Source organism: Scyliorhinus torazame, chromosome 19, assembly GCF_047496885.1.
Source record: "Scyliorhinus torazame isolate Kashiwa2021f chromosome 19, sScyTor2.1, whole genome shotgun sequence".
Classification (NCBI taxonomy): Eukaryota; Metazoa; Chordata; class Chondrichthyes; order Carcharhiniformes; family Scyliorhinidae; genus Scyliorhinus; species Scyliorhinus torazame.
The window spans coordinates 54,389,954-54,534,132 of record NC_092725.1 but is presented as its reverse complement, the minus strand read 5'-3'; the positions used below and the strand labels follow the sequence as shown (position 1 = coordinate 54,534,132).

Genomic DNA, 144,179 nt, shown 5'->3' with positions numbered 1-144,179 from the left:
GCTGCTGAGTTCACTGCGTGGGGGCTGATCCTCAGGCATTCCGGGACGATCCTGAGCTCCATAGTCCTTTAAGCACGCTTAATAAATTGTAGCGCACAAAGACTCCCGAGAGACGAATAGAGGTGAAGTCGATGAGGCTTTATTAAGCGTGACTCGTTCCCCGCGGTTCAGCAACAGACTGGAGCTGCGGGGAGAATTCCTGGTTCTTATACTCCGCCTTCAGGGCGGAGCTAGAGATCAACAGCCAACCAGGACCCGGGATCTGTCAGCCAATGACATCACGGCTTCACAGTCCCACATGACCCCTAATGCATACTACCACAAGATGGAAGTGAAGATCTGCTGTCCATCGAGAGAGATGTGTAAGAGGGTTAAGCCAATAATATCCAGTGATTTCAATTATCCCAATATTGAGAGGCTAATTACCTAACGGTGGAGCAGGCTCGAGGCCTGCTCCTGCTTCTAATTCATATGTTTTTTAAAAATAAATTTAGATGACACAATTCTTATTTTTCCCAATTAAGGGTCAATTTAGCGTGCTCAATCCACCTACCTTGCACATCTTTGGGTTGTGGGGCTGATACCCACGCAGACACAGGGAGAATGTGCAAACACCACACGGACAGTGATCCGGGGCCGGGATCGAACCCAGGTCCTCGGCACCACAAGGTCTCGCTCCTAACTCATTTGTATGTAAATTCATTAAGTTCACATGGATTACGGACTTCCGGTGGCGTTTGCGAGCGGGTCGGCCGCATCGAGTGGAGCTCCCGCCGGTGGCCGCTATTTGTGGCGCTTTCCGGGGTTTCCCGATTCTTCGCTCTCCCCCCGATTATTGTCGGCCTTTGGGGCTGTCCCGGGCGTCCAGCGGGGCCAGTTTGAAAACCGGCGAGGAACCCCGCATGGGTGTCGGGCCCAGCACGCGTGGAGGTCGAAGCAGCGGGACGGAGCCAAATGGAGGTCAGGGCGGCAAGCCCGAAGCCAGAGCGCGATGTAGGTGAGATGTCCCATATCGGGTGGCTCCCGCCTAGAATATTGTAAGAAGATTGAAGTCCGGTCCCAGGGAAATTCTGGAGGAATATAAAAAAGAAGAGAAAGAAGTTTTAAAGAAACTTGGTGAAAGTTTTTTTTTGAAGGAAGAATTTTTTGTTTTTCTGTATAAAAAAAAGATTGAAGAAGGAAAGAAGGGTGAAAAAAAAAAGGAAAAATAATAAGTCGTTAAAGGATGTGAAAAGCAGCATCTAAGAAGGGAGGAAACGCGGGCTCGCCGTTTAATGAGAGGACCAGCAAAAGCGCTGACAAGATGGCGGATGCCGGACCGCGTGGTGGGGCCACACTACTTATGGTGGAGAAGATGATCGAGGTGATGGCTGTGGAGCTGGAAAAGCAGTTTGCCAGGCACATGGAGGCTTTGAGGAAGGAGATGGCGGTCACATTGAAGTCATTGGTGGAGGAGGCAATCACCCCGGTGAGGGTAGCTGTGGCAAAGACATCGGCCGAGGTGAGAGAGCAGGGCGAGAAGATGAAGGAAGTGGAGCAGGCCGTGTCGCAGCACAGCGGCCAGCTCGCCTCGATGGGGGACGAGCTGCCGAGGGTGGTGGAGGTCAACAGCGGACTCCGAGCAAAGCTCGAGGACTTGGAGAGCCGCTCGAGGCGGCACAATCTGAGAATTGTGGGCTTGCCCGAAGTGACAGAGTACTTCGCTAAGAAGTTGGCGGAGTTGATGGGGGAGGGTGAGATCCCCTTCCTGGTACGAGCTGGACCGAGCTCATCGGTCATTAAGGCCGAAGCCCAAAGCGAATGAGCCGCCAAGAGCAGTAATTATCTGCTTCCATAAGTACTGCGTGAAGGAGAAGGTGTTAAGCTGGGCGAAGCAGAAGCGCGAGGTGCAGTGGGATGGTGCTGGAGTTCGGATCTACCAGGACGTGACAGTGGAGTTGGCAAAAAGACGAGCGGCGTTCGGGCGAGTGAAGGCGGCACTGTACAAAAAGGGGGTGCGATTTGGTATGGTATACCCGGCGAAGCTGAGGGTGACGTATGATGCCAAAGACTTTTATTTCGAGCTAGCAGAGGCGGCTGAGACGTTCGTGAGGGCAGAAGGCTTGGGACAGACGTGAGGAGCGGAGCTGGAAGAGAGACTGTGGACTGTGATTGGGAGCTGAAAAATGTCTAAATGCTATAACTTTCTTTTTACTGGCGTGTATTGTAATTTACTTCACTTCACATTGAGTTCAAGTTATTGGTTGGGTTGATTGGCATTCTGTCTTGCGACGATGATATCTTATTTTAGTGAATTGTATGGGTTGGATTGTTGTTTTTGTTTTTTCTTTCTCTGGGACTGGGTGGGAGGGGACGGTATATCTTGGCGGGGGGAGCCACCCGCGCTAGCTAACTAAAGTCAGCTAGTGAACGGAGGTGAGGTGAGAGGAGGGCTGCGGACATTGGAGCCTGGGTAGCAGGTTTCGATGGGCCTTCGAGGCGAGCGGGGTGGGGGATTGATGCTGGGACTTGTTTTTTCGAGAGGAAATGTAGGGGGGGGGGGGTTTTGAGAGGGGGGGAAGGGGTTCGATGTTAATAAAGGATAGGGGTGGGTCAGGCTCATGGGACAGGGCCCGGTGATATGATGATGGTGAATAAGAAGGGTGGGGCGCGGGAGGGGATGGGGGGGGTGGGGGGGGGGTGAGAGACCCCCAGTTTGGGTAGTCACGTGGAATGTGAGGGGGTTTGGAGATCGGGTCAAGAGGTCAAGGGTGCTTGTGCGTCTTAAAAGTTTGAAAGTCAGGGCAGCACGGTGGCCTAGTGGTTAGCACAGCTGCCTCACGGCGCTGAGGTCCCAGGCTCTGGGTCACTGTCCGTGTGGAGTTTGCACATTCTCCCCGTGTCTGCGTGTTTTGCCGCCACAACCCAAAAATGTGCTGAGTAGGTGGATTGGCCACGCTAAATTGCCCCTTAATTGGAAAAAATAAGTGGTAATCTAAATTTTAAAAAAAAGTTTGAAAGCCGATGTAGCATTGTTGCAGGAGACTCACTTGAAGGTGAAGGACCAGGTGAGACTTAAAAAGGGCTGGGTTAGTCAGGTGTTTCACTCTGGATTTGACGGAAGGGCTCGAGGGGTAGCGGTATGGTCAGCAAAAGAGTACCCTTCCAGATGGAGAAGGTGGTGGCAGATCAGGGGGGTAGATATGTGATTCTGACAGGGGCGCTGGAGGAGAGATTAGTGGCGCTGTTAAGTGCTTACGGTCCCAATTGGGACGATGTGGGATTCGCAAAGAAGGTGTTTGGGACCATGCCTGGCTTGGACACACACAAACTGATAGTGGGGGGGACTGGAACTTGGTGCAGGAGCCAAGGTTGGACAGGTCATGGCCGCGCACGCTGGTCCCATCGGGGGGCAAAGGCATTGGCTGGGCTAATGGTGGAAGTAGGAGGAGTGGACCCTTGGAGGTTTCTGCACCCGAGGGAACGGGAGTACTCGTTTTTCTCAGCAGTCCATAAGGTATACTCGCAGAACGACTTTTTCGTGGTGGGGAAGGCTTTGCTGGCTGGGGTTAAGGGGTCGGAATACTCTGCAATTGCAGTGTCAGATCATGTCCGCATTGGGTGGATATGGCACTGGAGAAGGGGGTAGCGCAGAAGCCGGGGTGGAAATTAGATGTGGGACTTTTGGGGGACCAAGGGTTCTGTGACAAAATTGAAAAGGTAATTGAGGAATATGTAGGTTTCAACTGTACGGGTGAGGTGTTGAAGGCAGTTGTCTGGGAGGCTCTAAAGGCGGTGGTGAGGGGTGAGGTGATTTTGTTTAAGGCCAGGGAGGACAAAGAGGAGAGGTTGGAGCGGCAGAGGGTAATAGATGAGATGTTGGAGGTAGATAGGAGTTATGCAGAAGATGGGGACCAAGCGAAGTTGGAAAAGAGGAAGGAACTACAGGCGAGCTTTGACCGACTGTCCACGAGGAAGGCGGTGCGCCAACTGAGACGAGCAAGGGGTGCAGTTTTTGAACATGGAGATAAGGGTGTATGTTAGCAGGTCAGCTCCGGAGGAAGGCAGCGGTAAGGGAAATTGTTCAGGTGAAGGACCGGGCAGGGAAGTTAGTGGTGAGGTGTTGGGTGCTCTGAGGTACAGACGAACCAACACAGTTGCGATTGGTACAACGCAGTTTTAGTCCATTTAGCTATTTATACATCAGACTTGGTACTCAGCACGTTGTGACTGTGTGAGTGTCTTGCTATGAGGTCCTGGCCCTGTGCTGTCTCCAGATGGACTGCCCAGGAAGTGTCGTGTTTCTTGTCTTATACTGTGTCTGCTCTTGTCTGTGATTGGCTGTCGTGTTATGTGTGCTAATTGGTCCGTTGGTCTGTCTATCATTATGTATGTGTTATGATGTATGTTTGAATATCATGACATCCCCCCTTTTTTACAAGATTATGTGCCTACGTGGTTATAAATATAAATGTGTCCTGAGTGCAGCTAAAGGTGTGTGTGTGTGCGTAATATTTACATCATGTACATGGGGCTTAACTATATACAAGGGGCGATGTCAGGTGTGACATGCTAACGAGGTTGTACCATAACAAAAGAAGAACAACGTGGAAATTTGGAATGATCAAACAAGGCCTGTAACGATAAAACAGTGACATGTTATAAAACAGTGGTTGCAAAAGTTTGACGTGTGAACAGTCTCATAAGTCCAGTCTAGTAGGTGGGTGACGAATTTGGGTTGTCCGCCTCAAGGGTGGGTCGAGAACCACCGGCTGAGGTGCGAGCCTGGCCACGGGCGGCGACAGAAGGGGCATGGTATATGGCAGCTCCACAAAGTCGCTATCAGGAACCAGTGGAGGACATGGCGTCTGTGTAGGGTCCCGTTGCGAGCGTGGCGGTAAGCAAAGGGCTCGGCGATTGCGCCTACGCACGGTTCCATCCGGCATGCGTACCAGGAACGAGCGGGGAGCCACGCGTCGGAGAACTTCGGCAGGTGCTGACCATCCACCGTCTGGGAGGTGGATGCGGACGTTGTCTCCAGGGGCCAGGGAGGGAAGATCAGTTGCCCGTATATCGTACGATCTCTTCTGGCGACCGCGCTGCAGTTGCATCCTATGCAGTACCGGAGCATGGTCTATTGTTGGTGCCAGGATGGAAGGCACAGTGGTTCTGAGGGCGCGACCCATCAGCAGCTGTGCTGGTGAGAGACCAGTGGCTAGTGGGGCTGAGCGATAGGCCAGCAGGGCGAGGTAGAAGTCCGACCCGGCAGCAGCAGCCTTGCAGAGGAGCCGCTTGGCAATGTGAACGCTCTTCTCCGCCTTTCCATTGGACTGGGGATGCAAAGAGCTGGACGTCACGTGTGTGAAGCCATACGAAGCAGCAAAGGACGACCATTCATGGCTGGCAAAACAGGGCCCATTGTCCGACATGACAGTCATCGGAATGCCGTGGCGAGCAGACGACGTCAAATCTTGCAGGCGTATGACTTCTGGGTAGTTTGAGAAGTAGTCAACTATGATGACATAGTCCATGCCGAGCGCGTGAAATACGTCGACAACCACCTTCGCCCAGGGGGACGTCACCAGCTCATGGGGCAGAAGCGTCTCAGGAGGTTGCGCCGGCTGAAACCTTTGGCAGGTTGTACAGTTGAGCACCATGTTGGCAATATCGTCACTGATACCCGGCCAGTATACCGCCCCTCGAGCCCTCCGTCTGCACTTCTCGACCCCCAAGTGGCCTTCATGTAGTTGGTCGAGAACCAGCTGGCGCATGCTGTGCGGAATCACAATCCGGTCCAGCTTCAGAAGGACACCATCAATGATGGCTCGGTCGTCTCGTACATTGTAGAACTGTGGGCACTGCCCCTTGAGCCACCCTTCCGTCATGTGGCCCATCACTCGCTGTAGAAGGGGGTCGGCCGCAGTCTCTCGGCGGATACGGGCCAGACTGGAGTCGTCAGCCGGCAGATTTGCCGCTGTAAAAGCCACCTGTGCCTCGACCTGACATACGAACCCCTCCGCATCTGGCGGCGTGCTCACTGCTCTGGATAGGGCATCCGCCACGATGAGGTCCTTCCCTGGAATGTAGACCAGTTGGAAGTCGTACCTCCTGAGTTTAAGTAGGATGCGCTGGAGGCGAGGGGGTCATCTCGTTCAGGTCCTTGTTTATTATGCTGACCAGGGGGCGGTGGTCAGTTTCGACCGTGAACCGTGGAAGACCATAGACGTAATCGTGGAACTTGTCTAAACCGGTTAGCAAGCCCAGGCATTCTTTTTCAATTTGCGCGTAGCGCTGCTCTGTGTGGGTCATGGCCCACGATGCATAGGCCACTGGGGCCCATGATGCCGTGCTATCCCTCTGCAGGAGCACTACTCCAATGCCGGATTGGCTGGCATCAGTTGAGATTTTGGTGGCACGAGACGTGTCAAAAAACGCCAACACTGGTGCCGTAGTGAGTTTGCGTTTGAGCTCCTCCCATTCCAGCTGGTGTGTGTGTTGCCACTGGAACTCTGTGGATTTTCTGACGAGGTGGCGCAGAGTCGTCGTGTGGGAGGCAAGGTTGGGAATGAACTTCCCCAGGAAGTTGACCATGCCAAGGAAGCGTAGGACAGCCTTCTTGTCGGCCGGCTGCGGCATGGCTGTGATGGCGCTCACCTTGTCTGCATCCGGACGGACCCCTGACCGGGAGATATAGTCCCCCAGGAACTTCAACTCGGTCTGGCCAAAGGAGCACTTGGCTCGGTTGAGGCGCAGGCCGTTTTCCCGTATGCGGGCAAAAACGCGTTGGAGACGATATATGTGCTCCTGCGGTGTGGTGGACCAGATGATGACATCGTCCACATATATGGACACCCCTTCGATGCCTTCCATCATCTGCTCCATGATTCTATGGAAGACCTCGGATGCCGAGATGATGCCAAATGGCATCCGGTTGTAGCAGAACCTGCCGAAAGGGGTGTTGAAGGTACATAGCTTTCGGCTGGACGGGTCCAGTTGGATCTGCCAAAATCCTTTAGAAGCATCCAGTTTCGTGAATATCTTCGCCTGGGCCATTTCACTGGTGATCTCCTCCCGTTTGGGTATGGGATAATGTTCCCTCATAATATTATTATTGAGGTCTTTGGGGTCAATACAGATGCAGAGCTCGCCAGAGGGCTTCTTGACACTCACCATGGAACTGACCCACGGCGTCGGCTCCGTGACCCTGGATAGGACCCCTTGGTCCTGGAGATCCTGCAGCTGCTGCTTGAAGCGGTCTTTAAGTGGCACAGGAACCTGTGAGGTGCCTTAACGACCGAGATGGCGTCCGATTTGAGGCGTATTCGGTAGGTGTATGGCAGTGTTCCCATGCCTTCGAATGCCTCCTGGTTGTGGGTGAGGAGCGATTGGAGCTGTGCGTAGAACTCTGCATCCGGGAAGTCAGACGTGCCGTCTGGAGAGAGAGAGAGAATTTGTTGTACAAGGTGGAGAGCCTTACATGCCTGTGCGCTCAGCAGGGAGTCCTTCGATGAGCCAACTATCTTGAACGAGAGTGTGGCCGTGTGTGTGTTGTGTGTCACCTGGAGCTGGCAGGATCCCATGGCCGGGATAACGTTCCAGTTGTAGTCGACCATCTTGTACCGGGATGGCTGGATTGGTGGTCTGACCGCGTGGGACCTCCTCCGTGCCGATTCGGTCGCCTGAAATTGGGCATATCGACTAGTCGCATTCTCATGCAGGACACAGGCTTCAACTGCAGATGCTAAGGTCAGGCCTTTGATTTTTAGATGTTGCCGGCGTAGGCCACTGGAGGCAATGCCAAAAACGATCTGGTCCCGGATCATGGACTCTGAGGTGGTGTCGTAACCGCAGGACTGCGCAAGTATGCGGGGGTGCGTCAGGAAGGACTGAAAGAGCTCATCCTTACCTTGCAGGCGCTGCTGAAAGACATACCTCTCAAAGCTTTTGTTGACCTCAACGTTGAAGTGCTTGTCGAGCTTGAGGAGGACCGTGTCATACTTAGCTTTGTTCTCGCCTTCCGCGAACACCAAGGAGTTGTATACATCGATGGCGTGCTGACCTGCGGTAGTGAGGAGCATGGAATCTTTGTTTCGTCCGAGGCGCCCTGTTTTTCATTGACTTGCATAAAGAGTTCGAAGCGTTGCTTGAAGAGCTTCCAATTTGTGCCTAGGTTCCCAGCGACTTGCAACGGCTGCGGTTTGTTGCGGGTGTCCATGGCTCAGGATGGCAGATTTGCCGGTAGGTATCGATTCACTCCTGGTATCATGAGGTGTTGGGTGCTCTGAGGTACAGACAAACCAACACGGTTGCGATTGGTACAACGCAGTTTTATTCCATTTAACTATTTATACATCAGACTTGATACTCAGCACGTTGTGACTGTGTGAGTGTCTTGCTATGAGGTCCTGGCCCTGTGCTGTCTTCAGATGGACTGCCCAGGAAGTGTTGTGTTTCTTGTCTTATACTGTGTCTGCTCTTGTCTGTGATTGGCTGTCGTGTTATGTGTGCTAATTGGTCCGTTGGTCTGTCTATCATTATGTATGTGTTATGATGTATGTTTGAATATCATGACAAGTGGTGGCTCCGGATCTGATTAACAAGGTCTTTGAGGAATTTTATGAGAGGTTGTACAGGTCAGAGCCACCTGGGGGAGACCAGGAGATGCAGGAATTTCTAGATGGGTTGGAGTACCCGAGGTTAGGGGAGGGGGACAGGGTTACATTAGAAGGAGCGACAGTGGAACAGGAGATAAAGGATGCGATTGGAAGGATGCAGTCGGGGAAGGTGGCAGGGTTGGATGGGTTTCCAGTGGAATATTATAAAAAATTCAAGGATAAGCTGGCACCCCTGATGGTGGGGATGTTTGAGGAGGCGATAGGGAAGGGGGTGTTGCCACAAACATTGGGGCAGGCATCGATTTCCCTGCTGCGAAAGAAAGATAAGCATCTGACGGAGTGTGGGTCGTATAGGCCCGTATCACTTCTGACTGTGGACGCCAAAGTATTTGCGAAGGTGCTGGCGGGTATGCCGGAGGAGTGCCTCCCGAAGGTGATAGGTGAAGATCAGACGGGGTTCGTGAGAGGGAGGCAGCTCTTTTCAAACGTTAGAAAGGTTTTGAACGTCGTTATGGTACCGGCAGAGGGGAAGGAAACAGAGGTGGTTGTGGCATTGGACGCTGAGAAGGCGTTTGACCGGGTAGAATGGGGGTACTTGATGGCAGTTCTGGTTTGGGATTGGACCAAGATTTGTGAACTGGGTAAAGCTATTATATAAGGAGCCGAAGGCGAGTGACCGCACAAACAACATCAGCTCGAGATACTTTTCTCTCCACCGTGGGACTAGGCAGGGATGTCCTATGTCCCCCCTGCTGTTTGCACTCGCGATTGAGCCATTGGCCATCGCATTAACAAGTTCGGGGGTATGGAAAAGAATAGTGCGGGGGGCGGGGGGGGGGGGGGGGGGGGGGGGCGGTGCGTATGGAGCATAGGGTGTCCTTATATGCCGATGACTTGCTGTTATATATGTCGGAACCGAGTGTGTCGTAAGGGGGAATATTGGAGCTGCTTTGAGTGTTTTCTTGGGGTACAAACTAAATCAAGACAAGAGTGAGTATTTTGTGGTGTCTCGGCCGGGGGTGGGGGCCGGGGTGGGGGGGCTGCAATTCCGTAGGGCGGGGACTCACTTTAGGTACCTGGGAGTGCAGGTTGCCCAGGAGTGGAGGGGGGGTGGGGGGGGGGGGGGGGTTCCGCAGGTACCAGTTTGGTAGGGAGAGTGAAAGCTGATCTGGAAAGGTGGGATGGTCTCCCTCTGTCACTGGCGGGTCGGGTACAGGCGGTTAAAATGAACGTGTTGCCGCGATTTCTGTTTATTTTTCAATGCCTGCCGATTTTCCTGCCAAAGGCTTTTTTCAGAGAGATTGAGGGAAGGATTACCTCATTCATATGGGGAGGGAAGGTGGCCAGAGTGAGAAAGGTGCTGCTACAGAGGGGAAGGCAGGCAGGGGGTTTGGGTCTTCCGAACCTGAAGTATTACTACTGCGCGGCGAATGTGGAGAAGGTGCGGAGCTGGGTCAGAGGGGTTGATTCTCAGTGGGTCAGAATGGAGGAGAGTTTGTGCAGGGGGTCGGGATTGAAAGGACGAGCAACAGCGCCGCTCCCGATAGCCCCGGGGAAATACTCAGGGAGTCCGGTAATAATAGCTTCATTGAGAATTTGGAGGCAGTTTCGCCAACACTTCGGGTTAGGGGCAGGGTCAAGGGAAATACCGATTCGGGGGAACCACAGATTTGAGACAGGGAGGCGGGATGGAAATTTTCGGAAATGGGAGGAGAAGGGGAGTAAGACACTAAAAGATTTGTTTCTTTGGGGTCGGTTGGCAGGATTGAAGGAGCTGGAAGCTGGAGCAGGGGAAATGTTTAGGTACATGCACGTTCGAGATTTTGCCAGAAAGGAGACACAGAGCTTCCCGGGGGAGCCGGCCTCCCATTGCTGGAGGAGGTGCTGACGACAGGGGGACTGGAGAAGGGGGTAGTGTCGGCGGTTTACAGGGCTATTTTGGAAGAGGAGAAGGCGCCACTGGAAGGGATCAAAACAAAGTGGGAGGAAGAGTTGGGAGAGGATGTGAGGTGTGAGGTGCTCCGGAGAGTGAATGCCTCCACCTCATGTGCGAGGTTGGGGCTGATACAGCTGAAGGTGGTATACAGAGCACACCTCACGAGGGCGAGGGTGAGCCGATTCTTTGAGGGGGGGGGGGAGGGGGGGGGGGGCTAATCATGTTAATTTGTTTTGGTCCTGTCCAAAGCTGGAGGATTACTGGAAGGAGGTTTTTAGGGTAATTTCTAAAGTGGTGCACGTGAAACTGGACCTGGGCCCCTGGGAGGTCATATTCAGGGTGTCGGACCAGCCAGGGTTGGAAACGGGTGCGGAGGCAGATGTTGTAGCCTTCGCCTCGTTGATCGCCTAAAGGCGGATCCTGATAGGTTGGAGAGCAACCTCTCCACCCTGTGCCCTGGCGTGGCGGGGGGATCTGTTGGAATTCTTGACTCTTGAGACGGTTAAGTTTGAACTGAGGGGAAGGATGGAGGTGTTCTACAATTCATGGGCATTATACATTATTTCAAGAACTGGATAACATTTTGGGGGAGGGGGCTGTGTGTGTTAATGGCGACTATGGGTGATCCCTAATTCCTTTTTGTCATTTGTTTGTGTGAACATGCGGGCTAATGTTTGGGGTTTGGTGGGAGGATGGGATCATTGTTATTCATAGATTATCATAGAATTTACAGTGCAGAAGGAGGCCATTCGGCCCATCGAGTCTGCACCGGCTCTTGGAAAGAGCACCCTACCCAAGGACAACACCGCCACCCTATCCCCATAACCTAGTAACCCCATAACCCAGTAACCCCATAACCCAGTAACCCCACCCAACACTAAGGGCAATTTTTGGACACTAAGGGCAATTATCATGGCCAATCCACCTAACCTGCACATCTTTGGACTGTGGGAGGAAACCGGAGCACCCGGAGGAAACCCACGCACACACGGGGAGGATGTGCAAACTCCGCATAGACAGTGACCCAAGCTGGAATCGAACCTGGGACCCTGGAGCTGTGAAGCAATTGTGCTATCCACAAGGCTACCGTGCTGCCCCCGTTATTAATATGGGGATTGACATATTTGTTACTGATTATTGTTTATTGTTGGTGGGTGTAAATTTGGGAGAAAATGTGACAAAGGAGAATAAAAAATATTTTTTAAAAAAAAGTTCACATGGAATACAAATAATACATGTGGTCAAAGCACAAAGTGGGAACTCAGAAACAGATTTAAATGAAGGGGGCTCCCATGTCAGAGATGAGGAACAATCTCTTCCTTCAGAGGGTCATTAGTCTTTGCACGTCCCCTCCACAGAGAACATTGAATACATTAATAGCTGAGTTAGGTAGGCCCCTGATCTACAAGAGAGTGGTGAGAAGTCTTGCAACACCAGATTAAAGTCCAACCGGTTTGTTTCGAATCACTAGCTTTCGGAGCACTGCTCCTTCCTCAGGTGACAAAGCCTTCGGAGCACTGCTCCTTCACAGCAGTGTTGTAAGACTTCTTACTGTGCTCACCCCAGTCCAACGCCGGCATCTCCACATCATGGCTGCAAGAGAGTCATAGTGTTACGGTACCCAATTTATTTTAGGAAACAGGACGAGACGCCAACAATTTTTCCACTTGTCATCGGTGAGGAAGGAGAGTAAGAATCAAGTTGCTTTGAGGACTGAATCAGTGAGGAAAAGGTACTTTGCTCCAGGATTGATTCCACTGACAACTAGGGATCTTTTATATTCAAACAAACGTTATTATTAACACAGATTGATACCATTAACATCGAGGAAAAAAACAGCTTTTCAATTAACAGTGTAACGGTTCCAAATAAAAAGGAAAGGTCTTTGAGCTTACTTTCCCATCTATTTCTAAACTTTCAATTGAGCAAAGTCTACTCACACAGGTCAAATGCCACTTATGAATAAAATTAACACAGTGCCTTACGGATTGGGAGAGAAGCTTTCAGAAGCCAGTCTGAGAAACACATCTGCTTTTCTCAGAACCCAGAGCAGAATCTCAAAACTGAAACTAAAAACAGCCGACACGGGGCAGGGCTGAAAATAAAACTAAAAACAGCCGACACGGGGCAGGGCTGAAAATAAAACTAAAAACAGCCGACACGGGGCAGGGCTGAAAATAAAACTAAAAACAGACCCAGCCCCTCCCATGAGTGACATCACCACCTGCCTCGCTGCTAACCCCTTAATCATAGCTGTAGCAGGCATATAATCTGGAAACCCTAACCTAAATTATTTTAATAATATCACTGCAACAGACACATAATGCAGTACGGGAGGGATTCCCTGTCCGTTCACGCCGTCGAGATTCTCCATCCTGCTGCAGTGAATGGGAGCTTTAGCCAAGCGTCAAACTCTCCGTGCTCGTTAGCAGCGGTAGCGGGGCACACTGGGATCAGAGAATCTCAGCCTATATATAAAAATTGCCTAAATTCATCCCAATAGGTTATGGGGGGAACTGGCAGGAAAAGCTAAAGCCACAATCAGTTCAGCCATGATCTTATTGAATGGTAGAGCAGGCTTGAGGCCTACTCCTGCTCCTGTTTCTTACAATCAGCCAGGCAGTAGCAATTGAGTGGGCTACCTAAAAGTTTTAAAATGCAAACCACAAAGTCCTTAAAGCAACTTGATTCTTACTCTCCTTCCCATGATTTGGCTGTAAAAGATTCAGGTTCTTAAATCCTGATTCACTTCCATTTTCAGTGAAGTGACCTTCAGAACCTCAGTCATCACCACACCATTCTGTTGCCTTTTTGGACTTGACAGTAATAATCTGTGGAACCTCTTAGTCCCGAAAGACACGCTTGTTAGGTGAATTGGACATTCTAAATTCTCCCTCAGTGTACCCGAACAGGCGCCGGAGTGTGGCAGCTAGGGGATTTTCACAGTACCTTCATTGCAGTGTTAATGTAAGCCTACTTGTGATAAGATTATTATTATTATTCCTGACTTCACGCCTTTAAAACTGATGCTTGAGGTTAGCTAATCATCTCTCTCTGATTATTTGAAAAATATCTTTACTCTTTCAATCTCTGTAGTGTCCCACACTTTGACCTTGACCCTTCCCAGCAACATAGCTGCTGGGGTACTTAAAAAAATTAGAGTACCCATGTGATGAACGGTTACTGCCTTGTCATCATGTAAGGTGATGTCCCCTTGGAACCCTGGGGACTCCGCCTCTGGCTCCGCCCATCTGTGAGCCATATATAAGGGGCTGCCTTGTGGGCTGTGCAGCAGTTAGCACATGTCTCAGCTCTAGCATAGTTCTTAGTCTATTAAAGCCTTCTTTACCGTTTACACTCTAAGCGTCATTATTGAGGGTACCTCAATTTAATAGACTAAACTAGATCAGGCCTAAAACCAGAGAAGCTCAATCTGGAAGCACGGACACAGGAGCCAAAGGAAATTTTAAAATACTGGCTGCGGTGCTTCGAGGCTTACCTGGACTCCGCAGAGATTCCCATCCTGGGGCCACGCAAGCTGCGTCTACTCCATGCCCGGTGAGTCACAGAATCCCCGCCACGTCGAAAAGGCGACGACTTATGAAGAGGCGGTCGAGTTACTCCGCAAGCAGTTTGTCAAACCCATCAACGAGGTGCATGCCCGGCATCTGCTCTCTACCTGCTGGCAGCGCTCGGGGCAATCGCTAGACGAATTCGTCGAGAAACTCACTGCGCTTGCCAGGGACTGTGACCATCAGGATGTGACAGGGGATGTCCATATGAACCTGCACATCAGAGACCCTTTCGTGTCCGGCATCCACTCGACCTACATCCGGCAGCGGCTGCTCGAAAATGGGGCAAAAGATCTCCAGGACACACTAACGCTTGCCTCCTCGCTGGAAGTGGCCCGACATAACTTGGGTACGTACCCCGCGGACTCTGCGAGCTCCCCTCGGACCTCCTCAGACTCAGCCGTATTACAGGCCTACGCCACGCGGCGACCCGCTCACCATGGGGGGCACACCGTGCTACTTCTGCGGACAGGGCCAGCATCCACGCCCACGCTGCCCAGCCCGCTCCGCGATCTGCAGCGACTGCGGGAAGAAGGGGCATTTTGCGAGGGTCTGCCTGGCCAGACCCAGGGGCCAGAAAAACAAAGAACAGCCGGCTCGAAAATCAGGCTCTCAGGCCCGCAGGCCTCGCAATGCGGCTGCGCACCGACCCGACACGCCCCCTTCTGACGCATCATCAACCTCGTGCGAATCATGGGAGCGGCCATCTTGTCGGTGGCCATCTTCTCGACCCGACACGTGCGACCGACGGCGGCGGCCATTTTACAAGTCTGACTCAGCTGAGGACTCAGACTACCCGCGAATGGGTGTGATCACCCTTGACCAAGCTCGGCACAAATCAAGGGGTACTGTATTGCGGATCTCTCGATCCAGGGCGCCAAATACACCCCTTTCAGATTTTATATCCTCCCTCACCTCTGTGCCCCCCTGCTGCTCGGACTGGATTTCCAGTGCAGCCACCGAAGCCTGACACTGAAGTTCGGCGGACCCTTGCCCCCCCTGACGGTATGCTGCCTAGCAACACTGAAAGTTGCACCCCCCTCGCTATTCGCGAACCTCACTCCCGACTGTAACCCAGTCGCCACCAGGAGCCGGCGCTACAGTGCCCAAGATATGACTTTTATCAAGTCAGAGGTCCAGCGTTTACTGGGAGAGGGGGTCATCGAGGCTAGCAACAGCCCTTGGAGAGCGCAAGTGGTGAGAGTCCGGTCCGGGGAGAAGAAACGGATGGTCGTGGATTATAGCCAGACCATAAACCGATTCACACAGCTTGATGCGTACCCCCTTCCTCGCATCGCAGAAATGGTAAATCGGACCGCCCAATACCGAGTCTTTTCCACGGTTGACCTCAAATCCGCCTACCACCAGCTCCCCATCCGACCAAAAGACCGCCCCTATACTGCCTTCGAAGCAGCCGGCCGGCCCTTCCACTTCCTCAGGGTCCCCTTCAGTGTCACAAATTGGGTCTCTGTCTTTCAAAGGGCAATGGACCAAATGGTGGACCAGTACGGTTTGCGGGCTACATACCCGTACTTGGACAATGTCACCATCTGCGGCCATGACCAGCAGGACCATAACGCTAACCTCGAAATGTTCCTCCAGACCGCCCGAGCCCTCAACCTGACCTATAACGAGGAAAAACGCATTTTCCACACCACCCGGCTGGCCATCCTCGGCTATGTCTTGGAGGACAGGGTCCTAGGTCCCGACCCCGACCCCGACCGCATGCGCCCCCTTAAGGAACTCCCTCTCCTCCGCAGCCTCAAGGCCCTCAAACGGTGCTTGGCGCTTTTCTCTTATTACACCCTATGGGTCCCCAAGTATGCGGACAAAGTCCGCCCACTCATAAAGACCACCATTTTTCCCCTCTCGGCTGAGGCTCAATCGCTTCTCAACCGCATCAAGGCCGACATCATCAAGGCCGCTAGGCACGCGGTGGACGAAACCATTCCTTTCCAGGTAGAGAGCGATGCATCAGACATCGCCCTGGCTGCTACCCTCAATCAGGCAGGCAGACCAATAGCGTTCTTCTCCCGAACCCTCACTACCTCCGAGGTTCGACACTCTGCAGTCGACAAGGAGGCACAAGCCATTGTGGAGGCTGTGCGGCGCTGGAGACACTACCTCGCCGGTAGGAGGTTTACCCTTGTCACCGACCAACGGTCAGTCGCCTATATGTTCGATATCACGCAACGGGGAAAAATATCAAGTATCGTCCAGGGGAGCTCAACGAGCCTCCAGATGCCCTGTCCCGCGGCACATGCATCAACGCGTAGGACGACCGCCTGCATGCCATCCACAATGACCTCTGCCACCCGGGGGTTACCCGGCTCGTCCATTTTTTAAAAAAAATAAATATTTTATTGAAAATTTTTGGTCAACCAACACAGTACATTGTGCATCCTTTACACAATATTATAACAACACAAATAACAATGACCTATTTTATAAACAAACAAAAAAAATGAATAAATAATAAATAACAAAAATGAAAACTAACCCTAATTGGCAACTGCCTTATCACAAGTAACACTCTCCAAAAATATAATTTAACAGTCCAATATATAATTATCTGTAGCAACAACCTATACATATTATACAGTATATATTAACAACCCTGAGAGTCCTTCTGGTTCCTCCTCCCCCCGCCCTCCCCCCCTCTCCCCCCCCCCCCCCCCCCCACCCCACCCCACCCCCGATCCTGGGCTGCTGCTGCTGCCTTCTTTTTTCCATTCCATCTATCTTTCTGCGAGGTATTCGACGAACGGTTGCCACCGCCTGGTGAACCCTTGAGCCGACCCCCTTAGAACGAACTTAATCCGCTCTAGCTTTATAAACCCCGCCATGTCATTTATCCAGGTCTCCACCCCCGGGGGCTTGGCTTCTTTCCACATTAACAATATCCTGCGCCGGGCTACTCAGGACGCAAAGGCCAAAACATCGGCCTCTCTCGCCTCCTGCACTCCCGGCTCTTGTGCAACCCCAAATATAGCCAACCCCCAGCTTGGTTCGACCCGGACCCCCACTACTTTTGAAAGCACCTTTGTCACCCCCATCCAAAACCCCTGTAGTGCCGGGCATGACCAAAACATATGGGTATGATTCGCTGGGCTTCTCGAGCACCTCGCACACCTATCCTCCACCCCAAAACATTTACTGAGCCGTGCTCCAGTCATATGCGCCCTGTGTAATACCTTAAACTGAATCAGGCTTAGCCTGGCACACGAGGACGACGAGTTTACCCTGCTTAGGGCATCTGCCCACAGCCCCTCCTCGATCTCCTCCCCCAGCTCTTCTTCCCATTTCCCTTTTAGTTCATCTACCATAGTCTCCCCTTCGTCCCTCATTTCCCTATATATATCTGACACCTTAACATCCCCCACCCATGTCTTTGAGATCACTCTGTCCTGCACCTCTTGTGTCGGGAGCTGCGGGAATTCCCTCACCTGTTGCCTCGCAAAAGCCCTCAGTTGCATATACCTGAATGCATTCCCTTGGGGCAACCCATATTTCTCGGTCAGCGCTCCCAGACTCGCGAACTTCCCATCCACAAACAGATCTTTCAGTTGCGTTATTCCTGCTCTTTGCCACATTCCATATCCCCCATCCATTCCCCCCGGGGCAAACCTATGGTTGTTTCTTATCGGGGACCCCCCAAGGCTCCAGTCTTTCCCCTATGCCGTCTCCACTGTCCCCAAATCTTCAGTGTAGCCACCACCACCGGGCTTGTGGTGTAGTTCCTCGGTGAGAACGGCAATGGGGCTGTCACCATAGCCTGTAGGCTAGTCCCCCTACAGGACGCCCTCTCCAATCTCTTCCACGCCGCTCCCTCCTCCTCTCCCATCCACCTACTCATCATTGAAATATTAGCGGCCCAATAATACTCACTTAGGCTCGGTAGTGCCAGCCCCCCCCTATCCCTGCTACGCTGTAAGAATCCCTTCCTCACTCTCGGGGTCTTCCCGGCCCACACAAAACCCATGATGCTCTTTTCAATCCTTTTAAAAAAAGCCTTTGTGATCACCACCGGGAGGCACTGAAACACAAAGAGGAATCTCGGGAGGACCACCATCTTAACCGCCTGCACCCTCCCTGCCAGTGACAGGGATACCATATCCCATCTCTTGAAATCCTCCTCCATTTGTTCCACCAACCGCGTTAAATTTAACCTATGCAATGTGCCCAATTCTTGGCTATCTGGATCCCCAGGTAACGAAAGTCCCTTGTTACCTTCCTCAACGGTAGGTCCTCTATTTCTCTACTCTGCTCCCCTGGATGCACCACAAACAACTCACTTTTCCCCATGTTCAATTTATACCCTGAAAAATCCCCAAACTCCCCAAGTATCCGCATTATTTCTGGCATCCCCTCCGCCGGGTCTGCCACGTATAGTAGCAAATCGTCCGCATACAAAGATACCCGGTGTTCTTCTCCTCCTCTAAGTACTCCCCTCCACTTCTTGGAACCCCTCAACGCTATCGCCAGGAGCTCAATCGCCAGTGCAAACAATAATGGGGACAGAGGGCATCCCTGCCTTGTCCCTCTATGGAGCCGAAAATATGCAGATCCCCGTCCATTCGTGACCACGCTCGCCATCGGGGCCCTATACAACAGCTGCACCCATCTAACATACCCCTCTCCAAAACCAAATCTCCTCAACACCTCCCACAAATAATCCCACTCCACTCTATCAAATGCTTTCTCGGCATCCATCGCCACTACTATCTCCGTTTCCCCCTCTGGTGGGGCCATCATCATTACCCCTAACAGCCTCCGTATATTCGTGTTCAGCTGTCTCCCCTTCACAAACCCAGTTTGGTCCTCGTGGACCACCCCCGGGACACATTCCTCTATTCTCATTGCCATTACCTTGGCCAGGATCTTGGCATCTACATTTAGGAGGGAAATAGGTCTATAGGACCCGCATTGTAGCAGGTCCTTTTCCTTCTTTAAGAGAAGCGATATCGTTGCTTCAGACATAGTCGGGGGCAGTTGTCTCCTTTCCTTTGCCTCATTAAAGGTCCTCGTCAATACCGGGGCGAGCAAGTCCACATATTTTCTATAGAATTCGACTGGGAATCTATCCGGTCCCGGGGCCCTTCCCGCCTGCATGCTCCTAATTCCTTTCACCACTTCTTCTACCTCGATCTGTGCTCCCAGTCCCACCCTTTCCTGCTCTTCCACCTTGGGAAATTCCAGCCGATCCAAGAAGCCCATCATTCTCTCCCTCCCATCCGGGGGTTGAGCTTCATATAAATTTTTATAAAATGTCTTGAACACTCCATTCACTCTCTCCGCTCCCCGCTCCATCTCTCCTTCCTCATCCCTCACTCCCCCTATTTCCCTCGCTGCTCCCCTTTTCCTCAATTGGTGTGCCAGCAACCTCCTCGCCTTCTCCCCATATTCGTACTGTACACCCTGTGCCTTCCTCCATTGTGCCTCTGCAGTGCCCGTAGTCAGCAAGTCAAATTCTACATGTAGCCTTTGCCTTTCCCTGTACAGTCCCTCCTCCGGTGCTTCCGCATATTGTCTGTCCACCCTCAAAAGTTCTTGCAGCAACCGCTCCCGTTCCTTACTCTCCTGCTTCCCTTTATGTGCCCTTATTGATATCAGCTCCCCTCTAACCACCACCTTCAACGCCTCCCAGACCACTCCCACCTGGACCTCCCCATTATTATTGAATTCCAAGTACTTTTCAATGCACCGCCTCACCCTTAGACACACACCCTCATCTGCCATTAGTCCCATGTCCATTCTCCAGGGTGGGCGCCCTCCTGTTTCCTCCCCTATCTCCAAGTCTACCCAGTGTGGAGCGTGATCCGAAATGGCTATAGCCGTATACTCCGTTCCCCTCACCTTCGGGATCAACGTCCTTCCCAGCACAAAAAAGTCTATTCGCGAGTAGACTTTATGGACATAGGAGAAAAACGAGAACTCCTTACTCCTAGGTCTGCTAAATCTCCACGGGTCTACACCTCCCATCTGCTCCATAAAATCTTTAAGTACCTTGGCTGCTGCCGGCCTCCTTCCAGTCCTGGACTTCGACCTATCCAGCCCTGGTTCCAACACCGTATTAAAATCTCCCCCCATTATCAGCTTTCCCATCTCTAGGTCCGGAATGCGTCCTAGCATCCGCCTCATAAAGTTGGCATCATCCCAGTTCGGGGCATATACGTTTACCAAAACCACCGTCTCCCCCTGTAGTTTGCCACTCACCATCACGTATCTGCCCCCGTTATCCGCCACTATAGTCTTTGCCTCGAACATTACCCGCTTCTCCACTAATATAGCCACCCCCCTGTTTTTCGCATCTAGCCCCGAATGGAACACCTGCCCCACCCATCCTTTGCGTAGCCTAACCTGGTCTATCAGTTTCAGGTGCGTTTCCTGTAACATAACCACATCTGCCTTAAGTTTCTTAAGGTGTGCGAGTACCCGTGCCCTCTTTATCGGCCCGTTCAGCCCTCTCACGTTCCACGTGATCAGCCGGGTTGGGGGGCTTCCTTCCCCCCCTTGTCGATTAGCCATCCCCTTTTTCCAGCTCCTCACCCGGTTCCCACGCAGCTGTATCTCCCCCAGGCGGCGCCCCCCCGCCCATCCCCTCTCATACCAGCTCCCCCCTCTCCCCAGCAGCAGCAACCCAGTAATTCCCCCCTCCCACCCCCCCCCCCCCGCTAGATCCCCCGCTAGCGTAATTACTCCCCCCATGTTGCTCCTAGAAGTCAGCAAACTCTGGCCGACCTCGGCTTCCCCCCGTGACCTTGGCTCGCACCGTGCGACGCCCCCTCCTTCCTGCTTCTCTATTCCCGCCATGATTATCATAGCACGGGAACCAAGCCCGCGCTTCTCCCTTGGCCCCGCCCCCAATGGCCAAACCCCCATCTCCTCCACCTCCCCTCCTCCCCCCATCACCACCTGTGGAAGAGAGAAAAGTTACCACATCGCAGGATTAGTACATAAAACTCCTCTTTCCCCCCTTTTTAACCCCCCTCTTCGCCTCCCACATTCGCCCCACCACTTTGTTCAAACGTTCTTTTTAATAGCCCGCTCATTCCAGTTTTTCTTCCACAATAAAAGTCCACGCTCCATCCGCCGTCTCAAAGTAGTGGTGCCTCCCTCGATATGTGACCCACAGTCTTGCCGGTTGCAGCATTCTAAATTTTATCTTCTTTTTTTGAAGCACCGCCTTGGCCCGATTAAAGCTCGCCCTCCTTCTCGCCACCTCCGCACTCCAGTCTTGATAAACGCGGATCACCGCGTTCTCCCATTTACTGCTCCGAGTTTTCTTTGCCCATCTAAGGACCATTTCTCTATCCTTAAAACGGAGGAATCTCACCACTATGGCTCTGGGAATTTCTCCTGCTCTCGGTCCTCGCGCCATCACTTGGTATGTTCCCTCCACCTCCAACGGACCCGCCGGGGCCTCCACTCCCATTAACGAGTGCAGTATCGTGCTCACATATGCCCCGACGTCCGCTCCCTCCGCACCTTCAGGAAGACCAAGAATCCTCAGGTTGTTCCTCCTTGCGTTGTTCTCCAGTGACTCCAACCTTTCCACACATCGTTTCTGATGTGCCTCATGCGTCTCCGTCTTCACCACCAGGCCCTGTATGTCGTCCTCATTCTCGGCTGCCTTTGCCTTCACGACCCGAAGCTCCCGCTCCTGGGTCTTTTGTTCCTCCTTTAGCCCTTCGATCGCCTGTAGTATCGGGGCCAACAGCTCTTTCTTCATTTCCTTTTTGAGCTCTTCCACACAGCATTTCAAGAACTCTTGTTGTTCAGGGCCCCATGTTAAACTGCCACCTTCCGACGCCATCTTGGTTTTTGCTTGCCTTCCTTGCCGCTGTTCTAAAGGATCCACTGCAATCCGGCCACTTTCTCCTCCGTTTTTCATCCGCATCCAGGGGGGATTCCCTTCTGGTTTACCGCACAGTGTTTTTAGCCGTCAAAATTGCCGTTGGGGCTCCTATCAAGAGCCCAAAAGTCCGTTTCACCGGGAGCTGCCGAAACGTGCGACTCAGCTGGTCATCGCCGCACCCGGAAACGGCTCGTCCATTTTATCAAGTCCCGCAACCTACCTTACTCAACCAAGGAGGTCAAGGCCATGGTCAGGGCCTGCCAGATCTGTGCTGAGTGCAAACCGCACTTCTACCGGCCAGACAAGGTTCGGCTCGTGAAGGCCTCGGGTCCCTTTGAGCGACTGAGCGTGGACTTCAAGGGGCCCGTCCCGTCCACCAATCGTTATGCCTATTTCCTCACCGTGATCGATGAGTTCTCCCGTTTCCCATTCGCCATTCCCTGCACCGACATGACCTCAGACACCGTGATTAAGGCACTGCACAGAATCTTCACACTGTTCGGATTCCCCGCTTATATCCACAGCGACCGGGGTACATCGTTCATGAGCGATGAACTGAGTCAGTATCTGCTCAGCAAAGGCATCGCCTCGAGCAGAACGACCAGTTATAACCCGCGGGGAAACGGGCAAGTGAAGAGGGAGAACGCGACAGTGTGGAAGGCTGTCCTTCTGGCCCTGCGGTTGAGAAGTCCCCAACTACCCACTGGCAGGAGGTCCTACCCGATGCCCTACACTCCATTAGGTCACTCCTCTGCACGGCCATGAATGAGACCCCTCACGACCGATTGTTTGTCTTCCCCAGGAAGTCTACCTCCGGGGTCTCGCTTCCACCTTGGCTGATGGCTCCGGGACCTGTTCTTCTCCGGAGGCACACGAGGAGCCATAAAACGGTCCCCCTGATTGAAAAGGTCCGACTGCTCCACGCCAACCCCAGTAACGCCTACGTTGAGTACCCCGACGGCAAGCAAGATACGGTTTCCCTCCGGGATCTGGCACCCGCTGGATCCCCCACTACAGACGCCCCTTCCCGCGCCGCTCCCCGGCAGGACCCGGCGCCCCCTACAACACACCCCCTTCCGGCCCTACATCACCTTACATGATGACAAGGCAGTAACCGTTCATCACAACCCACTTTTTGTTTTCCAATGAAGGGGTGTTTTAGAGTGGCCAATCCACCTACCCTGCACATCTTTTGGGTTATGGGGGTGAGACCCATGCAGACTCGGGGAGAATGTGAGCTGTTGGGATACTGGGCGTAAAGGACCATTCACGTGAATGCAGTCATGTTTGTATTGTGACTTGAAGTTGCAGAGTGTTGGGATCCTGGGCGAGAGTAAAAGAAGATTAGACAACAGTTGATTTTGGCATAGTGGGAATGCAGAGGTGGTGGTGGTGGTGGTGGGGTGGGTGGGGGGAGGGGAGCATAGACAATGGCATAAATACAGCCTCAGAGGAACAAGAGGATAGCGCAAAGAAGTCGTGACCTTAGTCACACTGATAAAAAAAACAAGAAACAAAGTATTGAGTGAAGAGCTGCATGCATTGCTTTGCGATTGACTCTACATTACGTGCCGTCGAATCAAGTCATATGCGAATATGTTTAAGTTTGCTTCTTGCTCATCATAGTTACCCTTCCTCTCCTAAACGTGTTGACTGCTTGTCAGGTTTACTTAATAGGAAAAGGGGAAAGTAGTGGTTGTCGTGGTAATGTCACTGGCCCAGTAATCTAGCGACTCAGCTGAATGTCCCGGTGACACGGGTTGAAATCCCACAGCAGATGCTGGAGTTTAAATGTAATTAATAAAATCTGGAATTAAAGTTTAGTTTCGGTAACGGTGACTATGGCCCGTAACTTCCTGGCTCCCCAGCGTCGCATTTAGGAGGCACCCCAATGATGCGCTGGAGAATCCCTCTTGGAGGTTCTCAGGAAGGGCTCATGTGGCAATTGTCCAGAAGGGACAATTGCGCTGCGCTGACAAAGTGATTTAAATCGCTAACTTTGGATGGTTCTGTCAGTTTTATGCCAATAGCTACTCTGAAAGAATTAGAAGAAATAAAACCACTTCTAACTTCAGTGTAACTATTCTAAACTTCCAGACCGAGCTCCGCATGGGATATCCCTCACACCCTAGACCCTCCACCCCCCCACTAATCAACTCCCAGGGTATTCCCAAACCCTCCACCCCATGGGATTTCCCACCACCACCGACCCCCAGCCACAAGGTGCCACTCTCCCCCCACTTGCAGCCCCAACTTCAAGTCCTGCCTCTCACCACCCCGACTCACCCCCTGACCTGGCCCCGGCACCCAGGTCGCCTCCTGGTGCGGACCCTTCTCTCTGGCCGTTCAACTTCACTGGGCTCTTTAAACCAACCTGCTTTCTGGCAGCCAATGCAGCAAAAGGGGGATGGTCTGGCCTCCCTGAATTCGCTGGAATTGCACTGCTCCAAGCAGTTCCAGCCAGCAGAGGTTTGAACGAAGGTTTCCAGGGCAGGTAAGTGCGCTTAAAACTCTTGGAATTGTAGCGGGCCATCACTTTACACCGTCAGGCAGAAACTACCACCCAAGGGAACATCGATTGCCATGAGGGAAGGAACTCTGCTAGCACGGTGGCACAGTGGTAACACTGCAGCTTCACGGTGCTGAGGTCCCAGGTTCAATCCGGGCTCTGGTTCACTGTCCATGTGGAGTTTGCACATTTTCCCCGTGTTTGCGTGGGTTTCGTCCCCACAACCCAAAGATGTGCAGGGTAGGTGGATTGGCCACGCTAAATTACCCTTAATTGTAAAAATGAATTGGGTACTCTAAATTTTTTTTTAAAAAAGGGCAGCACGGTAGCATGGTGGTTAGCACAATTGCTTCACAGCTCCAGGGTCCCAGGTTCGATTCCGGCTTGGGTCACTGTCTGTGCGGAGTCTGCATGTTCTACCCGTGTGTGCGTGAGTTTCCTCCGGGTGCTCCGGTTTCCTCCCACAATCCAAAGATGCACAGGTTAGGTGGATTGGCCATGATAAATTGCCCTTAGTGTCCAAAATTGCCCTTAGTGTTGGGTGGGGTTACTGGGTTATGGGGATAGGGTGGAGGTGTGGTCTTGGGTAGGGTGCTCTTTCAAAGAGCCGGTGCAGACTCGGGCCGAATGGCCTCCTTCTGCACTGTAAATTCTATGATTCCCCTGGTCTGGCCGACATGTGACTCCAGACACCCAGCAATGTGGTTTACTCTTAACTGTCCTCTGAATTAGCCTAGCAAGACACTATAAGACCATAAGACATAGGAGCACAATTAGGCCACTCGGTCCATCGAGTCTGCTCCATCATTCAATCATGGCTGATAGGTTTCTCACCCCCATTCTCCTGCCTTCTCCCCATAACCCCTGATCCCCCTTATTAATCAAGACCCTATCTATCTCTGTCTTAAAGACACTCAGTGATTTGGCCTCCACAGCCTTCTGCGGCAATGAGTTCCATAGATTCACCACCCTCTGGCTGAAGAAATTCCTCCTCATCTCAGTTTTAAAGGATCGTCCCTTTAGTCTGAGGCTGAGGCCTCGGGTTCTAGTTTTTCCGAATAGTGAAAACATCCTCTTCATGTCCACTCTATCTTCTGGGCCTTTCAGTATCCTGCAAGGTTTCAATAAGATCACCCCTCACTCTTCTAAACTCAGAGTACAGATGCAGAGTCCTCAGCCGCTCCTCATTCCAGAGATCATTCTTGTGAACCTCCTCTAGACCCTTTCCAAGACCAGAACATCCTTCCTTAGATACGGGGTCCAAAACCCCAAATGGGGTCTGACCAGAGCCTTATACAGCCTCAGACGTACATCCCTGCTCTTGTATTCTAGCCCTCTCGACATGAATGCTAACATTGCATTTGCCTTCCTAACTGCTGACTGAACCTCCACTTAACCTTAAGAGAATCCTGAACTCAGACTCCTAAGTCTCTTTGTGCTTCTGATTTCCAAAGCCTTTTCCCATTTATAAAATAGTCTATGCCTCCATTCTTCCGACCAAAGTGCATAACCTCACACTTTTCCACAACTCAGTACAATGGGCCATTAGAAATTGACAACAAATGTTGGCCTTGCCAATGACACCCACAGCCCATGGAAAAATAAAACAGGATTAATTTAGCCCCTTAAATCTGCTCCTCCATTCAATCTGATTACAGTTGATCTGTCCGGCTTTGCTTGATACCTTAACCTAAGAAAGTCCATTGGCTAAGATCAGGTTAGAACGTGCCGGCGGGACTCGGTTTTCTGTTATGGCCGCTCAGCCCATCCCAGACGGATAATTGCCGGGGGGGGGCTCCGTAGAGCGGCCCCCGGCCGGAGAATCGCCGCGACCGGTGCGAATCGTGCCATGCAGCCCCGTCGCCGGGATGAGATTCTCCGCAGAGCGGAGAATCGGCGCCATTGGCGCTGGCGCGGCGCCGGTCGGGGGCAGCTCTATGGGCCCCCCCCCACGGCAATTCTCCGCCCAGGATGGGCCGAACGGCCGTAACAAAAAACCCAGAGTCCCGCCAGCACCATCCATGTGTGGTCTTACCCGGAGGGACCTCAGCGTGGAAGGATCTGGAGCCGGCCTGAGGGGGGAAGGGGGGCTGACCCCGGGGGGTCCTCCGCTGTAGCCTAGCCTGCGATTGGGGCCCACCGATCGGCGGGCCGGCCTCTCGGGCTGGGGGCCTCCTTTATTCCGCGCCGGCCCCTGTAGCTCCACGCCATGTTGCGTCGGGGCCGGCGCGAAGGAAGCCACTGCGCATGCACACGTTGGCGCCGCTGGTGCTGCGCATGTGCGGACCCCACGGCACCCAGTTGACGCCAGAATTGCTGATCCTGAGGCCATGTTGATGCCATTGGGTAATGTGACGGCATTTCCGACGGCGCCAACACTTATCCTCAGGATCAGAGAATCCCGCCCAGGATGTCTGTGGAAGGGCAGGAAAAGTATTGATCCAGATAATTTTATGGATATGGGTCTTCACACTGTCGTATGTGGGGTTATTAGGAGGATGTACACCATTACTGAGAAGTATATTTGGAGTTACGGGGATAGGCTGGGGGCTTGGTCCTCGGTGGGGTGTTCTTTCAGAGGGCCTGTTGCAGACTCAAAGGGCTGAACGGCCTCCTTCTGCACTGTAGGGATTCTATGAAATGTTTGTTAGCCTTATCCTTGAATATTTAAGGGCAGCATGGTAACACAGTGAATAGCATTGTAGCTTCACAGCGCCAGGGTCCCAGGTTCGATTCCCTGCTGGGTCACTGTCTGGGCGGAGTCTGCACGTTCTTCCCGTGTCTGCGTGGGTTTCCTCCGGGTGCTCCGGTTTCTTCCCACAGTCCAAAGACGTGCAGGTTCGGTGGTTTGGCCATGATAAATTGCCCTTAAGTGTCCAAAACGGTTAGGAGGGGTTATTGGGTTACGGGGGTAGGGTGGAAATGAGGGCTTAAGTGGGTCGGTGCAGACTCGATGGGCCGAATGGCCACCTTCTGCACTGTATGTTCTATGAAACATTTCATGCACGATGTTATCAACCATTATGTTGCCTGTTTATCATTCTCTGTAGAAAGTAGCGGAACAATTTCATACTGAACAGTGTTCACTGAAGGAACTTGAAAAACAGAATTCCTGTGTCTTAGTGTAAATATAGGATCCAAGAGTTCCACCTCTACAATGTTTCAGCAAAATAGCTTAACATCCACATCAAAAATTAAAAATAAAGTGTTACCTTAAATTCCCGAATGCCATGCTACCTTGTCAGCAAAGTCCCTCCTCAATCCAGAGTAGGTGTGTCTGACGATAACTTGCCACGGTTAGCCTGAGAAGAATTGGTGAGGATTCCAGTAATTCTGAACTTTCAATGATGTTTCTAATTTTATATTGTTTCTAACCTTATTAGCCTCCGGTAAATGTGGGTATTTCCATTATCATTATAAGGCTATATCATTCACTCTTACTGGTTAAAATTTTAATTTATTTAAATGTTGAGAATGCTCTTATCATGAAGCTGTGAGCTTTTGTCTGAAAATGTTTGTAATGTCTTATAGTTTTCAATGGCTTAACCATCAGTGAACCCCCACTGTCAGCATCCCGGGGGTTACCATTGACCAGAAACTGAACTGGACTAGCCATATTAATACTGTGGCTACCAGAGCAGGTCAAAGGCTAGGAATCCTGCGGCGAGTAACTCACCGCCTGTCTCTCCAAAGCCAGTCCATGTACAAGGCACAAGTCAGGAGTGTAATGGAACACTCTCCACTTGCCTGGATGAGAGCAGCTCCAACAACACTCAAGAAGCTCAACACCATCCAGAACAAAACAGCCCGCTTGATTGGCACCCCATCCAAAAACATTCAGTCCTTCCACCACCGATGCACAGTGGCAGCCGTGTGTACCATCTACAAGATGCACTGCAGGAACTCACCAAGGTTCCTTAGGCAGCACCTTCCAAATCTACGAGCACTATCATCTAGAAGGACAAGAGCAGCAGATACCTGGGAACCCCACCACCTGGAGGTTCCCCTCAAAGTCATACACCACCCTGACTTGGAAATATATCGCCGTTCCTTCACAGTTGCTGGGTCAAAATTCTGGAATCCCTTTCCTAACAGCACTGTGGGCATACCTACACAAGGACAACAGCGGTTCAAGGCAGCTCACCACCACTTTCTAAAGGGCAACTAAGAATGGGCAATAAATGTTGGCCTAGAGTGATGCCCACATCCTGTAAATTCAGTTAAAAAGTAACAATTACTATAACTTCTGGTTATTTGTTTCATTTTATATAGTAGGGAATAGAAGTATTCAAAAACAGCGGGCGGGATTCTCTGATTCTGAGGCTAAGTGTTGACGCCATCGCGTTTCTCAACGGCATCAACATAGCCTCAGGAGTAGCAGTTCTGACCCCTACAGGGGAACGGCACGGCACTGGAGCAACCCACGCAGCTCCAGCTGCCGATTCCCGGCGTCAGATGGGCGCCGCGGGTCTGCGCATGTGCAGTGGGACCGACGCCAATGCGCGCATGCGCAGTGGCTCCCTTCTCCGCGCCGGCCCCGACGCAACATGACGTAGGGCTACAGGGCCGGCGCGGAACAAAAGAGGCCCTCAGCCCGAGAGGCCGGCCCGCTGATCGACAAGCCCCGATTGCAGGCCACAGCGGAGGCACCCCCCCCCCCCCCCCCGGGGTTGGACCCCCCTTCCCCCCACTAGGCCTCCCCGGGTGCATGCACGCCAAGGTTCCGCCGGGTAAGAGCAGGTGTGAACGGCGCCAGCGGGTCTCGGGTATTTTTGTGTGGCCGCACAGCCCATCCCAGGCGGTGAATCGCCCGGGGGGGGGAGGGGCTTGTAGAGCGGCCCCCGACCGCGCCTATTCTCTGCTCGCCGGAGAATCGGCAGACCAGCGTTGTGCGATTGCCGCCCGTCCCGGCGATTCTCCGGCCCGGCCTGGGCTGAGAGAATCCCGCCCACCCTGTCTGCAAAAAGATAGTCAATGTTTCAGATGTCCCAGATAATGAATAAACTATTGAACTTTGGTGCCATGTCTGCAGAAATTCAAACATTGTTTCATTAAATGTTTCATGGAATGAATAAGACCATTATATTCTAGCACATTTATGTAATGAAAATGTATCAAATACTTAGTTTTAGCAAGATTAATGGCTAGTCATAACTAAGCACCTTATCCTTGTTGAGGTGAGGTGGCGCACGTAGATACTGAATTAATTTTGATGGACACTAGTAAATCTTACGTAATGACCAATGATTTATGAACAAATTATCTTCTAAGTGACATACATTTATTTGAATAAATCAGGTCTCATGTGAGGATTAGAAACCAATGAGTGAATGAGGGATTAGACTATAGGTAAGGAGTTCCTTAAGAGTGAAACCTCGTGGTTAAGGGATTGTTCCAAATTTATGCATTCATGAATTTTGAACCATCTATCGATTTACTTTTTAAAGGTGATTCTCTTTGCACTTTTCTTTTGCTTTTTGTTTTATGCTTTTCGCTCTGTCCTAACCAGTTTATGTATTATTTCTGATCAACATTTTGATTCAGTTTTATGCAAGTGTATAAAGATGAATAATTAGCAAATAAAAGTTGAATTTGGGACACCTCCAGTTAACTGGACTTTTGATTCTTATCTTATAGATCCCACAAAATTATCGCTGGCCTCTGATCCACCTGCCCTGCCAGCAACTTTTTCCCCCCCCCCGTCAGCAAATTAAGACACTTGATGATCCCGAGCGCCATTTTTAAAGAACACCCCAACGTACTACTGGGCAGTCCGCCCTGGTGGAGCCCCCGTCACTACCCGGGCATGACCCAATCTATCCCGAGCACTTCATTCACCCAAGCTCCATTGGGAATACTGCTCGCAAGGTGGGCGCCTTCGGAGAGCAGTCGTGCTTCACGCCGTTCTGACATTATGCCGCAGTGGATGGATTTTTTTGAAATGGGTGGGATGATTCTGACATATGTGCCTGATAATAATGTTAATTTAGTATTGACTCGTCTCTGACGAGGGGGAGGGGATAATCGAGCTATGTGTTCAAGTCGTCGTGAAACACGACTTGCGTTATATTCCTCACCTGGCGCCGAACATAGCCTCCGTGAATGGGAGCAGAAAATCCTGGCTAACGTGCGTGAGGTACTATCTCCGTGATTGGCCATCTTTACATGAATTGATAAGTGATTCACAGTTGCGATATATGGTTCTAGCTTGTACCAGTTTCTTAGGAATTCCTTTCCCAAACTTGTACCATCAGATTCTCCAGGCAAACTGGATATGCTATACACCATAAAGTGATTTTAACGTCCGTTGATAGCTTTTAGCAAAAGGAATGTTAGCAGGATTTTAAAAACATTGACAGGACTTGCATTTTGTGTACTTACCATATCAGTGCACACCACGCTCCTTATGTTCAAAGACCCTTCAAAAAACATTCCGCTGCCATAGACACTTGGCATCATCAGATAACATGTCTTAGATCAGTATTGTGTAGAGCAGAGATATCTGGACAAACTTTTCAAAGGAGTGACAATTTATTTGTACTAAGGGAATCTTTATTCCTAAAATGTAATGTCAGAATTGCGCTTAATTATCTATATTCCATCTAATTATATCTATCTTTACATAGCTCTACCCTCAGGAATGCTTTCCAGATCCTAACCACTGGCTGCATAGCAAGTTTTCCCTTCAAGGTTTTAGCTAGCGATTTCTTGGTGTGGACACCTTCTTCCTATTAATATGCCATGCATATATGTTTTCAGATTTGCAACTGAGTTTTCTCTAGTTCACAGAATCCCTACAGTGCAGAAGGAAGCCATTCGGCCCATTGAGTCTGCACCGACCCTCTGAAAGAGCATCCTACCTAGGCCCACACCCCCGCTCTATTCCCATAGCCCCACCTAACCTGCACATCCTTGGACACTTCGGGGCAATTTATCATGGCCAATCCACCTAACCTGCACATCTTTGCACTGAGGGAGGAAACCGGAGCACCCGGAGGAAACCCAGGCAGACACGGAGAGAACGTGCGATCTCCACAATCGTGCAAGGCTAGAATTGAACCCAAGTCCCTGGCGCTGTGAGGCAGTACTGCTAACCACTGTGTCACCCCAATGGGAATTGTCAAAATTTTCTGGAACTCTTTCTCCCTATTTCCCCAATCAGCAACCTGTCTTTCCCAACCCATAGCCCCACAAAAGATTGGGAATAGCGTATTTATCAGTGGTTCCCAAAATATGGTCCTATCATCATAGCATGCTCAGTCTGTTGTCGCTGATCTGAAAGTTTGGATGTGGTCGACAGCAGAAGTACAACATGAATATCGTTTATTCCAGACAATTGTTGATCAATAATATTTACAATTACACAAAAATGACTTTTTCATCTGTCTTTAATATTTACAAACGATCCCTTTACAGTGGCAGGCTTGTACCAGTCCCGGCACTGTTTGCCTTGCCGTGAGCTCCCAGTGCCAAGTCCTGTCAGAGTAAAAAAAACCTTGCAACTCATCATCAATTCTCCTGCGACATGACTTCTGTTTCCTCGCGAGTGAAAATGTTTGGTACAGTTTTCCTTGACGGCGCAACTTGCAGAGGCTCACACGTCGCAGGAAAACCTCTTGATTTATTTTTACGCTGGGATGTTCTGTGAAAGTGAGGTGTCCATTGATGGCATTCAAGAGAGTTGCTCGGTGACGGGCGGAGCAGAAGAGGAGACGGTAAACACATTCACAATTTCCGAGGCAGCTCTCTCTTCTGTTGGAGATAGTGTAGGCACATGTGGTACAGTGAAGAGTTCGATTTGTGGCATTTAGAGACTTGACATTTCAGTCATTCCATCAGTGACCTGTAAACATAGAGGGCAAGTAGAGTAAGAACCTTATATGCAGCAGTTGGGTGCATCCACATCTTGCAAAGTTAGATCCCTCTGCATAATCAAGCATACTGTGTGCTTACTATCCTCCCGTCCTCTGTAACTGGGAGTGCGATAACCCGCGTAAGATTGCTGCACTCCTAAAACACTGGCCTCTTCCACGTTTGTGATTTTAACCGCTTCTTTAATGGCAGACATGTCTTTGTCTATCTGGGTTCCAAGCTCGGGAATTCTCTCCCCAAACCCCTTTCTATATTCTTTTTAAAAAAAATTTAAAGTGCCCATCTGGATATGATTTGTTTATTGTCGCGTGTACCGAGGTACAGTGAAAAGTATTGTTCTGCGTAGTGACAGATCATTCCATACATGAAAAGACAATACATAGGGCAAACATACGCACAGGCATAGGGTGCAGTACTACTCAGTAGAGAAGACGTGTGAAGAGATCAGATCAGTCCAGAAGAGGGTCATTTAGGAGTCTGGTGACAGTGGGGAAGAAGCTGTTTTTGAGTCTGTTCGTGCGTGTTCGCAGACTTTTGTATCTCCTGCCCGATGGAAGAAGTTGGAAGAGTGAATGAGCCAGGTGGGAGGGGTCTTTGATTATGCTGCCCGCTTTCCCAAGACAGCGGAAGGCATAGACAGAGTCAATGGATGGGAGGCGGGTTTGTGTGATGGACTGGGCGGTGTTCACGACTCTCTGAAGTTTCTTGCGGTCTTGGGCCGCGCAGTTGCCATACCAGGCTGTGATGCAGCCCGATAGGATGCTTTCTATGGTGCATCTGTAAAAGTTGATAAGAGTCAATGTTAACATGCCAAATTTCCCTAGTTTCCTGAGAAAGAACAGGCGCTGTTGTGCTTTCTTGCTCATTTTATTTCCAATTAAGGGGCAATTTGGCGTGACCAATCCACCTACCCTGCACATCTTTGGGTTGTGGGCGTAGACACGGGGGAGAATATGCAAACTCCGATCGAACCCGGGTCCTCGGAGCAGAGGTAACCCTTTCTATATTCAATATGTTTTCATTGTTCTTACATACTGCAGTGGAACATTTTGGCAGGAAGAATATGGAGGTCACCCACTCCTTGGGAAATAAGTGTTTGAATGGAGTATAGCAACAGAGGTACAGGGATACAAATCACAAAGTACTGATGAAGATTATTAAGGCTAAAGAAAGTACTGAGCTTCATTTCTCTGGTGATAGAGTGGATAACAGAGATACTGGGCTGGATCCTCTGGCCTCTCAGCTTTGCGTTTCTCGGTGAAGGGATTCTCAGTTCCCCCCCGCTGTCACTGTGAAATCGTATTGAAGCCACCCCAAGTGCCGGGAAACCCGAGGGCGGGGATGGGCCGCCAGCAGTTCCAGACAATCTCCCGCCAGCCAGCGGCCGGAGAATTCCGGCCACTGGGTGAGAGTTTCCGGCCGTTTCCGGCAGCGGCATCTTCCAGTTTTGCAGTGGGTTCCCTGGCATTGGATGGCGCGAATAACCGGAAACCCCGTTGACAGTTTTGGGACTGGAAAATCCTGCCGTCGGCCAATGCTGGGCCTCCTCCGGAAACCATGCCTCGGGATGCGGGGGGGAATCCCGCCTGTTAAGGTTAAATTCGGATAGAACCTTGGTTAGATCACACTTGGAATATGGTGTACAGTTCTGCTTTATAAAAGCGCATTCAGAGGCATGGTAGAAGATGTACAGAACAAAACTAGATTTAACAGAACTGAGACGTTATAACTGGCTGGAATGATCCAAGAACCAGAGGTTCTTTTCTCTGGAAGTGTAAGGGTCCTTCCTGTTTACTTCCCTGTCAATTCCTTATTTTCCCTTTCTTTTATTTTTGCTGTTACATTTTTAATCCATGGATGTTTAATGGACCTGTGACTTCAAGGCTGCACCTTTCAATAAAACAGGAAGATTCAGAAGGCTGTGCTGTTTTAGACTCAGATTAATTGATGTGGCTGGTGGCCATTGAATAGGCCTGAAAGGTAGTGTTCTGCCCGGTAACAGGTCATGATTGGTTCTGAACCCACATGTTCAAAGATCCAGCCAAGCTCTCTTCCATAAGGCCACCGTGAGAGCTGGTTCTCTATCCAGTAAGACTGGATCTCTCGAGACTGAAAGGTTTGAAGTCAAACCATGAGCTGGAAGCAGGGTTTGATGTGAGACAGAGTGCCTCTGGAAAGAAATAGGTCTGAGTGTGAACCTTTGAGTTGGAGGCCCAGTTTGATAAGAACTAATGTGGCTCTTCAGAAATCCTGCTGCCTGCAGATACTATACTGAATGAATGACTCTGCCAAGAAGACCATCACCAACTGTAAACCTGAGCCTTAGATCAACCAGTGCACAGAACCACCATTGGAAACAAAGACGAAGCTCTTTTGAGCTTCGTCCTTAATGTTTTACCCTTTTCCCCCATCTCTGTGTTTGTCTGTCTTGTGTGTGAGGGTAGAGGGTGGGACAGTTATAGGCGGTAGTTGGTTAGCTTGTTGCTATTCCGCTGCATTCACTGCTTATTTTACAATTAATCTCTTTATATATAAACAGTAATTGTGTTTCAACTTACAAACCTGGTGACAGGGCAGCGCGGTGGCACAGTGGTTAGCACTGCTGCCCCACGGCACCGAGGTCCCAGGTTCGATCCTGGCTCTGGGTCACTGTCTGTGTGGAGTTTGCACTTTCTCACTGTATCTGCGTGGGTCTCACCCCCACAACCCAAAGATGTGCAGGGTAGGTGGATTGGCCACACTAAATTGCCCATAATTGGAAAGGAAGAGAATTGGGCACCCAGAGGACCCGGATCGAACCCGGGTTCTCGGCGCCGTGAGGCAGCAGTGCTAACCACTGTGCCGTGTCGCTCTGGACCAAGGACCTTTCTCTCTCTACAGATATTGCCTGACCTCGTGATATTTCCAGCATTGTCTGTTTTTGTTTCCGATTTCCAGCACCCAATATACTTCACTTGTTATGGGCCAAGCGTTTGGTCACCTGCAGTACTATCTTTACAGTTCAATGTTAAACATTTGTCTAAATGATTACATGCCCCACAACAGTTCACTATGTTACCGGTACAAGTTGTTAACTGTGCTGCTCACCCGCCTGTCGCTGAAGTCAAAACAAATACTTTAGCTGGGTTGAGGACACTGTACTACATTGAAAGTGTGATATAAATGCAAGTTTCTGTTCTGACTAACCCTGAGACATTGCTGGAGACAAAACAAATGCTTTGAGCCAAAATGCAAATCTGCGATGGGCCCACAAATTCACAAGGGGTTGATGTTAGAATCTACGTAGGTAAGTGTGGTGGTCATATTTTCAATGGTACTGCCCCAGTTTAGATATCAAAACCTAGAGGCAGTAAATGCCTCCAGGTCTTACCTGGATTGTCCAGAGGAAGCAACAGAGGTTCAATTCTTGGTCTGTGTTTAATCAGCTAGTTTCAGGCCAAAATATTACGGCAGTAGCAACAGTGCCCAAAGACTCGAGCACAAAATCTTATCACTCCGAGTGCAGCACTAAAGGAGTGCAGCACTAAAGGAGTGCAGCACTAAAGGAGTGCTGCACTGTCAAAGGTGCCATCTTTCCAATGAGGCCCTTTCTGCCCCCTCGGATAGATGTAAAAGATCTCATGGCACTACTTGAAGATGATCCTTGGTGATTTACCCCCCCCCCCTGTATCCTGGCCAATATTTATCCCCCAATGGATCTTTCTGTTGCTCACATTCAGGATAACGAATGCTTGTTTTTTTTTTGACTGGATGCAGCGATTTTCCTTCGGGATTAGTGCTAGGGCCACTGCTTTTCCTGATCTATATTAATAACAATCAAAACATTTGCAGTTGACACCAAAGCGTGGCAGCTTTGAACCGTGAGGGGGACTGCGATGGACGACAAGGGGACACAGACAGGCTGGTGGAGCGAGCGGGCACAGGACAGGTGAAACTTAATGTGGCGAGGTGCAAGTGATACATTTTGATTGGAAGAATGAGGGCAAGACGATTTAAATAAAGGGCGCAATTCTGAAGGGGGATGGGGAACTGCAGAAGTTGTTGAAGGTGGCAGGGCAGGTTAAAAAAATGGTTCAAAAGGCATATGGGATTCTGGTCTTTATAAGCAGAGGAATGGAGTATAACACAGCCGCTATGACAAACCTTTATGAAACTTCCAGACCTTCCACCAGTCCAAAAAAACAACCATTCAATATTCTGTTTCCTGTCCTTCCGCTGACTCATATCCTTGCTGCCACTGCCTCTTTTATTCTACATTGAAAATATTTTCAGCTGAGAAGTTCTGTCAGAAGTTGGGCCTAAGGGTGCCAACCCTGGTTTGACTGGGATGCTGTGTCCAATTGTGAGCCCTGCCCTTCAGAAAGGATGTTACGTCAATACAAGAACGTGAAGAAAACCTTTGCAAGGATGTTTCCAGGGTTTAGAGTCTTCAGTCATGTGGATAGACTTGACCTTGTCTTCCTTTGAGCAGACACTGTCGAGAGGAGATTTGGTAGAGGTCTCAAATGTCATGGAGGGGCCTAGACAGAATAGACAGGCAGAAACGGCTCCTGCGGATGGAAGTGGCAACAACTAAAGGACACGGATCTGAAGTGATTGGAGAAAGAATCAAAGGAGATGTGAGGAAAAGCTTTTTTTCAAACAACGCAGCGAGATGAGGATTGCAATGACTGAGGGGTGGTGGAGGCAGATTGAGTGATGTATTTCAAAAGGCAATCAGATAAGCAACCTTAAGGGAAAATTGGCAGGGATACGGGGAAAGGAGGATGAGAACAGAGCACAAAAATGTAAGAAAAGGAGCGTGCGCAGGAGTAGGCCCCTCGTCCCTACTCCGCCATTTAATATGATCATGGCTGATCTGATTGTGGCATCAACTCAAATTTTCCCATCTGACCCTAAAAACCTTGACGTCCTCGTAGAGCAAATAAATATCTTCAATGACCCAGCCTCCAATCCTCTTTGGAGTAGAGAATTCCAAAGATGAGTGACCCTGAGAGAAGAGGTTCCTCCTCATCTTTGTCTTAAATGGGAGACCTCCTTATCCTTAAACTGTGTTCCTATTTCTCGAGCCCCTCGCCATGCCCCAACCCCGGTGAAGGGAAACAGCCTCTCAGCACCCACCCTATCTGCTCAGAAACTTATCTTCTTCAATACGATCACCTCCCATTCTTCTAAACTCCCATCATGTTTCGGCCCAACATGCTAAATCGTGTCAGGCCAAATCGTCCTCTGAAGAATCAGCCTAGTGAACCTCCTCTGAACCAATGAAAGTGTATCCCTCCTTGAATATGGAGGCCCAAACTACACAGTCCTCTTGGTGCAGTCTCACCAATGTCCTGCAGGTTTGTAGCAAGGCTTTCTCATTCCAACACTCCGCCCCTTTGCAATGAAGGTTAATATTCTATTTGCCTTCCTAGTGCAGGTCATGCAAGCTAACCTTTTATGTTTTATGTATGAGGATATTCTGCGTCTGTATCCTTCCTGCCAAAGTGGACAACCTCTACTCCAGCTGCCAAACTTCTGTCCACTCATTTTCAAAGGTACTTTTTATTAAAGAGTTTTCAGTTTTAACAATATAATCATTAAAAACAAATGTTATAATTTACAGTATGAAAGAAAAACAACCAACAATGTAGATCACACCCAAAAACGCCCGCCCTCCCAATCGAAAACTAACCCCCCCGCCCCCCTCCTCAACCACTGATGGTGACTAACTCTTTAAAGCAGGAAATTAATGGCTGCCATCTCAGGTAGAACTCCTGAACCGACCCCTTGATGGTCCACTTGACCGTGGGGTCACCCAACCAGGCCGAGGCACTGGGCGGAGTCAGAGATTTCCACTCAAGCAGAACTCGCCTCTGGGCTATTAGCGAGGCAAAGGCGAGACCATCCGCCTTCACCGCCCCCCCCCCCCCCCACCGTCTGCAGCACCGGCAAGTCCAATAGCCTGAAAGCTTTGACAGAGAGTCATCCCGACTCGAAACGTTAGCTCCCTTCCCTTTCCACAGGTGCTGCCGGACCTGCTGAGATTGTCCAGCATGTTCAGTTTTTATTTCAGATTCCAGAATCTGCTTTTGTGTTAAGAAGTGCAGGCTGGCTTGTATATTCACACGGATCTCTGTTTGATGAGGCCTGAGGCAATTTTAAAACACGTTTATTACAGTCAATGAAAGAATAAGGTTGTGTGATTCACTTCTCTTTCTACTTGTTGATACTTTACGTTTTTCACCATTTGAAGGTCTGCTCACTGCTGCCTTAAGGCGCCGAGGACCCGGGTTCGATCCCGGTCCCGGGTCACTGTCCGTGTGGGGTTTGCACATTTTCCCTGTGTCTGCGTGGGTCTCACACCCCCATAACCCCAAGATGTGCAGGGTAGGTCGATTGGCCACGCTAAATTGCTCCTTAATTGGTAAATTAAATTTTTTTTTGAAGGCCAGCATCAAGAGTCTCAACATTCATTTTCTTATGACACACTCTCTACAGTGCAAGGTGCCCTTGATCAAAGTGCTGAAGATCACACCCCCAAATTTCAAATCTCCCGGTGCAAAAGCACCATCTGAAAGCTTAACAATGTGGAAATGGTGGACAGACAGGAATTCTTTAAGAGATGTTTATGGTTTGGATTTTCACATTACCTTTTTTGCACAGCCGGTACAATGACTGTGGTCCTCATCAGTGTTGGAGGCTGCTGCCACATGTGTCCAGATACGTCGGTGCAGAGACTGCTGGGTCGGACCAACATTCCGTTGCTGAGGTTTCCACCTGTCCATGTGCAGCATCCAGACGGGCCGCATCCAGCAAGTCGCAGTTCCCCGAGGTTTTCCAATGGGCTCCTCCAGTGCTGTCCATTTCAGTAGTTTCAGCAGCCACTTTAGATTCCGGACTGGGAATTAAATCCTTCGGTATTATATTAGACAACTCAAAAAGAACATTCTTGAGCTCTTGGTGCTTCAGCACCTTAATCTTTATTTCGCTCAAGCCGTCCATGTTAGGCTCGCGTTCGTTCCAACCTTCTTGATCACCGAAAGGTTGTGCTGAAGTTTCAGGATTCTGTTGGTCTCGATTTAGGAGTTCGCACTCATCGATGTGGTTGGTCCCCCCGCTATTCGCTCCCAAAACTGGTACAGTTATCTCGGCTTTGTCCCCATAAGCTTGGGTTATTCGGCTACTGCTCTTTTGCAGGCAAGCATTAGGCTTGTCAGTGTCCAGCGACGCATTACTTAAAGTGGTATCAGCCCAATGACCCATTCTGCCTTCATCGGTCAGCAGACTGGACCTGGAGGTGCTCTCCCTCGGCTCAGGTTGGTATTCCTCAAACACAACGACCTCTGCTGCGCTGCACAATTCGTTTGGATGGGATTTCTCTCCACGAAGCTGCCTCCTGTCGACAGTCGCAGTGATCCCAAAATGGAGACAATGCATTGCATTCAGCTTGTGTGTGCTATTATTCAGTTCGGCTGCGCTCGCTGCAGTGTGCAGTTTGTGCCCACTGTGTAGCCTCTCCATGCCACGGTCAAAAGCGAAATTGTTCTCCTTCTCTTGATGGGGAGGGCGCGGTCCTGCAAGCTCTTCGCAAGGAGACCAGAAACGCAAAATGGACTCTGTCGTCATTTCCAGCTCATCCACGCTGCGCAATTGGTTTTTGCTGAAAAAGTTCAGAGTCGTCACCTCTAATGCTCCGCTTTGCACACTCGCGTCATCGGCCTCAGCTGGGCCGTCATCGGCCTCAGCTGGGCTTTCATTACAACGTCCGTTTCCCGGCGATAACTTGGGAGAAACGCTTGTGGAATCGAGCGTATTAGTTTCACTGGCAGGATTAGCGCTGGCGGGGTTTCTGGTCACATCCTCCGCTGGGCGGGAAGCACTCTCACAATGATCAGCCACAATGCTGAAAATATTTGTGTCGGCCAGCTGTGTGGAGGAATCACTTGTGAGGGGCACAATCACCTGGGTGTGAGCTAAGTCCGCAATGAACTCCCTCTGCGTACTCTCTTCCAAAGCCGAACTAGCTCCCGCTGCACCACACGACGGCCCCTTTAAGTCGTCTGGGTGCCGTTCCGTTGGCTTTGTGGGAAAATCCCTCCGTTTCTCCGAGGATCGCAGCAACTCCCGGCCGGTGGTGAGCAACAGGTTTGAAATTAGTTTTGCGCTGTTTCTGACTTTCCAGTGTTCCCAGTATTCTGGAAGTGAGAGCACAAAGGTGATCCTGATTCCCGATAGCAAATCCTTGGCCGCATGTTCCGAGGCCCCTGTGCGGCCATCAAGTGTTCCCTTTTGCACCAGCGATGCCTGCCCGACAGCCAGGCGACCAGTGTTTGCTTTGCCATTGCCAGGGGAGGAACGAATTCCCGAAGCTGCTCTCGCACGTCTCAGCCCTCTAGCTCTGGAGTACAGTATTGCTTGCATCACATGCAGACAGTTGCTGGCGTTACCCCTGCTCGATGAATCTCCCGTCCCGGGCAAGCTGCCGGCAGCAGCCACCAGGGTACAGTCCATTGGCTTTTCAAGGCTTTCTTCACTGCTCGACCTCAGGCCCTCTCGGCTGCCGTGTGTCACTGAAAGAGGAGTTTCAAACGGCTCAAAGGTCCAGTTTGGAGTGCTTTCGTCTGGAACTGCATCCAGCGGCTGCCATAATGTTCTCCGTGAATCATGAAGCCTATCATCTACATGCTGCTCATACCTAAATAAACTTACATCGGTCGCACTGGTACCCGAGCAGTCAGTTAGATCTGGCTCTTCGGTAGGAGAGAAAGAGCCTGAAGAATTCCTCAATGGGTATCCACTGTCGCTTCCACTCATTCCCACAGAACATGGATTTCTTAACTGTGTTAGTTGTGCCCACTGCACACAGGATGGGGCACTGGCTGGAGAAAGCAGACTTTTCAGTAAATTACCACCGCCTGCAGAAGAAGGAGGCAGAGCTTCCTGCACTTCTTCAACCCGTGCAGTCAATGGCGGTCCAACAAAGTCAGCTGAAACTGTGTGTGAAACGGAAGAGCTGACAGGACCAATCGAAACATCGTTCTCTATGCAACTTGCGACCCCGTTCAACGTGTCATGTTCCATTTGAACCGGGCTGGTTACGACATTGTGTTGTCCTACTGTTCGGGCACAAGCTAGATTACCAGCTAGCGTTTCTTCGACATTCTGACCGCCTCCTACGCTCACTGAAGCCAAGGAGGCTATCGCACTTTCCAGTTCAGCTTCCTGCGAGGGGGGCTTGTGGTCTGCGCCATTACATGCTGTGGCGACCACTGGATTCTGACCACTTTCTGCCTGGCCGTTGGGTGGATGAACGGAGATCGAGTGGCATGCTCCATCAGGTTTCAGTTTGCCGACAGCAGAGGTTGTCCTGTCATCCTGTAAAGGGGCAACTGCTGTTCTGACCGCCGCTGTTCTGACCGTCCAAGTCTGTTGGCCCTCTCCAGGGCAGAAAGATGCGACATCTGACCAATCTCTGGTTACCTTGGACCCTATCGAATGAGGATCCGGTGAGGCAATCACTTGCTGCTTTTCACTTGATATTGCTGTATTAAATGACGGTTGAATTAAGGACTGTGTCTGTTTCTCGTCTGTACAAGGTGGATGTGCTGGCAAGGAGGCAGCTGTGCTCCGATTGGGATTGGTTACCCCGGAAGGCAATGAAGTCAGAATTACAGCACCGACTCCATCATTGTCCTCCGGGATGATACCTAAAGAGCGTAAAATGAATTCCAAAGTATCTGATTGCTTTGCTGAAAGGACCTCAGAGTTTGCTACTGGGTGTAACTCCTTTTCCGTGGATACATTATTTATTTTGCTATTGTTTGTGGTGGAAAGGTCAGAAGGCCCAGGCTGATTTTCGGTATGGATTCCTGCAGAAACCCCACTGCTGGATTCACAGCGCAGCCCCGACGGCCCTCGGCTGCGAACCAAAGGATTTGCTCGGTTTGATGGAGCGCCGAGCGGTTTGCAAGATGCAGCAGGGAAGGCAACCTGTTGTTCGGGAAATCTCTCTGAAAGTGGATCTGTAGCAACATGCTCTGGACCACCCGCTTCTGCATTTGACAAGGGAACACCTGCGCCAGCGGTCAGTTCTTCAGGCCTTGCCGGTTGAGTCAAGTTCTCCTGGAAGCCCCCTGAAGTTGCAGAGCGCTTACTGACAAGGTAGCCCCCTGGGATTTGGCCCGCCGATACACTTTGAGGAGGGCGCGCATCGTCCATTTCACCCGCGGGTCGCAGGTTTGCCAACCCCTCGCTGGAGCATCTCGATGGCCTCAGTGCATCAGCTGAGTTTGGGGTGAGAGGCCTGGCGCCACCTGGGCAAACGTCACAGATGACTTGATCCCCGGACGGGAGAGGATGCGCCAATGACCCTTCCGTCGTGTCTTCTGATGGTGTGACAGGAGCCGCATCTTTCACACCGCTAAAAACCTCAAACACAGAAGGGGAGGTTTCTGCATTCTGGTTCTCCTGAGCTGTTGAGTGAGAGGGAGTGGAAGAGCTCGACATGCACGGTTCAACGACTGGAGAACATTCACTGTGCACAAACTCTGCCACCTGCTGGGCTATCATAGTGTTTTGTGAACTCGACTGGAAACCTGCGCTCGGACACCAAGCGTCTTGGCAGTCAACCCCCTGGGAAGCATGGCTGCCAGGCACCGACGAGGTGATGGTCATTTGGCTCAATTCAGACAAGATCGGTTGTACGCTGGTGGAATAGCCTCCTTCGAGCTTCGGACGTTTTGAACAACTGTTCATTTTCTTTTTGTACGAAGTTCGCAACATATCGTATAAGGCTCTGATTTCCTTCAGACCCTGCTCATCATGCTGAGTAGCACTTGCCTTTGGGTCTGGAGTATCGGTTTGATTTGCGTCTGCTGCATTTATGACATCCAGTGACTGTGGGGGAGGAGGACATCCTCCATTTTGTTGGTTTGAGCCCAGATAATTGGGGGTCGCAGGTTGAGAGGCAAAGGTTTTCTGGCTCGTTGAGCTGGAATCAAAGCAGCTAAATGAACAATCTGCTATGTTGCACTCAGCGCCGAAAGTGGGGGAATAAAGAGTCCCTGCACCATTGTGACAAATGGATTCTTTCTCCTCGTGAGCTTGGAGGGATGGGCTGGTTTGTTCTGCCAGTGACTGGCAGTGTTGCTGGTCCACCATGTGGGGAGCTAAAGCCCGCTGCGTACCTTGTCTTGGACAAGCAGGATAGCCGTCCAAGTTTCTGTGTTGGGTACAGTGATTGCTGATTGATGTGGTGTTGTTCGGATCCTTAAAGTTTGAATAATTAGTTGGGTTTGCGTTGAGAGACAGATGGTCGACACGGGAAGCCTGCCAATTGTGTCCTTTATCCTTCTGTAGATCCTGGAGAGCTTGAGGAGGGCAAGAGTCCAGGATTTCCAAATGTTGTCCGTTCACCAAATCGGCAGATCTTTCGGGTATTAGAATTGCACCCGGAGACGATGGGTTCGGGGTTGTAAACTGGTTCGAATGCACCGCTGCGGGGTTCTGCTGCTGTGCCCTCACTTTACGGGACAGCAAGTCCAGCCAGGCCGCTTTTCGTTTCCTTCTCTCGGTAATCTCAAACGCAAAAATCAAGGCATTTAACTCTCCGATGGTAAGCTCTGGGAGAAACTTCAGTACTTCTGAGCTCTTTCGCTTGCGAGAAGACTGAGAATTCTTTTGAGAGTACATGCCACAAAAGCTTTGGTTTGTGTCTATTGGGTGATTTTGAGAAGTGGGGCTACTAAACATTTGAGCATCTGTTGGCAGAGCCGAAGCAGACGTTGAGCACCCCCCACAAGTACAAAGAGCATCTCCATTTGCCCCTGCTCCATACATGTAGTCGAGGGTCCCTTCCTGCAAAAGCTTCATAAAGTGTTTCCCAGTTGCTGCCTGTGGAGGAGAGATGTTGTCCCATCGGAGCACCCGCATTCCCTCTCCCAGCTGGCCAGCCTCAAACACGTGGTAGTCTTTGCAAACTCCAGTGTTAAGGTTTCGAAATGGGTCCAGACCGTGATAGCCTACGTCGGAAGGCTGCTGGCGAACCGCATGGCGAAAAGAACCGTGAACCTGTTGACGATTGGAACATGCGTTGCCATTCCAACAATGTACGGGGGGTCCAGCAGCGAAGGCCGTCTTATGGTCAGACCACCTCGGCCGTTGCTCTGAAACGGGCCAAATCTTACGGTTCAGCAGGGGTGAACCCGCCCAAGTCGCGAGAGAGCTCCGAGCTCCAGGGGGCACACCACCAGAGGCAGGGCTTTGATGTGATGGGAAATTCCCAACGCTTGGGTGGGCCTTTTGGTTCCACCGTGTCGAGCTGCTTTGAGAAGGTGCAAACTCAGAGGGAGTTCTGATGGACGATAAGTCCAATGATGTTGATCTATTTTGAAAACAAGTAGGCTGGCTCTCCGTTTGCAGAGACCTCGAATAGGCAGGGTGGGGTCCAATTTTAGATTGGGAATCTCCAGTTAGTGAGGACAACAGATAGGAGTGATAAGAAGTGGCGCCCCAGCAAGACGATGATAATTCATCTGAAGGGTAGGCAAGTGGATTGGCATCGTCATATGAGTAACTTGGTGCAGATCCATTCGCAAAATAGTTAGATCCACAACTGACCTTCCAAGACTGGCAATTTGATGAAGGCGACCCATCATAAGCATATTCAGATCTCCGAAGAGCCTGCTGGGGCAATGGGTATGATGCCATCAGCCCATGTTGATTGTCGAAGACACGGTGAGCAGAATTATTTGGAACATGGTGTTGCATCTTATGTGTTTAACTTGGTTCACCTGATCAGCTTTGCTCTTGTTGTCTAGTTATTAATGATTCCTAAGAATAAAAAGAAGTCAGAATGTTAACAATTCGGTGAAAAAAACATACTATAAAACATACGATCCTGCCCACAATACTCACTATTGTCACAATTTTATGTCAACTTTGCCTATTGTAAATTGGTATGTCAACACATCTTGGCTCTAAATTGTCAACTGTAGTTGCAAGATTGGGTTACAAGATGCCACTGTGGAGAAAATTCTTCCTGGTCCATGGCTTGCTTGTCTCTAACTAAGTTTACTTGGTTTTAACCAGATATATCTGTAACATGCCAAGCACACAGGCAGCATGGCAGCATGGTGGTTTAGCAATGCTGCTTCACAGCACCAGGAACCTAGGTATCTGTGTGGAAGTTCGCACGTTCTCCCCATGTCTGTGTGGGTTTCCTCCAGAGGCTCCAGTTTCCTCCCACAGTCCAAAGATTTGCAGGTTAGATGGGGTTACAGGGATATGGTGGGGGTGGCTTAGCTGGGGTGCTCTTTCAGAGGGCCAGCGAAAATTGATGGGCCAAATGGCCTCCTTCTGCGCTGTAGGGATTCTATGATCTATGAGTAGCAGGCACATGGAACAATGACTAACAGATTGGACATAATCTTACAGGATGATTGACACAGAAGGAGGGGGGAAAATTAGATGAAAAGAACGTGTCATGGGTGGAAAAAGGCCCCAAAATCTATACCTTTGTCTCACAGGCCCACCCCACCGGGGAGGGTGGGGGGGGGGGGGGGGTCTCAATTGCATATTCCTGCTGGCTTGAATATATTCAGTGACTAGGCCTCCACACGATCTGTGGTAAAAGAATTCCACAGGGTTCACTACCCTTTGAGTGAAGAAATATTTCTTTTTCTCAGTCCTAAATAGTCTACCCTGTATCGGAAGACTGTATCCCCTGGTTCTAGATGATCCAATCCTCCCTGCATCTACTCCGACAGCCCTGTTGGATTGTTATACTTTGCCTACATTTCAATAGTGACGACACTTCAGAAGTACATCATTGTTCACAATGTGCGATGGGAGAGCCCGAGGAGATAAAAGGTGGTGTGTATATATAAATGCTACTTAAATTTACTGTTGTGTAACTGCCAGTGACCGTCTGCTAAATGTGAATCCATATAATCCCTACAGTGCAGAAGGAGGCCATTTGGCCCATCAAGTCTGCACCGATCCTACCAAGAGCACCCTACCTAGTCCCCACTCCCCCAGTCCTATCCCCGCACACTCCCCCCCCCCGCCCTTCAACCCGCACATCTTTGGACACTAAGGGGGCTGTTTAGTGTGGCCAATTCACCTAACCTGCACATCTTTCGACTGAATGACAACCGTTAACGGCCTGCCATGCAAGTCGTCAGAACCGTTTCTGCACTGCGAAGAAGGATGCTGCGTTAGCATTGTTAAGACCCACCCCAGATGAGGTTCTCCAAAGTTGTTCTTCTGAGCGAGACCCCTCGACTTGTCATCTTCCCGCTGTGATACCCGCAAACTGTTACAATCTCAGATGCGGAGGTATGAACTGGCTCCCTTGTCTTTTATTCAACCCCCCCCACCCCCACCCCCTGTTGGGTAGCAACAAGGATTAGTCTAAAAACGACCCCTTTTCTTGGTACCTGTTTCCCAGACCCAATAGTTATGTTTTAAAAGGAGCTCATTTAATCAGGCTCTCGTGAGTTAAAGATAGTTTATTAATTACTAACGGCAAGAAAACGGTAAAACATAATCATAAAGGTTATAAGGGAAAATTGAGTTCAAAGTAAGTAAATATGAAAAGAAGAGATATGGAACAGTCCTTGTCTCGTGAGAGGTAGATTACATTGCACGGCAACCGTTGCTATTCAAGAATCCATAGAGTCGACTTCAAAAGAACAAGAACAAAGACAAGTACAGCACAGGAACAGGCCCTTTGGCTCTCCAAGCCTGCGCCGACCATGCTGCCCGTCTAAACTAAAATCTTCTACACTTCCTGGGTCCGTATCCCTCTATTCCCATCCTATTCATGTATTTGTCAAGATGCCCCTTAAATGTCCCTATCGTCCCTGCTTCCACCACCTCCTCCGGCAGCGAGTTCCAGGCACCCACTACCCTCTGTTTAAAAAAACTTGCCTCGTACATCTCCTCTAAACCTTGCCCCTCGCACCCTAAACCTATGCCCCCTAGTAATTGACCCCTCTACCCTGCACATAGAGGGTCTAACATAAAGGGGAAATATACCGTAAATGGCAAAACTCTTTGGAATGTAGAAAGTCAGAGAGATCTGGGGGTGTAGGTTCATAGATCTTTGTAACTGGCAACACAAGTGGACAAGGTATGCCTTCATTGGACGGGCGTCGAGTATAAAAACTGCAAGTCATGCTACAGTTGTAGAACCTTGATACGGTCACACTTGGAATATTGCGCACGATTCTGGTTGCCACACTACCAGAAGGATGTGAAGGCTTTGGAGAGGGTGCAGAAGAGATTTACCAGAATGTTGCCTGGTCGGGAGGGTGTTAGTTATGCAGACAGGCTGAATAGACTCGGACTGTTTTCATCAGAACGATGGAGGTTGAGAGGCGACCTGATAGAGGTCTACAAGATTATGAGAGGCGTGGATAGAGTGGATGGGCAGGCACTCTTTCCCAGGGTGGAGGGGTGAGTTACGAGGGGGCATAGGTTTAAGGTCCGTGGGACAAAGTTTAGAGAAGATGTGCGAGGCAGGTTTTTTACACAGAGGGTGGTGAGTGCCTGGAACGCGCTGCCAGGGGGGGAGGGGGAGGGTGGCGGTTGGTGGAGGCAGACACATTACTGGCATTCAAAAGATATGTTGACATATGCATGGATACGATGGATATAGAAGGATACGGCACAAGGAAGTGCTGAGGGCCTTGGCTAAGGGTGGTATCATGACTGGTACAGGCTTGGAGGGCCGAAGGGCCTGTTGCTGTGCTGTATTGTTCTTTGTTTTTTTAAAAAAAAATTATTCTCCTCCTTTTCTCCCACATTTACATCCATCAACAATAAACAATAATCAGCAAGATGTGTCAGTCCCCATAATAACAACGATCCCATCTACCCACCAACCCCCAAACCTCAACCCGCATGTTTACATAAACAAATGACAAAAAGGAACCAGGGATTACCCGTAGTCACCCTTAATCTTACAGAGCTCCCCCCCCCCAAAGGTCTCCAGCCCCTCCCGTCCACTGCCTCTTGTAAAACTCCTCGTCCCAACCTCGGTTCCTTCCCCCCAACTTTCCACCCCGGCTAGACCACTTGGACCCTGTTCTGCCAGGTTCCGATGGCCACAGCCCCTCCCCCCACCTCACTCCCGTTCACTGGCCATCTTAAACCAGCCAGCGTGGAGGCCCCCGCCCGGGTCCCTTTCCCACTTGCCCGGCCCTAGGAAAGCCCAAAGATCCCCTTTTAGCACACAAACCCCGCATATCCACCTACACCCCAAAGAGCCCTCATTTTGAGTGAAAGTCCCGTCCCTTCCCTTGTCCAAATATATACCACATTGGCTTCTTTAGTCTCTACACCCGCGCGCAGTGATACAAAAAAGAAGAAAATACAGTCATGAGGTTACATCGGCACATGGCCATTCCTCAATTTGTCAGTTCTGCCACAGTCCTTCTGCTTTTGCAAACTCCTCCGCTGCTTCCGCCGTTCCAAAATAAAAGTCCCTGAGCTTGTAAGTCACCCTCAGCTTCGCTGGATATACAATGCCGCACCGCACCTTGCTAATGTACAGTGCCCTCTTCACCCGGTTGAAGGCAGCCCGCCTCCTTGCCAGCTCCACCGTAAAGTCCTGGTATACACGTATACCAGCTCCAGCCCACTGCACCACCTGCTTCTGCTTGGCCCAGCTCAGGACCTTCTCCTTCACACTGTACCTACGGAAGCACAGAGTCACTGCCCTTGGCGGCTCACTTGCCTTTGGTACTGGCCTCCACGACCGATGAGCCCGATCCAGTTCATATCGGGAGGGATCCTCCCCCTCCCCCAATAGTTTTGCCAGCATCGCGGCAAAATACTCAGTCGGCTTTGGTCCTTCAACTCCTTCGGGCAGCCACACAATCCTCAAATTCTGTCGCCTGGATCTGTTTTCCAGGTCTTCCATTTTTCCTCGCAGATCCTTGTTAGTATCCATCACCTTCCGCATCTCTTTCCCCATCGAGGCAAGTTGATCACCGTGCTGCAATAACATCTCCTCCACTTCCTTCAGCGCCTCCCCTTGCTCTCGCACCTCCGCCACTGCGTTCGCCACCTCCGTCCTCACCGGGAAAACCGCCTCCTCCACCAGCACACTCAAAACCTCCCTCATCTCCTTCCTCACCATGCATTTCGCAATCTGCGCCAACTGCTTTTCAAATTCCGCAGCCATCACCTTAGTTATTTCTTCAGCCGTAAGCAGTGCGGCCTTCCCTGGTGCTCCAGCCTCCATTTTCCTCGGTGACCCTGCGGTGACCTTTCCACTCCCCGACGGACCTTCAGGTGTTTTTTTTTCGGCCGTTTTTTTGCTCACCCTCGACATTTTTCTTTGGGTTTTTTTTCCTCCTGTGTCTTCACTGTGCCTCCTCCGTGCCTTCTCCCTGTTTCTGCCGTCTCCGTGGACCCTGGGACCGGGCTTAAAGCCCCGAAAATGCCGTTACCGAACGGGAGCCCTCCATTGTGCGGCCACCTCCCGCCCGCCGTCACTGGAAGCCCCGTTCTTTGTTCTTTTAACCCATTCTTTGTGTATTCCAAATGGGAAGGCAAATCCCCAAAAATCTGTCTGGGCATTATACAGGAAACCGCTTTATGTCCCTTTGTCTCTACTGGAGATGGCAATTGGGTTGCTATCTGGTAACAGGGTGGGCGGGGTACCATTGTCTCTTTGAGAATCGCTCCAGATCATATACGCATCGTCACGCAATCACCGATGTTTCATAACCCTTATTGTGGATAAAAAATATCAAACACACTAAACCAAGCACTGGCTTACAAACAAAACCCCAATATACAATTCTAAAATGGCGTCACACATCCAATGGGCGAGATTCTACGATCGGCGACGCCGCAATTGCATTTGGCGATTGGCCAGAGAATCAGCGGTTACGCCGGAATCGGGGGGCGGGGGGTTGGCGCCGTTTGTGCGATGCTCCGATGGGCTGAGTCCCCGATGGCGTGGGGCACATGTGCGCACACCGTTCGTGGACCTCGCGTGGTGGCTGCGGACTGAGACCAGCGCCGCCACAGTCAGGTGGGAGCCATTCCTCTGGCAGGTGTGGGGGCTTCTAGGGGGACTTGTGGGGGGTGGTCTGGGGCTGGCGAGGCTGGGTACAGGGGGGCAGTTTTTAGCAGGTTGGGTCCGCGCGCGACCAGCGCCATATTGCACCCCATTCTCCAGCCGGGGGGTTTTACGCTGCGCGACTGCTAGTCCCCCACCGGGCGGAGGATCGGTGCGGGGCGGCAATATCCAGCCCAATATCTTTTGTTTTGAAAAATATTTTTGTTATAAAAGTTTTCATTTTATAAAACACAGAATAAACAAATCCATACAACTGCATGCCAATACCTATTTATATATAGATCTTTATGCTGAAAAATTGAATATAAGCAAGTGTTGGGTTTGTACCCACATCCCCGGCCATTCGAGGGAAGGAATACCTCTCCAATCCCTCCCTTTCCATATCGCAGAGATGGCTGAATGGATTTTACGACAAAATCGAACAGGGAGCAAGGGAGATAGGGGAGATATGGAAATATGGAGATCTGCTGGCTATGACATGACAAGGTTTTCGGCTTGGTATCAGCCTGCTTATAATCATGCCTTGATTCCGCCCTCCCTTACCGTCCACTCAACTGATGTTCAAGGTTCCATGTGTTTTAGTAAATCAGGGAAAGGAAGGTTGATGGGGCAAAGTAGGTGCATCCTTACAATTGACTGGCAAGGACCGGTACCAAGCATATACAACAAGGGCATGTTTAACTGTGATTGGTGCTGGGTATGGAATATAACCTCTAATAGTTCATGGGCACATATATCCCAACCTCCTGGATGACATTAGCTGATGATTTTACAGCCTATAATGGAACATATTTCACATGCGGCACTAAAGCATACCTGTGGCTCCCTATTGATTGGACAGGATCCTGGTGTCTGGGATATGTCGTACCCCAAATGCATCACCTACCCACCCTTAAGCACTACCCCTCGCCAGCCAAAAGGACTATTACTAAAACGGAACAGTTCTTCATGATGGCCTTTCCACTGTATGGAACAGGCAAGGCCTGGACCAATCACAATTAAACATGCCCTTGTTGGATATGCTTGGTACCGGTCCTTGCCAGTCAATTGTAAGGATGCACCTACTTTGCCCCATCAATTTTCCTTTCCCTGATTTACTAAAACACATGGAACCTTGAACATCATTCGAGTGGACGGTAAGGGAGGGTTGAATCAAGGCATGATTATAAGCAGGCTGATACCACGACGAACTGATCCACATGGCTTCAGTATTGGAACAACTGGCGAACGTAACGTCAGCAGAAGCCAGGGAAACTGGACAGGCACTGGCCGAGGTCTCCACTGAGCTGGTGGCTGTCCGGACCGTGGCATTACAAAATTGACTGGCTTTGGATTATCTGTTAGCCTCGCAGGGAGGAAGGTGCGCTCTTGTAGGTCAGGAGTGCTGTACTTATATCCCAGATGGCTCTGAAAATATCACCAGCCTGGCTGACCACAGTAATAGCAGACTGATCAAATTCAAGAGATTGGCAGTGAATTTCACGACTATAACCCGCTGGGTTGGTTAGGATGGTTGGGTCACGGGTTATTTGATTGGATCTTTAAGGCCTTCATGCTACTACTACTACTGCTACTAGGGATAGGATTGCTTGGTTGCTTGTGTACCTGCATTTTCAATCGAGTCATGGATATACCTATTTAACTAGTTGTCATGATATGACAAAAGGAGGGAATGTGAAGTTGTACGAATTAAGTCATGGCATGATGGGAAAATTGGTCAACTACTTGGTACTATGTAGTAAAAGCTGACCAAGCTATTCCAATATGCCAGACCCCTGTAAGGCCTGATAAGGCTGAGTCTGCATAACTTAAAGCATGAATAAGACCAGAGAAGGTCAAGCTATTCCAAAATGCCTGACCTCTGTAAATTCTGATACGATTAACTCCTCATGACCCAGGGCTGTATGAGTAAGACAAGATGAGGTAAGGGATGAAGGAGTCACCGACCTTTTAATGTTCTATCAAAGGACAAGATAAGGGTATGAGTGATGAGACAAAGAGTTCTAGGAGGTCAGCAGGTTGTGCCATGATTTATGAAATTGCTTATGTTTCTACTACTGATCGAATTCCTGAATAGGCTCTAGTCACGCAATACTGATAATGATAATGCATAAATACTGAACTGATTCTTTGTGTAAGCGCGGACTTGAGGAGGAATTAGCAGTTTGTAACAACTGCTCTCTGAACTCAAGTCGCAGACAATACTGCATGCAGTCCTTTCCTAAATAAAGACTAGTTATTTTGTTGGAACAAACTTTGTTGAGTCTTTCTACCACAGTCAAGAAGCAGGAAAATATTGACTTCTACAACTAAGTGCCATTTTCAAACCCTCACCCTCAAAGAGAAAAAACAAACAAACTATAAACCCCATCTTGCACCCTCCTCGGATCCACCAATTCCTAAAAATAAAAGACAAACATCGCCACATCCACTAGGGCTGGGCCAAACCCCGGACCAATCCAAGACAGCCACCAACCCTGCCCTTGAGGACAAGACACATAAAAGCCCTCAGTCCCAGCCAGATCCCCACCCCCCTCGCCCCATAACCCTGAAAAAAGCTTTCCAGAAAAACGACTCCCTCCTCTCTTCCACCCCCCCGTTCACCAAACAAAGAAGATAGGCTCACTGAACCTGGCTCAAGCGGGTCCAACAAGCCGCAGCCCCGCATCCTCCACACTCCAGTTCACTAGCTGAAATTTACAGCTAGCAAAGGTAACCCAGGGTGTATGCTCAGAGAACAATGAAAAATGACAACCTCCAGAGCCCGTCCCAGCTACGGAAGAGTAACCAAAGGCCAACCCCCGTGTAATATTTAAACCCAGGGCGGCGCAGTGGTTAGCACTGCTGCCTCATGGCTCCGAGTTCGATCCTAGCCGAGGGTCACTGTCCGTGTGGAGTTTGCACATTCTCCCCGTGTCTGCATGGGTCTCAGCCCCACAACCCAAAGACGTGGAGGGCAGGTGGATTGGCCACACTAAATTGCCCCTCAATTGGGAAAAAAAAGAACTGGTATTTTAAATTTATAAAAAAAAGACTTAAACTCCCCTCCGGGGCGATATATTCCCCATACTGTTACCCTGACCACTACCCCGACAACCATCGCCCCATCAATCCCAAACATACAAACTACAATCCCTCCCAATAATCCCCATTGAAGTGACAAGCAAATCAATTCAATCCAGCCCAAGTCCCTGCTCCTTGACAAAAGCCTCCCCCTCTTCCAACATAATGAAAAGATGATCTTTCAACTGAAAAGTCACTCTCAACCTTGCCGAGTATACCATTCCAAACCTGACTCCACTCCTGAATAGAGCCTACTTTCACCTTATTAAAAGCCGCTGCGGTCGCTTTAGGATTTCCTGACCCGAAGGGCCAATCTTACAAGTCTACTTCTGAGTAAGTCACCGGGGGGGGGGGGGGGGGGGGGACTATCTTCCTGCAAGACACAGAATCAGCTCTCCCTAGGGGGAAGATTACTGGTCCAGGTCTTAACAGTTAAACAGATTTCAGTTACCCCCCTAGTGGAAGATTTTTCAGAAATGTTGCTCAGGACTAAATCATCTACTTTTGCAACGTAGGCCTTTGTCACCTAAGACATGAGCGCCTAGGCTCTAAAACGTATTCAAAGTAAAATGCACGGTTTATATTATTTAGTGGGAAGTTATTAAAATATCTCAGAGTATAAAATACAAAGGTACAAAGTTTAAAAGTAACCTGTTGTTATCTGCCAACAGATGTTCTTCTTCAAGAGAAAAAGTTATATCTAAACATGGAAATCCATAAGTATCTATAAAACATTTACCTAATACATTTCTTATCAGAGTAATAGGTTCACACTCACAGTCTCAAGAGGCTGGTCTGGCCGACGAAACAGGCAGTTGAACAGAACAGTGACTCCACGCTCCGGCAAGAGACAGAGTGAGAGTGCTGCCTGTGTCAATCTGTCCCTTTTTAATACTTTTCCCTTCCTATTTCTGATGTAACCGGATTCGTGTCTTATCCCGATAATGAGCTCTTCCTTTACAATTTTGTGACTTGACTTGGTCTTTCTGACAGTCTGTCTCTCAAGGCTGATCAATGTTTCTTTTATTACTAGTTTGAGTACAAGAAATGCTTTGTCACATGCTCAGTCCACAATTACGTATGACTTCAACTTTATCTTTTCGGTGTCAAGAGTTTTTTGATATATAACGAGAAGTTATCTCTGATGTTCGAAGAGGTGGCGACCTAATTACTTTACGGCTTTGCTGCAGCCATTTTGTTTAAAGGGATTTATATTTATGGCCTGTCAAATCAAGGACACCGGGTGCCTTGTGTGTTTAAGAACATGTGGTTTAGCTCAGTGAGCTAGACAGCTGGGTTGTGATGCAGAACAAGGCCAGCAGCGTGGGTTCAATTCCCGTACCAGCTTACCTGAACAGGCGCCGGAATGTGGCGACTAGGGGCTTTTCACAGTAACTTCATACTTGTGACAATAAAAGATTATTATATGACCCTGACTAGTGTACGGATGTGCAGTGTGTTTCTCTATCTGTCTATGCTTCGTGGTTTCTAGCAGGCACCTTCTGCTTGCATTTAGGTCAGGCCTACTGTATGTCAGCCTGGAATCTGAATTTCTATAACTGGTTATGTGTTAGTCCGAATCTTGTGGTGATTGTGACAGTCACCACATCGCTTCGCCAACTCCGCTCCTGATGATGCTTCCTTCTTCCCACCTCGAGTAACGATTCACTTCTATAATAATCTTTTTATTAGTGTCACAAGTAGGCTTACATTAACACTGCAATGAAGTTACTGTGAAAATCCCCCAGTCGCCACACTCCAGCGCCTGTTCGGGTACACAGAGGGAGAATTCAGAATGTCCAATTCATCCAACAGCACGTCTTTCGGGACTAGTGGGAGGAAGCACGGGGAGAACGTGCAGACTCCGCACAGTGACCCAAGCTGGGAATCGAACCCGAGACCCTGGCGCTGTGAAGCGACAGTGCTACCCGCTGTGCTACCGTGCTGCCCCATTTTCGCCCATCGCAGAACCGGATCCTTCTCCTGGAAGCCATGGAATCCAATAATCACCCCCCACAGCGACTCATTCGCCTGAGGCCCCTGCCGGAGAACTCGGTGAGCCCAGCCCGATCCAACTCCAGAGGGGACAATTCCCTCCCCCCCGCTCCTCCGCTGTCTAAGGGTTTCTATCATCACCCTACCCTGCTCCTCAAAATCCTTGGCAAAGTGTTTTGCAAATTCCTGCGCCATCCCCCCAGTCAGTGTTTCCACCGTGATGTGAGCAGCCCACACCCAAGGTCGGATCCACTGCCTTCCCTCCTGCTGAGCTTCGTGGGCTTTCTGGCTCCATCGAAGGATTACCCCCGTAACCTTCTTGCCACCAATGTTCTTCATAGATTTTGACATATTTTTGCTGACAAATTCCTTATCGCATATGAGCATATTTCCTCTTTACTTCCAACTAGCTACATCCCTGACCAATTAAATGCCTGAATTAGAGCGAGTCCCTTTCCTCCAGGAAACATTCCAATCTCCCATATAGGGAATCTAAGTTCCAGGGGACCTTTGCCCTTATACCACCTTAATATTTGATTTGCCAGAATAATATTTTAATAAATTTAGAGTACCCACTTATTTTTTTCCAATTAAGGGGCAATTTAGTGTGGCCAATTCACCTACCCTGCACATCTTTGGGTTGTGTGGGTGAGACCCACGCAGACACGGGGAGAATGTGAAAACTCCACATGGACAGTGACCTGGGGCCGGGATCGAACACGGGTCCTCGGTGGCGTGAGACAGCAGTGCTAACCACTGCACCACTGAGCCCCCACCCCCCAAATAACATTCATACACTTGCACCTTAGCTATAACCCAAATCCCTTTTCCACCTCCACTCACCTCTTCATTTTGTCCTGATTATAAATTTCACACATACCGGCCGGGATTCTCCAAGCCCGTGCCGGGATGAGAATCGGCGACAATCGTGCCTGTGCGTCGGCGTGGGGGCCAGTGAAAGAGGCCCGCACGGCGATTGTCCGCGGTCAATCAGCCGAATTCCGCAGAGACCCGCCGGCGTGGTTCCAACCTGGTATCACCTGGCTTGTAATGCAGGACAAGGCCAACAGCATGGGTTCAGTTCGTGCACTGCCTTCCCCAAACAGGCGTCGGAATGTGGCGACTAGGAGCTTTTCATAGTAACTTCATTGAAGCCTACTTGCGACAATAAGTGATTATATTATTATTACCCGGTGGAAGCTCGGACCCGCGGCCGCGGTGGCTGTCCTGGTTTGGGGGGGGGGGATCTGACTCGGGGTGGGGGGGCAGGCCTCCACGGCGTCCAGGCCCGCGATCGGGGGCTACCAATCGGCGGGTGCCTGCGATCTGGAGGGGGCATACCTCCTACCGTGCCGGCCCGCTGTAGGTCTCGGCCATGTTGCCCGGCGCCATGTTGCGCATGTGCTGGCGCGGAGATATCCGGCGTGCGTATGCGTGGACCCGCGCCGGCCGTGTAGGGACGCCTCTCGGCGCCGGAGCAGCATGCAGCACTCCGACGCCGGAGCAGCATGCAGCACTCTGAGGACCGCTCAATCGCTGGGCCAGAAGGCCCGTTGACCCTGGCGTACTCCACTCCGGTGTTTACGCCGGCACCAACACAACCGGGATTCTCATAAATCCCGGCCACCATCTTGTAAGCCACACATTTTGGACCCGCGAACCTGAAACTAGAGCTTCCACACAGTTAAGTATTATTATTAGCACTACGCCACTGCCTTCCCTACTGCTTCATCAGCTGAGAGGCGGGGGGGGGGGGGGGGGGGGGTGGGGAGACCGCAAGTCCTTGCCCATTTTTGTGCCATGAGACTTTAGAATCAATGTTGAGGACTCCTGGGGTAACTCCCTCACAACCGTATACCACTGTGCCAGTGGACATAGCCAGGCCTTCATTGCAAGGATGAGTTACTGCAGCTGTACAGGGCCTTGGTGAGCCCACCAATTGAAACGTTTAAAATTCTGACAGGGCTGGACATACTGGACACAGGGATGTTGTTTTCCCTGGATGGGTCCGTTTGGTGGTGGTGGGGGAGGGAGGGGTGGCGTTTAGAATCATAGAATTTACAGTGCAGAAGGAGGCCATTTGGCCCATTGAGTCTGCACCGGTCCTTGGAAGGAGCACCCTACCTAAGACCTCACCTCCACCCTATCCCCACACCACCCTATCCTTTTTGGACACTATGGGCAATTTATCATAGCCAATCCACCTAACCTGCATATCTTTGGACTGTGGGAGGAAACCCCCGCAGACACGGGGAGAACATGCAGACTCCGCAAAGACAGTGACCCAAGCCAGAACTCGAACCTGGGACCTTGGAGCTGTGAAGCAACTGTGCTAACCATTGTGCTGCCGTACTGCGTAAGGTCACATGTCTCAGGATATGGTCTAGGCTGCTCAGGATAGAGATGAGGAGAAACCTTTTCACTCAGAGGGTGGTGAACCTGTGAAATTCTCTAGCACAGAAGGCTGTGGAGGCCAAATCACTGAATATATTTAAGAAGGAAATAGATAAGATTTCTCAGTACTAGAGGCATCAAGGGGTATGGAAAGATCGCTGGAGCATGATGTTGAGATAGAGAATCAGCAATGATTGAATGGTGGAGCAGTTTGGAAGGGCTGAATGGCCTGATCCTATTTTCTGCATTCGTGGCAGCCGACTCAAGCAGGTTGCTTTATAAATTAGTAAGAATTTGAAGCACCTCAGCTATGCGACCCAAATAAGTGTTCTTCATACTGTTGAATCCAATGGAAGGGACGCAGGAATACACCGTAGGATAGGAATGAACAAAGGTTTATTACGGTACACACAAAATCACAAAGCTACAACTTCCCGAAGGTCAGGGTTTTTATACCGAAAGGCTCCCCCTTGTTAAGGGAAACCCCGCCCCCAATTACTGGGGGTGTTCATACTCTGAGATGCAAGGGGGCGAATCGTATAGAGCAAAGGGCTTGCCCCCAAGGGGGTCATAACACCTCCTCCGCCTTCCCCAATTCCGAATGTACACAGCGTCTCCCAGCTTGAAGTCACGCGGCCGTGTGTGCGACCGCTGTCCGGAGGGTTCCTGTTGCTGGCGGACTCAGTACCTATATCGGAATGACGAGGCTGAGGTGACACCTAAGCCGACGTCCCATCAGTAACTCTGCCGGTGTCACTGCCGTGGTGGGACGAAGGGGTCATCCGGTAACTGAAAAGGAAACTGAACAGTCATGTCTCCCACGATGTGGTGGTCAGTTTCTCCTGTGGCGAGCGTTTGGACTAGTACTTCCAGCTGCACAGAGGCACAAGGCAGGGATGCCGGTTATCCCAGTTGCAGTTCACCCTGGCGATTGAGCCAATAGCGATAGCGCTTAGAGCAGCATAGAACTGGAAGGGGCTCTGGAGAGGAGACAGAGAGCACAGAGTCTCGCTCTATGCAGATGACCTGCTCCTCTACGTCGCAGACCCACAAAGCACATCCTACGGACCCAACGCTTGTTAACAGAAACAACCAATTAAGAACAACTTAGCACCAGATAACATATGCATCACTACGCTAGCCCAATAGGTTCAGGACTGATGAACCAACGAGCAAAGTAAACACACCAGACAGCACGAAGGAAAGGGTGACTCAGGGAATAGGGGGAATTGGGGATTAAGAGGCCAAGTCAAAAGCTGGGCACTTGTAAAATGTGAATTGTAACTGATGTATATAGTTTTGTGTATGTTCACTTTCATCCTTGTTATGTGTAAAAAGAGAAAACCCGAATAAAAACATTTTCAGAAAGAACGGCCCAAGTTCCCAAGCGAGAGCCACTTTTAATGCGACCGTTCAGCACATTGACACCACTGAATTCCTGCTGCCTGGACTCTTGACCGGGAGGAATGAGATAAACTAGATAAATCAGAGTCAGGGGAAGCAAGGTTCAGAAATGCAGAACTAGAGTTCATTGAGGAATGGGGAGGGGATGAGACAATGTCCCTGCTCCTTGCTCAAAAGCATTCAAATTGATAAAGTGTAAAGCGGACATTCAGCTGTGCAAAAAAAGAAAGAGGTCTGCAAAGCTCAAATAAGCCCTTCCAGGAATATCTGGGAATGGCAGTGCACCTGGCTGTGGTGCGGGTCGCCACAGCTGACCAATTCCTCCCAGACAGCTAACATGGTGAATGTTACCACAGAATTTATCAAAAAAAGGCAGCATGGTGGCACAGTGGTTAGCACTGCTGCCTCACAGCGGCAGAGACCTGGGTTCAATTCCGGTCTCGGTTGACTGCCCATGTGGAGTTTGCACTTTCACCCCGTGTTAGCGTGGGTTTCCTCCGGGTGCTCCGGTTTCTTCCCACAGTCCAAAGATGTGCGGGTTAGGTGAATTGGCTGCGCTAAATTGCCCATAACGTCCAACGGTTAGATGGGGTTACGGGATTGCAGGAATAGAGTGGGGAGTGGGCCTAGTTTGGGTGCTCTTTTGGAGGGTCGGTGTAGATTCGATGGGCCAAATGGCCTCCTTCTGCACTGTAAGGAATCTATGGTTCAATGGATCAATTAAGTTGCAAACAAACTCCAGGCTTATAGAATTTACAGTGCAGAAGGAGGCCATTCGGTCCATCGAGTCTGCACCGGCTCTTGCAAAGAGCACCCTACCCAAGGTCAACACCTCCACCCTATCCCCATAACCCAGAAACCCCACCCAACATAAGGGCAATTTTGGACACTAAGGGCAATTTATCATGGCCAATCCACCTAACCTGCACATCTTTGGACTGTGGGAGGAAACCGGAGCACCCGGAGGAAACCCACGCACACACGCCGAGGATGTGCAGACTCCGCACAGACAGTGACCCAAGCCGGAATCGAACCTGGGACCCTGGAGCTGTGAAGTAATAGTGCTATCCACAATGCTACAAGGCTTGTGTTAGACAATTCTAAAATTCAGTTCTGCGTCAAGGTCAGATAAATTTGCAGTTTGGCAGCAATCCAATTTGAACTTTCAGACATTTAGGGAACAACCAACTGTTAAAATTTCCTTCAAACTTGATTTAAGTGACAAAATTGAAATGGGTTTAAAGAAAAAAAAAAGTAAATTTTTGGATCTGCAAAGTTAACCATTTCAGCAGGCAATCGATTTGGTTTTAAATTGCCCAGAAACTTGCGTGTCTTTGATTGGAAACGTGCCTAAATTACTTGATGCAAATCTGAATTCTGGATTTATGGGAACTGAATGACACCAGTTAACATGTAAACTTTAAGCATACTCTAGAGGAATTTGGAACAAATGAGAGAAATTTATAGTGCCATCACATCACCCACGTTCGAGAACCGAGGTTTTGTAGGCCGTAATGTGTTTGGGTGAGAATGCCTTTGAGATTTGAATTTAACATAGGAGATGCCTCTGAAATCAGTTGTTGTAAATTGGCTTAAGCAGCACAAAACAAACAATGTAAATCATTTAAGTTTATAACGAAGAAGAATGGAGGGTCTTGTTTATTATTTTAACCAAGAGATGCTGAGCTTGAAGTGCTCTGTCTCTTTAATAGTCTGTAGCTGAGAGAGAAGGCTGATGATTAACTGTTTGAAATTTACGAGTAGTGAGAATCTGTGGTTCTTTTGTTTAATGTGGATGGTCGTATATTTGTGTTACCGTTGTTTTGGGCAAGGTGGCCCAGTGGCTAGTACTGCTGCCCCATGGCGCCGAGAACGCGGGTTCGATCCCAGCCCCGGGTCACTGTCCGTGTGGGGTTTGCACATTCTCTCCGTGTCTGCGTGGGTCTCACCTCCACAACCCAGAGATGTGCAGGGTAGGTGGATTGGCCACGCTAAATTGCTCCTTAACTGGAAAAAGAAAATCATTGTTTTGTACTACGTTGCTTAAAGTTCAACTTTCTGGGGAATTAACCTTGTCTGGAATTTAAAAAAAATATTAGACTGCCCAATTTTTTTTCCAATTAAGGGGAAATTTAGCGCAGCCAATCCATCTAACCTGCATGTTTTTGGATTGTGGGGGTGAGATGCATGCAGGCATGGAGAGAATGTGCAAACTCCACACGAACGGTGACCCCGGGCCGGGATTGAATCCGGACCGTTGGTGCCATGAGGCAGCAGTGCTAGCCATTGCGCCGCCGTGTTGCCATAGTCTGGAATTTAAAAAATGACAGGCAGTCTCGACGTTTACAACAGAACCAGAAAGAAGTTTAAATAATTAATTTTGGTCATTGTTGCTTTAAAACACTTGATGTGTTTCCATGCTTGTGGATGAATAATATGTGTGTTGTCTGCTCCAAACTTTAATGTTTGCTGTCTGATGGAGAGATTTTGAGATCCTAGTTTAAGTGATTGAAGTCAAACTGCGAACAAAGCTAGGTGTAGTTGAGAAACCTGGAGTCATGCTTTCTAGCCAGTAGCATGATTCCAGGATATTTTTGACAAACACGTGGGAATTTTAATCCGGATACAAATTCACACATGTGAGAATGAGGTAATATTTGGCGGCAGGATGGCGCATTGGTTAGCACTGCTGCCTTATGGCACCAAGGACCCGGGATCAATCATGGCCCCGGGTCACTGTCCGTGTGGAGTTTGCACATTATCCGCATGCCTGCTTGGGTCTCACCCCCACAACCCAAAAGATGTGCAGAGTAGGTGAGTTCGCCATGCTAAATTGCCCCATAATTGGAAAAAAAATAATTGGGGACTCTACATTTAAAAACAATTTTTTTTTTTTTTAAATGAGATAATTTTAGTTCAATATCGTTGATTAGAATTTGGGATATTTGAAAGGATTATGGTCAATCCGGTTTTGGATTAACTTTCTGATAAAACTTCTTGTCAGGTTCAAAAGGTTATTCCTGACACAACTGGCACAACGAAAATAGAAAAAGAAATCTGAGATCGGGAGAAAAAGGGTGTCGAGATTATTAAATAAAATGGATCCCTGATCGTGTCTCCGGTTAGGCTGAAACAAAGAGGGGTGGTGACATAATAGCGTTCAGTTGAAAACTTTTACTCTACCCTTTATCAAACTAGCAGAGAATTAACCTTTGCCTGTTAACAGCTGAAGATGTAGTCAGATTTTACAGAAATTGGGAATTACAAAATTTTAAGTTTGAATTGTCAGATATGTTCAGATCAATCAACCCATCCTGCCCCAAGCAGAATGGATCTTTTGTGTTTTACTTTGCAGGTAACTGCAAGTGGAGCAAGATTTACAGTAGCTTCAAGACCTTGAGAATTTATTTGCAGATTTTCAATATTGCAGCAATAGTCGGCCTAATTTAAAATCTAGTGAAAGGGGTGGGGGGGAGGGGATCCAGTGAGATGTTACAAAAGACGAGATAGATGGCGGGGTGTAAGGTCACATCCGCCAGTCTTAAACGAGTTTCAGCAACAGCGCTGGCATTAGTTTGCCAGATTTGTCGTGCCCCCTTCCACATAAAAGGCCACAATGAATGGGAATTACAACATTGCTGTAATAACCCAACAATATAGAGATTATAAGCACCCTGTAGCCTATTAATTTAACAAGGAATCAGCAGTTGCTGCAGGTTATAGGAAATACATCTAGAACAGCCCTCGGTGCAGATTCTGAGCATGGAAAGATTGAAAAGATCTCAGTCACTACAAGGGCTCAAGGGGAGTGTCTATTACTTAAATGGGTGGACTACAGTATCCCCAGTGGGATATATGAAGATTGAGGAAAGGAATATGTATGAGATGTACAGATGGGAGTTGAGAGAGTGAGTAGAGTGGGAGAAGAGCCATTTGAGGAGGCCATTGTGACCCTGTTTGTCGACAGGTTAAGGCGGAGTGCATGAAGAGTCAAGAACAGGATGGCCAATAGTTGAACAAGGCGGGACAACATTAAAAGTGGAATCTATTTGATGGGTGACAAGAATGATAATGAAAACAAAAAAAAAAGACAAACATTTAAAGGGATTTTAAGAAGGCAATAAAAAAAGACACAGTTTAGGTGGTTTCCATGGATATAAGGACAAAACTTTTTCAGAAGAGATGAAACAGACATTAAATGGAATTCTGAAAGCCAACAACACTTGTTTGAATTTGGGACAATTCTCAGATGTGAAATGGCAATGTAACTTTGCAAATTACCTTAAAAAAAAAGTTATTGAAGTCAAAGAACAAGCAGTCAAAATACGTTACTGCCTGAAATTAGATGGAAATGTTCGATTTCTGTTTTAAAAATGCATGCACACTACTTGACAAACAGCATAGCATGAAATGGTCCATGGGGCCAACAGAATGAAACAACATCATTAAGTGATTAAGGCTCCAGGTCACTGTCCTTGTGGAGTTTACACATTCTCCCGTGTACACGAGCGGAGTGCGGGGGCTGCTGCTGGGTGAGTATTTAAGTAAACACTTACCTGGTCCCGTTTCTGTCCCTCTTTGCTGTTGTTTTTTTAAAAAAAATTATTTTTTAAGGCGGGAACAGGAAGTTCGACCCGCGGACTTCTGGGAAGTCCCTCGCCAATAAATTCTGGTGGAGAGGAAACCCGAGACACTACACATGTAGTGTCTCCCACCCGCCCTCCTCCTCTAACCTAATAATAAAACCCATTGGTGTGAGGTAAGTACCATATTGTATTGTTATTATTATTATTTTTTTAAAAATTTAGTTGTCAGCCAGATCTTGGTTGAAAGTTAGAGGGATGGCAGGGAAGGGAGTGCAATGTTCCTCCTGCAGGATGTTTGAGGTGAGGGATGCCGTTAGTGTCCCTGCTGATTTTACATGCAGGAAGTGCTGCCATCTCCAGCTCCTCCAAGACCGAGTTAGGGAACTGGAGCTGGAGTTGGAAGAACTTCGGATCATTCGGGAGGCAGAGGGGGGTCATAGATAGCAGCTTTAGGGAATTAGTTACACCAAAGATTGGAGATAGATGGGTAACTGTAAGAGGGACTGGGAAGAAGCAGTCAGTGCAGGGATCCCCTGCGGTCGTTCCCCTGAGAAACAAGTATACCGCTTTGGATACTTGTGGGGGGGGGGACTTACCAGGGGTAACCATGGGGTTCGGGCCTCTGGCACGGAGTCTGTCCCTGTTGCTCAGAAGAGAAGGGGGGAGAGGAGCAGAGCATTAGTAATTGGGGACTCGATAGTCAGGGGCACAGATAGGAGATTTTGTGGGAGCGTGAGAGACTCACGTTTGGTATGTTGCCTCCCAGGTGCAAGGGTACGTGATGTCTCGGATTGTGTTTTCCGGGTCCTTAAGGGGGAGGGGGAGCAGCCCCAAGTCGTGGTCCACATTGCCACTCACGACATAGGTAGGAAAGGGGACAAGGATGTCAGGCAGGCTTTCAGGGAGCTAGGATGGAAGCTCAGAACTAGAACAAACAGAGTTGTTATCTCTGGGTTGTTGCCCGTGCCACGTGATAGTGAGATGAGGAATAGGGAGAGACAGCAATTAAACACGTGGCTACAGGGATGGTGCAGGCGGGAGGGATTCAGATTTCTGGATAACTGGGGCTCTTTCTGGGGAAGGTGGGACCTCTACAGACAGGATGGTCTACATCTGAACCTGAGGGGCACAAATATCCTGGGGGGAGATTTGTTAGTGCTCTTTGGGGGGGTTTAAACTAATGCAGCAGGGGCATGGGAACCTGGATTGTAGTTTTAGGGTAAGGGAGAATGAGAGTATAGAGGTCAGGAGCACAGATTTGACGTCGCAGGAGGGGGCCAGTGTTCAGGTAGGTGGTTTGAAGTGTGTCTACTTCAATACCAGGAGTATACGAAATAAGGTAGGGGAACTGGCAGCATGGGTTGGTACCTGGGACTTCGATGTTGTGGCCATTTCGGAGACATGGATAGAGCAGGGACAGGAATGGATGTTGCAGGTTCCGGGGTTTAGGTGTTTTAGTCAGCTCAGAGAAGGAGGCAAAAGAGGGGGAGGTGTGGCGCTGCTAGTCAAGAGCAGTATTACGGTGGCGGAGAGGATGCTAGATGGGGACTCATCTTCTGAGGTAGTATGGGCTGAGGTTAGAAACAGGAAAGGAGAGGTCACCCTGTTGGGAGTTTCCTATAGGCCTCCAAATAGTTCGAGGGATGTAGAGGAAAGGATGGCGAGGATGATCCTGGATAAGAGCGAAAGTAACAGGGTAGTTATTATGGGAGACTTTAACTTTCCAAATATTGACTGGAAAAGATATAGTTCGAGTACATTAGATGGGTCGTTTTTTGTACAGTGTGTGCAGGAGGGTTTCCTGACACAATATGTTGACAGGCCAACAAGAGGCGAGGCCACGTTGGATTTGGTTTTGGGTAATGAACCAGGCCAGGTGTTGGATTTGGAGGTAGGAGAGCACTTTGGGGACAGTGACCACAATTCGGTGACGTTTACGTTAATGATGGAAAGGGATAAGTATACACCGCAGGGCAAGAGTTATAGCTGGGGGAAGGGCAATTATGATGCCATTAGACGTGACTTGGGGGGGATAGGTTGGAGAAGTAGGCTGCAAGTGTTGGGCACACTGGATAAGTGGAGCTTGTTCAAGGATCAGCTACTGCGTGTTCTTGATAAGTATGTACCGGTCAGGCAGGGAGGAAGGCGTAGAGTGAGGGAACCGTGGTTTACTAAAGAAGTGGAATCTCTTGTTAAGAGGAAGAAGGAGGCCTATGTGAAGATGAGGTGTGAAGTTTCAGTTGGGGCGATGGATAGTTACAAGGTAGCAAGGAAGGATCTAAAGAGAGAGCAAAGACGAGCAAGGAGGGGACATGAGAAGTATTTGGCAGGTAGGATCAAGGAAAACCCAAAAGCTTTCTATAGGTATGTCAGGAATAAGCGAATGACTAGGGTAAGAGTAGGACCAGTCAAGGACAGGGATGGGAAGTTGTGTGTGGAGTCTGAAGAGATAGGCGGGATATTAAATGAATATTTTTCGTCAGTATTCACTCAGGAAAAAGATAATGTTGTGGAGGAGAATGCTGAGACCCAGGCTATTAGAATAGATGGCATTGAGGTACGTAGGGAAGAGGTGTTGGCAATTCTGGACAGGCTGAAAATAGATAAGTCCCCGGGGCCTGATGGGATTTATCCTAGGATTCTCTGGGAGGTCAGGGAAGAGATTGCTGGACCTTTGGCTTTGATTTTTATGTCATCATTGGCTACAGGAATAGTGCCAGGGGACTGGAGGATAGCAAATGTGGTCCCTTTGTTCAAAAAGGGGAGCAGAGACAACCCCGGCAACTATAGACCGGTGAGCCTCACGTCTGTAGTGGGTAAAGTCTTGGAGGGGATTATAAGAGACAAGATTTATAATTATCTAGACAGGAATAATATGATCAGGGATAGTCAGCATGGCTTTGTGAAGGGTAGGTCATGCCTCACAAACCTTATCGAGTTCTTTGAGAAGGTGACTGAACGGGTAGATGAGGGTAGAGCAGTTGATGTGGTGTATATGGATTTCAGTATAGCGTTTGATAAGGTTCCCCACGGTAGGCTATTGCAGAAAATACGGAGGCTGGGGATTGAGGGTGATTTAGAGATGTGGATCAGAAATTGGCTAGCTGAAAGACAGAGGGTGGTGGTTGATGGGAAATGTTCAGAATGGAGTTCAGTTACAAGTGGCGTACCACAAGGATCTGTTCTGGGGCCGTTGCTGTTTGTCATTTTTATCAATGACCTAGAGGAAGGCGCAGAAGGGTGGGTGAGTAAATTTGCAGACGACACTAAAGTCGGTGGTGTTGTCGACAGTGTGGAAGGATGTAGCAGGTTACAGAGGGACATAGATAAGCTGCAGAGCTGGGCTGAGAGGTGGCAAATGGAGTTTAATGTAGAGAAGTGTGAGGTGAGTCACTTTGGAAGGAATAACAGGAATGCGGAATATTTGGCTAATGGTAAAGTTCTTGGAAGTGTGGGTGAGCAGAGGGATCTAGGTGTCCATGTACATAGATCCCTGAAAGTTGCCACCCAGGTTGATAGGGTTGTGAAGCAGGCCTATGGAGTGTTGGCCTTTATTGGTAGAGGGATTGAGTTCCGGAGTCAGGAGGTCATGTTGCAGCTGTACAAAACTCTGGTACAGCCGCATATGGAGTATTGCGTACAGTTCTGGTCACCGCATTATAGGAAGGACGTGGAGGCTTTGGAGCGGATGCAGAGGAGATTTACCAGGATGTTGCCTGGTATGGAGGGAAAATCTTACGAGGAAAGGCTGATGGACTTGAGGTTGTTTTCGTTGGAGGGAAGAAGGTTAAGAGGAGACTTAATAGAGGTATACAAAATGATCAGGGGGTTAGATAGGGTGGACAGTGAGAGCCTTCTCCCGCGGATGGAAGTGGCTGGCACGAGGGGACATAGCTTTAAACTGAGGGGTAATAGATATAGGACAGAGGTCAGAGGTAGGTTCTTTACGCAAAGAGTGGTGAGGCCGTGGAATGCCCTACCTGCAACAGTAGCGAACTCGGCAACATTGAGGGCATTTAAAAGTTTATTGGATAAGCATATGGATGATAATGGCATAGTGTAGGTTAGATGGCTTTTGTTTCGGTGCAACATCGTGGGCCGAAGGGCCTGTACTGCGCTGTATCGTTCTATGTTCTACGTGGGTCTCGTCCCCACAACCCAAAGATGTACAGGGTAGGTGGATTGGTCACGCTAAATTGCCCCTTAATTGGAAAAAAAATTCTCAAACAAAGTCATCAAGGAAGTGTGTAAGCAAACGGAGAGTGGGAGAATGTTTTAAGTCCCTGCATGATGTTATTTTGAATGATATTGCATAGGTGTTCTGCAAGTGGGGATGTGTCAGAGAGAAAGCGGTATCAATCTAATTATTCAGAGATCATATTCAAATTACAATAGATTGTGGAATAAAATGTAATTTAACACCAGTTATGCGAAGGGGACACTGGAATCCAAACAAAAGTGAATTTTCTCCCTGCACAGATCACCTCACTCAAGGGCTAGAGAAAGAAAGTGATCAAGAATAATAATAATGAGATAAGTGGTGAAGGAGTACGAGCTCACCCTGTGAAAACTGGAACCTTATTGTATGTGACTCACAATGTGACTGAAATGATATTTAATCCACATAGGAAGCAATGAATGAAATTAATAACATAGCAACTGGTCAAGTTTTGTTTGTTTCAAATGATTTGAGAGTTACAATCACATGGGTGAAGCCAGTCTAGAACCCACACTTATAGGAGGAAACACAATAAGATGCATAGCAGTGGCGATATGTGGGTCATCAAATGCCCAGGCAATCCTCAAGGTAGAGAAACCAATGTTAAATTATTTATTTTAGTTTAGTTAACACATAATCTAAGTATGGCAACTCAATATGATTTTATAGTGAATTCTGGGACAAAAGCTCATCCCACGACTCGGTCGTAGGGTCATTCTCAAAATTGACAAGGGAGAATAAACATATGGGGCGAGATTCTCCCGCAACTGGCCGGATGGATCGACATCGGCGCCAAGCGTGGCGCGAACCACTCCGGCGTCGTGCCGCCCGGAAATTGCGGAATCCTCCACACTTTCGGGGGCTAGGCCGGCGACGGAGGGGTTGGCGCCGAAGGGCCACCGTGGGCCGTCGCGAGTTGGCGCATGCGCAGAACCGCCGGTGTGTTTCCTGCGCATGCGCAGGGGGTTCCTTCTCCGCGCCGGCCATGGCAGAGCCTTACAGAGGCCGGCACGGAGGGAAAGAGTGCCCCCACGGCAGAGGCCCGCCTGCAGATCGGTGGGCCAGGCCACCGTGGAGGCCCCCCCCCACAGAGGCCGCATCCCCCCGCACTCCGACGACGACTCCGCTAGCCGCCCTCCAAGCCAGGGCCCGCCGGGATGGACCATGTCCATTTCACGCCGGCGAGACGGGCCAAAAACGGGTGGCCGTTCGGCTCAACGGGGCCCGGAGAATTGCCGGGAGGGGGGCGCTACCAGCGGCCCCCGACCGGAGCATTCGGGGCAGCACGGTAGCATTGTGGATAGCACAATTGCTTCACAGCTCCAGGGTCCCAGGTTCGATTCCGGCTTGGGTCACTGTCTGTGCGGTGTCTGTACATCCTCCCCGTGTCTGCGTGGGTTTCCTCCGGGTGCTCCGGTTTCCTCCCACAGTCCAAAGATGTGCAGGTTAGGTGGATTGGCCATGATAAATTGCCCTTAGTGTCCAAAATTGCCCTTAGTGTTGGGTGGAGGTGTTGACCTTGGGTGGGGTGCTCTTTCCAAGAGCCGGTGCAGGCTCGATGGACCGAATGGCCTCCTTCTGCACTGTAAATTCTATGATAATCTGTGACTGGCGCGGCATGATCCCCGCCCCCGCCTGAAAACCGGCGCCGGAGAATTCGGCAGCTGGCGTCGGAGCGGTGGGGTGGGATTCACCCCGCCCCCTGCCGATTCTCCGACCCGGCAGGGGGTGGGAGAATCCCACCCATGGCCTTGAGGCAGAGATGTGAGATTTCTTTTCTTTCCAAAATATATTTTATTCATAAAATCTATCATAAACATTACAGAACATTTCGAATTGTCTTGACTGTACATTTCCATCAGAGTTACACATTCCCTTGACTTTCTTCCATTCAATTTTGATAACATTGCACACATATCGCTCTTTACGTTACAATTCCTTTTTAAATATTTACATTGTCATGTTTCTTTTATACATTGGAGTGTTAATGGCCCAGACCGAGGGGGTTTACACTGTTACCCGCCCCTCGGTGTACATTTGCTGGTGAGATGTCACGGTTGAACAAGCACTGGTACAAACTATCTATCTCCCTCACAATTAAGTCCCTTGTGCTAAGAAAAACAAGTACTAAAACATTCAGGCTTGTGCATTGAATTAGTGCAGCTTAATTTGTGGTGTTTAAGGTAAGTCATTTTATTTTCACACTGTGCAAACATTTTCGATTTTGTAAGTTTAGAATTAAGTTTTGCAATAAATCTTGTAATTCTTCAAAATACTGAATGTACTTTGTTATATTTAGTGGACCAATCGCCTTTGAACAAAAGCATTTTATACGGACTTTGTGTAAGTTAAAAATATAGGGTAGGATTCTCCGTTTGAGAGTTGACGCCGGGACAGAATAGGTGGACTTCTACGACCACAAAATTGGCGCCTGTCCTGGAGCAATTCCGGAACCGTTAATGAACTAGCACCGGCACCATGTGGAACAGGAATGTTTCCAATGAAAAACGGTGTCCAATTCACCAGGGTCAGGATTGGCACTTGAGAGGCTGACAAGCTGCAGCCACATATTAGCACTCCACTCTCCCTGTCGTGTTGGGTGTTCCGCTACACAGACGAACCAACACGGTTGCAGATGGTACAACTCTGTTTTATTACTATCAATAACAACATCTGTAAACTTATGACTGTGGTTCGTTCTTTACCCGTTAACCTGTGGACCTAGCCCTAACACTATCTTAGAGAGGCACTCAGCACATGGTGTATGTCTGAGTGGCACGCTGTGAGCTCTGTGCCCTGAGCTGTCTCCTGCTGGATTCCCGGGAACTGTGGTGTTCCCCGTTTTATAGCGCGTGTGCTCTTGCTTGTGATTGGCTGTGATGTTGCATGTGTGTTGATTGGTCCGTTGATCTGTCCATCAGTGTGTATGTGTGTTTGCACCATGATGGTTACCTGAATATCATGACACTCCCCACACACATACTGTTGCTAACTTTGCCTTAGTTTAATTGCTCTGTTTTATCACCTTTGCTCTTGAGTCGCCAGGTACCTTTATGATACCGCCACGTGGTTCAAGTCCGAGTAATGATCAATAATCCAATACACCGATTAGTAAGATTTAAATCAAAGCACATTTATTATACACAGTAATCACTACTCATGCACAAATTCTACGTCTAAGCTACTTCTACAGCTAACAGGCCAATACTTAACTTGGAACTGGCCCACCAGGTCAGGGAAACGAATGGCCTTTTGTTCAAGTTCTGAGCCTGCGGGATTCGAAGTTGGTACTGATTGGTAGCTAGGAGCGCCTATCTCGTAGCGAGCGCTGAAGTAAGACTTACAGTTTTCGACCAGCTGCTGAAGAGCTGGCGAAGCGGTGGTGAAGAGCTGGAGCTGAGGAAGAGCTGGAAGCAATGGAAGAGAGAGCGCCTTGAACTTGGGGCTCAATTCTTATAGTTCCCAAGGGCTTCCCGCCTTTCGGGGCGGACCCTGTACCTGGTCCCAAGTGAATGGACTTTGTCCCAATCACTTGGTTCGATTTTCTCCAATGCTGGAGCGGTTCCCTGATCGTTGGGTGGTCTTGAGGTGCTCGTTCACCTCCTTTTGTGTAGGCTTCTGCTGGCGCCGAAGAGTCTGGTTTTCCTTTATGTGCCTAAATGTTGCTTATTGTTCCCGGGGATTGCTCATTAGTATGCAGATGGCTGGTGTTTTGTTATGCTGATGGTTGCTGGTATCGATCTTGTCTGGGCTGTCCAGAGGTAAATACACAGCCAACCTGCAGCTGCTCGTTTTTGTCCTGTTGGCTGACTTTCCCATCAGCCTGTGCCATTCGCCATTTTAAATCGGGAGTTGGCCATTTTAAGTGGCTACATTCCCTCCTTGTGATCCTAACGCGAAGTGTGAAGGATCACATAACTATGTTGCTTTCCATTCCCTGACCTGGGGAGGGCACTTCCTTCATGGCCTCTGCACTGACCATAGCTATGCAAAAAATTTTTAACTAACAATTCTAAGGGCGCTATGTCAAACAGGGACATGCATTATAAAACAATAAACTGGGAACCTCTAACTATTCTTAATACACTACACTCACTTAAACATTTCATTATTCTACCTTCCTCAACCATACAAACAAAATCATAGCAGTTTACACATCAGTCTTCCTGGCTTGGCAGTCAAGCTCAGGATCGTACAATTTGCTCATGAACAGTTGTTTACATTTCTTTATTTACAATAAACGCAAGTGAATGCTCTTTATTATAGATCGCGGGGGTCGGGGGTCTGGTCGTATCCGAAAATAGGGGATCTGATCCTATATACCGGGGTTCGAGCGCGGTAGGCTCTCCTTCTCCATTTCCTTCGACGCATAGTCTGCACTATGCAGCAGAGTATCGCTAATACCAGTAAGGTTTTCTATTACATAGGACAGGGAGTACCAGGTTATAAACCTGGCACACCAAGATGATCTGTGGTCGCTAGTGACTGGGCATGGGGACTGTGGGGAAGTGAAACATTAACGGCTGGGGGGGGGCTTGAAGTCATGGGGTTCGCGTTCACGCGCAACCAAATGTCCATAAAGATGATGCTGATCCAAGTGAAGGAGGTCCTCATGGCTCTTCTCTTTCCTTTTCTTTCTTCTCTTCTCCGGTCCTGGAGCTTCTGGAGTTCTGTGGAAACAAGCATAGTGTCTGTAACTATCTTTGTTTAATATCTCGTACGATAGTGTGTCTGTCCTGTAGTGCCAATTACTCCCTTTATAATTGGTCACTATGTGTGACTCCCTCATATTTTTTCAAAAATCGAATTTTAGGACAAGACACCCTTCCCAATAATGAACCAGTGCGAGCCGTCTCGCAGACTGTGCAATTTACCATCCAAATGTTTCAGGATGTAAATAGCATGTGGTTGGCAACCTAAAGGTTACCTAAACAAAACAAAACTTTTTGAACAAAAAGTGCCAAAATGAGGTGCGTATGTGCCGCGACGGGTAAGAGTTGGATGGTGTCCCCGGGTAGGACGGCTACCAATGCCGTGTCTCCCCTACCCGAGCGTAGTTGACCAGAGGGGGGTTCCCAGGCAGGGCGGGTCCCAAGCCGTTTCTCCACTGCCTGAGCAACCGACAAGAACGGGCAAGAAATGTAGTCATCGTGGTGGGACTGCCGTAGTGGTTCTTTCCTTCGAACCAGAAGGGCAGTTACGAACGGGCGTCTAGTACCTTAACCAGTCTCTGCAGACAAGCTAGTCCCGCTGAACTAGTGTCTGGCAGTAGTGAGTCTCTGTGGGCAAGTCTTCAGAGGTTTCTGCTGAAAAGGCGTGCCGACAAGTTCTCAGAGGTTTCGGCCGAATAGGCGTGGGGCAGTGAAAATGTTTTTTTCTGTCTGACATACAACATTTAACAAACTTACAAACAACATAAAACATTCTGCAGGTTCCATCAGAAAGGACACCTCAGTTCTCGCTTGCGAACAGGGTCGCAAAGAGGTTCTCGGTTTGGGAGTCAGACCCAAGGTCGTCTTCTCCCGGGTGCCAAACTCTTGAGTGTATCAGGGCTGAAAGGGCTGCATGGTGTGAGGTGGGGTTGCTCTCGTCGTGGGGTTGCTCTCGTCGTTGCGGACGAGTCGGAACGAGTTATCTCGGTGCCAATAGTGGGTGACTAGCTGTGTGGGGACAGAATTGGGGTCATCAGTGTAGTTCGGTGGTCGGTGCTGGGGTTTATTCAGGAAAGTGATCATGAAGGGTTAACTTGGATCGTAGTCGGATTCGCTGGGTGTGGGTCCTGTTGCATGGGGATAGTAGGGAGGCGTGCTGTGGCTATCGTCCGAGTCACAGTCGCTGTCTCTGCTGCTGCAGTCTGTGGGCGTTCCGGGGCAGAGTGCATATTTAGGGGGTGGAGTCGAGGTCGAGTCCGTGGCTGGGCTGGACGTGTTGGGGGATGGTAGGGTTACATTGGCTGTGGGCGGGGCGTGGTGTGCTGCGTCGAGCATGACGTGGTGTGCGTGGTTCGACTGTGTTCCATATGCCTTCAGCTGATTTATATGGAACCACACAGTCTTACCGTTGGGGTACTTTATTTTATATACAGAAGGGCTTACTTTGTCCGTAATGGAGTATGGACCCGAATATTTTGGTGACAGGAATGTGCTGGGGTTATATACAGAGAGCATAACTTCCTGTCCTATACTGTACTCAGTCGCATGCACTGTCTTGTCGAAACAAGCCTTGCTCTGTTTCTTTCTGGTGCCCAATTTTACTGCGGCTGCTAGCTGAGCCGTTTTAACATTTTCCACTAATTGCTCTACTGCTTTCTCGTGTGTGAGGGCCGTCACCTCGGGGCTGGTCAAGTCTAAACCTAATAAATATTCTGTGCCTTTCATGGGGCGTCCGGTCATGAGGGTGTGTGGGGTGTAACCTGTGCAAACTGTATTACACAAAAACATCAGCGCAAAAGGGAGGACTGAGTCCCAAGTGGTGTTGTTCTGCTGGACCATTTTTCGGAGGGTGGATTTTAGGGTCCGATTCATGCGCTCCACGATACCACTCGACTGTGGGTGGTACGCTATGTGGAATTTTTGGGTGATGCCAAATATCGTGAGGACGTTCTGCATGACACGTCCTGTAAAATGGGAGCCTTGGTCAGATTCAATGCTGCGGGGGAGTCCCCATCTTGTAAAGATGTGGTGGGTCAAAATCGTGCCTGTGGTTTTTGCTGTGTTTATGCGGGCTGGGAATGCTTCCACCCATTTCGTAAAGGTGTCAATTACCACAAGTACATAATTATAGCCATTCCTGCAAGGGGGCAATGGTCCTATAAAAATAATCCGGAGGTTAGTCCAGGGGCCATTAACGGGTCGGGTGTGGCTGAGTTGAGCCTTTTTGGCATATCGGTCCGGATTATTCTGGGCGCAGATAAGACAATTGTCGATGTAATGGTTTACATCTTCCTTTAAATTCGGCCACCAACAAAGCTGCTTGAGATGGGCTGTAGTGGGATCGATTCCCTGATGTCCATGACCGTCATGGAACAAACAAATCAGTTGATTCCTGTCCTGTTCAGGAACCACATAAAGGGTGTCCTTTAACACCACACCGTCATGCGTGGTCAGTGCATTTTTAAACCTCTCATAGGGTGCTGGATAGTTTCCTTTTACAATCTCCCTCAGATTGCTGTCCTGCTTCTGGGCCTCCACTAGATTCTCGATCTTTGTCTGTGAGACCTGAACTGCACTCACTGGTGCGCTTTCAGGGGGTGTCCAAAAATGTCCATGTCTGGAACCTGTTTCAGCCAGTGCATCGGCTTTCACATTTCCATGGGGAGGAGGAACGGTGGTGACTGCGAACTTTGATTATCCCAAAAGTCCTGTCCTGGGCTCTCTCTAAAATGTGACGGAGCAATGGGGCTGAGGGGAGGGGTTTTCCGTCTGCAGAAACAAATCCTCTTGCTTTCCACAGGGCAGGAATTCCGTGAGGCTGTTGCAGACATAGTGGCTGTCCGAGTATGTCTGCTGGGCTGGAGAAGGAATCTGGGTGTTCCACTATATAGGCGATGGCCGTGAGTTCTGCTGCCTGCGCGCCTAAGTGGCCTGGAAGTTTTAACGATATTTCCTCAAGAGTGCGTCCCTGCGCGTCCTCGACATAGATACTGCAACCTGTTATGCGCTTCCCATCCAAGACTGTGGAAGATCCATCCACATAGATCTTTATGGGCTCACACGTGTCCGTGTGCTGGGGGCTCTGGGTTGAACTACCTATCTTTCTGGGGGGTGTTTTAGCGATAAAGGGGCCTGTGTTGTGGTGTGGAGAGATAATTTCGCATTCATGGGGGGTTCCGGGATACTGTAAGTTGTTGGCTAAAAAAGTGTGCGTCTTTATCCTTTTAACAGTGATGTCTTGTCACTGCAACAGAAGGGTCCATCTCGCTGCTCTAATCTGGCTTACTGTACCGTCCTTGAGTCGTCCGTCCAGTAAAGGTTGGGTGGGGATGTGTTCGGTGTGAATTGTGATGGGGTTCAGTCTGGTAATGTACGAAAAATACTGGACTGCCCAAAATACTGTGAGCAGGTGCCTCTCACAGGCTGAAAATCCCTGTTCCATAGCATCTAAACTTCTGGAGGCATAAGCTACAGGCCTTAACTGGTCGTGCCGTTCCTGGAGGAGCACGGCTAAAAGGGTGCGGTCTGTGGTCGCTACCTCTATGGCGTATGGGGAAAGTGGGTCTGGAACTTGTAGTGTGGGGGCTGCTATGAGTGCCTGTTTTAAAGAATCCACAGCATCCGCATGCTGCGGAAGCCATTCCCAGGGGGCTCCTTTCTTTAGGAGGTCTGAGAGGGGCGCTGCCTTGCTGGCGAAACAGTCAATGTGGTTTCGGCAGTAGCCAACCAGTCCTAAAAACGACCGGACGTTGTGGGGAAGCAGCAATTTAGCAATCGAGTCAATCCTTTTATGCTCGATCTCGCGTTTACCATGTGTGATAATTGTTCCCAAATATATCACCTTTTCTTCCAAAATCTGGGCCTTTTTGGGGTTGACTTTACAACCGATCGAGTGTAATAGTTCCAGGAGTTCGGACAGAAGCTCAATGTGCTCTTCCTTGGTGTCTGTCTGCAGTAGTAGGTCGTCTACATACTGTACCAGACTTTCGGGGTGAGAGAATTTGGCTAAACCATTTGCCAGCTGTCGGTGGAAAATGGAGGGGGAGTTGTGGAAGCCTTGTGGCAGGCATGTCCACGTGTACTGCTGTGCTTTAAAAGTGAAGGCAAATTTTTACTGGCACGCCTTTGCCAATGGAATGGACCAGAATCCATTACTGACGTCCAAAACCGTAAAGAATTGGGAATTGAGTCCCTGCTTGAGCATGGTCTCGGGACTTGTTGCTACTGTGGGGGCTGCTGTGGGGGTGATTTTGTTGAGTTCCCGGTAATCGATGGTCAGTCGCCATGATCCATCGGGCTTTCTCACTGGCCAAATCGGGGCATTATTAGTGGAGGCTACTGATCTAAGTACGCCCTGCTCTAATAAGCATTCTATTACCTTGGAGATTTCTCCCTCTGCCTCTTGGGGAAATCCATACTGTTTTTGGGGTCTAGGGTCAGGTCCTGTTATTTGTACGGAGCCAGTCATCCATCCACAGTCGTGCTTGTGGGTCGCGAATGCTGCCCTGTTCTTTTGCAGAACTGCCCTAACCTGCTTGTCCGTACTAAGCGTGGTTGGTTTGAACCAAAATTCGCCTACTGCGCTAATTTTGTTCGCATACTCTCCTATGTTGAGCGTTGCGGGGGCTCTTGCGGATTTCGCCATCTTCCAGACACACTGGTTGACTGGATTGAATGAAAGATTATGGGAATTCATGAAATCGATTCCCAGAATGTGTTCTGCTGTGTGGGGCAGGTCAACTAAAACCACGGGGTGCTTGGTGGTGATGGTACCGATTTGAATTGGTACAGGGGCTGTGATGTGTCCCTGCTGTGAGTGGCCTGTAAAGCCACTGAGGGTGATAGTGGCTGTAGTGGGCCACGTGTCCTTTTGAAACAGGGTGGAGGAATTTATTGTGGTGCGGGACCCTCCTGTGTCCCACAGAAATTCGATGGGCTGTCCCCGAATTTTCGCTGCAACTACCGGTCGTCCGGACCTATCCCAAAGGGTGTTGCAGACCCAACTGGGGGAGCCCGTACACCGTCAGTCTGTTCCGGTCAAGTCCATCTGATCTCAACGGGCGCTAACGCTATGAATGGGCTCTGTCTTTCTTCTTACTCAGAGTGCCCGTCTGCTGGGCTCTCTGTGGCTTTTTAGGGGCATTGCACTCTCTTGCGAAGTGTCCCACCTGTCCGCAGTTGTAACACTCCTGTGACTTGGGTGTGGGGCTGTTCTTTCCCTCATTCACCCATGCGGGGTTCTGGTGTGTTTTGACTGCCTGCATATCTGCTCCAGCCTGCTTTTCCTCGGTATTCTTAACAGCGGGTTTGCTCTGTATAGATTGCTCCCAAGGGCGGGACAATCTTTTCACTACCCACTTCCCGTTATGGGCCTCCTCTGAGGGATCATAACTCGTGCAAGCTTTCTGTCCTGCATCTGTGGCATGGAAGATAAGGGTGCGGGTCCATTTGGCCATGTTGTCTGGGGACAAATGGGCACGGTCTAAGTCTCCAAAGACTGCTGTAAAGTGGATCCACAGGCATCCAGCAAACGCTGTGGGGTGCTCGTATTTCTTTTGCCTACATTTGTTGAGGCCATCTACGGGGTCACCCCGGTTATACCCGATCGCATCCAGGATCACGGTATGCATTTCTGCAAGGGTGCCTCCTCCTACATTCTGTGGGTCGGGAATGGCTGCTGCTACTGAAGGGTCTAAACCTAAAACCGTGAGCTTTACATGCTCACGCTCATCCAGGCCGTACATGGTCGCCTGATGCTTAACTGTAGCAAAGAAATGGTGGGGGTCTGAGATGGGGAGGAACGGTGTGATCTTATCGCACGCGTCCCGTAATTGGGTCACTGTTAAGGGGGTGGAGTATAGAAATTCCTCATCGTCCGATGTGGCTGTGCGGTGGGTGGTTACAGGGTTCATTGGAGCTTGAACTATCTGCTGTGTGGGGGGTTGGGGCGCTTTCCTCTTTTGTGGCTTTCCCTGCGCACATGTTCCCTGAACATATCTCTGCGCTGTTTCGTTCAATTCTTCCCAATCAGGGCCGTCTTCCTGATCTAATTTTTCTCCAAAGGTTTCCTGGAAACCTTTCTGAACAGAAAGCAGCGATTGCAGCTCTGCAATCTGCTTCCGGCACTTTGCGTGATCTAGCGTGCTTTGTCTTTGTTCTGTGGTGGCAGCGTGGAGTGCTGTTAATGCTGCCTTTAGATCGCTGCACTGTCTCTGGTACTGTAATGCTTCTACCTGTTTTTCTGTTTCTTCACGTACCAAGACTGCACGTTGCGTGTCCTGATAGGCCTTTTCGTATTGAGACTGGAAGCTGCTTAAGTGTGCCTCGCAATTGTACCAAGCAGGACACGATTGCCATCGGCTTGCAAGCTTTCCCTAAGCTCTTTTTGTGGATCTCGCTCAGGGTCTCCCACCAAGTATGTCCTATACTCCCGGGACCTGATTCCTCGTTGTGACAGAATTCATTCCAAAGGGGCCATCCTTTCCCTTTGAGATATTTCCTGATCTCTTCCTCCCAAATGGGACATTGTCCCACTCTACTGCTGCTGGTCGCTACGACCGCAAATTCCTCTGGGTTCATTAGGCGTTGCATTGCCTGCATTGCCATCTTTCCTATCTGAATGCTGCTCTTCAAATTTGGGACATGGGTATTCATCCGAATGCTGCTCTTCATATTTGGGACAGGGGTATTAATCCGAATACTGCTCTTCAATTTTGGGACAGGGGTATTAAGGCGGTGCTGTAAATACGGGTACGGCTTTCGCTACTTTCCGAAATACAAACTTCCGACAGTTTTGTCGCAACAAAAAATCTATCAGTTTTACCTTATCGCCCTGTTAGTTACGCATGCATACACACACTTCCGAATTATGAGTACTGATCAGAACTGCTTGAACACTTGTGGTTTTCTGTTTCCAATTGGATCTCTAATTCAAATTCTGGGTTCTCCCGGAGTGGTTTTCCACTTCTAGATCGGGTCCCACCAGAGTCGCCAAATAATGTTGCTAACTTTGCCTTAGTTTAATTGCTATGTTTTATCACCTTTGCTCTTGAGTCGCCAGGTACCTTTATGATACCGCCACGTGGTTCAAGTCCGAGTAATGATCAATAATCCAATACACCGATTGGTAAGATTTAAATCAAAGCACATTTACTATACACAGTAATCACTACTCATGCACAAATTCTACGTCTAAGCTACCTCTACAGCTAACAGGCCAATACTTAACTTGGAACTGGCCCACCAGGTCAGGGAAACAACTGGCCTTTCGTTCGGGTTCTGAGTCTGCGGGATTCGAAGTTGGTACAGATTGGTAGCTAGGAGCGCCTATCTCGTAGCGAGCGTTGAAGTAAGACTTACAGTTTTCTACCAGCTGCTGAAGAGCTGGCGAAGCGGTGGTGAAGAGCTGGAGCTGAGGAAGAGCTGGAAGCGGTGGAAGAGAGAGCACCTTGAACTTGGGACTCAATTCTTATAGTTCCCAAGGGCTTCCCGCCTTTCGGGGCGGACCCTGACTTTGTCCCAATCACTTGGTTCGATTTTCTCCAATGTTGGAGTGGTTCCCTGATCGATGGGCGGTCTTGAGGTGGTCGTTCACCTCCCATTGTGTAGGCTTCTGCTGGCGCCGAAGAGTCTGGTTTTGCTTTGTGTGTCTAAATGTTGCTTATTGTTCCCGGGGATTGCTCATTAGTATGCAGATGGCTGGTGTTTTGTTATGCTGATGGTGCTGGCATCGATCTTGTCGGGCCTTTCCAGAGGAAAATACACAGCCAACCTGCAGCTGCTCGTTTTTGTCCTGTTGGCTGACTTTCCCATCAGCCTTTGCCGTTCGCCATTTTAAATCGGGAGTTGGCCGTTTTAAGTGGCTACAATACTGATTCCAGTCAATAAGATGGCACTGGTTGCACTGGAGACGCCCATCTGTGTACGTTACCTTGGCTGCAGAAAAATACTTTTCACCGTAATTCGGTACATGTGACAATAAATCAAATCAATCAAAATCAATCAATCCCTTTGATGCGTTGGCTGGGGCCAGAGGATAGCTAGGGGGGGGGAGGACACCCGTACGACCTGTCAAACTAAGTTCACAGTGGGCAGTCAGCCGCGTGCGCAGCTGCATGGCTGCCTTGCAGGCTGTGGCAATGGTGTTCCATGCCCGTCCACTCCGGCCCAACGGCCCGCCACCTGACCACCCCCCCCCCCGCTACTCCCCCTGAGCGAAACCCCTCGGCCAGTGGCACACCTATCAGCACACTATAGCGATGTTGGACACTTTCCGTACCCCTTCTCTCTCCCTCAGCAGCCACGGTGCCAATTTCCCGATTTTTAAAACCACAAGTGAAACTCACCGTCAGTAATTCCTCCTGACAAGAGGTGGAGCATCGCAGGAGTCCCGGAGAATACCGGGTCAGACCCATTAATGATATGCCAACGCCGTTTATTGTGCGCGCAGAGTAGAATGCATTGGCGCCGCTGTCGAGGTACCAGAGCATGGCATCCTGTTGGGCGCCAGCCACGATTTTCACCTCACTCAGGGTTCTCCGCTCAGTCGGGTTTGCCGATTCCGGCGTCGCTGGACGGAGAATCGCGCCTATAGTAACTCACTCCAAGTGACCAGAGAGGAGTAATGGCAACTTCCACATAACCTGACCAACACATTAAGTCATTAATATGGGTCTGATTTAATACCAATTAAATCAGATTTTGAGATGATGTACTCCAGATATCAATCATGGAGATATCAAAATATTAATTTATCTCAGCAACAAGTAGCAGAAATAAACTTTAATGAGAGGGATGGTCTCACAAGTGACTGGAGGCACGGTGGCCCAATGGTTAGCACTTTTGCTTCACAGCTCCAGGGTCCCAGGTTCGATACCCGGCTTGGGTCACCGTCTGTGCGGAGTCTGCACGTTCTCCCCGTGTCTGCGTGGGTTTCCTCCGGGTGCTCTGGTTTCCTCCCACAGTCCAAAGATGTACAGGTTATGTGGATTGGCCATGCAAAATTGCCCCTCAAGTGTCCAAAAATGTTACTGGGTAACGGGGACAGGGTGGAGGTGTGGGCATAAGTAGGGTGCTCTTTCCAAGGGCCGGTGCAGATTCCATAGGATGAATTACCTCCTCCTGCAATGAAAATTCTATGATTCTATGAGTTAGATGTCCAAGATTGCTCCGGAACCCAAATAAGACTTAAAAGGACCAGACTGGGAGATACTGGAGGACTATTTGGAAGTGCAAAATGGGTAATCAACTCAGTACAATTATCCAAACTAAACTGCTACTCCTCTTCTCTCCTAGAGAAGTGGGAAAGGGACTATGGTATGGAGCTTATGGGGCCGAGTACGTACTTGCCGCCGTAGATTTACAGGATGAAGGGCTCTTCCAAACATTTAACCAAACATCTACCGGGGTAATTAAAGCTGCTAAAGCACAGGCTTAAGGATAATTTAGCCCGAGACCTGCTAGTAGGTGCTCATTCAGACATCGAGGATTTAAGATTCGGGACTTTCCCCCAACATTTATTTGTCTCCCTGCAAAAGTTATATTTTCTTAACATCCGCCGATACATACATGAATTGGCAGTGACTCGACCAGGTGGGGCACAGAGAAAGGGGCTAGAAGATTCACCGTGGCTGTTCCACCGGAGAGTGGAGCTAACGGGATCTTTGAATCAATGGGTACAGAGAAAGGGGGCTGGGTTTACCGAGCCGGGTCTAAAGGACACATAACCCATCAGGAGGAGCTAACATATGAGAACACTGCAGAATGCTGCTTAGAATGGGAACGTTATATCGTGTGTGCTTGTCAGACCCTAGAGCCTCTACACAACAGCAAAATAATGGTTGACATCTTGCCAATAAAGGAAGCATTTAAAGCGGGTCGGGGCGCACAGTTACTCCAGAGGCAGAGATAATCTCTGGGGGCTGTTACAGTTTGTGTTTACAAGTTACAGATTCACTGACTGTGGGGCAGTTCCACCTGTCTGGGAAAACTTCAGGATACTTGTTTGCTGCTTGGTGGGATAACTTGTCGAATATCGACAAAACCCCAGGACAGGGGGTCCGAGGAGCCATGGAGAGAGCCGGGGAGATTGCTCGAGATTACTTCAGGCGCTCCAAAGAACATTCTCTTTAAGGTTCAATTACGGGCGAACCGAGCTTTCCAGACTGAAACAATCAGGGAAGCACCACTGCGGGGGAATTACTTGTTCCGAAAACGGCAGGAAATCGTTCAACTAGTTGGTGGGAAATAACCAGGATCGAGATGACAATTGGCACGGGAATTTTACTCTTATGGGCCACCATTCTGTGCTGCCGGCAGCGTAGAAAACGTAAGGCCAGGTGTCCAAAGGATTCGAAGAGATATTCTCAACACCAAATTAGCCCGTTTGGGTAAAACCAAGGGCCGGACAGGAGGGACTGAGGAGGACAATCTGGGCAGTTGTTCAAAGGGCTTAACATGCGGAGTTTAGGATACCATTCTTCCTTAGTTCCTTCGTATTTTCTCTCAAAATTTGGAATCTAAATACAATTCCCAATTTACAACACAAATAAAGTTCAAATTCCAGCTATGACGCAATGAAGCAGAAGCAGGTGCTTTACCACCTGAATTTATTCGTGAACAATTATTGCCTCTCCGCCCGCCACCACCATAGGCTCATTTACTTGAAGGTAGCAGTCGAGACCCCGGGGCCTAGCAACCTATCCACCAGTCACGCAAAGGCAGCAAGTTCCCAGTTCAATTACCCTTTACGGCTGCAATGACTGATCTCGGCTGATTCCGCGTAACGAGATGCTGCCCCAAGAATCAACACATTCAAGTGGCAGATTGATGCAATATTATGGAGATGAGGGTAGTCATATTCCTCAACAGTATATCGCCGCTCACTTTACAGTTTCAAATATCACCAGGCCGATCATAGTCAAAAGACTGCGCCCGGGATGCTTTAATTAAAATATTTTTATTCGCCATACTGTCATCATTTCCACCATAGAAAAGAGAAACAGAAACAAACCAACCCCAACGATATAAAACAGAAAAGAAAACAGTCCCCCACCCGTCCACCTCCCCGCCCTCAAAATTCAACGGCAATCAACTCCCGAAAGTGCATACTAAACAAACCCCATGAATTGTAGAACCCCTCCTTCACCCTCCCCCCCCCCCCCCCCCCCCCCCCCCCCCATCACCCCCCAAGCTCAAACTTCACCATTTCCAGGGTCAAAATCTCCAGCAGGTTCCCCCCGCCACGCCGAGGCACAGGGTGGAGAGACTGACCTCCACCCCAACAGGACCCGCCAGCGAGGCGAAAGCTAAAACGTCTGCCCCCACCTGCAACCCGGGCCGGTGTGACACCCCGAAAATGGCTTCTCGAGGTCCCGGCTTCACATCCACATGCAAGACTCCGAAGATTGTGCTAAAAACCTCCCGCCAAAACCTTTCCAGCTTCGGGCAGGACCAAAACATATGAACATGGTTTGCGAGGCCCCTCCCACATCGCTCACGGACATCCTCCACCCCCTCAAACAGCCGACTCATCTTTGACTATGTGAGGTGCGCCCTATGCACGACTTTCAACTGTATCAGCTCCAGCCTCGCACACGAGGTTGAGGCATTCACCCTCCATCGCACCTCACACTACAACCCATCTACCATCACACCGCCCCCTCCAGCTCCTCCTTCCACTTCACCTTAAACCCCTCCACAGACATCCTGTCTTCCTCCAGGATCCTCCCATAGATCGCTGAAGCAACCCCCCTCTCTAAAGGCACCACCTCCAGCAACGAGGAGGACGGCACTATCGGGAAGGTCGGGAAAACCTGCCTTGCAAAATCTCAAACCCGTCGATACCTAAACCCTTCCCCCTGTGCAACCCACTTCTCCCCTAACTCCTCCAAGCTCGCAAATCGTCCCCCAAGAAACAAGTCCTTCATTTCATTAATCCCCCTCTCGTCCCATCTCGGAAACCTCGCATCCATCCTCCCCGGTTCAAACCCATGATTCCACCTAATCGGCATCCTCCTTGACCTGGCGCCCAGCTTAAAATGTTGCCTAAACTGCCTCCAGACCGTCAAAGTGGCCACCACCACTGGACTCACCGAATATTTTCCCGGTGCCATCGGGGGGTGGTGCCGTTTGCAGTGCCCGCACCTCGCCCCCTACGTGAGCCTCTTCCATCTTAACCCATTGGGTCTCCCCTCCTTGGTCCAGCCCCGCATCTTCTCCACATTTGCCGCCCAATAGTAGGACAGTAAGTTTGGGAGGCCTAACCCCCCCACTCCTCTCCACCTGTCACCCTCTCTGCAAGACCACCCTCCTAATCCTGGCCACCTTCTCCTCGTACCCCCCCCTCCCCAAAAACGAGGAAATCAATTTGTCCACCTCCTTGAAGAAGGATTTCAATAGAAAGACCGGCAGGCACTGAAATAGCAGTAACACATTCATTTTAACTGTCTGCACCCGGCCCACCAACGACAGAGGGAGGTTGTCCCACCTTACTAAATCGGCCTCCACCCCCCCCCCCCCCCCCCCCCCCCCCCCACCAAACTGGGAAGATGATACCTTCAGAGCCCACCCCAGCACCGAGCCACCTGCATGCACCCCCATGTACCTGAAGTGGGTTGTCGCCAGACAAACTGGCAACCCCTCACCCCCACCATTACTCTCGACTGGGGCCCATGAAATATTCGCTCTTGCCTCGGTTCAATTTATACCCCGAGAACACCCAAATCTTTGAGGGAGCCCCATTATACTCCCCACCGATGTGCTTGGTTCTGAAATGTATAATAACAGATCATCGGCAAATAAGGATACCCTATGCTCCACCCCACATACTCTTCCCTTACACCACCCCAAGCTCCTTAGCGCGATGGCCAAAGGCTCTCTAGCGAATGCAAACTGGGGGGTGGGACATAGGCACCCCTGCCTCGTACCTGGCGCAGAGCAAAGTACCCCGAATTCATACCATTAGTGTGCGAACGCTTGCCAACAGCAGTATCCACGGCACAAACCTCGGCCAGATTCCAAATCATTCCAATATCGCCATCAAATAACTTCACTCTACCCGATCAAACGCCTTCACCACCACCACCTCCGTCTCCCTTCCCTCCACCAGAGACCGGATCACGTTCAGTAACCTCATGTTCGAAAACAGCTGCCTTCCCTTCACGAACTCCATCTGATCCTCTCCTATCACTTTTGGGAGACACCCTTCCAACCTTGCCGCCAAAACCTTTGCCAATATCTTGGCATTTACATTCAATAGGGATATGGGCCACGCTCCATCGGGTCCTTATCCTTCCTCAACAGCAGGGAAATCAAAGCCTTCCCCATCATCTGTGGCAAGACACCCCTGCCTACTGCATCCTCGAACATTCCCACCATCAGTAGTGCCAACGTATCCTTAAATTCTTATAGTATTCCACTGGGAACCAGTCAGGTCCCGAGCCTTCCCTGCCTGCATCTTCACAATCGCCTCCTTCACCTCCTGTTCCCCTACCGACCGCTCCAAGCGTGCTCTAGCCTCTTCACCCAACCTCGGGTACTCTAACCCGTCCAGGAACTCCCTCATCTCCCGCTCCACTCCCGGTGGGTCCGAGCTATATAACTTGTTATAGAACTCTTCAAAATATTTTATTGATCTGCTCCGGGGCCGCCCACCACCAGCTTCCCCATCTTTTCCAACACCTAAACTATCTCCCTCGCCGCTGTCTCCCTCCAGAGCTGGCCGGTAACATACACTCTGCCTTCTCCTCGTGCTCATAGACTTTCCCCCTCAACCTTCTCAACGGACGCATCGCTTTTCCTGCGGACAACTGGTTGAACTGGCCTGAAGCTTCTTCCTCCTGGCCAAAAGGGCCGGGTCCGGGTCCAGGTCCCCGTGTACTTCCTATCCACCACCAGCATCCCCTCTCTTTGGCGGTCCTTTCCCTCCTCAGTGTCCGCCTTAGCCTTGAACAAAATCACCACCCCTCACTACTGCCTTCAGAGCCTCCAAAACCGACTGCGAAACCTCCCATGCAATTAAACCCCACATACTCCTCGATCACCTCCCTGATCTTGGCCGGGATTCTCCCCTACCTGGCGGGGCGGGGGGTCCCGGCGGGATGGAGTGGAGGGAACCACTCCGGCGTCGGGCCGTCCCAAAAGGTGCGGATTCCACACCTTTAGGGGCCAAGCCCTCACCATGAGGGGCTAGGCGCGCGCCAGAGTGGTTTCCGCTCCACCGGCTGGCCTGGAAGGCCTTTGGCGCCACGCCAGCCGGGGCCGAAAGGACTTCGCCGGCCGGCGGAAGTCCGCGCATGCGCGGGGGCGTCAATGGCTGCTGACGTCATCACCACGCATGCGCGGGTGGGGTGTCTCTTACGCCTCGGCCATGGTGAAAGCTGTGGCCGAAGCGGAGGGCAGCGAGTGCCCCCACGGGCCAGGTCACCGTGGGGGCACCTCCTGGGGCCAGATCGCCCCACGCCCCCAGGACCCCAGAGCCCGCCTGCGCCGCCTAGTCCCGCCGATAAGGGAGGTGGTTTGATTCTCGCCGGCGGGACAGGCATTCCAGCAGCGTGACTTCGGCCCATTGCGGGCCGGAGAATCGCCGGGGGGGGGGGGGGGGGGCGGGGGCGCCGACCGGCACGATTCCCGCCCCCCGCTGAATATCCGGTGCCGGAGAATTCGGCAACCGGCGGTGGCGGGATTCACGCCAGCCCCCGGCGATTCTCCAACCCAGCGGGGGGTAGGAGGATTCCGCCCCTTATTACAAAAACTCTGATCCCCCCCATCACCCCCACATCAATTCTCCACCCCGGTCACTAAGCCACCTACTTCTCCAGAACCACATCCACCCAATGTTCTTTTTTTAAAAAAAATTAATTTCGTGTACCCAATTCATTTTTTTCCAATTAAGGGGCAATTTAGCCTGGCCAATCCACCCACCCTGCACGTCTTTGGGATGTGGGGGCGAAACCCACGCAAACACAGGGAGAATGTGCAAACTCCGCATGAACAGTGACCCAGAGCCGGGATCGAACCTGGGACCTCGGCGCCGTGAGGCTGCAATGCTAACCACTGGGCCAACGTGCTGCCCCCAATGTCCTTTGTTAACACTACCACAAGATTCAGCATCAGCACAATTAAAGAACATTACAAGGTCTACCCTGCATTTTTCCAACTGCATGTGTACGAACTTAAATGTTAACGAGACAAATTTGAACAAGTAAGCAGGACGACACATACTTTTGCTGCAAATATATTTGTCCAGGCTATACGAAGATTAAAGACCACCATGATAATTGTGCTAACCACCATGGTAGCATGGTGGTTAGCACAATTGCTTCACAGCTCCAGGATCCCAGGTTCGATTCCCGGCTTGGGTCACTGTCTGTGCGGAGTCTGCACATCCTCCCCGTGTGTGCGTGGGTTTCCTCCGGGTGCTCCGGTTTCCTCCCACAGTCCAAAGATGTGCGGGTTAGGTGGATTGGCCATGCTAAATTGCCCATAGTGTCCAAAATTGCCCTTAGTGTAGGGTGGGGTTACTGGGTTATGGGGATTAGGTGGGGTTACTGGGTTATGGGGATAGGGTGGAGGTTTGGACCTTTGGTAGGGTGCTCTTTCCAAGAGCCGGTGCAGACTCGATGGGCCGAATGGCCTCCTTCTGCACTGTAAATTCTATGTCTATGATTAGTGTATTTGCGTGTTAGATGCACCTCTTTTCCTGATTTATACCCTGCCCTACAACTACTGTTAAGGGGCCTATAAAAAATGTTCATTGATCTTTTCTGCCCTAAGTTGATTCTTAGCTTGATTCTACATCTTGATTTTCTGAGCTGAGAACCTCTCTTTCTACAGTCATTATCCCATTCTTTACTGTCAAGGCTATTATCACCCCCTCATTTTTCACTCTTCTAAAGGTCGAGTATCTGCAATATTAAATTCCTAATCCTGGTCACTTTGTAACCACATCTCCATTATGTCCATTAAATCAGGCTTATTTATTTCTATCTGTGCAATTCATTCGTCGCCTTTGCTGTAAACTTTCCATGATTTCAAATAGAGTGCCTGAAGCTTTAACCTTTTTCTGCTTTTCCTTGATGTCAACAGCTCAGGAGCGGAGGTCCGGGATGTTTTCTGAAATCACAATGCTCTCCACAATCTCCTGCATCCTGAAGTTCTGGCACATCACATAGCTGGATTTCACATAGCTGGCACATCTAATCTGGATTTAGTTATTTAATTAATTAACATTTAACTATTTAATCAACCTCTGACATTTTTAGAATCTTTAAGCCCATTATTCAATCTAGTTTAAGTTACAGGTAGATTATATTCAGTATTTACTCCTACTGCCTCTTCCTGTGCTCTGAATGACTTTGTAATTTTTCTCACACCAGCTTGCCCACCTAAAAGGGTGGACAGAAACTATGTGTACTGGGTCGACAGTCTAGTAATAGGGGACCTTAATGACAAATGTTGGAAGAGTGAAAGTAACAAAGGGTGATCGAAATTTAGCAACCGCAGGGCCGCACTATGACACAGTGGTTAGCACTGCTGCCTCACAGCATCAGGGACCCGGCCTCAGGTGACTGTGTGGAGTTTGCACGTTGTCCCAGTGTCTGCGTGGATTTCCTCCGGGTGCTCCCGTTTCCTCCCACAGTCCAAAGATGTGCGAGTTAGGTGGATTGGCCATGCTAAATTGCCCCTTAGTGTCTGGGGACGTGCAGGTTAGGTTACGGGGTTAGGGCGGGATGGAAGGGGGAGTGGGTAGAGTGCTCTTTCGAAGGGTCGGTGCAGAGACAAAGTGGGCGGAATGGCCTCCTTCTGCACTGTAGCGATTCTATGGTTCTATGATTCTAACTGATGCCTGATCGACTGCAAATTTCAAATCAGAGATTGATTAATTTACTCAGGGTAATGGTGGATATATGGAATTAGGTCAGAGTTCAGACACGATCGCACTAAATGGCAGGTCAAGCTTTTTTTTGGGGGGGGAGGGGGAGTATTCCCTTTGTTTTTAACTCCAAGTGCTATATAAATGTGGGTTGTTTGCTTTTGTGGAGTGTGCTGAAGACGGTTATGTCAATCGTTAATTCCCGTACCAGCCTCCCCGAACAGGCGGCGGAATGTGGCGACTAGGGGCTTTTCACAGTAACTTCATTTGAAGCCTACTTGTGACAATGAGCGATTTTCATTTCATCTTTGCCTTGGTCGCAATGGTCCAATGCCCTTCTTGCTCCAAACAAATTGACCCTGCTGCTGGTGTCAATAACACCCAAGACCGTCACATTCAGCTTACAAGTAGCTGCTGCCTCAACAGCCATGGTGACATTGATGTCAACAGCAGGCGCCTAGATGGCTCGACAAATATCTTGCTGCGATGGAGAAAATAATTAGATGGTTTTCCTAATTTTCACTGCCCTAGGTCTTAAAACCACTGTTTATATCAGACTTTTAAAAAAAATTAGCACTGTTGGGCTTACCAATATCTTCTGGATATTATTCTAGCGCTTCTTTCACCTCCTGTTTTAAATTTCTAATGCCAACAACAAAATGTTGAATTCAATTTGCATCAGGAACTGTACCACTGTTGTCACTGAAACAAAGAGACTGCTGTGACCATGGCAAACGTGACTGTGACATAACAAGGGCAGCAGGCAGAGGCGAACACCACCACCTGGAGGTTCCCCTCCAAGCCACTCACCATCCCGACTCGGAGCTACAGCGCCGTTCCTTCCCGGTCGTTGGGCCAAAACCTTGGAATTCCCTTCCTAACAGCACTGTAGGTCTTCCTCCACCAGCTCGTGTTTCATAGAATTTTCAGTGCAGAAGGAGGCCATTCGGCCCAACGAGTCTGCACCAGCTCTTGGAAAGAGCACTCGACTTAAGCCCACACCGCCACCCTATCGCCATAGCCCAGCAATCCCACCTAACCCAAGGGCAATTTACCATGGCCAATCCACCTAACCTGCACATCTTTTGGACTTGGCGGTACGCCGGTTCGTTGGTGGCGGGATTCTCTGCTCCCGCCGCTGTCAATGGGATTTCCCCGTGAAGTTAACATCACACTGGATCCCAACCTGCGATTCAGGGCAAACCAAGCACTTAGCTTTACTTCTAGAGAGATAGCATTGGGGCTGTTTAGCACAGGGCTAAATCGCTGGCTTTGAAAGCAGGCCAGCAGCACGGTTCAATTCCCGTAACAGCCTCCCCGAACAGGCGCCGGAATGTGGCGACTAGGGGCTTTTCACAGTAACTTCATTGAAGCCTAATTGTGACAATAAACGATTTTCATTTTCATTGAAAAGTAGAGACATTATGCTAAACCTGAGAGCACGGAGAACAGTTTTGATTGCCATATGATGTAGAGCAATGTTTTTCAAAGTGTGGTCGCGCCATTCCCGCTGTTGTCCCGATCGCGTGAGAAGTGCCAAACAGTTGCTACCGGCTTTTACATGAGGAATAGCGGCCACTGCGCCTATTAAATGAAATAAATTAGGTTGTGTGAAGTCTTCCGGCCAGAAGCGGCAGGAGAGCAGGTCACGCGCCCTATACGTACGCTTGACATCTATTGCCCTCCGTGTATGTGCTTTTGGTGCTAAATCACAGCTTCTGGCAAGATAGATCGTTTTCTTAAAAGTAAGAGACAGCCAGAGACTCAAAGAGACAGTGTACCTACTGGATAGGAATTCACAACAGAATCTGCTGGAGAGAGCTGCAGAGGAAAGTCCAAGGCAGCAGGATAGAGCAATGCTAGTGTTAGCTCTGTACAGAGCTCCAGGGCCTCTGGTTAACAGCCTACAAAGAAGAAATTTAATTCGGGAACAGAGCAGTATAAAGATGATTTCTTGAGGTACGGTTTTGTCAATTGTGCCAATGCAAATAAGGATGCAAAGCCCATGTGTGTTATATGCAAGGCCAATGAGAGTAAATGAGGGATTAAACCATAGATAAAGATTCCCTAAAAAGTAAGACCTCATGGTCGAGGTCTCGTTCCTGAATTCTTGAATCATTTATGTTTGTGTTTGAAGTGGTTACTTTAGGCTGTTATGTTTTATGCTTTTCTTTGCCATGTATTTGACCTGTTTATGTACTGTCGATATTCTGTTTCCAAGTTTTGATTCAGTTCTTCTGCGAGTGTATTAAAGTGAACAATTAGCAATAAAGTTATAATTCTGACACCTCCAATCAACCGGACTATCGACTCTCAAGTCCTGACAGATCTCTTTCCTCTTAAAAATGATGGCTGAGGGATGACCTAAAAGATGTTTTTAAAATGAAGGAAGATTTTGATGTGAGTGGAAACATTTCCTCTTGTGGGGTAGAGCATAACTAGAGACCACCATTGCCAGATAGTGACCAGGAAACAGAAGAGAATTCAGAAGGAAAAACTTTATTTTTATCCAGTGTGGTAAAATGCTGAACTCTCACCCCGAGGAGTGGTTGAAAGGAACAGTATGGATGCATTTAAGGGGGAGATAGACAGGCACATGAGGGAGAAGGAAACAGATGGTTACAATGATCGATTTAGATGAGGAGAGATGGGAGGTGGCTCCAGTGGAACATGAGTGCCAGCATGGACTGGGCGGTTGGGGGACTGGCTAAGTTGCTCTTGCAGAGAGTCAACACAGACTCAATTGGCCGAATGACCTCCTTCTATACTATAACCATTCTATGAAAATGTGAAAAGCATAATGGGAGATTGCCGTTGTCACAACCATGTCACACAGCGTCGTATTGTGGAAGAATACGCTTGCAACCATGATGCGGGTCTGAATGTCAACTTATATTGAGGAAGTATTCCATTAAGACTAAGGAAATGTGTGTGATCGCTGCAGTTACTGTGCGGGATGAAGAATTGGGCAGGATTCCCCAATCCGCCAGCCACGTGTTCCTTGGCAGCATGCTGTTCGTAGGCGGCAGGATTCTTTACTCTCGCCCTTTGTCAATTGGGTTTCCCATTGAAGCCACCCCATACGGCCGGGAAACCCGCGGGTGGGGGTGCGCTGCCAACAGGGAATCCCAACAGCCGGAGAATTCTGCCCAAGACCTTTGAGGTTATGATTCATGAATCAAACACTTTAGGCAAGAGCACCCTACCTAGGCACATGCCCCGACCCTATCCCACTAATCCCACCGAACCTTTTGGATACTCAGGGGCAATTTATCATGGCCAATCCGCCTAACCTGCACATCTTTGGACTGTGGGGGGAAACCGGAGCACCCGGAGGAAACCCACACAGGCATGGGGAGAACGTGCAAACTCCACTCAGATGGTCACCCGAGGCTGGAATTGAACTCGGGTCCCTAGCGCTGTGAGACAGCATTGCTAACCACTGTGCCACCGTGCCGCCCCAATAATAAGGTTATTAAACCTTTTGTTTGATTATGGGAGCCTGAGATTAGTGTACTCTTTTCAGCTGACACCAGTATACTGGAATGGTTCCACAAAATTTTAGGCAGCCAGTAGAGATTATGTCCATTCAATATTGGTGATCAACCATAATGGTGAGGTACATTGTCGAGTCAGTTGTCCCTTTGCCATTTCCTTGCATTAGTTTTGTAATTTAATTCCTCTCGTCTTCCACCCGGCCATAGACATTCCCTTTTGTTTATTCCACCCCTATCTCCTTTCTCTCTTTTTTTCCGAACGATGGGCCAACATTTATTGCCCATCCCCTGATGCTACTTTTCAAAATCAACCGCATTGCTGTGGGTCTGGAGTCACATGGGGGCAGACCAGGTAAGGACGACAGATTACTTTCCAGTAACAATTAAGATTTTTCATTCCAGAATTTGAATGAATTCAAATTTCATCATCTCCTGTGGTGGGATTCGAACCAGGTCCCCAGAGCATTATCCTAGTTCTCATGGATTACTAGCCCAGCAACAATATTACTACACCGCTGAATCACTTCTCCGCCACCATACTTGCCTAAAACCATTTACAGCTCTTAACTTATCTACTGCTGACAAAAGGAGCCACTGAGCTGACTGTGGTTGTGCCAGACCTATGGCGTATTTCCATTATTTGACCCACACTCCTGCAGGGGAGTGAGAAGGGGTACTTCTTTGCTAAAATGCCCCTCTTTTTATATAAAATCTTCGAATCGGTCAAGGACTGTCTCTGTTGTCTTATCACTTATTGTTGGTTAATTACCTGTAGGCAAATGGCTAATTGGATGTATTATCATCAATGCATGTTTTAATGATCGAAGTGTCTGTGTAAATGTCAGGTGTCTTGTTATATTGGCAAAGGGGACTCGTACAGAGGCCTGTCTTTTTTCATTGTTGTCATGTTCTTTAGATACCAAAACAGACACTTTTTGTGAGGGTGTTATTCTAAGTGTCAAGAGGTATAGTTACAGAAAGATTTGTGTATCTATTTATCTGGAGAATTCCCTGTCCTTATGTTTTGAATAGTTATAGGAGCAGGGAGTGATCCCAAAGAATTTAAGGTCTGTCAAAGCAGAACCTTTGTATTTGTTTGTATTAATGAGCCTTTGAGAAGCTGAATATTATTTAAATGGAGAGAGATTGCAGAAAGCTGCAACACAGAGATTTGGGGGTCCTCGTGCATAAGTCACAAACAGCTAGCATGCAAGTTCAGCAGGTAATGAGCCTTTGAAACCAGCTTCGAGTTTCTCCCATGAGGTGGTAACCTCTCCATGACCTTTAGCTGAAGTGGTTTTATTCCACTTTGAATTAAAATGCTGATTGTATTAATTTCTGTTTCCTTATTTCAAACCGAATTCTGCGGTGGACGTGATATTCATCACAGTCCTAGGGCGAAATTCTCCGTTATCGGCGGAAAGTCCGCCGATCGGCGCAAAAAACGGCGCAAATCCGACTTGCGTCACTTCGGAAAAATGGGTCGATAGTCTCCGGCCCGAAATGGGCTAGCAGCGACGTAACGGGATCCGCGCTTGCGCAGTGGTTCACGCCGTGCAGCGTCATACGCGCTGCACGGCGTGACGGCTCATAAGGCCGCGCTGCTCCCCCCCACCCGACCGCAACACCCGACCGGATGGCCGGCCGTCGCTCAGCCCCGAGGTTCGAGTCACGCGATGTGGAGGCGCTCCTGGACGCGGTGGAGCAGAGGAGGGACGCCCTGTATCCCGGGCACGGCCGCAGAGTTGCCCCACGCCACAGCCGGCGTCTGTGGAGGGAAGTGGCAGAGGCCGTCACCGCTGTGGCCCTGACACCACGGACAGGCACCCAGTGCCACAAGAAGGTGAACGACCTCGTCAGAGCAGGCAGGGTGAGCCTCCCCATATCCCCCCCTCCCCATATCCCCCCCTCCCCCATATCCCCCCCTCCCCCATATCCCCCATATCCCCCCCGATATCCCCCCCTCCCCATATCCCCCCCTCCCCCATATCCCCCTCCCCCATATCCCCCTCTCCCCCATATCCCCCCTCCGACATATCCCCCCCTCCCCCATATCCCCCCTCCCCCATATCCCCCCTCCCCCATATCCCCCCTCCCCCATATCCCACATATCCCCCCTCCCCCATATCCCACATATCCCCCCTCCCCATATCCCCCCTCCCCCATATCCCCCCTCCCCCATAGCTCCCCATATCCCCCCTCCCCCATATCCCCCCTCCCCCATATCCCCCCCTCCCCCATATCCCCAAGTGAATCCAGCCCTAACCTTAACCTCTGCAATGCACGCGCAACCGATGGCGTGCATTCATATACCTGCCTAACACTGTTGCCTTTTACCCCTGCCCCCCCCCCCACAGGAGAAGCGCGCACACAACAATAGGGAGCATGTGAGGACTGGAGGAGGGCCCGCTGATGAGAGGCCACTGACCGTACACGAGGAAAGGGCCCTGGAACTGGCTGGCGGACCTGAGGACCGGGAGGTTGCTGATGCAGAGGTCGGGGGTGTATTGGCGAGTGAGCCACCGACAGCCCGTCCCCATATCCCCCCTTCCCTATATCCCCCTCCCCCGTATCACCTGATCACTGCCTGATGTCTAACCATGCATGCTTCATTGTGTATCGCAGCTCAAACGTCCAGGCACCCATCCCCGCAGATGCAGACCGCCCGCAGGATGCCCCTCGGAGACCACGGGAGACGGAGAGACCCGCACCCTCCAGCATGCGACGCCCGCAGGATGCCCCTCGCACACCACGGGAGACGGAGAGACCTGGAGCAACAGGGAGACGACACCCCCGTCACGTGCGGGAGCGACCACCCAGCGACGAGGGGGGCAGCCACAGGTCCCCGTCACATCCGAGCCAGGACACCACTACCCAGGACACCACTACCTGGGACAGCACTACCCAGGACACCCCTACCCGGGACAGCACTACCCAGGAAGACGAAATACCGGACAGTGAGTCAGAGTGGATGGGTGGAGACGAACCCCCATCCCAAAGTGCCATGGACTCAGAGTGGGACGAAGAGCACGACACAACGCCACTGCTGTCACCAACACCCTCCACCATTGCAGAAACACTCACCACGGTTGGGCACTTTAGTGATGAGGCGTCTGGTACACTCACTGGTGCGCACAACACAGCCGTCCCGGTACAGCAGGTGGAGGTAGAAGCAGCAGAGGGACCGGGCGGTCGGAGGGCAGCCCAGCCCAAGCGAACATCTGCCGCCCAGATGGATCCCGGGTTCCTGCAGTTACCACACCCACACATAGATCCGATGCAACCACCGACCCGGAGACGAGCGAAGAGGGTGACGGGCGGCTTGCGGCGGCTGCGGTCGCAGGTGGAGGAGTCCACCCACGTCCAGGAGCTGGGAGTGGTGCCGATCATGCGTGCCACCCAGGCTGACACCGCACGGGTGGCGTCCGCGGTGGAGGCAATGGGTGCGACGGTGTCAGACATGGGGAACGGTTTGCGAGGCCTGGGGCTTTCCGTGCAGGCGGCGTCTGTGGCCCAGGAAATGGCTGCCCTCTCACAGGAGGCCATGAGCAAGTGCCAGCGCCAGATGGCAGAGGCGCTCAACGCCATAGCCCAGTCTCAGCAGGCCATGGCCCAGTCTCTGCAGGCCATCGCTGAGGGCATCGGCGCCAGTGGCCATGTGCGAGCCGGCGTCGCACTGTCACAGACAGGGTTTGCCAACACGCTGGGCTCCATGGCTGCAAACCTGCAGACCCCTGTCGATACCAGCACGGGCCTCCAGGACTGGCAGCGCCAGATGTCGGGGGGGGCGTCGGATGGCCAGTCCGTTCGCATCCCCCACCCATGGAGAGGCCTGGGGGCCATCGGGCACCCCGAGAGAGGAGGAGGTGGTGTGGTCCGTCCCGGCTCCCTCTGTAGGGGAGGTCCCGGTACACCGCGACACCTCGGACTCCCCCCCTTCCGTCCCAGGTGCATCGGGTGGGCAACGGGCAGGACAGGCTGGCAGCTCGCCATCCCAGTCGCCCGGGCCGCAGCCTGGCCCATCTAGGCCAGGACGCCCCAGGAAACGGCCGCTAAAGGGATCCAGTGTCAGAGGGCAGGAATCACAGGAGTCCACCTCCAGTTCTGCTGTACCGTCTGGGGAACCACGTAGACGTAGTCAAAGGGCCCGTAAGGCCAAACAATTAGACACTGAGTAAGTTGGCACGGGTGCAGGGCACAGATGAGTTTTAGGGGCTAGGGCACGTGCTCACGTCAAAAACCCTTGTCAGGTAAAAATACAATAACATAAAATCGTAGAATTTACAGTGCAGAAGGAGGCCATTCGGCCTATCGAGTCTGCACTGGCCCTTGGAAAGAGCACCCTACCTAAGCCCACACCTCCACCCTATCCCCACAACCTAGTAACCCCACCTAATCTTTTTGGACACTAAGGGCAATTTAGCATGACCAATCCACCTAACCTGCACATCTCTGGACTGTGGGAGGAAACTGGAGCACGGAGACATGGGGAAAACGTACAAACTTCGCACAGACAGTGACCCAGCCGGTAATCGAACCTGGGACCCTGGAGTTGTGAAGCAACTGTGCTAACCACTAATCTACCGTGCCCCCAACCCACCATCAACCGCATAGTCACATGAGATTAAAGTTCAGGATTATTGATGGACTGCAAGATAATAAAACCACTTACGGAGCTTGGGAACGTCGAGTAAGATTCAGGATCCCTGAATCTTCACCACGCCGTCGTCCCCATGCCCAGGCAGCAAGAAACCTAGGCCTCGGCAGGAGGCGACAATCCTACATGTCCATCCACCTCCAGCACCTCACAACGAGCAGTGAGGACAGGACAACGCAAGATCCGTCTCCAACCCACCCGAGGCCTTGAAGACCAATGTGCTCCATCGAACTTGAAATTGGACATTTTAAAGTCAAACTGCAATCTACTCCAGGCAGGCCGCTGGGAATTCGAACGACCAAAAATCCAAATACACTAACCACATACATACTGACAGGACATGTCTGGGTCTGCCTTGCCAATCACCCATCAGGAGATAATCGGCCCCATTCATATGCATCGATCGGTTATGGGTTGTCCAGAACGAGCCAGACTTTTTTGCCGTCCAGAGTTGCCGCCGTTACCTTTTTTGACAACTGGCTACGTGCAAACAATATCACCGGAGATGGACACCTAGGAGCGGGTCCCTGGTGTCTCGCCAAGCGGTCATCATCAAGTCCATTGGGTGTTGGGACCCTCCTCCCGAGACCCCATTGGCCGAGGGCCAGAGAAGCTTCTGGAAAGGCGCAAAGGGAGGGGTAGACACCCAAGATACCCCCTAGTGAAGACTCGATGTGGATTCGGGGGACACCTAGGAGCGGGTCCCTGGTGTCTCGCCAAGCGGTCATCATCAAGTCCATTGGGTGTTGGGACCCTCCTCCCGAGACCCCATTGGCCGAGGGCCAGAGAAGCTTCTGGAAAGGCGCAAAGGGAGGGGTGGACACCCAAGATACTCCCTAGTGAAGACTCGATGTGGATTCGGAAGATTGACCAGAGGCGGAAAAAAGCAGCCAGCGGGACAAGACTCCGCAATGACAACGGTGAGGAACGAGACTCAAATAATCGAACCTGCGGCACGACAGAGTACATCTGCACGGGCAGTATTATGAACCTTGGGACTTTTTTGTGAATGATACTGGGATAACTTGAGGCTTGTTAACTAAACATGGTTGAACTTTATATTGTGTTGTCCTTGGGTTTGCCTCACAAATAAAAACATCTGGGTAAAAGTTTTGATTAATGGGCGGCAAGGTGGCACAGTGGTTAGCCAGACTCAGGTTTGATCCCGGCCCCGGGTCACTGTGTGTGTGGAGTTTGCACATTCTCCCCGTGTCTACATGGGTTTCACCCCCATACCCCAAAGATGTGTAGGTTAGGTGGATTGGCCTCACTAAATTGCTCCTTAATTGAAAAAAATAATTGAGTACTCTAAATTTTTTTTAAAACGTTTTGATTAATACACTGGTCGAGGTATCGGAGATTTTACAGATACAACATGGCAGAGTCAGGATCACTGTCCGCAACATAATTCGCGAAGGCAGGCACTGTCGCCAAGGTGTAGGCCCCACTAACCAGCAGCCCCGTCACTGCAGGTTAGGCCCCACCCCAGTTGCCTCTGACTGCTTCAATTGAATGACGATTTTTCTACCTACCTCGGTTCCTCATTACCAAAATCCAAACCAGGATCTTCCAGGGGCACACAGTCCCAAAAACTAGTCATTGTCCCAAAAGCAGGACTGTAGTAAGCTCGTGTGCAGATGGATCTGATTTCAGCCATCCAGGCCAATATCCACCCACATCACCACCACTGTACTTTCACTGCGCGTTGCAGCAGGTTAAAGGAGGCAGGAATAGAGCTCCCCACCCCCCTTACATTGACTGGGGAGCCTGACTGCACCTTGTTCGGTGCAAAGAAATTCTGTCTGTAGGGTGAATATTTGTGGGTTACAGCAGGATTCCTTGGCAAAGGTAGGATTTCTGGGGTGTTGCACATCCTAACTCGGTTAAAGCACCGCGCTTTGGAGTTGTCTCGTTGTACCGGACGGAAACATTCACCTGAAGGAAAGTGGACATCGAAGTCCAGGAAGCCCTCCAGCCTGGTGTTCCAGTCAGCCAATGAGATAGCCAATACATAACCTACAAAAGCAAAATCCTGCAGATGCTGAAAATGTAGAACAAAAGCAGAAAACGCTGGCCAGGCAGCACCCGTGGAGAGAGAAACGAGAGTGAGTGGGAGGAATTCTCCTGGTTTTTTGAGATGAAGTGCTGTGGCGCCCGGCCCCTGCGACGCCGGCCAACCTGACCAGAATGGTGGGATCCCGTGGCAGGTTCTGCACTTGGAACCTCATTAATTGTGCACAAGCGCGTTCCCCTCCGAATCTCCCGGCAGCTGATTCGTCTGCCCACCATTAGTTGGCGGCTTCAAAGGTCCCGGCGCCATATTTAAATGCCAGCTCAGCACACTCCTGTCACTCCCTTCAGCCCATCGGTCTTTAGCAGACGGAGCAGGATGTCAGCAACCCAGAGGGAAAAGGCAAGAGGTCTGTTCCTTGATTCAACCACCCTTCTCTGGACCCCTCACCTATGCTCCACTTTAACCTCGGCACACTGCCTCTGGAGTCTTTGTGCATCACTTTCCAGTAAACAATATGGTACCCCGTTGACCCCCCTAGTTTGTGAGCGTTTAATGCAGCCTTGCCCAGCTCCCTTTCCTCCGCCTTGCCTCTGCACACCACTGTTCATATTCTTCATCCGCCTCTTTGCCTGCCATCGTGAGCTCTTGCCCTCTCTCCCCCCATCCCATCCCACTCTTTGCACAGCCCTCCTTCCACATTGTGGCCCCTTTGTCTTCGTTAAGCCCCCTGCTCCGCATCCCCACCCCAAGCCTCTGAATTCTCCCTCCGTGAACCCAAACAGGCGCCGGAGTGCGGCGACTAGGGGCTTTTCACAGTAACTTCACTCGCACTGGACCCTCCCAGTCAAATATCGGACCGCTGTGGCTGCATGAATGCAGCAGCACAGTCCTGTCCAGCGTGGCACAGGGCAGGGGAGGGGGAGGGCACTGTACTGATCCGAGTTGTTAAGACACTTGGCGCAAATTCCGTTGGCGTGACGCTGGATTGAAAGACCCGACGGTGGGCAGCTGTTTCAATGAGCATTCGCGAGCTGAAAATGGCCGTTCATACCAACAAAGAGTGGGAAAAAATGGGTCAGGATTCTCCTACCCCCCACCGGGTCGGAGAATCGCCGTTGGTCGGCGTGAATCCCGCTCCCGCCAGCCACCAAATTCTCCGGCCCCCCAAAAATCCTCTCGACGTGAATCGCGCCGCCTGCCTTGGAGAATGGCAAGGACCGGCGCAATGCAATGGGCCCCAGGGTCGCCCAAATTCTCCGGCCCGCGATGGGCCGAGCGTCTGCCCGTTTTAGGCCCGTCCCGCGGCGTACATTAAGGTAGGTACTTACCGGCGGGACCCAGCTCCGCAGGCAGCCTCCGGGGGTATCTGGCCCAGGGGGGTCGCTCCCACGGTAGCCTGGCCCGCGATCAGGACCCACCAATCCACGGGCGGGCCTGTGCCGTGGGGGCACTCTATTCCTCCGCGTCGGCCGGTGTAACAGTACGCGATGGGCGACGTTGAGATGAACCCCCCTGCGCATGCGCTGGGATGACGCCAGCACACGCTGGCGTTCCCGCACATGCGGCAACTCGTGCCGGCCGACGGAGGCCCTTCGGCGCCGGTTGGCGTGGCGCCAAGCCCCTTCCACGCCAGCCAGTGCGGCGCAAACCACCCCGCCGTCAACCTAGCTGCTGAAGGTGCGGAGGATTCCGCACCTTCTGGGCGGCCCGACGCCAGAGTGGTTCACGCCACTCCTTGGCTCCGGGACCGCCCGCCCCGCCGGATAGGGGAGAATCCCGCCCATTAAATCTGTGTCTCTTGTTTTTGAAAACTCACCACTATTCTTAGAAGTCCCCCTATACCAAAAAAGGGCCAACATTCTAAATGGTGAACAGGGATTCTCACTCCCCGACTCCGATGCAGGCTTCAGTGGGTGCTATTCAGGTCAAACTATATTTTCAAGTTACCCCCCTGGTATAACCCATACCTTCACCGAAGATTTCATCTACTTACCACTTAGTAGCATCAATCCTGGGTCCCGCATTGCTAAGTAAGTAAAGTAGACTTTGGAATAACCACTACTTCAGATTAAATTAAGTTATTTTATTATTATATTTTTCCTTTAAAAGCTGCAATTACTGTCCTTACAGAAAGGTAAAAATGATCTTGCTTCTAGGATCCTTCTGGTTGGTTGAAGGGACCCTTCAGGCCCAACTTGCTCAATCAATCTTCTTTAAAGTCTGGTCTTCTTTAGATGTATTCGCTGATGAGCTCGGTTGCTATGTCCTATCTTTCCCATGTACCGAGCTGTGAGAGCTAGCTCTGCTGGTTATCTCTGAGCTGACTCTGCCTATTCTTTAAATTCGAGTCTTCCTTAGATGTATTAGCTATTTTAGCTCGGCTGCTTTGCCCTGTCTCTTTCCCATGGCTGAGCTGACTGTAATCTGAGGCTGGGCTGCTTGTTCCTTCTCTGCTTCTCCGCCTCTCTCGGAGTTCTGGTTCTGGCTGCTGTTCCCTTTCTTGGGGTTTACATATTTTTCTAACAGTTATCTAGTTTTTATGACTTTATTGTAAAGTAACTCTTATTTAACTTTGATTGTAAAAAGTATCTTTGATCTAAACTTTCTAATCCAACTAAGTATTCATTTTGACATGACTTCATCTCATAGATCTGATTATATTGTGTCCTTTGTGATGTTCAAAATGCTTTGACTTCCAAGAGGTGTTACTTTTAATTCCTGTCATTTCTATAGTTTTATTTTCCATTGTGTCCTCAGCTCATAATTTTGACTTTGATTTTGGCTTTTGAATTATGTTTCTTGTAGACTGATAGTCACCAGTTTTCTTTAATTTACCTGTATTAGCAAATTCACACCTAGATATTGTCACCAAAGTCAACTGAACCTCATCCTTTCTTTTCCAGATGCTTACTAAGATAGTTACTTTCAATGAAGGTGTGAACCATTGTTTTTTACCTTCAAAACAAAAATCCTGTTTGTCTTGTTTTTGCTAAGCCTGCTTGACCAAGGATATCTGCATTTTATAATCCTGCTCTTTGCACTGCTGTTAACCCTTGGTGGGATCTTGCCCTGTATTCTCTCATGTTTCTCTCAGACCAGATATTGCCAGACTCCATGTTTTCAAATGACACATCTTTCCATATTTCAATAACACTCTCTCTCTACAGATGCTGTCTGACCTGCAGAGTAGTGCCATCAATTTCAGATCTTCAGTCTAACTCCATACTGCAGGCCTTTGGCCCACATCTCTCCACACGTCTCGGTTCACAAAAATCGATCAGTATTAAGATTTCAAATCAGCAATTGATCTTGCATCAACTGCCATTTGTGGAAGGGGTTTCCAACGATTGTACCACCCTGTGCATGTAGAATTCCTAAGCCGGAATTTTACAGTCGCGGCCCACTATGAGGATCATCCGAACCCCACCGATGTGAACTTAGATTTCAATGGCGCGTCAGCCCTGCCTCGAGAGGACCGTGCTGTTTGGGGGGAGGGGGGGCATTGGAAAATTTCCGGTCCCAATTTCACTCCCGAAAGGCCTAGCTTAAAGAACATGCCCCTACCCTTAACTCCCTGATATACCATCAATTCACAGCGAGACCATATGAACAAGTGAACAAAGGCTTTTTTACACAAAGAACTAGCCTGCCAGTGACTTCTGTACAACATGAGCGCCACCCACTGGGCGCAGAACTATATACCGTCCCGGGTGGGGAGGGCAGAGCCCACCGGGGTTCAGCTCAATCCTTAAAGGTTAAAGGTTACACAGGCACCACATGTCCCGGCGAATAAATTTCATCACATTCACCCCGTTTAAAAAAAACACAAAGTCCGGCGGGGGTGTCGTGGGTCAAATGTCCAGCCTATCCGGAGGCCGTATCGTCCTTTTCGACCTCACTCAGCTCTGGCGGTGGCGGCGGGCATGGACGCCGTAGATGATGGTGACTCCGAGAGCGGTGTTGTTCGGAGCTTCCGCCCAGCGTGTCGGAGACGGTTGCGGGGTAGTGGTCGGCAGGTGGGGTGGCGGGTGGCTGCTGAGAAGGCGCGGGGGGGCAGTGCAGGCGCGGGGGGCAGCGTAGGTGCGGGAGGACACTGGAGCCCCAGGGGGGCGAAAGAGACACGGTTGGTGGAGGTAGCCGATGCTGGGATGCGGGGGAGCGTGTTGGCAGTGGAACCAGCGGACGCCAGGTACAGTAGGGAGGCTGTATCTTGCCGTACGTCTGGGTACATGACGTAGGCGTAATGGGTTGTTTGTGTGCAGCAACTGGACGCTCTCGACTAGGGGTTCGGTCTTGTGGGCTCCTCACATGCCTCCGGAAAAGGGACTGGCCCCGGAGTTGTCAGCCAGGATGGAAGCGAGACCCCGGAGATGGACTTCCTGGGGAAGACAAACAAGCGGTTGTGAGGGGTCTCATTCGTGGCTGTGCAGAGGAGCGGCCTAATGGAGTGGAGCGCGTCGGGGAGGACCTCCTGCCAGCGGGGGAACCGAGAGACTTCTAGACCGGAGGGCACGAAGGACGGCCTTCCATACCGTCGCATTCTCCCTCTCCACCTGCCCGTTGCCCTGCGGGTTGTAGCTGGTAGTCCTGCTCGAGGCAATGCCCTTACTGAGCAGGTACTGACGCAGCTCATCGCTCATAAACGATGTGCCCCGGTCACTGTGGATGTATGCAGGGGGAACCGAACAGTGTGAAGATGCTGTTCAGGGCCTCTTATTACTGTGGCCGAGGTCAGGTCGGGGCAAGGGACAGCGAAAGGGAAGCGGGAGTACTCGTCAATGACGAACAGGAAGTACAGATTGCGGTTGGTGGACGGGAGTGGCCCCTTGAAGTCGATACTGAGGCGCTCAAAGGGGCCGGGAGGCCTTTACAGATGGGCCTTGTCTGGCCGATAGAAGTCGGTTTGCACTCCGCGCAGACTTGGCAATCCCTGGTCATGGCTCTGACCTCCTCGGTGGAGTAGGGCAGGTTGCGGGACTTAATAAAATGGACAAGCCAGGTGACCCCTGTGTGGCAGAGGTCATTGTGGAGAGCCCGCAGTCGGTCCTCCTGCGCGCTGGCGCAAGTACCACGGGACAGGGCATCTGAGGGCTCGTTGAGTTCCCCAGGACGATACTTAATATCGTAAGTGCAGGTGGAGAGTTCGATCCTCCACCTCAAGATCTTATCATTTTTAATCTTGCCACCGCTGTGCATTGTCAAACATAAAGGCTACCGACCTTTGGTCGGTGACGAGGGTGAACCTCCTACCAGCTAGGGTAGTGCCTCCAATGCCGCACAGCTTCCACAATGGCTTGCGCCTCCTTCTCGACAGAGGAGTGTCGAATCTCGGAAGCATTGAGGGTTCTAGAGAAGAAGGCTACGGCCTGCCCGCCTGGTTGAGGGGTAGCAGTCAGGGCGACGTCTGACGCATCGCTCTCTACCTGAAAAGGGATGGACTCGTCCACCGCGTGCATGGGCGGCCTTAGTGATATCGGCCTTGATGCGGCTGAAGGGCCGAGCGGGCCTCAGCCGTCGGGGGAAACGTAGTCGTCTTAATAAGTGGGCGGGCTTTGTCCGCGTAGTTGGGGACCCACTGGGCGTAGTATGAGAAAAGTCCCAGGCACAGCTTTGAGGGCCTTGAGGCTGTGGGGAAGGGGAAGTTCGTGAGGGGGCACATGCGGTTGGGGTCGGGCCCCAGGACTCCGTTTTCCACGACATAGCCGAGTATGGCTAGCCGGGTTGTGCGGAAAACGCACTTCTCCCTATTATATGTGATGTTGAGGGATTGAGCGGTTTGGAGGAACTTCTGAAGGTTGGCGTTTGTGGTCCAGCTGGTCATGGCCACAGATGGTGACATTGTCCAAGTACGGGTATGTAGCCCGCAGCCTGTACTGGTCCACCATTCGGTCCATCGTTCCCCTGGAAGACCGAGACCCCATTGGTGACGCCGAAAGGGTCCCTGAGGAAGTGGAAGAGGTCAGCCGGTTTGCTTCACAAGCCGTGTTATGGCGATCTTCCAGGTGAATCGTGAGCTGGTGGTAGGCAGACATCAGATCCACCGTAGAGAAAACCCGGTATTGCGCGATCTGGTTGACCATCTCCGCAAAGCGGGGGGAGGGGGTACGCATCCAGTTGCGGTGAACCGGTTAATGTCTGGCTGTAGTCCACCACCATCCGGTTCTTTTTCCCGGTCCTGACAACTACCACTTGAGCTCTCCATGGGCTGTTGCTGGCCTCGATGACCCCTTCTCTCAAGAGTCGCTGGACCTCGGACTTGATGAAAGGTCATATCTTGGTGCACTGTACTGCCTGCTCCTGGTGGCGATGGGCTTACAGTCGGGAGTGAGGTTCGCTAAGAGCGAGGGGGGGCGACCTTAAGGGTGCGAGGGCTACATACCGTGGGGGGTAAGGGTCCGCCGAACTTCAGGGTCAGGCTTCTGTGACTTGCATTGGAAGTCCAGTCCAAGCAGTAGAGGGGCGCAGAGGTGAGGGAGGACATACAGCTTAAAAAGGGCATACTCAGCGCCCTGTATTGTGAGGTTCGCGACACAGTACCCCCGGATCCGGACCAAATGGGATTCCGGAGGCGAGGGGAGATCGTTTGAGATGCGGGGTAGATACGCAGAGAGCAGCGCCTTAACGTTCGGGGTGTACAAAGCTCTCCTTGCTGCCGGAGTCGAAGAGTCAGGGGGTCTCGTGCCCGTTGACCCGGACGACCATCATGGAACTCCTTAGGTGCTTCCGGTCGCGACTGGTCGAGGGTGACGGCGCCAAGCTTGCGGGTAATCAGTGTAGTCGGAGGAATCTGGGTCATAAAATGGTGGCCCCCACGAGTTGCACATGTCGGATTGAGCTGAAGATGGCCGCCCCCACGAGTTGCACGTGGCTGATGACGCGTCTGAAGGGGGCGTGGGGCGTTCACAGGGCACGCAGCCAGATTATGGGTCTGTGGCTGTGAGCCATGGGTCAGACCCAGGATTTTCTTTTGTTTTCGCGAGGAGTCTTCGGCTTCCTTTCGATACTGGCCAGATAGACTCTGGCGAAGTGACCCTTTTTGCAGCAGTCGCTGCATGTCGCGGAGCGGGCTGGGCAACGCTGCCGTGGGTGGTTGGGCCCTGGCCGCAGAAGTAGCATGACGGTCCCCCGGTCTGGGCGGGGCAGCTGCATGACACAGGGCCTGTGGTGTGGCTGGGTCTGGCGACATCTGCGTCGGCGGGGCCCACGTGGGGCCTCGCTGGGTCCGTGGGGAACGCGCTGATAGGCCACCTCTAACGAGGTGGCTAGTTTTACCGTGACCTGCAGGTCGGTAGCCCCATTTTCCAGCAGTCGCTGCCTGACATAATTAGAACGGACCCCCAGCCACATAGGTGTCCCAGATCTGCAGCCATGTGCTCCTCAGCCGTCACGTCTTCATAATTACAGTTTCTGGCGAGTAGGGGTCAGGTTTTCCAGATATTCGTCCAGAGATTCTTCTGTGCGCTGTCGGCGGGTAGTGAGCAGATGCCGCTGCGAACACCTCGTTTACAGGCTTGATGAAGCGCTTCTTCAGAATCGCGACCGCTGCCTCGTACGTGGCCGCCTTTTCGATCAAAACTGAAATTCGATGGCTCATCTGGGCATGGAGGAGGTACAGCTTGCAAGCTTTGGGGATAGGCGCTTCGGAGGAGCCGAGGTAGGCCTCGAAGCAGCGGAGCCAGTGAGAGAAGATCCCCTTGGCTTCTGGGGTACGGGCATCGAAGTCGAGTTTTTATGGCTTGAGAGCGGTGTCCATAGTGACGTTTGTGTAATAAATTGATCTACCATCAATTCACAGCGAGACCATATGAAAAAGTGAATGAAGGCTTTATTACACCAAAGAACTAGCCTGCCAGTGACTTCTGTACAAATGTACGCCACCCACTGGGCGCAGAACTATATACCGTCCCGGGGGGGGGGGGGGGGGGGGGGGGGGGGGGGGGGGGGAGAAGAGCCCACCGGGGTTCCAGCTCAATCCTTAAAGGTTAAAGGTTACCCAGGCACCACATCTCCTGGTGAATACATTTTCACCACACTCCAACTAGTGGAAATAGTTTTCCTCTATCCCATCAATTCCCCTTAATAACTGGAAAATTCGATCAAATTATCCCTTAACCTTGAGGGAATACAATTAGCTTAATGTGATATCTCCAGGGAACGTTAATTGGTCTATAATTCCCCGGTTTTCCTCTCTCATGTTTTTAACTACAAGTACATTTGGAATCCAGGCAGTCCTCGGACTTACTACTCAATGGTTCCTGAATACCACGTCTTAAATTGATATGTCAGAATTCAGCACCGACTTTCCCATTGGAACAATGTTGTGAAGGGGGGGATTGGCAGAATACCCTTTCACCAAAATAACCCAGAATTTTGTAGGCAAGTAATATTGCAATATTAATGTATTTTTGTAAATAGCAATCATATTGACATTTTTTTTAAATGACATAAGCAGCATGGATAGTACTGAATACGGAGTCAGGGAGATGGGCGGCACAGAACATCGGTGTGCACGCATAAACGTTTGAACTTGTTCGCTGGCATCATGCCAGAGCGAGTGTCGTAGAGGCAAAACTGGCACCAGAAAGTCAGAACAGGGTATCAATCTATCAACGGCGGAAGTGCCATTCTTCATAACTGAAACATCGTAATGCCGAGCGCTGCCTGTACGTTAGAACAAAGATCAAGGGAAAATTCAGCACAGAAACAGGCCCTTCAGCCCTCCAAGCCTGCTTCGACCATGCTGCCCGTCTAACCTAAAACCTTCCACACTTCTGGGGTCGTATTCCTCCATCCGATTCATGTATTTGTCATGTAAATGTCGCTATCGTGCCTGCTTCCACCAACACATCCGGCTGGGAGTTCCAGGTACCCACCACCCTTGGTGCAAAAAACCTTCCCTTGCACATCTCCTCTAAACTTTGCCCCTCGCATCTTAAACCTATGTCCCCTATTAACTGGCTCTTCCACCCTGGAAAAGAACTTCTGACTATCCACTCTGTCCTTGCCCCTCAAGATTTTCTAATTTTCTATCAGGTCACCCCTCATCCTCCATTGTTCCAGTGGGAACAAACAGAGTTTATCCAACCTTTCCTCATAACTAATGCCATCCATACTGGGCAACATCCTGGTAAACCTCTTCTGTACCGTCTCCAAAGCCTCCACATCCTCCTGGTAGTGTGGTGCCCAGAATTGATCACTATGGGTGAGATTCTCCCAAAACAGTTCTAAGTTAATTTATGCCGGGTTTTTTTTAGGGAGTTTCCTGCCCACTGCTATTCAATGACGTTAGTCACTTGCTTGCGCCCTGGGAAGTTTCTCACCAGTTTAGCCCACACAGCACTTGGGAGCTGAACTCATCCCGATCTCTAAATGAACTTGTGGATCCGCCATCCCCCCCCCCCCCCCCTACACATTGGCAATGTCAATGTCACCCCCGCACACATGGACACTACCACACCCCCTCCCATCCCAAGTGAGGACAACCTGCTATGGGGTCCCTCCCCTTCAGGCCTCCCCTCCCCAAGCCCCCTTACAGCATCCCCTCCCTTTTAGGATCCCCACCTATTACCCATCACCCCGAGCCTCCCAGAGGCCCTACTTACCTGTCCTGCACTCCCCCACCTTTCAACCCCCCTCCACCCTTGTTTCAAGGGCATGCCCCCTCCCCTCGCCCCTGACCCTTGGTAGTTCCACCTTGGCACCCAGGCAGTACTCCTGCCAGCTTAACAGTGCCACCCAGGCACCTTGGCGGTGTCAGGGTGGCAGTGCCAAGGTGCCCACGTTCCAGGGGGAAAGTCATGGAGCCACATTGCACTGACCCTGACCATCCTGGGGTCTCCGATGGCCCGGGAGACAACCCGGGTGCCGTTCCGCCTGGTCCATGTTTGTGTGGACCAGCACTGATCGGCGCCCGGCTGCAGCCTCCCTGCGGAGGCCGGTAAATCGATGGAGGCCGGTGGATCCCGCGCAGGTAGGTCTTAAGTAGGTTTAAGACCTACTTTCGCGAGTGTCATTCGGTCCCGCCCATTCGGGGTGGAGTTCCGACTCCCAATGTATCGCAGGACTCCCGCAAGACACGGAGGCTGACAGGAGGCTCGCTGCAGGCCATTCCTGTTTTTCTCTGGCCGCGTTGTGCTCTCGCTTGAGCGCAACGCAGCCGGAAAATCACACTCTATACTCCAAGTGTAGCCAAGCTGCAGCATGACAATTTTTATATCCAACATGTTGTTATATTATTACCTGTTATGAGGAGACGCGGAGCGTTACCAGTGTAATCGTTAGCTATTGGTCCATTTTCCGTGAAATAATATCGGTTACTGGTGGAAGCAGGCTTTGTTCTACCATCCGTTTCTCCTTTTCATTGCCCTTTATGAGGAGACACACATGTTTTTAACGTTGCTTTAAATACAAAATGAAGGCACATATGGCAAAATGTAGGAAATATGGTTAAACAACCTCAGTAGATCTGATTTGGTTTAATCACGTCTCCTCGCAGATCTCTAACTTCGACCACAGTGACTTTCCTGAGTAAATTAGATCAAAGATAAGCAGCAATGGTTGCAGAGATAAGAGTGGAATATGGAGACGATAATTAGACAATAGTCTAGTATATTTACTAAAACAGAGGGCTCTAATGCAAAACTCAGTTAGGAGCTTTACCGTCAAGGGGAGGTACCAAGAACAGTCTGGGAAGGGAGGGAATCATATCATAGAATTTACAGTGCAGAAGGAGGCCATTTGGCCCATCGAGTCTGCACCGGCTCTTGGAAAGAGCACCCTACCCAAGGTCAACACCCCCACCCTATCCCCATAACCCAGTAACCCCACCCAACACTAAGGGCAATTTTGGACACTAAGGGCAATTTATCATGGCCAATCCACCTAACCTGCACATCTTTGGACTGTGGGAGGAAACCGGAGCACCCGGAGGAAACCCACGCACACACGGTCTCTCACAATACCCAAGTAGTTCTTTACATTTGAATTTAATAGATACAAGACTGGTGTGCAAGCTCTGTCGAGTCATCTAGACTGGAAATGTTAGCTCCGATTTCTCTCTCTCTCTCCACAGATGTTGTCGGACCTGCTGAGATTGCCCAGCATTTTCTAAGCTCCAGAGATTTTGTTTCAGATTCGGGCATCCACAGTAATTTGCTTTTATACAAGCTCTGTATGTTGCCTCAAGATCAATGTTTTGAAGCAATAATATCGATAATTGTCAAAATTACCACCTCTACAAAATCCACAATTAAAAGGTTTAGGGATGATTTATCACCCTCCTTCCTCCCAACATGGTTTTATTCTCCGCAGTCTCACCTCCTCACACTTCGATGAATGCTCCATATGCGAGCTTCACCAGTATTCACCTGATAAGATATAATCTTAGTTCCTGCCCTCATCAATGTCTGATGACCATTTACTGCCGGGGTCACTCAATACTGATCAGGATCAGGAATGCCTGATGTTCCCTCTCCCTATTCCAGGATCAAGAAGCTCGACAACATCCAGGACAAAGCAGCCTCTGCTTGGCATTTCATTCATTATCTTAAACCAGGGGCTCCTAATCTGGGTTCCCCAGAACCCGGATCATCCTTGGTGTCCCCCGGTAGACCAGGCGGATCGATCAATTGAGTTTTGTGCTAAACCCAGCTTATTCAATCAGGGGCTGACTTCTCCAGCCCCTGGTTGGAAGAGCTGGAAACAGCACAAAACTTAATTTATTGATCAGCCTGGCTTTGTTCAGGTGCCTTGGCCTGGTACAACTGAATTCCCTGTTAAATGTGAAAGGGCATACTCCTGTCCCAAAGTAGAACGTTAAACATTTTTTAATTTTTCCAATTAAGGGGCAATTTAGCCTGGCCAATCCACCTAACTTGCACATCTTTGGGTTGTGGGGGTGAGGCCCACACAAACACGGGGAGAATGTGCAAACTCCGCGCGGACAGTGATCCAGAGCCGGGATTCGACCTCGGCGCCGTGAGGCAGCAGTGCTAACCACTTAAACTTTACTGGTTTAGCACAGTGGGCTAAATAGTTGGCTTGTAATGCAGAACAATGGCAGCAGTGTGGGTTCAATTCCCGTACCAGCCTCCCCGAACAGGCGCCGGAATATGGCGACTAGGGGATTTCACAGTAACTTAATTGAAGCCTACTTGTGACAATAAGCGATTATTATTATTAATAAACAATGTCAGTCACTTAGTCAGGAGGGTCAAACTGGCTAATATTGATGGCAGATTAAAAGATATGGCTGTAGATAAATAGAGTTACATTTACAGAAACAATTCAAAATGTTCAATGAAAAATGCGATGCCCAATTCTCTTTTTTCCAATGAAGGAGCAAATTTAGTGTGGCCAATCCACCTACACTGCACGTTTTTGATTTGTGGGGGTGAGACCCACGCAGACACGGGAACAGTGGCCCGGGGCCAGAATCAAACCCGGGTCCTCGGTGCCGTGATGCAGCAGTGCTAACCACTGCACCACCGTGCTGTCCCAGGAAATACAAACTTTTGGGAACAAAATCTGCAAGAAAATCCATTGGTCACTTACTCCTTTAATCTAAGTAAAGTGGCTTATAATATTGTGGTGAAGAATAGCACCAATTCAGAAGAATGTGAGCATTTTGGAAACCAAAGAGCTACCAAATGTTGGTTGGTACCACTGGAGGAGCGGGGGGTGGGGGAGAGAGAGAGAGAGAGAGAGAGAGAGAGAGAGAGAACTAGCCTGGATTAGAAAAACAGGTAGTAAGAGCTTCCAAAAAGGGGTGTAGCTGAAATATACATTTATCCCCTGGAGGCAGACACAGGAGAAATTATCATGGGGAATGAGGAAATGGCAAAGACATTGAACAAATATTTTAATGTCTGTCTTCACAGCAGAATACACAAATTACATACCAGAAATAGACGTAGCCTAGGGGAGAAGAGTGAGGAAATCGAGATAATTAACATCACCTGAGAAAAGGGACTGGAGAAGCTCGAGGGACTAATATACAACAAATCCCAAGGACTGATGGTCTACATCCGAGTATTCTAAGAGATAGCTGCAGAGATGGTGGAGGTGTTAGTTATATTTTCCAAAATTCCCTCGATTCTAAAATGGTCCTGATGGATTAGAAGTTGGCAAATGTAACACTACTTTTCAAAAGAGGAGGGAGGTGGAAAGCAGGGAACTAGAGGCCAGTTAGTCTGACATCAATCATCAGGAAAGAGTTTGAATCTATTCTTAATGCGCTGAGGAAAAGCAAAAAAAATTGTGTTTGACAAATTTATTGGAGATTTCTGAGGATGTAATTGTAAGGTAGATAAGCAGGAAGCAGTAGATTCAGTGCGCTTGGATTTCCAAAAAGCAGTCAGTACAATGCCACTCAAAAAGGTGAATATACAAGATGGAGTCGGAGATAATATTAGATATGTAGAGGATAGAGGGCGGCACAGTGGTCAGCACTGCTGTCTCACAGCGCCAGGGACCAGGGATCAATTGTCCCAATGTCTGCGTGGGTTTCCTCCGAGTGCTCTGTTTCTAGACTGTTCTCTGACCATGTGACTACATACATTACTCAGTGGGCGGTGCCACTCTCTAGCCTCATATTGACCCTTGCTCTGCCGAGCATCTTACATAATACATGCAGGCACATACGACAATACAACAGTCTTAGGTTTTGACAGTTCTTTCACAATCTGGGTCTGTCACGTGTGAGGGAATGATCATGTTGCTCTGTTTCTGGTACATAGGTCATGTGATTAAGTTTCTTCTCTTTCCAACATTTCAATTCAGCATCTTTTTCATCCACCATTTTAGTTCTTGGTTAGCACTGCTGCCTCACAGCTCCAGGGGCACGGGTTCAATTCCAACTTTGGGTGACTGTCAGTGTGGAGTCTGCACTTTCTCCCTGTGTCTGTGTGGGTTTCCTCCAGGTGCTCCGGTTTTCTCCCACAGTCTAAAGATGTGCAGGTTAGGTGGATTGGCCATGATAAATTGTCCTTTTGTGTCCAAAGGTTAGGTGGGTTATGGGGCTACAGGGATAGGGTAGGGAGTCGGCCTAGTTAGAGTGCTCTTTCAGAGAGCTGGTAAAGACTTGAAGGGCTGAATGGCCTCCTTCTGCATTGTAGGGATTCTATGATTGTGCTTTTCCATTTGTGTGGCCACTTCAGCAGTCTGGTTCTGGCACGTCATCTCCGTTTCTTTTTCGTCTGATTCCTAATTCTGCGTCAATTTCAATGTTTTCACCTCTTCGGTTAATTTCTCATCCCTTCTCCGAGCTCTTATTCTCCCGATTAATTCTTCACTGGGCTTGGGCGAAATTCTCCGTTATCAGCGGAAAGTCCGCCGATCGGCGCAAAAAACGGCGCAAATCCCACTTGCGTCACGTCATAAAAATGGGACGATAGCCTCCGGCCCGAAATGGGCTAGCAGCGACGTAACGGGATCCGCGCTTGCGCAGTGGTTCCGCCGTGCAGCGTCATACGCGCTGCACGGCGTGACGGCTCATAAGGCCGCGCAGCTCCCCCCCACCCGACCGGAACACCCGAACGCAACACCCGACTGGATGGCTGGCCGTCGCTCAGCCCCGAGGTTCGAGTCACGCGATGTGGAGGCGCTCCTGGACGCGGTGGAGCAGAGGAGGGACGCCCTGTAGCCCGGGCACGGCCGCAGAGTTGCCCCACGCCACAGCCGGCGTCTGTGGAGGGAAGTGGCAGAGGCCGTCACCGCTGTGGCCCTGACACCACGGACAGGCACCCAGTGCCACAAGAAGGTGAGGCCTCAGAGCAGGCAGGGTGAGCCTCCCCATATCCCCTTTCCCATATCCCCCCCTCCCCCATATCCCCCCCCTACCCCATATCCCCCCTACCCCATATCCACCCTCCCCCATATCCCCCATCCCCCCTCCCCATATCCCCCATATCCCCCCTCCCCCATATCCCCCCTCCCCATATCCCCCATATCCCCCCTCCCCCATGTCCCCCACATCCCCCCTCCCCCATATCCCCCCTCCCCCATATCCCCCCCTCCCCCATATCCCCCATATCCCCAAGTGAATCCAGCCCTAACCTTAACCTCTGCAATGCACGCGCAACCGATGGCGTGCATTCATATACCTGCCTAACACTGTTGCCTTTTACCCCTGCCACCATCACCCCCCCCCCCCCCCCACAGGAGAAGCGCGCACACAACAATAGGGAGCATGTGAGGACTGGAGGAGGGCCCGCTGATGAGAGGCCACTGACCGTACACGAGGAAAGGGCCCTGGAACTGGCTGGCGGACCTGAGGACCGGGAGGTTGCTGATGCAGAGGTCGGGGGCCCACGAGCAAGTGAGCCACCAACAGCCCGTCCCCATATCCCCCCTCCCCTATATCCCCCTCCCCCGTATCACCTGATCACTGCCTGATGTCTAACCATGCATGCTTCATTGTGTATCGCAGGACCAAACGTCCAGGCACCCATCCCCGCAGATGCACACCGCCCGCAGGATGCCCCTCGGAGACCACGGGAGACCCGGACCCTCCAGCATGCGGCGCCCGCAGGATGCCCCTCGCACACCACGGGAGACGGAGAGACCCGGACTCTCCAGCATGCGACGCCCGCAGGATGCCCCTCGCACACCACGGGAGACGGAGAGACCCGGACCCTCCAGCATGCGACGCCCGCAGGATGCCCCTCGCACACCACGGGAGACGGAGAGACCTGGAACAACAGGGAGACGACACCCCCGCCACGTGCGGGAGCGACCACCCAGCGATGAGGGGGGCAGCCACAGGCCCCCGTCACATCCGAGCCAGGACACCACTGCCCAGGACACCCCTACCCGGGACAGCACTACCCGGGACAGCACTACCCGGGACAGCACTACCCAGGACACCCCTACCTGGGAAGACGAAATACCGGACAGTGACTCAGAGTGGATGGGTGGAGACGAACCCCCACCCCAAAGTGCCATGGAGTCAGAGTGGGACGAAGAGCACGACACAACGCCACTGCTGTCACCAACACCCTCCACCATCGCAGAAACACTCACCACGGTTGGGCACTTTAGTGATGAGGCGTCTGGTACACTCACTGGTGCGCACAACACAGCCGTCCCGGTACAGCAGGTGGAGGTAGGAGCAGCAGAGGGACCGGGCGGTCGGAGGGCAGCCCAGGCCAAGCGAACATCTGCCGCCCAGATGGATCCCCGTTCCTGCAGTTACCACACCCACACATAGATCCGATGCAACCACCGACACGGAGACGAGCGAATAGGGTGACGGGTGGCTTGCGGCGGCTGCGGTCGCAGGTGGAGGAGTCCACCCGCGTCCAGGAGCTGGGAGTGGTCCCGGTCATGCATGCCACCCAGGCTGACACCGCACGGGTGGCGTCCGCGGTGGAGGCAATGGGTGCGATGGTGTCAGACATGGGGAACGGTTTGCGAGGCCTGGGGCCTTCCGTGCAGGCGGCGTCTGTGGCCCAGGAAATGGCTGCCCTCTCACAGGAGGCCATGAGCCAGTGCCAGCGCCAGATGGCAGAGGCGCTCAACGCCATAGCCCATAGTCTCAGCAGGCCATGGCCCAGTCTCAGCAGGCCATGGCCCAGTCTCAGCAGGCCATAGCCCAGTCTCTGCAGGCCATGGCCCAGTCTCTGCAGGCCATGGCCCAGTCTCAGCAGGCCATGGCCCAGTCTCAGCAGGCCATCGCTGAGGGCATCGGCGCCAGTGGCCATGTGCGAGCCAGCGCCGCACTGTCACAGACAGGGTTTGACAACCCCCTGGGCTCCATGGCTGCAAACCTGCAGACCCCTGTCGATACCAGCGCGGGCCTCCAGGACTGGCAGCGCCAGATGTCGGGGGCGCGTCGGATGGCCAGTCCGTTCGCATCCCCCACCCATGTAGAGGCCTGGGGGCCATCGGGCACCCCGAGGGAGGAGGAGGTGGTGTGGTCGGTCCCGGCTCCCTCTGCAGGGGAGGTCCCGGTACACCGCGACACCTCGGACTCCCCCCCCTTCCGTCCCAGGTGCATCGGGTGGGCAACGGGCAGGACAGGCTGGCAGCTCGCCATCCCAGTCGCCCGGGCCGCAGCCTGGCCCATCTAGGCCAGGACGCCCCAGGAAACGGCCGCCAAAGGGATCCAGTGTCAGAGGGCAGGAATCACAGGAGTCCACCTCCAGTTCTGCTGTACCGTCTGGGGAACCACGTAGACGTAGTCAAAGGGCCCGTAAGGCCAAACAATTAGACACTGAGTAAGTTGGCACGGGTGCAGGGCACAGATGAGTTTTAGGGGCTAGGGCACGTGCATGAACTCCTTTGGTTATTAAAGTCAATGTTACACCTACCGAAGCTGCCTTTGTGCTCTGTCCAAAGTGTGCGGGCGTGTCATGTACGTTGAGCACAAGTGTGTGTGTGACGGGTGGTCTTACCCCAGGTGAGTCTGCCCCCTTCTCCCTGGGCCGCCATCAACATCCCCCGCCGGGGGCAGAGGACGGGACCGTGCGCTGCAGTGTCACAGCCGCATGCAGGGATGGTCCGGGTGGATGGTGGTCCTGTGGCCATGGGTCAGACATAGTCCAACGATGTAGAGCCAGGAGCTCATCGCAGGGCGGGTTGTCATCATCCTCCATGGCCTGCGATAGACACGCGTCCACCCGCAACTGGGTGAGCCCGGCCCGTTGTGCCGCCGGTGGATCGGCAATGGGAGGGGGGGGGGGGGGGTGCATGCGGGTGGGGTGTGTGGGGTTGGGGAGGGGGGTGAGGGTGCTGGGTGGGTGGATGGGTGGGGGTGTGGGTGATCGGCTGTTGCCATGGTGTGCGGTCTGTGGCCATACTACCCGATTCCCACGCCCATCTAGTCAGTGAAGCGGGCGGCTATCAGTCTGTCCCGTGCCCGCTGGGCCAGCCGGTAACGGTGGACAGCCACCCGCCTGTGTCTAGCCCGTCTGCCCTGACCATTGCCCCCATCCCCCTCATCTGGGAAGGACTGGGCCTCTTCCTGCTGCTCCTCCACTCCGCCCTCCTCTGCCTGCGGCACATCGCCCCTCTGCTGGGCTATGTTGTGCAGGACGCAGCACACACCACATGCGGCCGACCCTATCTGACCGATACTGGAGGGCGCCCCCAGAGAGGTCCAGGCACCTGAAACGCATCTTCAGCACGCCAAAGCACCTCTCGATCACTCCCCTTGTCGCTACATGGGCATCATTGTAGCGGTTCTCCGCCTCATTGCGTGGCCTCCGTATAGGCGTCATCAGCCACGATCGCAATGGGTAGCCCCTGTCGCCCAGCAACCAGCCCCTCAGCCGGGGATGGCGTCCCTCGTACATGCCGGGGATGGATGACCGCGACAACACGAATGAGTCGTGTACACTGCCTGGGTGACGGGCGCAGACGTGCAGGATCATCATGCGGTGGTCGCAGACCACCTGTACGTTCATCGAATAGGTCCCCTTCCTATTAGTGAATACGGCCCTGTTATCTGCACGTGTCCGCACGGCGACGTGCATCCCATCGATCGCGCCCTGGACCATGGGGAACCCGGCAACGGCAGAGAAGCCCACGGCCCGGGCATCTTGGCTGGCCCGGTCCACGGGGAAGCGGATGTAGCGGTGCGCCATGGCATAAAGGGCATCTGTCACTGCCCGGATGCACCGATGTCTGCGATATGCCGGACAGGTCCCCACTCGGTGCCTGGAATGACCCCGTTGCATAAAAGTTCAGGGCCACCGTAACCTTGACGGACACGGGGAGAGGGTGTCCCCCGCCAGTGCCACGCGGTGACAGGTGTGCCAGCAGGTGGCAGATGTGTGCCACGGTTTCCCGGCTCATCCGGAGCCTCCTCCTGCATTCCCGGTCCGTGAGGTCCTGGTATGACTGCCGGGGCCGGTACACACGGGGCGCCCTCGGTGCCTCCGTTGCCGTGGGACCGCGACGTCCTCCTCCCCCTCCTCGTCCTGTCGGTCAGGTGTCCCTCCAGCCTGCGCGGCTGCCGCCTGCCCCTCTGCGGCAGCCTGCGCCGCCTCTCTGGCACGCTCCTCATCCTCCTCCTCATCCAGGGCAACATAGACATGAGCGGCTGCCACCACGGTGGCCAACATCGCTGGATGGTCTGAACACATGACGGCCTGGTGGGGGGGGGGGGGGGGGGGGGGGGAACGACGACATGTCATCATTGCCCATATCCCCTCCTCCCCCCAGCCAGGTGGCATGGACCGCATGGGTCCAACTGTTGGAGGCTGGCACCTGGCCAGGTGGACCAACTCATTTGCCCTCCCATCACCCTCCTCGGCACGGACCCCCTCCACAACCTCCACCCCAGCACGGACCCCCCCCAACCCCCAACCTCCACCCCAGCACAGACCCCCCCCCAACCCCCAACCTCCACCCCAGCACAGACCCCCCCCCAACCTCCACCCCGGCACGGACCCCCTCCACAACTTCTACCCCAGCACGGAACCCCCCCCCAACCCCCAACCTCCACCCCGGCACGGACCCCCCCCCAACCCCCAACCTCCACCCCGGCACGGACCCCCCCCAACCCCCAACCTCCACCCCGGCACGGACCCCCCCCAACCCCCAACCTCCACCCCGGCACGGACCCCCCCAACCCCCAACCTCCACCCCGGCACGGACCCCCTCCAACCCCCAACCCAGCACGGACCCCCTCCAACCCCCAACCTCCACCCCGGCACGGACCCCCTCCCGGCACTCCCCCGGAGCCCAGCCTACTCTAACCACCCCCCCCCCCGCCGCACACACACACACACAAGCCGAGACACACCTCTCCTCAGGCAATCAGTCTGCGGCCACACCATTTCCTGCCCAGAGCCAACCCCCCAGGCCGTCACTCACCTCCTCGCTGGTCGGCGTGAGCCTGGAGCACCGGGTCACGCCGATGAAAAGGAGGTTTGATTCACGTCGACGTGAACGGTCATCACGTCGACGGGACTTCGGCCCATCCGGGAGGGAGAATATCGGCAGGCCGAAAATCGGCTGCCTTGCGCAGACCAGTGACATTCTCCGCGGCAGCGGCGCCATTAACGCCCCGCCGACTTTTCTCCCTTCGGAGACTTCGGCGGGGCGGGGGCGGGATTCACGGCGGCCAACGGCCATTCTCCGACCCGGCGGGGGGTCGGAGAATGACGCCCCTTGTTCTTATTTTCAAGCTGCTTTTTCCATGGAGTGGTCATTAATTTTTCCAACTTGTAATTTCATTTTCCATAAGACCATACGACATAGGAGCAGAATTAGGCCACTCGGCCCATCGAGTCTGCTCCGCCATTCAATCATGGCTGATATTTTTCTCATCCCCATTCTCCTGCCTTCCCATAACTCCTGATCCCCTTATTAATCAAGAACTTATCTATCTCTGTCTTAAAGACGCTCAGTGATTTGACCTCCACAGCCTTCTGCGGCAAAGAGTTCCACAGATTCACCACCCTCTGGCTGAAGAAATTCCTCCTCATCTCTGTTTTAAAGGATCGTCCCTTTAGTCTGAGATTGTGTCCTCTGCTTCTAGTTTTTCCTACAATGGGAAACATCCTCTCCATGTCCACTCTATCCAGGCTTCCAGTAAGATACAATAAGATCCCCCCTCATCCTTCTACACCCCAATGAGTACAGACCCAGAGTCCTCAACCGTTCCTCATACGACAAGCTCTTCATTCCAGGTATCATTCTTGTGAACCTCTTCAGGACCCTTTCCAAGGCCAGCACATCCTTCCTTAGATACGGAGCCCAAAACTGATCACAATACTCCAAATGGGGTCTGACCAGAGCCTTATATGGCCTCAAAAGTACATCCCTGGTCTTGTATTCTAGCCCTCTCGACATGAATGCTAACATTGAATTTGCCTTCTGTTATTTAAAATATGGAAAGATGTGTCATTTGAAACATGGAAGTCTGGCAATATCTGGTCTGAGAGAAACATGAGAGGATACAGGGAAAGCTCCCACAAAGGGTTAACAGCAGCTGCAAAGAGCAGGATTGTAAAATGCAGATATCCTTGGTCAAGCAGGCTTAGCAAACAAGACAAACAGGATTTTGAATGAAGCCAAAAACAATGGCTCACACCTTCATTGAAAGTAACTATCTTAGTGAGCAGCTGGAAAAGAATGGATGAGGTTCAGTTGAATTTGGTGATGATTCTAGGTGTGAAAATTTGCTAATACCAGGTAAATGAAAGAAAACTGGAGACTATCAGTCTACGAGAAACATAATTCAAAGCCAAAATCAAAGTCAAAATTATGAGCTGAGGACACATTTGGAAAATAAAACTATAGAAATGACAGGAATTAAAAGTAACACCTCTTGAAGTCAAAGCATTTTGAACATCACAAAGGACACAATGTAATCAGATCTATGAGATGAAGTCATGTCAAAATGAATACTTAGTTGGATTAGAAGGTTTAGATCAAAGATACTTTTTACAATCAAAGTGAAAAAAGTTACTTTCAATAAAGTCATAAAAACTAGATAACTGTTAGAAAAATATATAAACCCGAAGAAAGGGAACAGCAGCCAGAACCAGAACTCAGAGAGAGGCGGAGAAGCATAGTCAGATTACAGTCAGCTCGGCCATGGGAAAGAGACAGGGCAGAGCAGCCGAGCCAAAATAGCTAATACATCTAAGGAAGACTAGAATTTAAAGAATAGGCAGAGTCAGCTCAGAGATAACCAGCAGAGCTAGCTCTCACAGCTCGGTACATGGGAATGATAGGACATAGCAATCGAGCTCATCAGCGAATACATCTAAAGAAGACCAGACTTTAAAGAAGATTGATTGTCAAGTTGGACCTGAAGGTCCCTTCAACCAATCAGAAGGATCCAGAAGCAAGATCATTTTACCTTTCTGTAAGGACAGTAATTGCAGCTTTTAAAAGAAAAAAATATAATAATAAAATAACTTAATTTGACCTGAAATAGTGGTTATTCCAAAGTCTACTTTACTTACTTAGCAATGCGGGACCCAGGATTGATGCTACTAAGTAGTAAGTAGATGAAATCTTCGGTGAAGGTATGGGTTATACCGGGGGATAACTTGAAAATATAGTTTGACCTGAATAGCACCCACTGAAGGATGTATCGGAGTCGGGGAGTGAGAATCCCTGTTCACCATTTAGAATGTCGGCCCTTTTTGGTATAGGGGGAATTCTAAGAATAGTGGTGAGTTTTCAAAAACACTTCCTAACTGCTGACTGAACCTACACGTGAACCTCAAGTTAATCGTGAACAAGGACCCCCAGGTCCCTTTGTACTTATGATTTACCTAAGCATTTCCTCATTTAGAAAATAGTCTATGCCTCCATTTCTCCTTCCAAAGTGCATAACCTCACACTTTTCCACATTGTATTCCACCTACCACTTCTTTGCCCACTCTCCTAGCCTGTCCCAAGTCCTTCTGCAGCCCACCGGCTTCCTCAATACTACATGTCCCTCTACAGATCTTTGTATCATCTGTAAACAGTGCCTTCAGTTCTTTCTTCCAGATCATTAATGTATATTGTGAAAAGTTGTGGTCCCAGCACTGACCTCTGAGGCACACCACTAGTCACCCGCTGCCATCCTTTATCCCCTCTCTCTGCCTTCTGCCAGTTAGCCATCCTCTATCCATGCCAGGATCTTACCTTTCACACCATGGGCTCTTAACTTATTTAACAGTCTCCTATGTGGCACATAGGGCAGCATGGTAGCATAGTGGTTAGCGCAGTTGCTTTACAGCTCTAGGGTCCCAGGTTCGATTCCCGGCTGGGTCACTGTCTGTGCGGAGTCTGCACGTCCTCCCCGTGGCTGCGTGGGTTTCTTCCAGGTGCTCCGGTTTCCTCCACAGTACAAAGATGTGCGGGTTAGGTAGATTGGCCATGCTAAATTGCCCTTAAGTGTCCAAAAAGGTTAACTGGGGGTTACAGGGTTACGGGGATAGAGTAGATAAGTAGGCTTGAGTAAGGTGCTCTTTGTAAGGGCCGGTGCAGATTCGATGGGTCGAATGGCCTCCTGCACTGTAAATTCTATGATTCTACCTTGGCAAAGGCCTTCTGGAAATCTAAATAAATCACGTCCACTGGTTCTCCTATGTCTAACTAAGAACTAACAGATTTGTCAGACATAACCTTCCCTTGACGAAGCCGTGCTGACTCAGTCCTATTTTAGCATGCACTTCCAAGTACTCCGTGATTTCATCTTCAATAATGGACTCTTAAAATCTTACCAATGACCGAAGTCAGGCTAACCGGCCTATAATACCCCGTCTTTTGCCTCCCTCCCTTCTTAAACAGTGGTGTTACATTAGCCACTTTTCAGTCCTCTGGGACCCTTTCTGCCTCCAGTGATTCCTGAAAGATCACCACCAAAGCCTCCACAACTTCCTCAGCTATCTCTTTTAGAACCCTGGGGTGTAGTCCATCCGGTCCAGGTGACTTATCCAGACCTTTCAGTTTTCCCAGAACCTTCTCCTTAGTGACGGTCACTGCACTCACCTCTCCCCTGATTTTACCGGAGCTCTGGCATCCCACTGGTGTCTTGAACAGAACATAGAACATACAGTGCAGGAGGCCATTCGGCCCATCGAGTCTGCACCGACCCACTTAAGCACTATCCCCGTACCCCAATAACCTCTCCTAACCTTTTTGGTCACTAAGGGCAATTTATCATGGCCAATCCACCTAACCTGCACGTCTTTGGACTGTGGGAGAAAACCGGAGCACCCGGAGGAATCCCACGCAGACACGGGGAAAACGTGCAGACTCCGCACAGACAGTGTCCCAGCGGGGAATTGAACCTGGGTCCCTGGCGCTGTGAAGCCACAGTGCTAATCACTTGTGCTACCGTGCTGCCCCTCTTGCACATGAAGACTGATGTAAAGTAACTAATCAGTTCCTCTGCCATTTCTTTGTTTCCTATTATTATTCCTCCAGCCACATTTTCCAGTGGTCCAATGTCTATTTTTGCCTCCCTTTTACCGTTTATATATATTGAAAAAAAAATTCCAACTATATTATTCTCCAGGTTTGCTGTCTGTCATTTCATCTTGCTGTTCCAATTCTTCTCGAGAGCTTTCATTCTTTTAGCTCATTTCTCTTCATGCTCAATAGTTTCTTTTGAAGTCTTTAATTTGTGTTTCCTCCGAGGAGAATCAATCATGTTTTTACCGGACATATACCTTTCACAAATGAAATCTTCATTTCTACTTTTCTTAACTTCAGCCAAACCCTTTTTTGGCTTCGCTGTTGGTCTGGTCTGTAACTGACGGTGTTGACTTGTTTCCATTCACCAATTCTCTAGTTGACCTCCTGCTGAGGTCTTCCTGTGCCTCTTCCTTTCTGGTTTCTTTGGTGCCTATTCTTTCTGAGGTCTTCCTTTGTCTATTCTTTTGTCTTCTGTTGCCTCTTCCTGGAGCTCCTACTTGCTTCTGGACCATTGAGAGTTTTCCTCTATCTGGGGTCTACTCTAATCTTCCTGTCCATAACTGTTTGTTCCTTCTTTTGGTTTCTCCTTTAAGTGCATTACCACTTTAAATGTATTAACTCTTTAAGGGTATTGCCGCTTTAAGACTGTATAGCGATCTATCTCCCCTCACACAGGCTGTAGTTGCTCGGATACAGGTGGCTTCTCTTTGCAGGTGCATTTTGCAACAAATGTATCAATGCAGGTACTGAGTGTTCCGAGATGTTTCTTTTTTCTTTACTCTTAAAGTTGCACCACTGCTTTCTTGTGCCAGCCCTTTTGAACGTTTTGCAACTGCAGCATTTATTTGCCTTTTATCCAAAGTCCTTTTTAAAAATAAGATCGAGAACTTTTCTGCTTAATTGAAGTTATCAGTGGCTGCATTACTGCCACGCTCCCCCTTGCAGGCTTACCCTGGTCCTGCACATCGGGAGCCTGTCAGCCTCTGGCTCTCGAACCTCCCGCGTTCGGGACCTCGCCTCGACTCATTTTGACCATTTTTCTTTTCTACATGCTCTTTTGAAAATAATATTTGTGGCAGCTCTTTGGACGGAATTCTCCGGCTTCGCAGCTAGGCATGTACCTGCATCGTCGCGTTTGTTGAAAAATGCCCCTCCCATCCTGTGGAAACCAAACTTGACCGTCTGAAGCCTCACGGGATACATGACAAAGTCTTAAAGGGTCTCATTGTGAATTGCTTTAGCACCTCATTAATTCAGTTAGCAGGCAGGTGACCCCTTGTAAATTGATTGCATTGTCTTGAGTTTAATCGATCTCTTGACAAGATCAATTCAGTTTGTATAGTGACACACACACACCATTGTTCAAACCGTACCATTCCCGGAGCCAGTGACGTCCGTCGATTAGCATGGCCTTTGTATTGCCAATATGTATTCATTCATCTCTGTAAAATCACTGCAGGAGGCATTGACGTCACTGATCACCTCTTCTTTGTATCGGAATTGTACCTTTGTCTCTGTGTAAGCCAACTGAAAGGCTCAGCAATTATCACTGTATCACCTGTGAGGGGGGAATGGGGTTCTTTTGTGTATAAAGATCTCTACATTCCTCATGTTCCTTAGAGTGTGTCTGCTGTGGCCCTTGATTCCAGTGGCCTCGCTCCTTGTGACAAGTAAAATAATTTAACCTTTAACTGTGTTGTTATCTGTCACACATCTTGCAGTCTAAAAGTCTTACTCGGATGTTAAAGATTTCGACAGTAATTTGGAGGTTCCACTGAGATCGCTTATTCTGACCCCAGTAGGAGCGGACGAAGGTAAGTGCTTGGTGGACGGCTGAGGGGAAAAACCTAAGTGGCCACTAGTATAATTTTATACTTTGGGATTTTCCCAGTGGTTGCCTAGGCCAAGCACATTCTGCTCCCGCTGGCCCAGATAGTGCAATCAGTAAGACTCTGTACTCCAGGGTCAGAGAATCGCCGCGGGCTAGCGTGAATCCCGCCCCCGCCAGTTGCCGAATTCTCCGGCACCGGATATTCGGCGGGGGCGGGAATCACGCCGCGCCGGTTGGCGGGCCCCCCCCCCCCGCGATTCTCCGGCCCGGATGGGCCGAAGTCCCGCTGCTAGGATGCCAGTCCCGCCGGCGTGGATTAAACCACCTCTCTTACCGGCAGGACAAGGCGGCGCGGGCGGGCTCCGGGGTCCTGGGGGGGGGGGCGCGGGGCGATCTGGCCCCGGGGGTTGCCCCCACGGTGGCCTGGCCCGCGATCGGTGCCCACCGATCCGCGGGCGGGCCTGTGCCGTGGGGGCACACTTTTCCTTCCGCCTTCGCCACGGTCTCTACCATGGCGGAGGCGGAAGAGACTCCCTCCACAGCGCATGCGCGGGGATGCCGTGAGCGGCCGCTAACGCTCCCGCGCATGCGCCGCCCGGCAATGTCATTTCCGCACCAGCTGGCGGGGCACCAAAGGCCTTTCCCGCCAGCTGGCGGGGCGGAAATTAGTCCGGCGGGGGCCTAGCCCCTCAAGGTTGGGGCACGGCCCATCCAAGATGCGGATGATTCTGCACCTTTGGGGCGGCGCAATGCCCAACTGATTTGCGCCGTTTTTGGCGACGGTCGGCGGACATCGCGCCGATACCAGAGAATTTTGCCCCTGGTTACTTTTTTAAAACATTTTCTTTTGCAGATTAAAAACAAGAGAGCAGGGTTTTTGAAAACACAGGTCCTGAAAGTAACTCCACAGTTAAAAAGATAAAGCGCTGTCGAGGAACAACCTAGAGAGGTTAAAGGTAAAAGGCACTGTCGCAGACAGCCTACACGTCGTGGACATGAAAGAGAGAAAAATTTAAAAGGTAAAAGGCTCTGCTGCGGGCAACCTTGCGTACTGCAACACGTGTTGGAACACATTCAAAGTTGGCAGTATTTGTACTGAGGGTTGTCAGGGACATCCAAGAAAAATTTGGTCAGAAGTTTAGATAAGTTAGAATTGTATACGTAAGGACTCGATCTATAGTGGCGAACAACGTAGTTCGAGAATTGATCGTATCATTAGTTAAAGCATAGGTATTTGTAAGTTGTATGCATGTTTAAGAACTGTTGTAACTCCTGTAAACTGAAACGGCCTGGACTAAGGGATAGTGATACCAGAGTTTAAACTACCTATCATCCCAGGTTGAAAGAATGGGAACCGGAGCAAGTAAAGCACCATCAAAGGGCACACCAGTGTATTTTATGCTCCAGAATTGTGGTCAGTCATCTGTAGGCCATTTAAAAAATTGGGTAAAATGGACAAAAGGGGGGAATAGGCCATTCCCGCCCGACGGGCCATTTAAGTTAGAAAGAATTTCATGCCTGGAAGAATGCCTGATGAGTAAGGACCCAGGGCGTAAAGGAAACAATAAAGGTAAATTGGTCAGCATTTGGGGATTGGAAGGGAGAGACAGAAAGACGCAGAGAAAAGAGTATAGAAGCCAGCCATAAGGCAACCCCGAACAAGGACAGAAAGGGACACTAATTTCCAGGACGGATGGCTCAGCGCCGAGCCACTGCGCCGCAATGGTCAAGTAGCAATGAGCAAGAAATCCAGGAAATGTGGTTAGAAGTCCCACCACCATACATGCCGCCCCCGCCACCACTGCCCCAACAGTTGAGGAAAGCCTCCCAGTGTTACTGCCGCCACCCCCTCCCCTGTCAGACACTGCTAGCTTACTAACAAGCGCGCCAAACGGAGCAGAAGGCAGGCAGGAACCATGACCATCCAGCACCGCGAGGTCAGGTACGCAGTATGGACTGCAAATGCCCTTACAATATTTTTGCGGTGGCCCAGGTGGCCAACCAATGCCTGCGCATTGACCATGGACAAATGCAGAGTTGAGGCTTATGGTTGAGGAAGCCCTGAGACGGAATTAGAGAAAGCACTGGACCAACTTAAAACCATTGTCTCTGCCATGAACCTAGTATTTAAATGGAGAAATACTTATTAATGTTTGGCTAAAAGGCCGGTTCAAAGATTTTGAAATCAAATTCCAAGGGTTTAAAACCCTTCGAGAGAGCCCAAATGCAGGACCAACCACGAGACCATCTGTTAACCTTTGGACAGATTGCTATAAGGTCCTCCACGAAACCTTCCCCAAAAAGACAAATTGATCCAAGATAATGGAGGCCACACAGAGAAAGTACGAAAATGTCCAGGATTATGCCTAAAGGGTAGAGGGACTCATGGAACAATACTCTGTGCTAACTAAACCCGCATCAGTAGGGCCCACTATTAGTGCCATCGTCAACGGTCTGCGACCTGATTTAGGATCTGCCTTTAAATTAATCTGCCTGGGCTTGAGGCAAGAATTCCTAACTAAAGTTGTCTCCATGCTCCGAGACTTGGAAGAAAGGAGTAGGGAGTCCAAGAATAAGAATACAGTCCTGTTTGAACAAACTACTGGACTTTTGGAAAAGGAATCGGGAGAATACGCCCAGTTTCCCCAATACCCACACCACCAACCACAAACGGGGCCTAGGAGAGGATTCGGAGGTTACAGGGGACCACGTGGGACACAGACAAAGAGAGCTGCCACACCTATGGCCAACTAGGTCACTGGGCCAGGGAATGCCCACAGACAAGCCACGAGGGTTGTCACAACTGCGGACAACTAGGACATTGGGCTAAGAACTGTCCCCAACTAAAACTCCATTACTAACAGAATTGAAACCAGCATAATGGAAGAGGCCGTGGGAGGGGGGAAACACATACCAGGCAGCCTGCAGGCCAACTATTCAGTCCAGGATCCCTGGGGCAGGATTTGCAGGATTGAGCACTCAATTAGGTCCAGTGGCAAGAGGCCTGCAGGCTGCTTGCCAGCCCTAGCCGCTGCATATTATGCAGTACAACAAGCCCAGACGATCAGCCTGAATATGTGGTGACTAGGGGCTTTTCACAGTAACTTCATTGAAGCCTACTCGTGACAATAAGCAATTTTCATTTCATTTAATTTCACCAGACCACTCTACATGTGCCCCACTCAGTCGAACTTCTTGCTAGATTTCTTGCTAGCAAAAAAAAGGAGGAACTTGCGCCTTAATCGATCTCTTGACTAGATCAATTCAGTTTGTATGGTGACACACACACCATTATTCAAACAGTACCATTGGAGTCAGTGACGTCAGTCGATTAGCATAGGAGATCCCCAAGCAGAGGGCAATGCTGCAGCGCTGCAAGGGTATGCCTGGGCGTGTCCCGCTCCCACCTGACGGCTGTACTTACCTGTGCACCCAGGTAAGGTGTGCTCTTCATCAGGTCCCCGTTTGTCACGGTTTTTTGTAAACCCCGCCAACATGATGGTGGTTGGGGGGGGGGGATTCGCTATGGGGGGTGGGGAATTCACTATGTGGGGGGGGGGTGATATAGCGGGGAGGCCTGCTAATGGCATGTCAATGTGTAAATGTATGCCAATGGGGCTCCTGAATGGCATAAACACCATTCTGTCATTGTCGGGGGGGGGGGGCAGGGGACAGAACGGGGAGCATGACAATCTCAGTGGGAAATCCTGCCGGCGTGTAAGCCGTTTTGGGTCTCCGGTTGTATTCGCCTCCATCCTGGCTTTCCTGTCCGCTGAAAACAGGGGATGGAACCCTCTCCCAAGTAAATTGCATAGATGGTGTATATTTTATGGAGTTCAAAGGAATTAGAGGGGATCTCACTGAAACATTCAAGGTTAGGGACTCGACAGGGAGGTTTGGCCCTACGCCTGGAGGGACACAGGCCCCTCCCACACGTAAAAATACCAGGAAAGTAGAACATGCTATTCACCCTTTAAAATCAACAGTTCAACATGACTCTTCCCACCACGATAAATGTCAATAAAATGTTTTTTGTGTAACTATGTATACAATTGTAAATAGGGAATTTGATTACGAAGACCATGGTCACAAAGCCTGCAATATATGTACATATATATATATTTACATTGTTGATGTGATTATTGATCAAGTTCTGTTTCTTTCTTATTATTTTTGTGGTGTGTAAATTTTGATACTAGTGTTAAAATTCCAATTAAAAATACTTTTCCGGGCGGTGCAATGGTTAGCACTAGTGTCTCGCGGCACCGAGGATCCGGGTCACTGTCCATGTGGAGTTTGCACATTCTCCCAGTGTCTGCCCCCACAACGCAAAAAATGTGCAGGATAGACGGATTGGCCACGCTAAATTGCCCCTTAATTGGAAAAAAAATTAAAAATACTTTTAGAAAATGAAGGGACTCGACTGGGGCCGGAATTTCCAGCCATTGCGATTCACTTTTCCTTCTGGCAGTGTAACCTCGCCAGCGGGTATTGCTGGAGGAGGATCTGCATCGTGGGATACAGACTAAAGTGCAACAAAATGCTTAAATCGGCAAACAGCCAGATCCTAGCTAAGTGTCGGGAAACCAGAACATGCAATAAATCGCAATGTCGTGATTTGGCTCAGTGACATTTACAATCCACAAACAGCAGCCGCCTTCCTCCCACTCCAAATACTTATTCCCACCCTGCCCCCACATTCCTCTATTCCCATCTCCCTCATCCATCGGAGTCATCATTCACTGGTTTGAGCTAGAGAGAGAGGCCCAGTCATGTCAACAAAGGTTGGAGTAGCCTTTAGTAGGCTTGGGAACAGGGAAATTCAGAGAGAGTCCTCAATGGATGCAGGCATTGCAGGAGAACATCAAAATATTAAAAGGGGAGAGAGAGAGAGAGAGGGGTGGGGGGGGAAAGAGGGTAGAGGTGTACAGAATAGCCAAAGAGAGGGAGGGAAATAGAGAGTGAGAGAGGGGAGAATTGAGAGAACAGCCAGAGCGGGGAACAGCAGGAGAGCTGGGAGAAGAGGGAGACACGGCAGAGACAAGGCCTTGACTCAAGACAGAGAGTCTAATGTTTTTTTTGGACATCAGATAGCCAAACTCGCACAAGGTTAGTTTACCAACTTTATCAATAGTCCTCCAAAACAGAATTAAAGTTCCCAGTAGCTTTGCTCACTGAACTCTGCCCTTCTTGTTGCCCATTCAGCCTGCCTTGATCCCTTTGCCATCTCATGGTGTCAGCCTCATGGCTTACAGACGCGATTTACCCAAAAGGGAACATAGCGAGTGCATTTAGCTCACAGTGCCAAGAAACACATGGCTATTCAACGCCACTCGCATTGTACAAGGGGCCTCAATGGGGAACATGTGGGTGGCCACACATAGCGCCGTTTGTACAGTGGGGAGCTCCGCTCGCCGGAACTCCCCAGTGTACCGAGAGATCCCGGAAGCAATCACTAACCTTCGCCCGGAATACTGGCCCCAACCCACACCCCCTCCGACACCCACAAAGGGCACCCCAGCCAAATCACGCAGGTACAAAAATGCCAGCTTGTCAGTGCCAACCTGCACCCCAGCAGTGCCAAGCTGTCACCCAGGTGGCACTGCCAGGGTGCCACCCTGCCCAAAAGGCATGCAGCTGGGGGGCGTCCGGTCTCCTGGGAGACCCCCCCGTCTGTGGGGACCAGTGCTGAACGGTGCTCGCCCGAGGTGAAGGGGGTGAATCCCAATGTCTCAGGTACCTCGGGAATCTGCACAGAGTGAGGCTAGCTGTCTGGCTGTAATGTGGAGATTTGCTAAAAAATGATCCTGCTCACAATGAGCGGGATTTACATTGGATCTTGCGAGGTTTTGCGAGCTGGGTAGATCCCGGGAGCGGGGTCTTCCAGCTTTTATCGATTACATGCGCCGCGTGGCGAGCTGCTTTTCCGGCTCAGCATACACATTGTCAGTTGATTTGGATACATCAGTCTCTGTCCCTTCATCCAATTCATGAATGCAGACTGTAAACAGCCGAGCCCCCCAGCACTGATGCTAGTGACACTCCCCTAGTTAGTGTCTGCCAACTGGAAAATCCTCTTGGTTGAACGTCTGAAATTCATAACTGGCTCATGAAATTCTGCCCTTCACTGAAGAATGCTCTTATCTCACACACATACTGGGCATGTACCAGATGGACATAGCCCATCAGGGGGAATACACCCCTTCCTGCACAATATCAACAGATCAGAGAGAGGTAGTTTGTCAGACACTCCACCCAGGCATTCCATCACCAGAAATTGCTGGCACAACCGCCAAAAAAGGTTCAGTTATTCCCCATTAAAATACACAGTCCAGCATTGCACAGCAGGCTGATTAACTTGCAGGTGAATGTACACAAAAACAGCTTAACTGGCCCGACATACACAGTCTAAGAGAAGACGTCTTCTCCCATTTAAAACTCCTCCCAAGTCCCCCACCAAAGTCTGCCACCATCCTCCCCCCTCCCACTCTGTCCCCCAGTAACCCCCAAGTCCCCCCTCACCCCCCATCCTGTCCTCTCTCACCCTGTCCCCCATTCGCCCCCTCACCCTGTCCCCCCTTCTCCCCCTCACCCTGTCCCCCCCTTCTCCCCCTCACCCTGTCCCCCCCTTCTCCCCCTCACCCTGTCCGCCCTTCGGCCCCTCACCCTGTCCCCCCTTCTCCCCCTCACCGCCATCCTGTTACCCCCTCACTCCCCCAACCCTGCCTCCCCTTGTCCCCTACTCCTCCTGGCCACCCTTCACCACCCCCGCCCTATCCCCCTCACCCCATCCCCCCTTCACCACCCCCACCTTCAACCTTCCCCCATCTCCCCCCAACCTGCACCTCACCCACAAGTCCCCCATTCTCCCCCCTCCTTGTCACCCCCTCATCCTGTACCCCTTCACCCTGTCCCCATCACCACCCCGTTTACCCTTCCACCCTGTCCTCCCTTCACCCCCCCCACCCTGTCCCCCTTCACCCCCTCACCTTGTCCCCCCTTCTGTCCTCATCCCCATCCTGTTACCCCCTGACCCCCCCACCCTGCTTCCCCTTTGTCCCCCACCCCCTCTGTCCTCGCTTCACCACCCCCACCCCTGCTTCACCACCCCCACCCTGCCCCCACCCTGTCCTCCCTTCAACTCACCCCCACCCTTTTCCTTCACCCCCCCCACCCTGTCCCCCCTTCCACCCTACCTACCCTGTCCCCTTCACCCCTCCCACCATCCCCCTTCACCTGTCATCCCCTCACCCCCCACTCTGCCCCACCGTCCCCCCTTCCACACTGCCCCCACCCGGTCACCCTTCACCCCTCCCACCCTGTCCCACTTCACCCCCCCACCCCCACCTCCTTCACCCTTCCCCCATCTCCCCAACCAGCCCCTCACCCACAAGTCCCCCTCTTCTCCCCCTCCATCACCCCCTCATCCTCTACCCCTAACCACTGTACCCCTTCACCCTGTCCCCATCACCGCCCCGTTTCCCCTTCATCCTGTCCCTCCTCACCCCCTCCCATCCCTTCCCTCCATACCCCCATCCCACTCTGTCCCCCTCTCGCCACAATTCCCACCCTGACCCCCCTCACCATCCCATCCTACCGCCCTCACCCTGTCCCTCCCATCTTGCCCCCCTCACCTGCCCGTTCACCCCCGACCCTGCCTCCCACCCTCTCCCCTTACCTCCCACCCCATATCCCCTACCCTGCCCCCTCCTCCCCTTACCCTGCCTCCTCCCTCCCCCCCTAAACCTCATCCTCCCCCCTCCCTGTCCCCTTGGCCCCCACCCTGCCTCCTCCCTCCCCCTTACCCCCCCTTACCCTGCCCTCTCCCTCCTCCCCTTACCCTCCCCACTTTGCCTACTCCCCTTATCCCCTGCCCCCACCTTGCCCCTCCCTATCCCCTCACCCCCACCCTGCCCCTCCCTCCCCATCTTGCCCCCTCCCTCTCCCCCACCCTGCCCCTTCCCTCCCCGCCGGGGAACTTCACAAGATCGCCATAAAATAGCAACATGATGGTCACCCTTTGCGGTCAAAACAGCCCGAGCAGGAAAGACAGCGGGAATAGCCCCCAGGGCAGGGGAATGGTCTGTATTTCGAATCACTTTGGCAGAGACCCCAGATAATGGGCACGATTTGCGGGGGGGGGGGGGGGGGGGGGGGAGACCCCACCTGGGGTACTTGCTTTAACTCACCATCGTCACATAGTCAGAAGTGCAATCGTTTAAAAAGATGTCCCAGCACCGACTTTCTGATCAGCTGGAGCCTTGGTGTTCCCAGCTCACTCAACGGGGACCTGCCTGGGTGAGGCAGAGAGAGAGACACACACACAGTTAATAACTCCTTCCTCCTGAAAACCAGCGACCTGAACCCAGCAGCAGCAGGGAAATGAATGCACATCCAAAGGGGGCTGACGGTCTGGATTTGGACTGGGGGGGAGGGGGGGGGGGTTGTAAAGAACCAGCTTGTAAAAATAAAAGGCAGCAGCAGAAACTTAGCTGCACCCACCCAGCTCCTCCAACAAAGACCTCAGAAATTAGCATTTCATTCACAAGTTTACACAACAGTCTGCAGATATATATATTTAGACAATCAAATGCAAAGTCATTTAAAAATAAAGATAGCTTCATCTGACAATATTTGATCACAGTTACAGACAACGCAATAAAAAGCAGTCGCTTAAAGTAGAAGCTGCAATAATACAAGTAGGAAATCTAAAGCTTACCACATATTCTTTCGCACTCCCTAATGTGGTTTGCAAAACAGCCTTCAAGCCCTTATTTACATATCATGACATCAAAAGTCACATGACTCTGCCAATGTCAATGTAGAAAGGCTTTTATCCAAACAACCCCTTTTCCCGAGAAGTTTGCATACACTATCATTTGCAAGTTACCTCACTGACAAGGTCCACCCAGAGAATAGTCGCACAGGAACAATATAACTGCTTGTTCTTTATAGTCAGTCAGCGACAGTTTTGTCTGTTCCCTATCACTTCGCACAGACAGGGCAGAATCCGGTGCCCTCCTCCACGGTGGGGGTTGTATTGAAAATATAGACAGATATGTCATTTGAAACATGGAAGTCTGGCAATACCTGATCTAAGAGTGCATGAGAGAATGTAGGGAAACATCTCACAAAGGGTGAACAGCAGCTGCAGGAGAGGATTGTAAAATGCAGGTAGCCTTAGACAAACAGGCTTAGCAAACAAAACAAGCAGATCTTTCAAGACACAATGAGTGAATTTTAGCATACAGCTAAAAGCAATGTTTCGCACCTCCTTTTGAAGTTAGGTAAGCAAATGGAAAAGAATGGATAAAGTTTTCAGTTGAATTAGGTGACAAATGTTTAAATGTGAGGCAAGTCATTTAACTCACAACCGATTGAATTTTTAGTATTTCACACCTTCATTGAAGTTAAGTAAGCAGATGGAAAAGAATGGATGAAGTTTTCAGTTGAATTAGGTGACAAATGTATAGGTGTGAAGTTCTGCTGACATCAGGTAAATTAAAGAACGCTGGAGACAACCTGCCTTCGAGAACACAAATTAGACCCAAAACAAAGTCAAAATTATGAGCTGGGGACACAATTTGATAATAAACTATAGAAATGACAGGAATCAAAAGTCATACCACTTTGAAATCAAAGCATTTTTGAACATAGAATTTACAGAATCATAGAATTTACAGTGCAGAAGGAGGCCATTTGGCCCATCGAGTCTGCACCGGCTCTTGGAAAGAGCACCCTACCCAAGGTCAACACCTCCACCCTATCCCCATAACCCAGTAACCCCACCCAACACTAAGGGCAATTTTGGACACTAAGGGCAATTTATCATGGCCAATCCACCTAACCTGCACATCTTTGGACCGTGGGAGGAAACCGGAGCACCCGGAGGAAACCCACGCACACACGGGGAGGATGTGCAGACTCCGCACAGACAGTGGCCCAAGCCGGACTCGAACCTGGGAACCTGGAGCTGTGAAGCAATTGTGCTATCCACAATGCTACCGTGCTGCCCTTTGCCATCACAAAGGATACAATGTAATCAGATCTATGAGCTGAAGTCATGCTCAATATGAACATAGTCGTGTTAGAAATAATTCAGATTAAAGGTACCTTTTACAATCAGAAGTAAAATAAAGTTACTTTACAATAATGTCATAAAAACTTAATAACTGTTAGAAGGGGGGATATAAACCCTAAGAAAGGGGACAGCCGGCAGAGTCATCTCTCATAGCTCGGTCATGGGAAAGATAGAGCATAGCAACCGAGCAGAACAGTGAATCCATCTGAGAAAGACCAAAAGCTAAAGAAGAGAGAGAGTCAGCTCCCATAGCTCAATACATGGGATGGATAGAGCATAGCAACCGAGGAGAATGGCGAATCCATCTAAGGAAGACCAGAATTTAAAGAAGAGTGATTGTCAAGGTGGACCCAGCACCGCCCCTTAAAGGGGCTCATTGCCACGTCCCTCCCCTTTAAGTCCCTTATTAACACATACCATCTCTTCAACCAACCAGGAGAATCCAGAAGCAAGATCTTTTTACTTTTCTGTAAAGATAGTGATTGCATCTTTTAAAAGAAAAAATAAAATAATAAAATAACTTAAAAGTTTTAACCTGAAACAGTGGCTTTTACAAAGTCTACTTTACTTACTTAGCAACGCGGGACCCAGGATCGATGCTTCTAAGTGGTAAGTAGATAAAATTCTTCTGTGAAGGTATGGGTTATACCGGGGGATAACTTGAAACTGTAGTTTGACCTGAATAGCACCCATAGGAGTCAGGGAGTGAGAATCCCTGTTCACCATTTAGAATGTCGACCCTTTTTGGTATAGGGGGAATTCTAAGAATAGTGGTGAGTTTTCAACTTCAGGGTGCAGTAAGGGGGAGCACGGTAGCCCAGTGGTTAGCACTGTTGCTTCACAGCGCCAGGGACCCAGGTTCAATTCTTGGCTTGTCACTGTCTGAGCGGAGTCTGCACGTTCTCCCCATGGGTTTCCTCCGGGTGCTCCGGTTTCCTCGCACAAGTCCCGAAAGACGTGCTTGTTAGGTGAATTGGACTCTCATACCACAGCTCTCAGGAACCTGGTCAGGAAGACGACAGACTTCCAATGGCTTCCTGCCCACGAGCGCGAATGGAGAGAACTTAAAACCAAACTTACCACGGCCCCGGTCTTAGCCTTTTTTGATCCAGCGAAAGAGACAAAAATTTCGACCGATGCCAGCCAATCTGGCATTGGAGCAGTGCTCCTGCAACGCGATGAGGCCTCATCATGGGCCCCCGTTGCATATGCGTCACGCGCCATGACCCCCACGGAACAGAGCTACGCGCAGATAGAAAAGGAGTGCCTGGGCCTGTTGACCGGTGTCGTCAAATTTCATGACTAAGTGTACGGCCTTCCCCAATTCACCATCGAGACCGACCATCGCCCGCTGGTCAACATAATACAAAAAGACTTGAACGACATGACGCCTCGCCTCCAGCGCATTCTGCTCAAACTCCGGCGATACGACTTTCAGCTCGAATACACCCCGGGCAAAGACCTGATCATAGCCGACGCTCTGTCCAGGGCAGTCAACACCCCATGTGACCCAGCGGGACTCGTCTGCCAGATTGCCCATGTGGCCTTCGTGGCCTCCAATCTACCGGCCACGGATGAACATCTCGTCCAAATTCGCGGCGAGACTGCGGCTGATCCCCTGCTACAGCGTGTCATGCGCCACCTAACAGACGGGTGGCTCAAGGGCCAATGCCCGCAGTTCTACAACATCAGAGATGATCTGGCGGTAGTCGATGGTGTCCTCCTGAAGCTGGAACGCATCGTGATCCCGCACAGCATGTGCCAGCTCGTCTTGGAACAGCTACACGAGGGCCATCTTGGCGTGGAGAAGTGCCGCCGACGGGCCCGAGAGGCAGTGTACTGGCCCGGCATCAATGACGACATCGCCAACACAGTGCTCAACTGCCCCACCTGTCAGCGGTTCCAGCCGGCCCAACCACGTGAGACCACGTGAGACCATGGGTTGGTCACGTCCCGTTGGTCCAAGGTCGGCATCGACCTGTTCCACGCGCTGGGCAGAGACTATGTTCTGATTGTAGACTATTTTTCAAACTACCCGGAGGTGATACGGTTGCACGACATCACATCGACTGCAGTCATCCGTGCCTGTAAGGACACCTTTGCTCGTCACGGCATCCCACTCACTGTGATGTCGGACAATGGCCCCTGTTTCGCAAGCCAGGAATGGTCCAACTTTGCCAGGAGGTACAACTTTGTGCATGTGACATCCAGTCCCCTGTACCCCCAATACAATGGCAAAGTGGAGAAGGGCGTCCACATAGTCAAACGGCTCCTCTGCAAGGCTGCCAATGCGGAATCCGACTTCTACCTCGCCCTGCTGGCCTATCGCTCGGCCCCACTGTCCACTGACGTGTCGCCAGCCCAGCTGCTCATGTGTCGCACCCTGAGGACGACGGTGCTGTCCATTCACGTCCCAGACATCAACCACGTTCCGGTCCTTCAACGAATGCAGCTGTCTCGAGCACAGCACAAGGCGGCTCATGACTCCCGTGCAGCTGATCTCCCTGCTCTGGCTCCAGATGACAACGTCCGCATCCATCTTCCGGATGGTGGCTGGTCTGCAACTGCTGTGGTTCTTCGGCAGGTGGCTCCCCGCTCGTTCCTGGTTCGTCTACCGGATGGTTCCATTCTGCGCCGTAATCGGCGTGCCCTTCGTCTCGTTCCGCGCTCGCTACGTGATCCTCTGCCAGTGCCACGCCCTCCTGTTGTCCCTGACCTGGACTATGCAGAGATTCCGGTCACTCTGCACCCTCCTCACTCTGATGCAGTCCAGCCCACTCCTCAGCTGGTGGCTCCTGACCCACCCTTGAGGCGATCAACCAGAATTCGTCGCCCACCTCAGAGACTTAATTTGTGAACTTTGCACTAATGGACTCTCTGGTCTGTTCTGTTATTCCGTTTAATCGTTCAAGTGGTTTGTATATAGTGTTCATCTCGTTTTTTGTGTGACACACTGTTTTTTCTGCACCAGGCACCTTCCCATGTAAATAGCTTAGTGTTATGTACAAAGTCCTGTAAATATTTCACACACACATAGTCAGGAACATTCACCACACACTATTTATTGTCACGCAGGCACATTTTTTTAATATAAAAGGGGGGATGTCATAATATACACCAGTATATCATGGTGCAGACACACACTGATGGACACACAGTGGGACCAATCAACATACACAACACCGCAGCCAATCACCAGTGAGAGCACACACACTATAAAGACAGGGGGCATCAGAGTTCCCGCTCATTCGAGTAGCAGCTAGCTAGGAGCACAGAACTCACAGCCTGCAACACAGACATTCACCATGTGCTGAGTGCATCAACTGGTTAGGACAAGGCTAAGGTCTTTAGTAAAGCTGGTATCGTATTTACCCACAATTCAAGTATGTTTAAATAGTTAACCTTTTAATAAAATAGTGTTGCACTTCTTCAAGTGTTAGTGACCTGTATGTGATCCAGAACACCCAACACATCACAGGTCAACCCAGTGCGGAGCATGGTCTGAGATTGTGATCGCCGTGTCCACCACCCCTGCCAGTTAGGCCCTGCTCAAAATAAATAAATTAATCCGGGAATACACTTTATGCACGTGTGAGTAGAAGGAGAACTCCTTCACCCTCGGTTGCCCAAATCTCCATGGATCCATCCACCCCCCCCCCCCCCCAATCTGCTCCATGAACCCTTTTAGTTCCTTCGCCATTGCTGGCACCCTGCCCATTTTTGAGCTTGACTGGTCCAAGCCAGGGTCAATAACTGTGTTGAAGTCCCCTTCCATGACCAACCTGTGCGAGTCCAGGTCTGGTATCTTCCCCAGCATCCTCTTTATAAACTCCACGTCATCCCAATTTGGCGCATACACATTTACTAATCCCACCTGCACCCCCTCCAGTTTCCCACTGACCATAATGTACCGACCTCCCACATCCGAGACTATTCTACCCGCCTCAAACACTACCCGCTTATTGATCAGGATCACAACCCCTCTAGTCTTTGAGTCTAGTCCCGAGTGAAAGACCTGACTGATCCAGCCTTTCCTCAATCAAATCTGGTCAGTTACTTTAAGGTGCATCTTCTGCAACATTAGCACATCTGCCTTCAGTCCCCTAAGACGCGCGAACACACGTGCCCTCTCGACCGGCCCATTTAACCCTCGAACATTCCAGGTGATCAGCCTAATTGGGAGGCTCATTGCCCCCCCCCCCTCGCCGATCAGCCATCCCCTTTTTTGGGCCCGCCTCCAACCCATGCTCCGCGTCTCCACCGGTCCGTCCCCAGACAGCCCCCACCCCCGACCTCCTCTCTGTCCCTTAGCCCAAGTCCCTCCCTCGTCAGCAGAACATTTACCGCCCCCTCCCCCCCCCCCGTAACAATACTTTGTAACACAATCCCTTTAACAGACCGAACATTTGCACACCCCCCACTGCGCTTCTGTGAGCTAGCCCGCCCAGCTAGCTTGGTGGCCCCCGTCTCTGGCACCGGATAGTCTCTCACCTATTGTTCCCTCCCCACCCTCCCACCGCTCATACAAACAAACTCCAACATCAAACAACCCACACAATTGCCCAACAGAAAAACACCAAGATCTAAACAAGCACACCTCCATCCCCCAACAGTGCAAATGAAAACCGTAACTCACTCAGCTCTACCATTGGTCCCAAATCAATGCAAAATGCATTACAAACAGCTTCCACAAAACGAAAAACGAGAAGCTTTTTAAAAAAAGAACAGAAAAACATTTTTAAAAAACAAAAACATTGCAGCAAAGTTCAAAAGTTCTCAGTCCACCACCAGTCCTTTCCTTTTCACGAAGTCCAGCGCGTCCTCAGGTGACTCAAAATAAAAGTGCTGTTCCTCGTACGTGACCCAGAGACGGGCCGGATACAACAGTCCGAACTTCACCTTTTTCTTAAAAAAGATCAACCTAATCTGGTTGAAGACTGCTCTTCTCCTGGCCACCTCCACACGCCACCTCCACACTCAGGGCTTGGTAGACCCTCAGGAAACTATTGTCCCACTTACAGCTCCGTGTCTGCTTGGCCCACTGTAAAATGCTCTCCTTATCCAAGTACCTGTGGAATCTCACCACCATTGCCCTCGGGGGGTCTCCCATTCGCGGCTTCCTCATGAGTGCTCTGTGAGTCCTGTTCACCTCCAAGGGCCAGGAGAATGCCCCATCCCCCAGCAGCTTCTCAAACATATCTGCGATGTAAGTCCCAGTGTCCGCTCCTTCAGACCCCTCCGGGAGCCCAACAATTCTCAAGTTCTGCCGGCGGGACCTGTTCTCTAGGTTCTCCACCTTCTCCAGGAGCTTCTTCTGCTGGTCTCTCAGCATCCCCACCTCTAACTCCACCGCAGTTTGATGTTCCTCCTACTCAGCCAGCGCCTTCTTCAACTTCTGGATCGCCTGATCTTGGGCGTCCAATCTAAGCTCCAGTTGCTCAATTTTATCGGGTCCAAGCAGTCCCGTTTCTGCTTAGCAAAGCCTTCCTGAATAACTTGCATCAGCTGCTCCGTTGACCGCTGGGTCGACAAACCAGAGGTCCGGTCCTCCGCCATGATGTCTCCTGCTGCAGCTTCAGCCCAAGCCCTCTCTGTCTTTCTGTTTCTGCCTTTACGAGCACTTCTAGTCCTTCTCTCCCTGCACCGATGTGGGAATTCAGCACACAATTGCCTCTGTCATCAGTTTTACAATTCAAGTCCGGTAGAAAATCAGGGGGAAAAGGTCCAAAAGTCCGACCTGAGCGGGAGCCACCAAATGTGCGACTTACTCCTTCATAGCCGCCACCATCCCAAAAATTTAAGCGTAAACTAGATCATCAACTTTGACTGTTCTCTCAGTTTTTGTCGAATTGTGACGTTTCTTTTGCACACTCTGCTTTGCCTCCAACCTCCCCGCCAAATTTGGAAAACACCAGGTCCAGCCTCCTCCGGAAACGCCTGCCCAGCAACTCGGCAGGAATTCCTCCAGTGGTCACGTGAGGTGTCCTTCTATAGGTAATAATAAAACGGGCTAATTTAGTCTGCAGGCTTGCTGGTGGTTGCTTTTTCATGGCTGCTTTAAAAGTTTCAACAGCCCTCTCTCCCGGCCCCCCCCCCCCCCCCCCCCCCCCCCCCACCCCCCTCAACGCAAAGATGTGCAGGATAGGTGGAATGTCCACGCTAAATTGCCCCTTTTTAAAAAAAAAAAATATTTTATTGAAAATTTTTGGTCAACCAACACAGTACATTGTGCATCCTTTACACAATATTATAACAACACAAATAACAATGACCTATTTTATAAACAAAAAATGAATAAATAATAAATAACAAAAATGAAAACTAACCCTAATTGGCAACTGCCTTATCACAAGTAACACTCTCCAAAAATATAATTTAACAGTCCAATATATAATTATCTGTCGCAACGACCTATACATATTATACAGTATATATTAACAACCCTGAGAGTCCTTCTGGTTCCTCCTCCCCGCCCCCCCCCCCCCCCCCCCCCCGGTCCTGGGCTGCTGCTGCTGCCTTCTTTTTTCCATTCCATCTATCTTTCTGCGAGGTATTCGACGAACCGTTGCCACCGCCTGGTGAACCCTTGAGCCGACCCCCTTAGAACGAACTTAATCCGCTCTAGCTTTATAAACCCTGCCATGTCATTTATCCAGGTCTCCACCCCTGGGGGCTTGGCTTCTTTCCACATTAACAATATCCTGCGCCGGGCTACTAGGGACGCAAAGGCCAAAACATCGGCCTCTCTCGCCTCCTGCACTCCCGGCTCTTGTGCAACCCCAAATATAGCCAACCCCCAGCTTGGTTCGACCCGGACCCCCACTACTTTTGAAAGCACCTTTGTCACCCCCATCCAAAACCCCTGTAGTGCCGGGCATGACCAAAACATATGGGTATGATTCGCTGGGCTTCTCGAGCACCTCGCACACCTATCCTCCACCCAAAAAAATTTTCTGAGCCGTGCTCCAGTCATATGCGCCCTGTGTAATACCTTTAAATTGCCCCTTTTATTGAAATAAAAAGAATTGGGTATTCTAATTGGTTGGCACCAGTAGCACAGTGGTTAGCATTGTTGCTTCACAGCACCAGGAACCCGGGTTTGATTCCCGGCTTGGATCACTGTATGTGCGGACTCTGCACGTTCTGCAATGGGTTTCCTCTGGGTGCTCTGCGTGGGTTTCTGCCGGGTGCTCCGGTTTCTTCCCACAAGACCCGAAAGACGTGCTTGTTAGGTGAATTGGACATTCTGAATTCTTCCTCTGTTTACCTGAACAGGCGCCGGAGTGTGGCGACCAGGGGATTTTCACAGTAACTACATTGCAGTGTTAATGTAAGCCTACTTGTGACACTAATAATGATTATTATTAAATTTTATGAAAGATATATTACAAAAAGAGCTCTCCACCAATCTGTTTGATGGGAGGTGGAACGGTGCGGTACACACATGTTTTTAAAAAATATATTTATTCAAATTTTCAACGATTTTCAACAAAACACTCCAACCAGAAAAAAAAGAATAAAGCACAAAACAAGCAAAAATTATACATGAGATTTCCAACAAAATACAATAACCCCCCTTTAACAAATAAACACGCCTGTAAGAAAAACATCCCACTCTAACCTAAACAAACCAGAAAAACTAAAAGCCCCCCACCCCCCCCCCCTCTCCCTCCCCCCCTGGGTTGCTGCTGCTGTTGACCCCCACCTAACGTTCCGTGAGAAAGTCTAGGAACGGTTGCCACCACCTGGAGAACCCCTGCACAGACCCTCGCAAGGCAAATTTTATCTTCTCCAGCTTGATGAACCCTACCATATCGTTAATCCAAGCTTACACGCTTGGGGGCTTCGCATCCCTCCACATTAGTAGGATCCTTCGACGGGCTACCAGGGACGCAAAGGCCAGAACACCGGCCTCTTTCGGCTCCTGCACTCCCAGCTCGTCCGATACCCCAAATAATGCCAATCCCCAGCTCGGCTTGACCCGGGTGTTCACCATTTTGGACATAGTCCTCGCAAAGCCCCTCCAGAACCCCTCCAGCGCCGGGCAGGTCCAGAACATGTGGCCGTGATTTGCTGGGCTCCCCGAGCACCTCACACATCTATCCTCCACCCCAAAAATCCTACTCATCCTCGCCCCTGTCATATGCGCCCTATGGACAACTTTGAACTGTATTATGCTGAGCCTGGCGCTAGAGGAGGAAGAATTACCCCTACTCAGGGCATCAGCCCACAGATCTTCCTCCGGCTCCTCCTCCCACTTACCCTTTAACTTCTCCACCGAGGCCTCCTCCGCCTCCTGCAGCTCCTGATAAATCGCCGAGACCTTGCCTTCTCCAACCCATACACCCGAAATCACCCTGTCCTGAATCCCACGTGCCGGAAGCAGCGGGAATTCCACTCACCTGCCGTCTCACAAACGCCCTCACTTGCATGTACCCAAAAGCATTCCCGCGAGGTAACCCAAATTTCTCCCCTAGCGCCCCTAGGCTCGCAAAAGTCCCATCGATGAATAGGTCCCCCATTCTTTTAATACCAGCCCGATGCCAGCTCAGAAACCTCCCATCCATCCTATACCCGGAACGAACCTGTGGTTCTCTTGTATCGGGGACCAGACCGAGG

General features: G+C 50.7%; 1 protein-coding gene across 7 annotated transcripts; it reads right to left on the bottom strand.

Annotated features, from left to right (window-relative positions):
- Positions 1–31,775: 31,775 nt before the first annotated feature.
- LOC140396133 (uncharacterized) lies at positions 31,776–134,253 on the bottom strand. 7 transcript variants are annotated; one of them, XR_011936458.1, is made up of 5 exons: positions 134,199–134,247; positions 133,669–133,773; positions 110,017–110,142; positions 44,945–45,157; positions 31,776–32,312 (listed from the first exon to the last, which is right to left on the bottom strand). XR_011936458.1 is itself a non-coding variant. In XM_072484289.1 (2 exons), exon 1 carries the CDS (start codon positions 44,255–44,257, stop codon positions 39,014–39,016), a length of 5,244 nt encoding a protein of 1,747 aa, XP_072340390.1. In that variant the 5' UTR covers positions 44,258–44,938; the 3' UTR covers positions 31,776–32,312; positions 38,977–39,013. The 7 variants fall into 7 exon arrangements, 1 of the variants encoding a protein (XP_072340390.1); XR_011936459.1 differs by lacking the exon at positions 133,669–133,773 and having other exon boundaries at positions 134,199–134,253; XR_011936457.1 differs by lacking the exon at positions 134,199–134,247 and having other exon boundaries at positions 133,669–133,855.
- Between the last annotated feature and the right edge of the window lie 9,926 nt (positions 134,254–144,179).

What these genes read in the sequence shown, in the direction of transcription:
- LOC140396133 (XM_072484289.1), bottom strand. Translation starts at nt 44,257, where the DNA reads ATGCGGGTGCTCCGATGGGACAACATCTCTCCTCCACAGGCAGCAACT.